This window comes from Struthio camelus, chromosome 8 (assembly GCF_040807025.1).
Source record: "Struthio camelus isolate bStrCam1 chromosome 8, bStrCam1.hap1, whole genome shotgun sequence".
In the NCBI taxonomy this organism is placed as follows: Eukaryota; Metazoa; Chordata; class Aves; order Struthioniformes; family Struthionidae; genus Struthio; species Struthio camelus.
The window spans coordinates 8,403,100-8,519,976 of NC_090949.1; the positions used below are offsets into that span (position 1 = coordinate 8,403,100).

At 48.4% G+C, this 116,877-nt stretch overlaps 2 protein-coding genes and 1 long non-coding RNA gene across 5 annotated transcripts in view; all 3 read left to right on the plus strand.

Moving 5' to 3' along the window:
- LOC104142686 (uncharacterized) overlaps nt 1-7,106 on the plus strand; it is a 7,872-nt gene extending 766 nt beyond the window's left edge. Inside the window, exons 2-3 of the long non-coding RNA XR_693761.2 lie at nt 5,608-5,705; nt 6,689-7,106. This is a non-coding gene — a long non-coding RNA (uncharacterized lncRNA). The remainder of the gene's footprint in view (nt 1-5,607; nt 5,706-6,688) is intronic.
- A 5,317-nt stretch (nt 7,107-12,423) lies between these two features.
- Nucleotides 12,424-23,105, plus strand: GORAB (golgin, RAB6 interacting). Of its 2 annotated transcripts, none has more exons than XM_068951901.1 (5): nt 12,424-12,561; nt 13,888-14,248; nt 16,761-16,862; nt 18,583-18,723; nt 21,350-23,105. In XM_068951901.1, exons 1-5 carry the CDS (start codon nt 12,492-12,494, stop codon nt 21,819-21,821), a joined length of 1,146 nt encoding a protein of 381 aa, XP_068808002.1. In that variant the 5' UTR covers nt 12,424-12,491; the 3' UTR covers nt 21,822-23,105. The 2 variants fall into 2 exon arrangements, with proteins under 2 accessions (XP_068808002.1, XP_068808004.1); XM_068951903.1 differs by having other exon boundaries at nt 13,888-14,236.
- Nucleotides 23,106-49,966: 26,861 nt separating this feature from the next.
- Nucleotides 49,967-98,530, plus strand: PRRX1 (paired related homeobox 1). 2 transcript variants are annotated; one of them, XM_068951904.1, is made up of 5 exons: nt 49,967-50,502; nt 88,033-88,208; nt 88,852-89,033; nt 90,659-90,727; nt 94,342-98,520. In XM_068951904.1, the coding sequence occupies exons 1-4, from the start codon at nt 50,262-50,264 to the stop codon at nt 90,708-90,710; spliced, it is 651 nt and encodes a 216-aa protein (XP_068808005.1). In that variant the 5' UTR covers nt 49,967-50,261; the 3' UTR covers nt 90,711-90,727; nt 94,342-98,520. The 2 variants fall into 2 exon arrangements, with proteins under 2 accessions (XP_068808005.1, XP_068808006.1); XM_068951905.1 differs by lacking the exon at nt 90,659-90,727 and having other exon boundaries at nt 49,972-50,502; nt 94,342-98,530.
- The last annotated feature ends 18,347 nt before the right edge of the window (nt 98,531-116,877 follow it).

The following is a 116,877-nucleotide window of genomic DNA, read 5'->3' on the forward strand; positions in this document are numbered from 1 at the left end:
GGAGGGCCCTGCTCAGGGGCAGCGGGTGGCAAACTGAAATCCCGCTCTGGGTAGTGCGCCCAGCGTGTCCCTGCTCACGACCGCAGCCAAAGGGCAACGCGGGCTGCTAGCAGGATTCAGGCCAAATGCAGATCCTGGAAAGAGGAAAACAAAAATGATCCACTCATAAAAGACATTTTGGAAATGCCCAGAACTGTCACTTAAGAGTAAGTATTCAGCTGGGCAAAAATGGAATGAGGAAAAACGAGGAATGAGCGCACAGCAAAGGACATCAGTATTTTTGTCTCTGGGGGCATTAATCAAAATACTGAGGTCTGGAGAATTCTTGTTAACACGGCAAACGCTGCATTAAAAAAAATACTGCAGGCATGAGAGTAGAAAGGAGGAGGTGGCAGAAGGAAGAACGCCAGAACGGTCACAGCAGGTTAGATCAAAGATGTCCGGCGTCCATCAGCAGGCAGCAGCAGCTCCTTAGGGAAAAAGCACAAGGGATGCATTACGTACGCAGCGCTCTCTCGCCCGCGCGCGCTGCCAGGGCTTCTAGAGCCAACCTGTCCCTGGCCGGGAAGGGAGCCGGGCGCGTGCAAAGCGCTGCTCGGGCACCGCTCGAACGCGACCTGCTGCGCCACGGGGCTCGTATTGCCCCGGCTCGCGGGGTCGGGGTGAGGGGGGGGGGGTCCCTCAATCGCAATCGTTTGTCCAGGCTGCGGCAATAAGGCAGAGGTCCCGGGCGCGGAGCTGCGTTTCGGACCCTGCCTCGCGCTCGCTCCCGGGGCGCGCTTTGGAGGGGAGGGAGGAGGAGGAGGCGGCAGAGGCTTGTATGCCCTTTGCTAGAAACACGGGCTGCGCACGAAGATTTCCTCCGCGGGAGGGTGTTTCGGCGCGGTGCCTCGCGGAGGCGGCGGCCGGCCCGCACCCCTCCCCGCACATTCCTGCACAAACCCCTTTTGTTCGCTGCCCTCAGCCAATATACAGGCAGCAAGAGCAGCCCAGATGTTCCCTATCAAGCGCAGAGCCATGCCAACAAACTTTGGCACGCGGGAAAGTGTGCTGAGGAAGGGGCCTCCGCAAATACCAATTTTTCTCTCCCCCCGCTCCGATTCCTGCAAGCATTTTTAAATGTTAATAGGTTGCACGCCGCCACAGCCCGAGGGGGGGCTGCCAAGCCGGGGCTCCAGGAGCGGCCGGCAAATTAGCAGCTAAGGTATCCCCGGCGCCTCGGTGTTGCCCCGCGGGCCTCGGCAGGGCCCCCGCCGCTCGCTTCCCCCAGCGGCTCGCCGCGCCGGGGTCGGGAGCGCCTGCGTCCCAGCCCTGCCTGCCCCGGCCGGCGGAGGACACGCAGACGCTGCTTTGGGTGGGTTCGCGGAAATTCGGTTTTCTGCCGGCGCCGTCGGGGTTGTTCCGACAGCCTGGAAACGTCCGGGCCGACGTGTCGTGGGCGCCGCTCGAGTGGCCTCTTTAGGCCTGCGCTTGCTGCAAGCTCAGTCCTTGGTAGGGGTATGGAAAGGGAGAAGTGGGTTTTGGCCTGCTTGGGCTGCAGCTTTTCATCGTCTCTTTCACAGCGCCTTCCCTAAAGGGAGTTCCTGGCTGCCGTCGGGCAGCTAACGCGCCTTGGGTCACGGTCGGATCGTGCGGTTAAAATCTGCCGGAGGCAGGAGATGCCACATAGACACGGGCGGTCTCCGCTCTGCCTCTCGCTGCAGATGCTTCTCCTCTGGAACGGCAGGGCCGCGTCCCACCTCCAGCCTCGCGCGGGCCGCGTCCGCCCTTGGAGGCCCGCTACGCTGGCCGCCGGGCGCGGGAGCAGACGGCAGACACCGCCCCGCGCCCAACCCCGCCTTCGCTGAAGCCCTCGGAGACACCTTCTGCTGGCAGACCTCCTCTTGTCCGAGCTAAACAAGAGAATCCCATTTGCTCCTCAAAGGCAGCCTGAATGGCTTTTTTTTTTTCTTTCCCTTCGCTATAATGGCAGAAATGTGTTTTTTCACTCCTCTCTCACGTTGTAAAGACCGAAGCGCTTTTGCTCAAATTTAAAAAAAATAAAATCACATCTGGATGAAGGCCAGACCTTACAAGTTTCCACCGAGGGCGGTGAACCTCCCTCCCCAGCAGCAGCCTTATCTGAGGTAATCTCCTCCAGGAATTGGCCAAGATTTCCACACTGGAAGAAGACCCTTCTCACAGGGGTTTGCACAAGAAGGGATGGCATGGACCATCGTACGGTGAATTCAGCTCACAGAGAGACAGGCAGCGTCCTGGCGGGGAGAGAGAACAGACACGTTTCCAGCCCCGGGGTTGAACGCGGAGAGCTTCAGAGAAATCTCCAGATGTGCCTGGGCTGCAGCAGGAAGGGAAAACGTTGTTCTGAGCGGTCCGAGCGCAGCAGTCGTCTCTGGCTGCACACGAATGGTCCCTGACGGGCGGCAATGACAGCCGCTGCCGAAGAGCCTAGCTGGGCATACTGGGCAGCGGGCTGGGCTGTCTGAGGGCAGGGACACCCCACCGCAGAGAGGACAACCCTCAAAAGACCAAGTTAGCTGTACCCCCTCTATCCTTGTCCTGACCGTGCACCTCGAAAATAAGTGTAACCTTGAAGAAAAGCTTAAGATAAAGAGGTAGTGAAAGAAGAATGGTGTGAGCTGATGAAAGCCCCCTTTCTCTCTCTCTGGAGGAAGAGGAAAGGGGAAAGTGGGATTATGGTTTTGTTTTACAAAAGATTTGTAGGGGCTATTAGCTATTTCTAAAGAGCGAAAGAAGTTGAGCAACAGTCCCTGGTGTCCTTCATTAAGGAGGGAAAGCAGCACATTGGATTTGCTATTAAAATTGTAATAATAACAACAACAACAAGAACAACAACAACAACAATAATAATATATAGCCCCTAAATTATCCTATTAAAAAATATAAAAATGAAGAGGGAGCTGCCATTTCACATGTGGTCTGGTTTAAATCCTGGGAGCAATGTGGCCCCTGAGATCTAACCTGCCGGAGCAGAGCCCTGCTGTGTTCAAAGGCAATGGCGGACCCTTGATTTTGCTTTCGAATGTGGGATGGGGCTGCTGAGGTTTTTGAAGCCCTGAGCAAGTTTTGGGGAAAAAAAAAATCTCTTTTCATGACTAAGCAATGCGTGGGAAAAATATATTGCTAGATTTGCCTGAAGGGAACAGTTTGGGATACGAGGCAAGTCTCTCCAGATGCTTGCTGGGTTGTCCTGTGGCGTATGCAGAAAATCTGCAATCTTTGGGGCTCTGTATAAACTCGGGAGGACAAAGGTCCCCTCTGCAAGCTCAGACACAGTCAGCTTCCTCCAAATGAGGCTGATTCCAACAGTCAACCTTCATTTAACACTCGCAAGCCAGATGAAAAATTGCAGACTGAATCTCACCACGTGTACTTAAGAGGGTTTTCTAGTTGCTAGTGCACAGGTGCTGCTACAGGAATGATACAGATATATCCTGCTGGCTAAATAACCCTGCTTTTCCGAACCGGTTCAGTCCGTATCGGACCAAAAGGTAATGCCAGCTCGGCTCGTTCTCCGCTGCAGAATTCAGGATATCTGCTTGTCCTCTGGCTCATCTTCAGCTCCTCTGTTTGCGACTGCATTACTACACTGAGCACACGGACAGGAATTGCGGAGCCTTTTCCCCTGCTAGGAGAGGAATCTGGAAACAATTATATGCTGCTCACACTTAATCACTCGGCTAAATCTTAAATGCCTGTCTTAATATTTTGCAGAACTGAAGATGGCATTTGAATTTTTGTGGTGCACAAGTTAGATGGCAGAATATACGGACTGACAGTTTTGCTCTGGGCATGTTTCAGGGGTGGCTGGTCCTAAGGACACCACAGGTTCCCTGAAATTCAGGCAGAATTTCAAAGAAAACCTAAGATGCAAAGGAAAATGCAGCAAAAAAAAAAAAGAGTTCTGCTTGACATTTGTGCAATCTCTCAGCTCACCCATGCTCTTATGAACCTCACTGGACTTAAACATTTGTGCCTCAGATTGAACTGGGAATATTTTCTTGGGAGAGTATTGAATTTGTTAAAAAAACAAAGTCTCCTGCAAAAATGAAGGCAACCGAAATGATTCACAAATCTGAGCTGAAGTAATTCAATGACAAGAAAAGAAAAGTCCTTCTTTCCTTCCTCAAACATTAAAAAGTTTCACTTCAGCATTTTCAGGCTGAAGCATTTTGCTTTAGCGAAGTTCATTGAGTTTGAAGCAGGATTTTTTCATTTTCAAATGGACTAAATCTAGAAGAAGGGAAAGAGCTGTGGTTTTTAGGTGGACTTTCCTTTTCGGACTGAATAGCCTCAAAGCAAACCAAAACATTTTGTCACTGGTCAAGCACCAAAATGAAATGCATTTTTCTCATTGTATTACAAGTCCTTCCTCTTCAGCTCACATCCAAAACCAGGATTTTCCACCAACGCTTTTACTTTGACCATCGGAACAACGCCCTCAACCTTCTTTTCACCTTGCTGCTGGAGTAGTAAAGGGTCTACTTCTGGTTGCCCCTATTTTAGCCAGAACTTTCTTTATTTAACCATTAATTTATTGCTGACCGATGAGGTCTGTGTGATATCAATGTTCACAGCAAGGGCTTGGTGTGGTACAGATAGCTCTCCTAACTGTCCTGGATACCTCATCATGGAAGCCAGCAGCAGCTAGCCATCAGGTTGCTTATTTTGAGCCTTAAATGTAGACACTCACATTTGGGAATCTTCGTTAGATTGTGTGGCCCTGGTTAGCCTTGTGTGTGCCAGCGAGGTAGGCAGTCATGACAATATTTAAAAACTAAATGAAACACTCCCAGAGAAACTACTGAACAACAGCTTTAAAAAGAACATTTTGAAAGGGAGCTACCCATTTACCAGGGTGATTTTCCAAAGTCACAAGAAGTTACTTCTAAAGTCACAGTAAGAGCCAAGCACTCTGCAGCTCTGCAGTCCTTGGAAAACCTCTTCCAAATCCAGTGTCGACAAATAAAAGTTCTTCCCTAAAGGACACTCATAAACACATTGGGTTTTTACATCTTCTTCGTGCTTGCTGCAGAGAGAAAGCATCAACATTTTGTGAATTTTATTGCAGGAAAGAAGCAACATTTTACCTTAAAGACTTCCAAACCGTAGCACATATTATCTGTGCCATGGCTAGTGGCCAAGGCCTCCGAGCGGAGGTGGAAGTACATCCCGCGAGGCTCGGGGCGTGCTCAGGCGCTGACTGGGTGCAGACGCTCCTAACGTAGCACCCCGCCGGCAGCGTTTGTTCGAGGCAGATGTCCTCCCCGCAGCTGATGCTGGGGTGCTGCACACGAACTCAGCCACGCTACCTCGGAGCACTGTTCAGGCTACTGAGGATAACCTGGCTGCCAGGGGCTCCCCTGGGGCTCTCCACACGGCAGCAGGGCAGTACCAAACAGCAGAGGGGTTGCCAAGGCCTAACTCTGCACATCTGTTTGCAGCATCTGTCTGTAGCTTAAACGTTTACAGGACGAGGCGAAGTACGCTAGTGCATGCCTCGAAGAGTTTGCAACCTGCTGGTCTCCAAATGGATTCCTCTGTTACAGGAGACTTGCTTATTCTTCTGTAATATTTGTATTACAGACACCTCCAGAGACCCTGAATGAGATGGAGACTCGGTCATGCCCTCCCTGGACAAGACTCCGTGGAGAAATGTCCCATGTCACAAGGACTCAGGAAAGGTGAGGGGACCCTCGCATTTCACAAACACATAGGGGTTGTCACTCATTCTCCTTTGGCTTTGGACACGTCAGCTGAGCTGGCATCCTCCGTCCCTTGTTTGCTGAGATGTGAAGAGCCCACCCAGACCTGCCAGCAGAGCTGTTAGAGTGAGCCGCTTGGGGCCAAAATGAGCCAAAACAGTGTAAAATGATTCAGCACTAGGTCTTTGTCACACCAGCAGCTGGCCAGGATTTCCCGGGGGAGCCAAGTCACCCACTGCTGCTGGTGGTAGAGATGGGAGAAGCAGCTGGCTGGAGAGGGGAGTGCGGGCTACCTTATGGGGATGTGACAGGATGGGAGCAGGGTCCCAGGTCACTCACTGAGGACCACCAGTATTTCACTCGCAGACAGGAGTTGTCTAATCTCAACTTGCTGAACTGCTGTGGCGCAGAGCTGCGTAAGCACTGCTGGCTCTCAGTGTTTGGCAACCACTTGTCCTGCTGTCATGCCACTGAAAGACGACGATTTCCTGCGATGACTTTTGTGGAGGTGGCAGGAGCTACGCAGCTGGCCGACACCAAGAAGAGCACAGCTGGTGGTGCAGCGCTGCATGTCCATGAGAGGGGGTGACAGGGCCATGACAGTGGCCCACGTGACAGATGCGGGAAGGAGGCAAGGGAGGTGTCACAGCCACGGGCAGCAGGGCTGGGAGAGGTGTAGGAAGATGGCTCTGGCCAGCGTTCAGCTGGCAGCCAGCACCCCCAGACAGGGATGTGGGCTACCTCAAATGGGCTAACGAAAACGATGCAGCAGAGCAAGGTCATAAATAGTGGGGGGTCCCTGGGGTCTCCATCTCCCTAGGACTTCTGTGGGATCCACACATCCAAAACCGTGGAAAACCGTGTCCTGTCGTCCCAGGGCTGCATTGACCTTACCTCTATCTTGCCTGACAGATGTTTGCTCTTAAAAACATCTGGTGATGGAAACTCCACTCTCTTCCTAGGCCAATTCATTCACTGTTGCTGCCCTGACTGCGAGGAAGCCCTTCCTAGTGTCTAGCCCGGGTCTCGCTTGCTTTACCTATGCACCATGGACACTGAAAACAGATTATCCCTGTCTCTTTACAGCTGCATTTTATATATTTAAAGACTATTATCATGTCTTCTCCCCCGCAATTCTATCCCATCCAGACTAAACAACCCCAGTTCGTTCACTTGAGCGTTTAACAACAAGTTTGTTTGGCGAAATTCAATTTGTTTAGAGCAGTGGTCCTAATAATCCACTCCATGCCAAAAATAACAAACATTTAGTATTTCTCTTCAAATCTCTAGCTTTATCAACTGTTTTGACAGTTTGATTGTAATTTTTAACCCAAACGGTTATAATTAAAGCAATTACTTTCTGGTTTTTCTATATAAATGTTTGAATTACACCTTTTACGTTGGCTGAGCAATACAATTAAAAGTATTAAACAACTGTCATGAGATACTTGTTTTTTAGAAAGTGTTCTTTTCAAGAAAGTTTAAAAATATTTATAAAGTATCTTTTTAAAGTGAATTAGCTGCAAAAATATTTCTTTAGCTACATAAAAATATATTGCAGTATCCGCTCAGCTCTAGTTTTGCCATCCAAAGTGGTGAATTTATCATCTTCAGAATATTTGTGGTGAGGATGAATTTTATTTTACCAGCTTCTTTTTTTCTGAAGATGCTTTTATCTTACCAGCTTTTAATCCTGTTTAGATAGATAGAGATGGACAACTTCTTTCATACAAACATCTTAAGACGAGGAATCACCAGGGAATATTTTTGTATGGCAAATTTATCTTAAATACCCTCAGTGAGGAAAGAAAGAAAGACCCCCAAAAATGGCAGTAGAGTTTTTCATTTTTTAAAAATGAAAACGTTCATATTGCATGCTGAGCTTTTTTTCAGTTCAGATCTTATTCTTCAAAAGCTAAATTTTTCTTAAGGAAAAAAAAAGCCCCAAAGTTAAACTAGGAAATCTGGGGACTTTAAAATCTGAGATGTTTTGGGACTCAAAACAAAGTTTGTTTCAAAGCAAACAAACCAATGTAATGAGGAGCATCCTGTGAAAACAAGCAGCGTTCCCCACACAGCTCTGCTCCTCGCCGGCGTGGTCCGGCCCCGCGGAGGAGCATGTTCAGCGCCGGTACGGCGCAGAGCCCCAGGCACCCAGGACCGTTTCTCCCGAAGCTCCCATCTGGCTCCCCGGCTTTGGCTGCTGACAGCCTGCGGTGCCCTTGGGAAAGAATCGCAGCAAGCCCGGGGAATTTGCAGCCCACGTGGCTGCAAATCCGTGGCAAAACTCATCCTGACTTCTACAGCCCGGCACTGTGTTTCCATATCGCATGCCCCAGGCGGTACTGAGATTTTTTTCCCTTGGTTCAGACCCATCTCCCTGCAGAGCAACCCTGCCTCCGCAGACAGCCCCGAGGCGTCCCGGAAGGAGGGGAGAGAGCTCTGCCGGCAGCCTTGCTAGGATGTACCCCCTCTTCGCTGGCATTCATGAAGCAAAACTTGGCCCTTTACAGTAAAACAGCTGTAGTTTCAAACCGTAGCCTCAGCCCGGGATCAGAACATTACCCCTAAGGTAACTCAGAGAAGGAAAGTCTCAGCCTTAAACTTGCTACATAGAGGCATTTGTCTCTTTGCTAGAAAATGTATAAAGAGAACTCAAAAGATGCTGAAAACTGTCGGTTTACATGGTTTAAGCAGCAGTTTTTCAGTGTAGCTTTTTTCACCTGGTAGCTCTTTAGATAAGTGGATTTTTGTTTCCCTCTGAGAAATTCTTAGAAACCAAAAGACTGCTTTGGGCCCAGAAGTGCCATCGCTGACTTGATCCCTCTGGGAACTTAGGAGAACAGAAACTGGGGAGGTAGAATAATGCTGTATTTTGTAATTCAGCTTTCTCGTCTTACTCCAAAATGAGAAGAATTCAGTTTACCCTGATGACACTATTCCCATCAGATTTGCCTGAATACACAACAGTGTTTCAAGGGCGGAGCAACAGTGAGCTTATTTGCCATGCAGATTTTAATAAGTATTTATTTGACAGTGACAGAAGCCTGAGTGAAAACTGGAAGGAATCACCTACTTTCAGGTGAGAAGGAATCTTCCCTCATAGCGACTCTTCCTATGGTGAGCAATGGGAGATGTAGCCAGATCTGGAGTCTTACTGATGTCAGTAAATAAGGGTCACATTGTGGTATCGGAAGGTGTTTTTGCACAAATACTCAAGCCAGCCCATTGCAATATGGTCGGCAACTGTGAGACACTGTTAGGGCTGTGTTCTCGTGCTGTTACAGAGGTTTGAATCACTGGCTATGGTTTTATATCCAGAATAAAGCAGCCAAGAGGCAGAGTAAAATACACAGCACGCACTATTAACCTACTCCAGAGCCAAGGGGCTGTAATGTAGTTACATTATCTTGTTGCGCTCAGGGCTTCATCCTGCCACAGGCTGAGCTCTGGCTTCCCAATGCAGTTACAGCCCCAAGTACCTGATTATGAGCACACCGGTGCTGAGCCAGGCATCTTGGCACTTCCTTGGATCTGCCCAGGAAGGCCGCAATTAAAGAACAGGGCGTTAGCACATGGCTGAGGTTAAACACATATTTGCGCGCTGTTTTGGATCAGGGCTGGGGGCCCAGGCTCAGCTAGGCTCATTTCCACCTTCGTTTCTGTGTCTGGTGTTTCCTAATGGATAGCTCTCAGCCTGCAGGGGTATTTAGCCAGTAAAGAAACACCGAACGCAGAGACCTGTATGGAAATTAGCCCCTAGGCAGAGTCTAATCCACAGCCCGCTGAACAATGGAAAAAGTCTGACTGCCTTAACGGGCTGTAGAAGAGTTAAAGTTCAATACCTGTGTGTTTGCAGCCTCAAGGCCTGAAGTGCCCTCTTGCTTTCAGCGCCACACTAAGGAATTGAATGACTCATCTCAGGTTTGGAAGCTTCCTGGACTGTTAAGCAAGGAATCAGCAAAAAAAAAATTCACGATATGAATGTCAAAAGCATCCTGTAATGGACAAATTAAATCCACAGGCAAAGTCATTTTTAAAAGGTAGGACTTGCTCCTTGTTCACACAGTGACATGGCTTGGCTGGACATGGTAATTCTTCCTAAGCCAGCCTGCATTACGCTCTGGTAAAAGGTGGGATAATACTTAACATGGATACAGTTTGATATATTTTTCAGTAGAAAGAAATAAATGGATTTAGGATTTTTTTGGCTTTGTTTCTTTCAGAATGGTGTTTCCCCAGATCTCTTAAATTATATGTCATAGTCCTTGGGAACTCACAACAGGGCCTGAAACAGGCAGAAAGGAGACTGTCCTTCCACGTATAAGTCTTTCCCTGTCTCACGTTACGGTTTGGTCATTTACCGTGAACATGTCGCTTTGTGTGTTACTACTGCAGTGTGCAAAGTGGTGAGGAGAGTGGGGTTAAATATATATGTTTAAGTCAGGGAGCCCCTTGCAGGAAGAGCTTATTTGGCTCTTAGAAAAAAGAAAAGCGTTCAGGACTGATAAACTGATTGAAGTTATGCCCTGATACAAATTGCATCTGTCCTGGCTTGAAATCTCATCTGAGGTCTGACCCAGAGAGTCTGAATTTGCCAGCCTATGATGGCAATCCCACACTGATTTGAGAACTGCACAAGAAATGATGTTTTTGTGATCTGATGTCACTTGCTGCTTCTAAGGTCAGCTGACGCAGGCCAAAAAAAAAAAAAAAACCAACAGAAAATGGAAAAATGGATGCACCAGTCATGGAGGTCTCCAGATACCTCATGAGATAGCAGTTCTTGAATCACGCAAAGATGTGGGAGTCAAATCTAGCCCCAGACTTAAAAGAATGGTTTGAGTTGTTGCTTCTTCATCTTGGACAGTGTTATCTTATCCACCATCGCTCTTCTGAAGAAGGGACGGAAAAGAAGGCTTCTATTTTCTATTCCTCCTGTCCTTATCCAAAGCCTTGTTGTAGGTACGGCTGCTGGGAGGATACTTTTTTCCAAGGTGGCAAAAGTGCAATAGCTTATTATGTGCATAAGCCTTCAGAGGCATGGCCAGAGAGCACCGATAGCCTCCATTTTCTAAATCTGCTGTTTGCAAATGCCCCATGAAATGACTTCACTGCGTCATAATTGCTCCTGGAGAAAGCTGGCTGAACGGCTGGTAATTAAACCTTCGGCTGATGGAAACTGTTAAAACTAGGGAGCTGCTTTGCCTATAGCGTTATAGTTAACAACTCAAAAGTCTTTATACTTTTTCTATAAAACACATGGGATTTTTATGCCTGGAATATCTGCTGCAATAAAGAGAGTATGGTGCTTCATTTTTGTTTGTAGCATTAAAACTTGGAAAAGAAGAAAGAACTAAAGTTCAAGAATGAGATCTGGAGTTTGTCCTTCACGAAGTACAGTTGGTATCTGTGGGTTTGGTACAGCCCATTATAATGATTTAGATACCTGATTTCTGTATAGGCCTATAAATGGGAATTAGGTATCTGCATCCTGCTGCGGATCTGGTCAAAATGGATTCGTTGTAAAATTCAAGCTGACACCTAGTTTTGCCTCCTGCACTTCCTGGAGTTTGAGGGTGTTTGAATCAACGTTTGATTACGGTTCTAACTCAGATCCCGTCTGTGCTTGGCAAAGTTTCCCAGGGGAAGCTGTAACCCAGCTCGCAGGGGCACTCTGCACCCCTTAGCCCCAGGCTCGCCCAAGGAAGACTTCCCAAACGCTGCCGAGAGGCTCGAGATAACCCTGCCCCACTACTCTACTGCTGGACATCAGCGAAGTCTCGGTTTCACATCTAGGCCTAGAACTGAGCCGCTGGTGAAAAACAGTGACACTTCTATTCCCCAAAGGCGCCCTGCCAAGTCCTATCAGCAACACTTAACGCCTGCCGGAGAGTGGCAATTCCGGGCCGCTTCTCCTCTGACTCGGACTGGTATTTATGGGATGCGTTAGTCACGCAGAAGCTGTTAAAAAGTGCCTCAGTGATAAATCGCCACGTCTTACATGGTCATCTAGTTATGAGTTCACCCTGGGAGACAGCAATACTTCAGAGCTTGACTAATCCCTTACAGATTGGAAACGGATGGGAAGTGGCAGGGATATAGCTAGGCACTGAAAACGTCCCCTTTTTATTGCCGATGATGTATTATTTAAGCCTCCGGTCCGTGGGACTACCCCGGCAAAGCCTAGGGCTCGTGCCCTTGCGTGCCACCTGACTTTCTCCCCGGGGGAGGTAAGCCTGTCCGCACGTCAGCAAGACCTCTAAACACGCTTCAAGCAGCCCCAAGAGCTCAGGGCGGCTGACGCAGAGCGGGCAGGGCCGCCCGGGAGCCGACACCCTGCCTGCCCTCGGAACGGGCCCGCCAGGGACACGGCTCGACGCCTCCCGCAGCAGCGGCCCCTCCTGCTCTCAGGCCAACTCACTGGGAGCCACGGAGCCCCTTACGGCTCCGCATGCCCCGGAGCGCGTGCGCTATGCCACACGCAGACCAGCTGCTCGGCGAGCCCGCCGCGCCGCGCCCCGCACCGCCGCCATCTCCCGCCCCAGCACCAGCCCCGCCCGCCGCCATCTTCCCCCCCGAGCTCCCGCCCCGGCCCGTTGCCGTGGTGACGCTAGGCCCCCTCCCCTCGCCCCGCCTCGCCCGCGGCCCTGCCGGCCGGGCTGGCCGCGGCGTTCGCCTGCGGCGGGCAGGGCGGCGGTGACGGGGCAGCCGTGGGCCCTGCCCGCCGCGGCGCCGCCGCCGTCAGCGGAAGGAGGAAGCGCCATGGCCGGCGCCGGGGCTTGGGCCGGCTTCTCGCAGGAGGAGCTGCGGCGCCTGCGGGGCCCGCGCCCAGGTACGGACGCGGCCGGGCTCCTGCGGGGGCGGTGGCGCCGGGCTGGCTGCACCGGCCCTCAGAGCGGCGGCGGTGGCGGGGCCGGGCCGGGCGCGGCGCGGAGCGGAGCGGAGCCTCTCGGCCCGGCTGCATCCCCTCCGTCCCGCGGCCGCCCCTCCACCAGCCTCCTCAGCCCCCGTCCCTCCAGCCCCACGCACCCGCCCCGCCGTCTCCTGCCCTTCCGGCTGTGCCGCCAGCCCCGACGTCCCTCCACTCAGCCCCACACATCCAACCCCCCCCCCCCCCCCGTCTATCCGCCTTGGCCTCTCTGTGCATCCCCTCAGCCCCCCACATCCAGCCCCCCGTCTCCTCAGCTGCCTACATCCATCCCCTCAGCCCCCCACATCCAGCCCCCCATCCCCTCAGCCCCCCCATCCAGCCCCCTACATCCATCCCTTCAGCCCCCACATCTATCACCTCAGCTCCCCACATCCATCCCCTCAGCCTTCCCGGCCTCTTGGCCCCTCCATCCATCCTCCAGCCTTCCTAGCCCCCTGCATCCATCCCTTCAGCCCCCACATCCATCCTGTCAGCCCCTCACATCCATCCCCCAGCCTTTCCAGCCCCTTGGCCCCCCCCATCCATCCCGTAGCCTTCCCAGCCCCCCACATCTATTTCCTCAGCCCCTGCATCCATCCTTGCAGCTTTCCCATGCCTTCTATCCCCCATATCTGTCCTTTCAGCTTCCCTGTCCCCTTAGCCTTCTCCATCCCCCCCCCCTTATCTGCCTGCCCCAGCCTCTCCATGCAGCCCCTCAGCTCCCCACATTTGGCTTCCTCATCACTCCCTCTCTCTCTTCCACCCCCCAGCCCCCATCCAGCCCCTCTCTGTCTGTCCACTGCCAACCTCTTTTTGTCACCTTTCCACTCACTCCAGCTCCCTTTCCTCCCCCCACAGCTGTCCATCCACCAGCTCTTTTTTATAAACCCCTAGTTTGCCTCCCTGAGGACCCTTCTTTAGCCCTGTGTCTGTCTCTCCATGACCCAAGGGTTGCCTCTGCTCCTCCTAAGGCTCCCCTTTTGGTCCCCCGCTCCAAGCCCATCATCCCAACTTCACCTGGTTCTGGATGCTCAGATCCTCTAAACCTCCCGATTCTTAGACTAACAAAACACTTCCAGGTACCTGGGTTTTCCCTCGCCTCACCTTCCCCCAGCACCCTGGCCTGTCTTTTCCTTAGGCTGGTTTTATCCCAGTTTATTTGCTTTCCTGGAAAAGCTAAATCACAGAGTCTATTTTTGACGTTAAGATTTTATTTTAATTCTGCTTCTCCCACTCATCCCCTGATAGATTTGTCAGAATCCTTGGAGCAGCAGCGACGCCCCCACACCGTGAATAAGAGCCGGAAGCAGCTGCAACGAGAAAAAGCCCTCCAGCAGCAATGTCAGAAGCTGGGAGCACAGGATGGAGCAGCCTCTGTACTTCCTGAGCAGTTGCTTTCTGTACCAGAACGCAAGCCTTGTCACCCTCAGCAGCCTATGGCACCACCTCATCCTCCTTCAGTGGGAGATCAGAGGCAACATGGCAGCCGAGATCAGCAGAAGGAACTGAGACTAGGAGATCCGTGTAATGGCAATGAAAATGCCCAGAACCTCCCTGCAAAGCCAAACTTGAAAGTGGAGAAAAAGAAAGTGGAATTGTTAGTAAGTCGGTAAAATCAAGGGACTGATTTTATTCTGTATTGATTCCTTCTTTCACTGTGCAGTAAACTGAAACTGAATTTTGAACTTTCCTATATCTTCTAGGAAGGTTGGAGAGATCATATTTGCTTCCTCTGTGTTGAACCTCTGTTTTTCATCTCTATTTGGGTTAAGCCTGATTGGAGGCCAGATTCTGTAGTCTAATCCATGCAGATAAACACCATCATGTCTTCAAATAATTTCCTGTAGCATTGGGGTGTACACCATAAAGCATCCAAGATATGGAACTGTCTTAATGGTTAATGAAGACCTAATCTCACCAATGTCGTGCTGTGTAGATAAGCCAGAATCCACAACAGAAAGCCCTTTTGGGAGGTAGATCTACTCTGATTTGTGTAACTTCACGTTCCCCTTCATAATATTGCAGGAAACTTGTTAATGCCAAAAGTGTTGGTAAGGAGTTAAAATTTCAGGTTTAAGCCGTTCTAGAGCTTTTGTGATTCAAAATGAGACCGTCTCAAGGCTTGCCCCCCATGCATCAGCCCACAGTGGGTTGTCTGTCTCCCTCGAGCATCAAACTGGTCCGTTTGAAAGCGAGAGAGAAAATACTAAACAGGGTAGTCTAGGAATTGACTGATGGAATCTGGCAATGATTTTGTTCCTCATGCAGAATGCAGATAGTAGCATATAAAAGAAGGCTGCTGTCTCAGTGCTAGGGAGGAGCTAATAAGCTAAGTATGAAATGACTTGTTTTTACCTGTGGAGGTTCTTCTTCCTGTCTGTATCCAAGTGCTCATTTTCATTTTTTCCTCAGTGGACACAAAGTTTTGTACAGTATTCTCTTTATTCTCCTGTCTGCAAAGCAACATGTGATGGACCAAAGGATGAATTCTCATTCTAGGGCATGTAGTTTATTTTTAAAGCTCTCAACAATGCTGCTCCAGCCTTGAGTTCCTCTGCAGGTCCAAACTTTCCTGCTCAATATAATCTGTTACAAGCGGCTGGTTGGCTAGTTGGCTGCCAAACTGTCTTCCATGCATCACTGATACTCCTCCAAAATAGGGCTCAGCAGCTTTCCAAGTGTGGTATGCCAGGCCGTGCTTTTGTTACGCAGTTAACTCTGTAGGATCTCAGAAGGGGATAGTGGTGCTGCCCACGGGAGAGGCAGAAACGTGGCAGCTGGCAATGCGCACATGGCAAAGCAACACGTGGCTCCTCCAGAATTCAAAAGCTTCTGGGAACTCCTGTTTTGCACAGATGCATCTTGAGAAGGCTGCAGCTGCTGGCCATGCTGCCTGCCATTCACCTGCTCGGGTACTGGGTGGGATCGCCCACATGCAGATAGCTGTCCCTTCATCAGAGTAGCAGCACTTCAAAGAGTAGTGCCAAATTCCTCACGGGAGCTCAGCTCACCAGTAGTACTGGCTGTTCAGTTCCTTCTTTGTGGTGAAAAACACAGGCTTTATGTGGCTGGAGAGAAGATAGCTGAAGCTTTACACAGATTAAGTTGACTGTTTGGGAAGCGAGAGACATTTAGCTGCCGCAGCTATCACCCGAAACAGCTGGATTCATTTCAGCCTATGCATCTGAATTTAAATCTTATTAAAAATATTTCCCTGTGTGAAGTTTTAGGAATTAGAGTAGTGAGGAGAAGTCTGAAGAGTATCTGAAGAGATCCTCTCGTTCAGAAATGATTGTTAAAATAAACATAGGTGAGTTACTTTGGTATTTTTAAGCTAAGCAAGACCTTGGAAAAGAGATTTCTCAGGAAAAGGGATGAAGACCACTACAAGATGGAAAAGCAGCAAAGCCGTTTTTGTTTCTCTTTAATTCTGCACAGTTTTGTTCGCTTATCACATAGCTTGTCCCCGCTCACCCCACTTATGTAAGACCTTGCTCCTCAGGGACTGGTTGTATCTCTCGGTAGATGTAGCCTAGGAAACAGAATCCGTATAACTCTTTCCCTGGTGGCACGAGTGAATTCTTGTTCTTCCTCATTGCTCATTCTCATTGTATCTTACCTTCAGCTTTGTCAGTGTAGTTATTTGAGGGCTGTATTGTAAAGCAGACACATAAAATGATCTGTCTTATTGAAAAATCCTTTCCAAAAGGGGGAAAAAAAAAAGACTACATTGACAGACTGAGCAGATAACAACTTATAGCAGATAGCAAGAAACCTGAAACTGCTTCTACCTAATGGGGAAACATATCCTTTTAATGAAAAAGTCCCATATGTTCCCTCTTCTCAGAAGCTGAATTAAACACCAGCTTTTTTGCTTGCGAAATCTTCACTCTGATCAGCAAATTTCTTTTGGAAATATTTTGTTGGCCTAAATGACTTTTCTTCTTATAGGTGATTCTTCTTACCTCAGAACTGAAACATTGACCTGCTTATTTTTCCTTTAGCATTTTTTAGAGTGTGCTCCGGGAATTGTGGTAGATATTTGTGTCCTCTGGGGAGTAGAAGACACGGAGAGAAAGGAACTTGGTATTAATTTTGATCTTCTTGTTGTCAATGAACAGGCAAGAAAAATCACGATGGGAAATCCTCCAGCAGGAACAGCGGCTGATGGAAGAGAAGAATAAACGCAAGAAGGCACTCCTGGCCAAAGCTATTGCTGAGAGGTGAGGGGCTATGCTGCAACATGGGCTGAAGCTGAGGAAGGGGTTGCTTTTCATCTGCGATCAGTTGCCTATCTTTTTTGTCAAATTTCACTTTTTCCTCCTGTCAATGCACTGCATGTACTGCTCCAAAAGTGGGTAGCTGTGATCAGCATTCCCCTTTGATTACACATGCTGGCCAAGAAGTTCTGATTGGGCATTTTGCCCTTCCAAATCTGCAGCTTCATGCACAGATGAAGAAAGTGTTACAGAATTAGAGAACCAGCTGAAGTCCTTTGCTTTCCCTGGATTTTAGGAAAGTTTATTGGATTCTGAGCTATGAAGGGAAAAAATAACTAGTTGTCTCTGGGCTTTTGAGTCTTAGTAGTATGTGAAAGGTGTTGAAAGGAGAAGACGATCAACTTCAAAATGGTATTGTGTTACAACTGGCTGATTAAAACAAATATAAATTCACCCATTCTCATACTCGTTAGCTCTGGCTCTCTTCAGGAGACCAGGCTTTAAATACATCACAGTGTTGTCCACCGAGATAGTTTAGGACTGTAAGTAAGGCAAGGTTTGTAGGGAAGGACATCCAAGCAGCTGGTAATGCTGGATCAAGAATGGAGATGTTAAGTGTTCAGGCTCACAGTTTTTTCCCAGATGTGTACTATGTTCTGCCCATCAGAGTTCTTGGGGTAGCGAAGATGAATATAGCCAGCCAGTACTGTGCAGAAGATTCTCTTTGAGGTTCTGAAGATTTTCCTTCTTCTGCCAGGTAGAGATAAAATGCAAGTATGTTACTGTAGGACAGCAAATGTGGGTGTGACCGCCAGGCAGGCTGCCTCCATCTAGAAGTAGAGCGTAAGAAGAGAGAGGAGGTCTTGGAAGGTGATGGCTAGGAAGCTATGTCCGAGCTTCAAAGGCCTTCTTCAGGCTCGGGACAATGCTACAGGATGTCTGTTTCTCTCCATCTGCATCAGTTGGCCTAATGAGAAATGGTGTCACTTCCTACACATCTAGATCTTGCTTTTCAAGTACGTGTTTTGGGGTATAACGCAGTGACTGAAAACCATGGCTTTGCTGGTGGTGATGAATGATAGCCAAGTGACCTGGTATAAAAGCTTGTGGAAAGTTACTTAGGTTGCTTGGGAGTGAAATCCATCAAAGCTTGCTGCCCTTAGCAACATTTTGTTTTTGACACTGAGGAATGAATAGTCTGAGTTGGAAAAGGTTACACAGGGCTTGATTGAAATCCTTTGTGTTTGATGTAAAACTTTCCATCGACTTCATTGGGATTTAGCTGGGCCTATTGGGAATAATTTTACAAAATGGAAATCAAGTTTAGGTTAGGTGACTCTTTGGCCCTTACTAACTGGGCTTCTTTGAAAGGGAATAGTTGCAGGACTAAATACCGCCTCTCTCATTCCCCCCAGCCATTTCCTGTTTCCTTACACTGAGAACTACTTAGATACAGCAGCTTCTTGTGTGTTTCCACAGTGAAGAAACACAATCCATTTTGGGCACTTTGATTATGGTCATTACGTAATTTTGCTTTAGTCCTTTAATGGCAGGCATTTTAGATCCCTGTGGATATTAAGAAAGATCAAAAGTCTTAAACCATAAAGGAGAAACTTTTTGAGTAGCTCTTAAAGAAGGTAGTTGCTCTGCAAATGAAATGAGGTACATTATGCTGAGAAAGGACACTTGTAAAGAAAAATAAAAAAGCATCTTCCTTTTGCAGATCCAAAAGAACTCAAGCCGAAACAGTGAAACTAAAGAGGATTCAGAAGGAGTTACAAGCTCTGGATGACATGGTGTCTGCTGACATTGGGATCCTGCGGAACCGAATTGATCAGGCCAGCTTAGACTACTCCTATGCCCGGTAAGCGACAGATAGAGAAGGAAATAGCCTCCCATGAGTGGAGGGATACAATGTAGTTTCCTATTGCTGAAGCAATAGTGGCATTGTGTCACTGTAATCATATTTAGTTAAAATGGACACAGTCTGGGGGGCTTTCAACGCTTGAGGTAGATGTATTCTTTTTATTTCCTCATTTTTCCATGGAATTCTGGAAACCTTCTGAAGAAGGTGTCCTGACTGCAGACTACACTTTCCAGCTTTGTGCTATCAGTAGATATATTTGCTGCTTTAACTGTGCAGTTGTCCATAAGCCCTGCTTTATTGTTTCAAAATTGTTTGTTTATTCTCAGGGGGAAATAATTTTCTTTTTTAAGTGCTAAAATGAAAGTCCTTTTCAGGGAAAGTTGCCTGTTGGTGACAGCTCTGGTCCTGTTAGAATCAATGGGACCAATTAAGCTTGAAACATATATAATAGTGCTGAAGTGCCTTTGGAACTGGGACCAAAAATTGAAGGAGAAAGTAAGCTTCTACTCTTCGCAATGTGCCTTTAATCACTCTGGTTCTGATGAGTTCCTTAAATGCAAGAAATTCATTAGAAAACCCTATTAATTATGGGTAAACCACAGCATCAGCAGATAAACATCAGCATGTTTATGTAGCCGTTTAATAAAATGGAAATGTTCGATTGCAGTTTTTGGTTCACGATTCGATGTGTTAAACATGTATTTCTCCTTATGACTTCTGCTGTACGTTGACCACAGGCCAAATAAACATGGTAATTAGTCTTTAAAGAAATACCAACGGTAGCTGAAAAATAAGAATTTCTTTTGCCTAATTATCATTTGAAATATCTAACATTAACTGTAGTTTCACTAGTTCACTACATTCACATACTGAACTTCATATCCTCAACAGGAAAAGCATTTCAATGTATTTGTAGGCTTAACTCTGGTTTCTAAAACCATTAAATGCTTCCAGAAATTTCTTTAGCCAAATTTTATAACAACCTGTCTATTTGAAATTCTTAGTGGTAGAAGAGCATATAATAGAAGCAGCTCTGGCTTTTGGGAAGCAGCTTTTAATGAAGGTGACAAAAAGGGATGCTGGTAGGGCGAAGAGGCGAAACTTTTTAGTGTGCTTGATGACTTTGAACTTACTAAGTCTTTTTTTCTGAGAGAGGGGGATTTGGAAATGGGTAATATTCAGTCGTGTAGTTTTTGTGCATTATGAGCCAAAGTTGATGTGCTTCCATGCGATGTCGTCTTAAGCAGTTACTGAGTCCTTGCCGTACGTTTTGCAGCTCAAGTCAAATTATTTCAACTGGTCAAGATGTGCAGTATTAATAGCCCTGAAGACATTGTTAGGGGCATCTGACAATTGCTGTGGAATGGAGTTTTCGTAAATAAGATGTGGAGAATATGTGTGAGTTCAGCCCAAAAGTTTAATTGTGCAGAAGTTTCCAGCATAATGTTGAGTCTTCCCTTTCACATTCACTGCCCAGGGAAATCTTGACTTTCTTGTGAGGGAAACGTAAGCGGACGTTTTCTGCCCACTGTAGACCCAGCCTTGACAGCTGGGTAAAAGTTTTGTGATTACTATGTAACGGAACGTATTTGGGAAGGCTTTTCCATGTCTTTCTTCCTTCTGTTTCCCTAAACAAAAGGACTGTCTTTCTGTTGCTTTGTTTAAATGTTTAACCAGATATTTGAATTGCGATTTTTATAGAACAGCTGTCTTGTTTATTCAAATACCTTACTAATATTAGATTTGTGAATGCTCTGTAAGGTATATCACATGCGTATTCCTTTTGCATGTTCCCTTTCCCAGTCAGCAAGATTGCATCTATCTTTCTATTAGTTCAATGAGAATTAATATATGGATTCACTGAATGTAGTTAAAGATGCATCAGTGATGTGGACACCAACCGTTAAAGAGCTCGATATCCCGGATATGTTGACCTCAATAAATATTTGGGATATTTCCTTTTTGCTATATTTGTCATGACAGGAAGTGCAAATTGGCAGGAGGTGTGTGCTGGGGGGATGCTTACAGTAAAATTCTACATCTGTTGCCACGCGAAAGTTGTGATCGCTGTTAATGTCATATGCTGTGTCAATCTGTGCTGCTCATGACTTTATGTATATTTGGGTGGCAGGAAGAGTACACTTCTAGACCACATCCAAGTGTAAATGTGTATAGCACCATTGTAGCATCTGTATCCGTTGGGTGGATGTTGGATTAGAAAAATACAAAACCGATTTGTGATATTTAAGTTTTCACTAGATAGGTGTTCATTGGAATATGCAAAGCTGCTACAATTTTTGATGATTTCTTTCTGCTGCTAGAAATGCATCCCTTGAAACAGGCAGTAAAACCACTTGTACATGATTCCGTTTGTAGACCTCAGACAAGGGAGTTAACTCTTGGACTGCAGCAGCAATGGAGGCTAATGTGCCGAGAGGAGAAGGTTTGATCTATTCACATTTATTTTCTTCCCTTTGAATAATGTAGCAGGATGTCATGAAGTAGCTGGCATAATGCATTGCGGAGGAGATTGCATTTCAGGGATGCTTAAAGTATCTGTCCGTGTGTGAGACTGTGAAGTGCTTTGAAAACTAATCCGCTAGAAATGATGATGGTTTTACAGGAAGCGGTATGATAAGGCTGAGACGGAATATGTGGCAGCTAAGCTGGACCTCCAACACAAGACGGAGATTAAGGAGCACCTCACAGAGCACCTGTGCACGATCATACAGCAGAATGAACTCCGCAAGGCCAGGAAGCTGGAGGAGTTAATGCAGCAGCTGGAAGTGGAGGCAGATGAGGAAAATCTGGAACTTGAGATAGAGGTGGAACGGATGCTGCAGCAGCAGGAGGCAGAAGCAGGGAGACAAGCCAGCCAGTCACAGAATCACGCCGGGACGGCTAAGGAAACCCCCGCTCCCAGTGCTACAGTAAGGGAGAGCGAGAGTGCTGACCATGCTGCTGCTTCTCCTGCTATTTCTGAACAGTTGGTACGATCTGACAGCTCCCATACCAAGTCCCTCTTGAATATGGACAGCCAAACTCAAGCAGTAAAGGTGACTCCAGGAGACCGCCCAGTTTGCTCTGATACATGACTACTATATTCAGATAAGCCAGCCTGTTATGGAAGATACACTTGCTGTGGGCTTGCGTTCTGTATGTTATCTCTGGGCTTCTGCAGAGCCAGTAATATGCACTTCATTTCTCTTTTTCTTTAATTTTGCTTTCTTTTTTTTTTTTTTTTTTTTCTAACAGGACTCTTATGTAGGGTTCACCATTTGTCCTTATCGTTCTGATTTTAGGTTAACATTCTAATGCCAAGCTCTTCATGGTGCTTTGTACCTTGCTGAAAGGGGATGCTCTCAAGCAAGCAGCAGGGTTTTTCTGAAGGCGTTCTGCATACAGAGATCACAGATACCTGTTCCAAGCAGTGTGCAAGAGAAGGTGGTACCTATTTACATGGAGAAAGCGGTGCAGCTAATTCTGGTTTTAGGCACATTCTGTCTCCGGCCAGCTACGATAGGATGTTTATCTTCCTTTGTGTCCATAAGGGATTAGTTTTCAATGGTTTTTAATTCTCTGAAATACAAGTAGGGTCTTTAATTATGTTTGTAGCTGATGCTCTTTTCTGTACCTGATTTAAAACAAATTCATGTACAGAGGAAAATTGCAAAGTCAATTGAAATATTTCCTGTTTATCTCTTTGCTTAATTTTTCAGGTAATGCTAGATCCTACAAAGCTATATATTGATAACACTGTTATCTATGAAATCACAGCAGCTGTGATTAAACAGAAATGAGTGAGTGACACGGTTTAAGACATAGCAGAATGTATGCTGTAGAAGTAGAAACATGCAATAGTGTGTGTTACAATTAAAGCTGTTCCATTATGAATATTTTTCTCTAGCTGTCATAGTTGCCTCAAATTTCCTGTAATCAGGCAGAGATCTTGTAATGAATAATCCCTACAGTATACCGGAATTGAGAATGTTCAATGCATTTTCTTGCCTGAAGAATGGGTTTGTACCCCAAAAGAAGTTCAGCTGTTTTGCTCGGTTGCTGAAAAGCTTTAAAAAGCCATTCCAGGTGGAGAAAGTCTCAGGAATTAAGCTGGAAGACATAGGAAGACCTCCCATAGACTGATGCAGCTGCAAACCTTGGGGACGGTTTTCACGGCTATCCACTTTGTAACAAGGATTCTTTCATCATGGAAATGTTTTCTGTAATACCTTACCTGAACCTGTCAGTCACGGTTTGTGACTAGGTCGCTGACCATCATGTATATAAACAGAACACTGATTGTCTCAATGGCTTTAATAATGGAAAATCATGTCACTACATTTCATTTTTATTTTATTAATAAATCAGTGCATCTTCTATGCAGTGTGTTTACTTTCAGTTATGATATCTGATACTAATACATGTATCCAAGACTTATTTTTCCCACAGGAGGTGATAAAAGACCGAATCAGATACTTCCTTTGGCAACTTTGCTCTGCAGGAAAGTAAAACCTTGAGGGTGGCTATTCCAAAGTGTGAAAATGAACGAATCAAAGGCATGGCAAGATACAGCTCGGCAAGAATCTTTTCGGCTAACTGTGGCCCAAAGCAGCCACAGTGAAATGGAAATGGAGAATCCCTGCTAGTGTCTCTCATACGCAGGAGAAAGAGGGATAAACCTGTTTCTAGAGAAGCCACTCGTGGTCAATGCCGATTGAAGTTAGAAAACTCAGAAGCAACCTTTGAGTTAATGTTGTGTTGTTGCTGAGACATTCTGCATTCCCTCTTATTTTGATGGAAGACTTGACCTAAAAACCAAAGCTTTGTTTGTATTCTGAAAAAAAAATGGGACTGACTTCCTTTGCTCTGTCTTAAATTGCAGAGCAGCTTGTAACAACCTGATTATGGTTTTCAGAACTGGATACCAGTAAGTGCAATACTAATTTAATTGTACCATTCTTGTTTCCATCCTCTAAAACTGTCCCCAGTTGCTCCTCAAGAGAATCTAAGTCCTAGTGAATAGATCTGGTCCTCGTTACAGTTGTATTCAGGTCATCGGGAGACATAAAGAAAAACATCTGACAGAAGAGTTGAATTGTAATCATATCTACAAGGGTCAAATACATACAATTTGTGGGTTTCCGTTTGGCTAAAACACGGTTGGAATAGTCCTACTGATCACAGCTGTCTGGTACTGATAAGACAATTGTCTGAACTCCTCAAACCAAAAAGGCAAGAAATCACAAGTCCAAAAATCTTTTTGACAACTACTTCGGAACATGAGTTCCCTGAAAGGGAATAACTATATAGCCAACAAAATGGCTTAAAAAAAAAAAAAATCCTTGCATGCCATCCTGATACTGCTGATGCTGTTCCTGGCTCACAGGAGAGATGCTATTGTTAGAATCAGCAGTTTATGTTCTCTTACTGGTCCCTCACTGAAGTTCTGGCCAGGTCTAGCCATATTTAACTTGTGAGCTTGCAAAATGAAGTGAACTGGCTGGAAGCCATTTGAAACAGCCATATGAAATAACAATAGGCAGGCTAGCATTTGGTTGCTCTCTCTAGACAGGAAGCTTAAGAGTTAAATTGTTTGATCTGAGTTACGAAGCCTTTCTCTGACGTGTGATATAAACCACTGCCATGGTGTCAGTTCCACTTTGGAAGTTCTCAAATGTTTTGATGGGTGCCAGTGTGCCGGTTTAACGTTCTCCCTATGCCGGAGCCAAGCAATCCAGTCGTAATTGTAACAACATGTGTGCTGGTCGGAAATGCCAGGATATGATTTTGGTGCAACAGAAGAGGGGTGTTGTGTTTTTATTTTGTTTTTTTTTTGTTCTTCTATGAAGGAAGTAGAAGAGTTGGAATTGAGGGCTCTTCAGGCAAACGCCATTTCTACCTTTGTAGTATTTAATGCATTTTATAGCCTTTGGCTCTGCTGTCCCTGGAGCGCATTGAAGGCAGATGTGCTGTCCACTCAACTGGTATCTCTTCAGAAACATGGAAAACAAAATAGTTTGCAAGTCAGCAATGGGTGGGCTGATTTTTCAGAGAGGTTGTCTTGCAGGTACGGGTAGGAATCTGAATGCGGATTCTGCTGGGGTTGAACACCCACGGCAGGCAGAGTGGAGCAGTTGTGTGGTTTTGGATAGTAATGCGGCAGGGCTCATCCCAGGGGACGTGCATTCTCCTGTGGCAATGTAATCATTTTTGGGTTGAACCACAGCTTATGAGAAGAATTGGAAAACACCAGTCTGAAACATTGTGAGAATATTACGAAGCACAGTATAACTGCCCGTGTTGCATTTTGGCCAGGATGTTGGGATTAACACTCCCTCCTCTGTCAAATAATGTTTAAATGAGCACAGGTGGTCAAGGCTCAGACAAAAGAGCATAACTTCTGCGGCCTGACATTCCCATGGATGTCTACCGCATGGTGTAAAAGACTTGGACAGTCCCCAGTCGATTGCGTATCTAGCCCAGCTGAAGTTGGGCTCTCCAGAGGGTTCAGCTTAGGGTAGTCTCTCTGGGGAGAGACTTAAGTTCTCCATCAAGCCATTCTTCTTTCCAATAGTGGAATATTTCCTCTAAAGCCTGTACTGCATCTAAGCAGACTGAGGAAAAACTTCTAAGAGGGAAGAGTAGTGATTGGCCTAGTGGTTAGGCTGCTGAGTGGTCTGACTAGCTTATATTGGGAATATACTGGAAAGGAGCACTCATGGGAAAGTTTTCCTATTCTGTGGAGGCTCTGGAGCCGAAGAAGGAGGTAGAGCAGTATTAATTTGCTTCCCACGCTGGGATTCACTCTCTTCTGCACCTTCTACCTAGGACAGTAAGATCTAGAGTCTTTCTGTTCTCAACACCCTTTTGTGAAGGTTTGAACTTGGATCAAAACCCCTGTGATAACTGGATGGTTCCAACCTGATCTCTCATACTTTACGAGGCTGCCGTTGTGTGGGATCTTTAAGCAGCTGGTCAGTCGTGGACTGAATTTGATGCTTTTGTATGATGCTGTATAGACGTAGTGGCTTGGGTCAATGCTAGCTAAGGGATCTCTGTGTTTGCTCTAGTACATGCCGTAGCTGCGTATACAGGTTCATACAGATGCTGAGGGCTAGATAAAATTTTTCTGCAGGCCTGATCCAGCCCAGAGATCATGCGTTTGACGCTTTGACGTTGTATTGCGATCTGTTTTTAAACTTTGTTCATGTATGCAGGTTTGGCGAGCAAGGGACCAAGGGTTTTGCCAGTGGTGGTGCAAGTAAGGTGTGGAGATGTGGGCTGGTATAACAGAAAACATATGCTTATTAAGTGCCCTATTTAGGCTTGTCTGCGTGATCCTATTAAAGCGAGTGTTGGCTCCTTTGATGGGGCACGAGACTGGTTTCCTTCATCATTTCCCTTGATTTATATCCCAGCAGCAAAGTTGTACGTCAGCGGGGAAAGACCAAGTAATGAGAGAAGTTAGCCAAGCCTCACCCCCTCTGCATGATAGGACATCAGATCCTTCAAATCCTTGCCTTTGGCAGCCTGTTAGTTGCAGAGTTTAAATCATGCCTTTTAAGACACACGTAGAGACTAAAAAGCTCGAGCCTTTCTGAATTAGGGCTTGGATTGTGTAGTTAGAGTCATTTTCTCAATTAACTAAACATAAATCAGTATAACGAGGCGCTCGGGAGCATTGGGCAGGTTTAATACCTTGTCTCTCCGGCCTCTGTCCTTACCACTCCCACCTGCTTGTTTGGCTGATGTGCCAGTGATTTTATTTTTCCACCCCGTTAGAGCTGAGCAGCGGGTTTTAATGTCAGAACTGGTTCTCACACCTGGCACGTGTGTACAAGAGGTGAGAACTAGAAGAAATTGCTCTTACGCAGTTAAAGAAAGTGGCTCTCATGCATGGCAGAGAGCTGGTAGTCTCAGCAGCCCATGTCACACTGTTCTTCAGAGGATAGGTATGGTGTCCTATTGAATGGGAAATGATGGTTGGTGGCATGAGTGCAGAAAGGATCTAATGGCAGCAGGGATGCTGTTCGATGTGATAACCGAGACTGGAGAATGTGTATGTGGGCCAGGTGCTGAATTTGTACTCTCGGGCTGGGTAGCCAAGCTCTGCTTCCCTTTTCAGGGCTACCCCCTCTATGGGCTGTGCTGTTTTCCAGGCTTCTGGATAATTGAAACGGGCTAGATTGCCCTGCAAGTCTGGCTCAGCCCTGCCCTCTGGGATCCATTTGAAGAGGCAGCACAAGAAAAGCTTGGAGGTTCTGTACAGCAAAAAGTGAATCCCCAAGAGCTAGGAGACATATTTTGTGCTTTGTGATCCCGTTGGAGTAGACATAATCATTCAGGGTGAAAGCTGGAGTGCTAGGGACACCTCCTCAGCCTCTTGCATCTTACAGAAGGGGGGAGGATGTGGAAAGATGGCTGAATGAGAAGGAACAGGAAGAAACACTGTCCATCCAGAGCATGGGCTCAAGCACTGGCCTTCCCTGAGCCTGGCTCTTGGAGCTGAACGAGACAAAAATGACCAAACTAACCTCAATTGCTCTGTAGTAAGAATAAAGGTAAAACATAGGTCATCAGTAAATCCGTAAATGATGGGCCTCTTTGGCTTTCCCATGCAGAGTTTCTCGCTTTCCTCTGAAGCGGTTGGCAGTGCTGGTGATGCATCTGAACAAACAGTCATCTAGTGTGATCCTCTCATGTTGTTATCGGTGCTGAATCTGACCCTTCAGATGTGTCTCTCATTTCTTTTCTCTCCATTAAGCAGTAATGGGGCTTTGCTCCAATGAGGCTGTCTCAGGCCCAGGATCTCAGTCTCTTCATTCTTTGGGAACTTTCTAATGAGTATTATGGTGGGTTTATAACGCACAGCAGCAGTTGAGGTCTCACTGATGTGCATCGGGAGCAACTCCAAATAACATAATTGCTATTGTATTGCTTCTGCATTAGTACGCTAAACGTCCCGAAGGAGACCAAGCTTCCCCCCTCAGAGAGCCAGTAAAGGAGACAGCGAAACAAAGGACAAAGTCACTCCATGAGCTTCATCAAACTTAGCGGTGTTGTAAGGCATCCCACCAGCAATTGGTATCAAGTGAGGCTGTGGCTGCACTACAGGTCCAACAGCAAGAGAAATAAAGGTCCTTCAGCTGCATGATTGTAGCTGATGGGCAGATGACCTTCTTGACCATTGTCTCCACATGGCTGTGGACCATCCTGTCCCCTGGGGAGCTGAAGGGATGGGAGCCCTAGGAGTCGTTCCTAGGTAGCAGATAACAGCAGCAACTCACTATTGGTGTGACTCCTTCATCATGGCATGGAGCTAGGTATCCTACAGATGCCACCTCAGCAAACCCTGCTGTCTTGTTTCCTTCCTTTCACTGTGGGGAAGGGTAGGTCTTTGTGCTAGCACAGCCCTGCAAGGTCTGCATGAGCCATCAGCCCAGCAAGAGTACCACACCAGAACTGTTTGTTGGCTGCGTGTGGTATCAGTGAAGTCATGAATTGGCTGTCCCTCATATCGCTAATTTGGGTAACAAGCCTATAAATTCACTGAGGACCCATGCTGTGAGGCTGTGCTGAAATCTGTACTGAGTATTCTCACTGTCTTTGCAACATGAGATAGCTAGAGTAGAACAGCTGTGTCTCTGCAGACTTAAGTCACTTTTCCCATTCAAGTATAGACAGATCCTCTGTCCCAAGGATCAGACATCATCCTCTTCAGAGAGTTTCCCAATCTGCATCTGGATTAGGTTTCTGAACATCACCCCAAGCCCCTCATCATGTTTTGGGGAGTTTTGCTGCTATTTAGGCGATGACCGTTGTTGATTGTGCATATCCCATTGTCTGTAGCGCTGGTGGTGTCCTAGAGGTTATGTCTCTGACTTCATTATTGAATGAGCTGCAGCCAGTCCCATGTTTTGGTGGTTAGCTTCATGGCAGAGAAGATGATACTATTTGGCTTAGGGATGTACTCATAAAGAACTAGGCTCATTCCAGCATTTTTCTAACATGCTTCTCTGATCCTCCAAGAAGAACATCTTGCAGCTTTTTAAAAAGTCAGGCTTGGTTCTCGGCAGGATGTTCTTCTTGCCTCCAGATCTTTTTCTTTTCCCCTTTTTCCTAAAATACCAGTTGTTTTCTTTTCTGCTTTCCTCAAAACAAAATATTTAGCCACAGACTTTTGTCCATGACATCCCGTTGCCTCCTCTAACTACAGTGGAATGTCCATCACTGACGCTAGCCAGTCCTGAAGGAAGCCAGCACTGCCAATCAGGCAGGCTTCTGCTCCTGGACTTGCTCAGCATATCTGGTCTTGTTGGTGATGGTCCTTCTGAGACTCTTGGGGGTGATGCTGTAGCTGACAGAACCTGGGAAGCTAACTAGGGGATAGTGCCCTTGGCCTGGCACTTGTAGGATGTCACACTGGACACTCACAGTGTTACCTTCTGGCCTTGAAATCCGCAAAGCTAAATCTGCTCCTCTCAGAGGGAAATTGTGATTTGCTCTTCAAGACCAGTCTCTCTCTTCTGCCCCTACCCCCACAACAGGAGCCTTTCATTACTCAAAGCCTCCCAAGCCACCAAAACCAGTTTTCTCCTTCTGTCCTTCAACCAGTTTTCCTTCCTCCTCCCAGCAGCTGCCCAGAGGCTTCCTGGACCCATCTCTCCTCCATGCTAGACATTTAGCCAGAGTTCCTCTGAGCCATCAGGCTGAGCTGGCGGTGGGTGAGCATGCAGTGGTACTGGAAGTGCTTTGATTTGTAGAATTAAAACTCAATAGAATTAACATCATACCCAGTTTTGGAAGCCCAGGCTCCCGCTGTTCTTCCCAGCTCTCCCAGGCTTTGGGGCTATCCACATTCAGTATGGCAGGTCATTGCACTCTAAAGGCTTGTGCTCAGAAATCCCTGCTCTCACCTACCACAGCCCCTACCCCTGAGCCAGTTGGTTTGAGTTGTTCACCTCTGGAGAGGTGACAGATGATAACCCATCTGGGCGTTCCTGGAGGGAGCCAGAGGGAGACTTCCTGGTGGGGGCGAGGCCTGGGGAAGGCATTTGGGATGGCTGCCATCCACAAACACATCAAAGGTGCGAATGGCTTTTATCAAGAGGCAATAAAACTTTAATCCAAAGCCCACTTTAATGTATTTGCCACATATTTAAAAGGGAACTGATTTCAAAAATGCTTTCGAGAGTTTTAAAAATTCTCCTGGACCTATGTCTTACAACTCTCTCCACTTTGGAAATCTGATGCTTTTGTTTCTGGGATCCCAGATGTTCAGGACTCACAACCGAGGGGAGAAAGAACTGTTTCAAAAACCTCTTTTGAAACATGGGCACAAAAAGCTTGTTCATGCTCTAGACCTCTGTTAAACTGTTTCTTTTCATCGCAGCCCAAGAGTACAGCAAATGCCACCTTCCCAGTCAGAAAGTGAGACATCTTCCATTGAGTTGACAAAAATCTCCCAGTTCCAGCTCGATAGGGCTGCAAGACGCCAGCCTTCTGACCTGTTGGGGTGCTTGGCTCTACTTTGGGCCTTTAGACCAATCCTATTTTGTGGGAGAAATCTACCTTTGGTGTGGAAAGCAGGAATAATTCCCTGACAAAAATGAGGGAACTGAAGCCTTTCTCATTTTCCTTTTTTTTTTTTTCTTCTGTGGGAGAGTTTAAACATCACTGCTTTCCTTTGGAAAGGCCAAGTGACTTTCCCATGCTGTAATACCCAGAAAGTGTTGAGAGAATGTGGTTACATAAAACCATATTTTTAATACAACCGACAGACTGTCTTGAGAGCTAAGTGTTTTTTGACAGTTTTTATGCACCTGTTAATTCAAAGCTCTTAACATGTGCCAGTTAAAAAGAGCCAGGCACTAAAACATCCACCCTGCGGACTGGAGGGGCTCAGCTGCACGCCAGAGCACAGGGAATCCACGCAAGGTAGAAACTTGGCCTCTCTTACAGGACCAACTGGTACCTGGCTAATTCAACTCAGAGCTTTTGTTTGCCAACTCCTGCTTGGCCTTGAAGATTCCCGCTTCTACTTTGGACCTGAAGAACAGCTGATGATACATAAGGGCCATTTACTTTTCCCAGCTGTAGTAGTTATCAGAAAGAAAAGATACTGCTTCTGTCTGCACACCTTGCCTGGGCTGCATCCTTAAAAGAGATCTACTGACAGTAACTCCAGGCTTCTTGCCTAAATTTGTGCCCCCTCATTTTTGGGATAATGGGGTTGCTTCTTTAAAACAGGCCTGAGGCAGTGATTGGCAAAGCCCCGATGGAAACCTGCCATGCCTTTTTGCAGCATGTCTGCTCAGGTATCACCTCTGTGGTCACTGCATGCACGCAGGAAGCAGTTGGTCTGTGTAGGCATAGCCCTGCTATCAGTAACATAAAGCAAGGCTGAGGCTCCTCATTTTTAAAATCTGCCCCTTCTACCCCTCAGTAGTACCAAACCCTTGATTTAGAGATTTCATTTGGGGCCATTTCAATCCTCTCACACCCAAGTCTTCCCTCTTCCCTGTAGGGCTTTCTCCCTCCACCTTATCTGCTTACATCCCATCCCTGCAGAGTTCTGGCTGACTGTCCACACTGTGGGTCACCCAGGAGCCTCGTCTCTGCAGAAACGCTTGAAAACCCAGCACAAATGTAACACGAAGGTTCAAAAAGCCAGAAGGCAGATGCAACAAATACAAGAAGTCTTGAGAATTTTAAATACTTGCAGGTGCTGATAAAGGAGTCTCAGTGGTAGAAACAACCAGCTAGCCCTGAAATGAGAGGCTGCTCATTTTTATACAAGCCCTAGTCATTTAAGATTGTGCATTTGGGATGCATTTCTGAGTATGATGGGATTAGCATGCTATTGTCGCTTGCCTGCTATATAAGCTTAGTCCTCACCTGCACTGTCGTCAGGAACTGGGATTGTGGCATCTCCACGCCTTGTCTGAATCTCATCATCAGTAAAGATAGCAGTAGGGTGCAAGGGCTTCAGATTGGGCTGTTCAGGCTCACAGTGGATGCTGGGAGCTTGTTAAGAAGCTATCCCTATCCCAAATCCCTGTCACACTTCACTATGTGGTTAAGGCAAGGTAGGCAAATTAAAGGTAGGTGACGAGGGTAATGCAGTCACACATCTTAACTGCAATGCAGCTTCATCTCTCCATGTACCAAGGTCCCTTCCCACTCTTGTATTTTCAGACTGATAGATCTCAGGGGCCAACTCCTAGTATCAAGGTCTCTAGTCTCAGTTAAAAGTCCTAGAAATTCCAGCAGGGCCAAGACGTGAGCCTTAACACTAAAGAGCCTTTAGTGTTAAGCCCAAAAGGGTGAGCTCTGAAGAATCAGGGCACAGCTCAGAGGTGCGTGAAGGCTACAAACAGATGCCATCCTGTATTGTCAGAGACATGGGTTGGAGAGGGAGAACCGGGCCTGGCCTCATTTGCATGCCATGCCTTCTTGGGTGTTTGAGGTAAGGTATCGCAGCCATTCTGAGCTGAGGTGAAACTACCACCATTATCCTAGGTGGGTTACAGGTGGGCGACAGGTTGGCCTGTGGCAGCCAGGAGTTGGCCCACACTCCAACTGAACATTGTTTACAGAGAGAAGGGAAGGTGCTCTCGGGGGACACAAGGGCATATATATGTGAAAGGGAAGGGTGCCTTGGTGCGCCTTGCGTGTTGTTGAGCCTAGCTGAGGGGCCACTGCAAGGTGGTCAGTGGAGCTGATGGGATGTGGAGGCCACATGAGGCAGCTACAGGAGAAGGTAGGAGAGTGCCCTGCTAGGGCCTAGCCTTGGGCACAGGAGGTGTGCTAGATCTGTGTGTTGCATGAGGTAAAGCCTCAGATTAGCTCAAAATTACAGCTCCACCAGTCCAGACAGCTGGCTGAGAGTGTGATCTATTACTAGGAGCAGAGCTAGGGCTGTTTGTCTCATCCACTGCTCAGAGCTGATGTCTGGGACTCTTGTGCTGGGTTGTTTTATGTAACTGCTGCTAAGCATCCGTGGTGTTTCTTGCACCTCCACTAAGCAATGTAAACCCTTGTCTCTAAAGGCTCCGTTTGGTTTGAACGTACAGACTTGTTGCTTGAGAGGGGGAAAGACTCATGTGAACAAAACTTATCAAGACTGTATTAGTCCTGACAATGCATGTGAATTGGCATGCATCTGAATGCTGCATGTGAGCCTAGACTGGCATGAGCAGTTTTTAAAGCAGGAAACACTAGATGAGGGCTTGTCAGCCAAGCACCTGAAGGGGCAATAGATGGGGCTGTGATTCTACATCATTAACACTCAGTCTGTGTATTGCAAAATCACCTGGCAGGACAAATATGATCCAGATCAGGTGTGTGCACACTGTTGCTTTGTGTTGAATTAGCTAGAACATGCTATATCGTGTTTATATTGGCTTCATATTTTACATTAGCTGCAGGAGGACATATGATACCCCATCTGGCTTGAATTCTTCTGGACTAAAGTTACCCCGTAACAATTCAGAGGATAATTTTGACTAGTCAGAGCGATATATACTGGATCATAGTTTTGCTGTGTGGGGTCACAGCAGTTTTGATCCAGTCCTAGGCGCCCTCAAACTAGGCTTTCTGTCTCAGTACTGCTTAACTCTGCAGGTATGTGTGACATTCATGGGGATGTTTCCCTGAAGAAATGTGAACTCCGCTCCTGCTGAAAGGCTGCATTAGTGGTAAGGTTTTTTTCTTAGATCGCTTCTTGAGTAGCTGCTGTGTGTGAACTTGACCTGTAGACTATGTCTTCTCGGGATGCACCTTCAATGCCATGCAAGATATAGGGACTGATCAGGTGACTGCCTGCTTTGGAATCAGGGAGTTGGAAAGGACTTTGAAATGTCCTCTAACTCATATCCCTGCCCTAAACCACAACCAAGTCCACCGTGTCTGTCCTGACAGATGTTTGTCTGATGGTTTTCGCACTCTGTGGTGATGGAGAATCTGTCTCTCAGCAGTAGAAATTTACCCCAAGGCCTAATTCAAAACTCTACTGCTGCACTTTAAACATGGGTCTTCTTGTCCCATTCACTGTGTTTAAGGAGAACTGTTCTTTCTCTTCCCTTTGGCACAGCCCTTTCTCTGTGTTATCCTTTAAAGCATTTGCACAGCAGTCTCTGGAGTGAGATAGAAACTGCAGTATGCATGGGGGGAAGCATCCAAAACTTGCTCAGATCTGCACTAAGCTTCCAACACTAATCAAGCCATCTGTGGCTCATCTTCATGCGTGTACATTAGCTCATGTAGACATCCTCAGAGCAAACAGAGCACTGGACCACTCCATGCTCACATGGGCAACAGCACCAGACTTCCTGATAGTTGTTCTCATGAGGACACAGAGCTATGATGCAAGATAAGTTCTTAACAAAAGTATGGTGATTGTTAGCACTTTATTTGAACTCTTAAACATGTGTAATTTGCAACTACATGAAAATGAAAAGATTCCTCATCCTTGCTGAGAATCTAGCTACTTCTGAAAACAAGTTGTCTCTCTTTCCATCTGATTTAAATTTGAGAGAACCACTCCATGTCCCAAAGCTGAGTGATTTTATCACCTCTTCACCAGCCAGAGGACGTGATGACAGATTTCTTGATCAAGCTGAATAACTTTACTGAGACATCTCCCAGTTTTCACCCATCTGAGAAGCCCTGATGTTTGCTTAGAATCCACTTGCCCTTTCACTGCAAAGGTGCTCGCTCGGAGCACAAAACTGCTCTGTAAGGGCTGGAGACCAAAGGGAGGCTACAACATAGCCTCTCCAAATAAAGCTAATGTGGTAGGAGCGGCCTTCATTAAGCTCAAAAGATTATGTGTGATTTTAAGAGTTTATACTGATACTATTTTAACTGTTACAAGCATTCCGTTTAGAAGTGTAAAATGTGTAAACCTCATTCAAGATACTAAAATATTGTATTAGTTATATTGCTTACAAATGTGCAGAGTAGAATGACATGGTCCTTTTTTCCCGGCATGCTCTGAGACGCTCTTCCCTGGATCAGTGATCTGCACATTTGTAAGATCTTACGGACCAAAAGCATTTGGCAGAAAGCTAATGTGACCTTGAACGTCAGAATACAGTGAAGTATGTGAATGCTGATGCACTTTTCCCAGCTACTGCTGGCAAATTAGCTTCCAGGGCACATGCTATTGCATGATAGCTGATCTATCATGGACAAGTGTTTTCCTTTCCGCAGTCATGTTTAATAATGAAAATAGCAGTTTGCAGTGATTCTCTCTGCCCAGGAGGATGTTTGTGCTGGAATTTGCATCCCCTTTCTCAAAGTATCACTGCGTCCAAACTGGTCAGCTTGGTTCCATCTAAAATCAACTAGCATGTTCAGAGTATGGGTTGTTCTAAAGATCTTGGGCTGGAATTTCTCACCATCAGCTATAGAGGGAGCCTTGATGATTAACTCGGATGTGGAACAAACTTCTGCACAATAGGAATTCCCCAATTTGGAAGGAAATTGTATTGCCAGAGCTGCAGGGAAAGCTGTATTGATCTACTCCTTAGGGTCTCTGGCCAGTCGTGTCCTGGGGTGAATGATTCTGATGCGAGTGAAGAAAGGATGCTTTGTACTGTCGTCAAGTTCACATAGCTGGGGGAGGGGACCAGTGAATGAAGCAGTTCAGTTTGTTTTGAATTAAGAAAAATCTTAAAAAAGAAAAAAAATGATAAAATAATCCAGAAATCTTGAGTCAACCTAGGACACGGTGTTTGATCTGAAACACAATGTTCCATTTTACAGTTTAATTTCTTTTTTTTCTAAAGTCAGATTTTTCAATAAAACCTCCAAAAGGCTCATTTCAGAAACACCTACATGAAGTCAACCTCTCTGCTTTGAAAACACTTTGGAATGAAATGTTTTGAAGTTTAAAAAAGAGCCTCCTTATTAGGGTTGTTGGTTTTTGTTTTTTTGGCAAAATGTGCTTGTCAAATTCAACCTAACTTTGTGAATGGTTTATGTCCCTCCAAAATTAAGCTCTGGTCAAAGTTACTGTTCACTGCACAAATTTGCCCACTGTCTCTCTGAATCTGCAGAAGGCAAAATGGAGTCAGTGATTCAACCCGGAGCCGTTCCACCTCCTTGGAACCACGGATGGATGGGAACCCAGCGCGTTTTCACAAAGGAAGCAATTCAGCTCTCAGTAATCAAAAGCCAGGTCCGGCTTCCTTTCCAGGGATCTGGAGTCCCCTTGCTGCAAGTGGCCCAAATTCCCATTGTTTCCAACGGAGACAATGAGGAGTTAAAGCACGTCCTGCCACCAAATGAAGGAAATACAAGAGCAAGGGAAGAAATGCCCCAAACCGCTTTTATTTATCTGCTTCCAGGAAAAAATGAGCACGAGACATGAGGTTTCTTTTCAGGCACTTTCTAATGACTCAAGATGATCCAACGAAACAAATGGGAGCAGCCAGGAGAACTCTCCCCTCAGGAAGGGCAGAGAAATATTTGCCAATGCAGCAGCTCTGCAAATGTGTGAGGCTGTTAAGCTCCTAATCCCATGTCTTATTTTTATGAATTTTCACACTAGTGGGATATAATGAACGTTGAGCCCAAAGACATTAATTACTTGGGTCCTTTTTTTGAGAGGAATTTCGATGGAGTGTAACGTTTTAAATTACAAGGTGTGAAATAAACTCTACAAAACTTACAGCTTTAGTGGAGGAACTCCAAAATCAAATAAAAATGCAAAACCGCTGATGAAGTCCAATTTACTGTAAAATGCCCTGGATCATGGTGTTCCAGTAATTTTTTTTCCCTACATACTTTGGTTAAAATAATTTATATCCGCTGCAGTGTTTATGTACCTTAAGCTTTATTTATTAAAGGATATGTATATTTCAAGCCCGGTTTTAATGAGACATGCTGAAATCTGTAAGGTACAGTGCGACTTTTGTTCTAATCAGCACTAAATCTCTTCTCTTTACTTTTTCTGTGTTGAAAACATTCATGTTGGAAGGAAAGACCTGTGTGTGCGTATGTGCGTGTATATAAATTTCAGAATATGTATAAATATGTGTGTAAAGTAACAAGCAAAATTTATTTCTCTCTTTCTATCATCAGGGCAAATACTCCATCATTATTCAGTCTGAGCACTTAGAAATCATGGATGGATTTTATCCTCATTCTTAGAATGGGGCAATTATTTCTTTTTTTTTTTAGACTATTTATTTATTTGCCAAAGATTGGCTTCAGGTCAGCTAAAATTGTCTGTGAGTTCACATCAGCTTGACGAACTGTTTTGGCAAAGGAAGAAAAAGAAATCCAGGCATTTTGGCTTTGTTTTGCAGTAAAATTTCATTTTGAAACAACACTCAAACTAGAGTTAACGTCAACTAAAAAATACTCTGCAAACTAAGAAACTTCTTACAATTGTGAATAAAATGGGACATTGGGGTTGTTTCTTGGGTCTTTTTTTTTTTTTTTTTGGCTTGGAAACTTTTCATGAGTTTTCATTCTTGAAGTAAATCAAATAGATGAGCTTAAAAACTACAGTGTTTATGGCCATTTCAGTTTAGCGTTAGAAGTAAGTTCTAAAATTCTATTAGGATTTAGGAGTTTAATCTAATTTAAGCCCTATTTTCAAAGACCTTGTAGAAAGCCTGGCTTTCATTGACACCTAAGGACAAGATGAAAGGTATTTAACTGCTTAACTTCTGCTGATATTACTGGAACATTGAGCTGGCTCTGCAAATGTCCTTTGTAGTGTCTAAAGTGCTTTTGAAAGTGGTACGTAGGTTCCTAAATCCCTTTAAAAGTAATACATAGCACAGATGTGGTGGGCAGGAAATTGACTGTCTTTCCTTAAAAAACAGTTTTTGATGAAAATGAAAGAAGTCCACTTCTGCTTATTTTTCTTTAGATTTTATGCACAAAGGAAATAGGAAGATCTTTAGTTTAAAGGTGCCAGTCACAAAGAGGACAAAATAACATCTATTCTGTCTTTAGAGAAGTGAAAAATGGAAAATTTCTGGTAAAAATCAGCTTTGCTAGGCTTTTCCTCAGATATCTGCATTTCAAAGACTATCTGTAAAGCAGAGAAGGTTTCAGGTCTGGTGAACTTGATTTCCTCCCCTCTCTCTGTGCACAGAGCCACTTATTTTTCCCATGAAGTTAAAGATACAAGTTCTCAGCAGAGTTTAATGAAGTCTGCGGGTAGAGGGGGAAGACTTTTCTCTGTTTCAGTGAAAATGTTTGCTTTAGAAGTGAATACGTTTCTAGGAAGTGAACCCCAAAGCCCAGAAATGGCAGACCAAGGCATTTAAAGGGAGAAACTATAGGAGTTGGGGAGCAGAGTAATAAAGTACAGGTTTGTTCTGTAACAAATTCCAGGGCTTGCGAGACTTTTTTAGACATATGGAAGTCCATTTAGGAGGAAAATTGGTTGCAGCCGCTGATTCCGAACCTATTGGAATCAGTGGAAACATTTCCATTGTCTTTTGTCCTGAAGAAATGCTGTTTCTGTCCTTCCTTCCATCGCTAGCCTGTGCTCTCTCTCTGGGCCATATGGAATTCATCTCCCTCAAAGACATGTAAGAGAAGAGGGTTTGGCTGTTTAACGGCATGATGTAGCTATGTGGACAGGAATGGTTGATTTCTACTTGATTGGCTACAAATCAGGTAACCGGCACCTCGGTTTTGAGCGGCTGGCTTCGGTGGAGTTATCTGGGTGCATCTGGCCCTCCTATCGCGGAGTCGAACGTGGCTTTAATCACATCAGCACGCTAATTGTGCCCCTCCAGAAGAGCTTGGAGGAGCGAGGGTCTGTGTTTTGACAACCGTCAGATTTCTTTATTGCTGACCATAATTGCTGGGCTGTCCCTGGGAAAGCGCGCAGGGTAATTGCTTATCTGGATAGTCCCCCACACAAGCTATTTCAGCTCAGAGGCTTTTCTAGCATTAAACCCAGGGCCAGGCTGCCTGGGGAGGGTGGGCAAATCAACCCACTAAGAACTGATTTGAAAGGGTTCTCTTTTTTCTGCAAGCCAGGCCCCCAAAAATGGGCATGGAAAGGGATGGATGCTCACAACCACTCCTCTGTCTCATAGGCTGTTCACTTCCAGATGTACTTTTGATCTTCACCACTGTCTGCCTCCTACTGTTGAGGCCAGGACAAATCCCAGTGGAGGAGGTGACAGCCAGCAGAGCAAGAAATGTTGCAGCATTTCTGCCTCTAGACTGAAACATTGATATTTTCAGACTGAAGCTAGGTTTGAGGGAGTGCAAGAGCTCAACTGTGAGATGCAGGACAGAGGTGTTTTTCTGCCTTCAAACAATATCCATTTTACCTGAATTGGTCTGAAAGAGGCCCCTACCAGGCAAGCAGGACGTATCAGCAGCAGCTAAGCTGCGTTGCTGGAGCGGGGCTGACATGCAGACGTGACCGGCTCCGGGCTGGCAGCGGGGGGAGAATCCTGAGGTTTGCATTTTCTAGAGGGAATAATGGCAAATATGTGAGTACACACACCAGGCTGAGAATGGAGGGCTTGAGCTCTGTTCCCTTCACCACCTCTGACCTGCGGTGTGACCCAGGCAAGTCCCTTCCCTTCATTGTGCCTCTTTCCTTTTTATTCTTGTCTGCCTTGTCCCTCTGAGGCTCTAAATCCTTTGAGGTAAGAACTATCTTACACAGATGTACAGCTCCTTGCGTGGCACGGCTCGCATGTCTCTACCTCCTGTTTGTACCGACAATCCCAGTGCTACCATCATCTCCAGATGAAGCATACGTGCTGACAAGAAAATCTTTCCTGAAAATGATTCTGGGTATCAGATGGCTCTGTTCCTCTCTTTCTCTCCACTGAACAGCAAGTTTTGTGGCAGTCTTCTCTGGATATTCTGGACAATGAATATGTTTCTTGCCTTGTAATTAAATTATCCACTTTAGAAAGAAAAAGATGTGGTTTTGTTCCCATTACAAAAACAAACAAACAAGGACTGATATTTATTATAGGCCAAGGCTACTCAACAAGTGTTTTCTGGAACTCTAATAAATTGCTGAAGAAAGTTTACAGCTGAGCCCAAAAGATGGTTTAGTTTTCCAAGTGGCTGGGATATATTTATTTCCCATTTTGTTAACCCGCAGCATGGTGAACAACAGCTTAACGTGCTCTTTCCAGGGTTCAGATGGTGTCAGCCCAAAACCGCGCTCTTCGCCCCGAAACAGTTAACTGCTTGTTAATTAAAACCATGCCAATTATTCATTTTCTACTTTTGTATTTATTTTTCCCCATTTGCACAGCCTGCTATTTGGTTTTGCTTCCACTTCATTAAAAAGGCTTCCAAAGGAAAAAAAACACCCCAATCCGAAAACCCCAGCCACGCACCCAAACCAAACAACACAACGAGTATCTGGCAAGGAGTCTTTCAACCAAGTTGTATTTTGGGACCACTGGTGTTAAGGGCATGTCTGTGAAGCAAAGGATAGGACAGGTTAGTGACAATCTTGTTTTTTGGCATCTGGAGAAAGTCTTGTTCATTGAACAGTGGGCCAAAAGAATAGGTGGGCCCGACTGCGTTATACAGAAAGCAGTAACACAGGAAACCCTGAGGACATCCGTCTCAAGGCTCTCAAGGTCGTAGAAGAAGAGGGAAGACCAGTGACCAGCAGCAAGCTCATCAGGGCAACCACGTTCAGTGCCTGTGCCACGTTCTAGCCGTGTTGTCTGCGCAATAAATAGTTCAGCAGCCCAGGAATCAGGCCCAGAGTGTCATCCTGCAACAGTTTAAACACATGCTTAATTTTAAGCACAGCATTTATGCGTGAAGATGAGTGTGGACAGATGTCCTCGTGGGAGCAAGGCACTTAAATACAAGTTGGTTGTTAAGCGCACCCTTAAATATTTGGCTGGATTAGCAGACTGGTTTTGAAATGTTTGCTTTTTGAGAGAGTCCCCAAAACATTAGAAAGTTGATTTTTTTTCAGTTCATTACTGGGCTTGCCAATGACATCATTCGTTTGCAAGATGAGAAAAAGTGTTTAAATGAGATTAAAAAAAAAAAATTAAACAAGACGCAATTTTAATGGCCACTTACAAAGGAGATTTATGGACATGCATAAAGCTGCTTTCCATGGGAGAGGGGCTAAGCTTTTAACAGTTACCTTCCTTTGGATTTTTTTTCCCTCTTGCAATATAATACCCACAAATATTTGTGAGTTGTGACTGTGCTCCACAGGGTTAGTCCTCTTCCAGAAAGGGGGGTGGAGGGAGAAAAGACGAAAACAGTGGTGCCAATTTGTCTGCCCAGACTCTGATTATGGGAGACTTTTTTTTTTTTTTTCCGGTAAGAGAGAGAAGTTGGTGGGACGCTTTCTTTCTCCCGGGTTAGGGATATCTGATACCCAGCCCGGGAGCAGCCCAGCAGACTGAACTTTCATCTCCAGCAGTGAGGAATTTAAAAAAAAAAAAAAAGTTTGTGGATAAACGTCTTAGCTAAATTTGCAGGAGATCTTGATGTTTCTGCTGGGGCAATTAAGGCTGTTTAATTGTAAAGAGCACAGATCTTCATAATGTGCATGGAGAGGGAGAGAGAGAGATTATTTGGAGAAGCAGAGGTTGTTTCAATACATGTATTTATTTATTTGTGTGCCCTGGGCCCTGCCCTCATCTCCCATCTAGGCCTGCTATCCAGTGACCCTTGGTGCTGATTAAAGTTCCCGGATGACCTCTGAGTGCTTTTGTTACCCTGCTGGTAATAAAACCCTGGTTAAACGGCTGGCTTATCCAAACCTGCAGCTCCTTATGCAGCGAGCTCTGGAGCCAGCTCAGGTCTGAGCCCTTGGGAGCACACAGCTTAGCCCTGATTGAGCTTGGCTAGCTCTATTTAGCTGGCCCAGGGGGGTACCTGGTGCATGGAGGGAGCCATGCTGGGGCAACCTGAAAGGGCCACAGTCTGTTTCGATACCAGCTGGAGTCATGGCTCCTGAGACAAGTAACCCACTGCAATCCATCAGAGGCACCGGAGCGGGTTCAGTGTAATGAAGCCAAGCCCCATCCACCTGCAGGACTGTGCTCCACCACCTCTCGCTCACATGGTCCCACACAGTTCACACCACCACTGGCAACACAGCTGCTCATAATCCAGCTGCTGGAACGAAGCAGCAGAGGGAAGAGGTTTGTGCTGATACTGCTGCTGTCTCCTCTAGTACCAGGCATGGGTGGGACCCATGAAGCCCCTTCTTATGTGGTCTTGAGAGGCCATGATGTGTGTTATCTGTTCCTCTACCTCTGGTGTGGCACCGATCCTTGGACCCATCACCTCAGGGCAGTGTTGACACACAGCTCCCCCAGAGCCAGCCTCTGGGGCCAGTGGCGGAGCAGGTAGCCTATGGTTTAGTCATCCAAGCTTTTAGAAAAAGAAAATGGGAAACTAATTCTTGCCATTCCTAGCTGGTGAACATGCTTCTCATCTCTTTTGAAGGCTAAAGTGGCAGAAAGTCAGACTATCTTGAAATCTAAAAACTGTGACTTGTACAGACAAACTGGTGAGCAACTTTCCTCTCTCCCAACCCTCTCATCCACTTGTGTTTTATAAAAGGGAAAAGGAGGGGAAAGGGAAAGGGAAGGGGAAGGGCTCCAGCCCTAACTGGGTCTGGAGTGGGGTCCGAGCAGGGCAGATGTTAAAAAGTAAGGGCCCTGCCAATTCAAACTCCAACCCAGATGTTGCACAGACAGCCCAGCTGCCCCTACCCTGGAAACCAAACCTCTGAGGTTTGGGAGAGCTGTGAAGAGCCAGCCAGATGGGGCTGTGCAGATGAAACCATTTGGGGGAGACTTCCCTGGTCAGGGGGAAGATTGGCCCAGGATTCCCTCCTCAACCCTTGGCTGAGCGTGCCACCAACCCTGCTGCATGACAGCAGTTGCCGTGATGACTCTGTTGCCATGAAGTGGGTTTGTCTCCCCTTGGGCACCACACACCTTCCTCACCCCCACCCCTGTGGCTGAGGAAGGTGGCAAAGAGAGAACCCCCTAGCTGGTGTCCTGGGGCCACCTCCCTTATTACAACTAGTTCCCAGCAAAAAATGTAAGTGCGTGGCCTTGCCCCACCAGCCATGTGGGGCTGGAGCCCCATGCGTTATGCATGTGTTTAAGTGCTCTTCTGGCTCAGGTTCTAAATCTTGTACAGTGTTGATGTTGCAATTCCTAAATAACCAGTCCCAAAGCCCCGTATTTATCACCCCCATGAACCAGTAACAAGCTACCTCACCCTGACTGGAGATGTGATAGCACTTCCAGGAATGATTGTGTGTGATGTGAACTCAGCCCTTAGTTCAAAATATTATGCAGAGGAATAATAAATCTCAGTTTTAAATTGCTGCCCCATTTAAGCTTTGATTAGACTCTGATGGTCTGTTCACCCTGGAGCTGCTGGTATTAATCTGCATGCTAACCCTAATTATAAACCGCTCATGGCATTTCCAGATGATATCAAGATGTTTGGGATTAAAAGAAACCCTGAAGTTGAGTTTATAGCTTAAAACGACTGTAGACTACCTGATCCCCACAGATCTAATAATGTGCCTCTATGTGGGGAAGAGAAGAAGGAAAAAAAAGAGCGATCTGGCCCAAGGGTGTAGCAGGAGTTTGTGGCAGCGAGGGCTGGCTGGAAATGTGTGCATATGTGCCCAAACGCTTGCACACATGTGTAAGGTGATACACCTATATTCACACACGTGTTCCTGCAGGTGCACTCTGCCTCTAGCTCCACGTAGTTCAAATTCAGTCCTGGGTGAAGTGAGTGCAAAGAGGCTTGAGACCAGGCATTTCAATGAATGCAGTGCAGCAGGGAGAAGGGAGGAAAACATTTGAGGGCTACAGAGCTCCGGGTTAGCCTCCAACACCAGAGCATCAGCACCAGAGAGTCCAGCAGTGAGGACATTGCTGGGATGGGGAAAGGATGGGACGGGAAGGGATGGGATGGGATGGGATGGATGCAGCCTGAGAAGTTGCAAGTGGTGGAGAGATGCTCTGTTTTGATGCCTCACTAGCCTGCTCCTAGGGAGCTATGGCTGATGCTTTGGGGAGGAGAGGGCTCTCAGGGAGCCCTCCCTGGGAGCTGCTCTCTAAAGCAGCTGTTGATATGGGCCTAGAAGAGGAGTAAGCATCATTCATGCACTCCTACCTTCTGAATCTGGGGCTTATTTGATTCACTCATCTCAACTATAGGCACTCGGCCAAGGTCCTCAGGAAAGCAGCACCGGCAGGCACCCAGCATGTCTCAGTATGGTGCTGAGCGCCTTGCACAGTTAAGGCCAAGGAGTGCAGAGCAGTAGTATATTGTGGTTTCCTAGGGATGCAAGCTTGTGTAGTTGTACTGTCTGTTAGCTCTTCCCTCTCCCAGTTGCCCTCCTGCAATATTATTTTTGAACAGCTAGGTTGAACCAAATTTGACAGATTAAAAAAGGATTCTAAAACATTAAATGCTGACAAGTTTCATGAAAATAAGGTACAACAGAGATCCAAACTAGTTTCTGTTACTAAGCAAAGCACTTCACCTGAGCTCAATGATATTTGAAAGCTGAAAATCAACACCTGTGTGTCACAGCCTTCACAGGTTCTTCTCCCTGGTTTCTTACTCAGGTAGAAGAGAATTTACTTAGGGCAGCTGGAACAAGTGGATAGTATGAAGAGGTGAAGCGGTGCATGGCTGCAAAGGGCATGTGATGTAGTGGTCAGTGTGGAAGAGCTCAGCATGAGAAGCGGAATGGGTTAAGGCCTGGCTTACTTAGTGCTTGGGGCCTTCTTGCATTCTAGTAATGTTGACTACGAGGAGCATAAGCTGCTGTGAGAATATTACAGCTGTCCTGGTGGCTCATCCGCTATGAGCGTTTCCTTTTCTCTGCCAGGCCCTTGGGAAGGTGGTCAGCTCCTGTTTGTTGTACCTGAAAGCTGTCCTGTGATTGTGGTTGTAGGTCCTAGGGAGCCTCTGTCTGAACATAATGCAAAAGTGAGTGAAACATTTCTAAGGGCTTATAGCATACTCAGGTAGACCATATCATTGTAGATGGGAACCACAAGAGGTGTTAAGTGCTGGGTTTCATGGGAAATTGCAGGAATGGGGGTAAATGCTCAAGGTAGAGACTTTCTCACTGCCGCTAAAGATGAGCTTGTAATTCACTATGAGAAAAGAAAGCAGAAGCAAATGCTTCAGAGCTGCTGCTCATCTGCAGAGACTAAGTTTTTTTTTTTTCCTCCTCTCACCTTCTCGAAATGTAACTGGGGGTGGGGGGTAAGGGAATGATATGTTTGTGTCTTTGTATATCACCTTCTCTGAGCATCAGAGGCGGTCACAAGGTAGGAGATAGGATTTGAGGCAGGGCTGGAGCTGGTGCTTGATTGGTGAGTCTTAGTGATATGCCCAAAATGATCACTGTGTTTGGGAAAGGAAGGGTCAAACTGAGGCTCTGGTTGCTCTCTGCAGTGTGACTTTTAGTTGGTGGGCATTTCACCTAGCCAGTTCCTGGATATTTCAGGACCTTTTGTCTCAGGGGTCCCTGCCTTGCTAGGAGTGTTAGCAGCAAGCAGTCGTTCTCTAGGCAGCCTGGAAAGGTGGAGGAATGGGGTTGGGAGCAGCTGCAAGGCACAAGCTGGGAAGGAAGGGGGAAAGGCTCATGGTGGGGGGAGGGCAGGGGAGCTACCTGTTCAGCTGGATACCAGGCTAGTGGAAAGGTAGGAGACCTCAAACTAATGCTTCCTGGCTCCGTGGGGTGTTGAAACGATATGTGCATTCAGCATTTGCTGTTTTGGGCCTTTTGTGGCATGGGAGTCCTACCCAGCCTCAAGGTCGTGAGAACTGGTATATCTTACCGCCTCTGCTTTGTGCTTGCTGCTGAGGACAAGTTGCCTCTATATTGGTTTCTCTGCCTGAAACCAGGAGGAAGCCTGTTGAGATCTTTGTTAGAGAGGACCATGGTATAGCTCTTACCAATCCTATGCCTATTTATCCTGCAGAAACTCCTGGAGACCCCAGAGTGTGTGCTTGGGCTGGCCGTTGGACACTTGCATGGGAAGAAACTAAAGCATCTGAGATGGCTGCCAAATATCCCATCCTGCTCTGCTTTCCTTGGTGGCTGGCAGAAGGATGAGATGAACACTAGAAGATAATGTCCTTGAGCATTCAGGTAACTTTGATAAGGGTAGGATACAGGTAAAGGTTAATTTTTTCTAAAACTTTGAATCAGGCTAAAAAATAGCTAAAGAACGGATGTTTCATGCTTGTCCTGTAAAGATGGACCCACTCCTGTTTCAACTGCAGTCTGAAATCTCAAACTACATAGGGCCCTTGAACCCCTTGGCTTGCTCAACTGAGAGCTCAGAGCCCGTCCTTCACCCTGTTGCTTTTCTCATTTTTCTGAATCTCTCCTCTGTTTGTCTTTTGCTCTTGATCTTTTTGGTCTGCTTTGGTTCCTTACAGGATGAGATTGCTAGAAAGCCAGTTCCTGCCTGTCTGGTCTTGTCCAGGTTACAGGCTGTGCCAAACTCTGGGCATAGACAGAGATGACTTAGCTGGCCAAAGTTATAAAAGTTTAAAGGCCTCTTCTCATGGGTAATAAAAAGAGGAACCTCAAGGCCCAAATTCTCCACCTTCTTGCAATCCTCAGGCAAAGAGGACAGGTGGAAGCTGTCTCAAACTGCACATGACTATTTCCTGCATGTGACAAGGTCCCTTTCCCTCCTCCTATTGGTTGCCTCATCCTTTGGCTGATCCCCAGTACAATAGGACATCCTGTTAAAAAAGCATGTTCAACTCCCTACTTCTCTTGGTGTTATTTCTTCTGTGCCTCCATCCCTGGCACAACTTCTGCCTCTGTCTTTCTCAAGCTTCCCATAGACAAGACATGCTTTCTCTGAAGCAAGGTATCATGGATGCTGCACTAATTTTGGCCTGAGCTGGTGCATGCAGAATAGGGCACTGTTGCCCTTAAAACATTAGCTTGTTCCTGAAGGCACTACAGATAGGCTAGTAAGAGAGGTAGCGTTGATTAGTCCAGGTGGTAGCATGGGTACCATCACTCTGAGCCTGTGGGACTTCTTACCACACTCCTTTCCACACTACAGACAAATCTTGCTCTAGAGGTTGTGTGGTCATAGCAGGTTTAAAGAACAGCCACAGCTGCACTGTGCTTTATCCTGTCTTGCAGGCCTCCTACAGCTCCCAGTCCTCTATCTTTTCAGATAAACAGGACTGGAAGAGTTTCCCATGGGTTCATTTGTCCCTTTTGTCCTGGGGGGCTAGTATGTGCGCAGGACCACCAAGATGAGTGACTTAGTAGCACTAAATATCTGACTGAGACACGCCAAGGCCTGTAACGACACCTCACTGTCAGCATGGCAGCCAGAATGCATAAACGTGTTCCTCCACACCAGCACCAGCCTTCACGCTCCCTTCACGTCCCCCACCATTGTTAGGGCTGGAGAAAATATCCCTTCTGTGGAACGTGAAGTCTTGTCCTTCAGCAGAGTTCCACCACCCATCCACAGGAGGCATTTAGGAAGTGAGGTGTTAGAGTCACATTCTTGAAATGGTCTGTCATCCTGTGTTTAAGGCCATATGACTGTTCAGCCTGTGGCTACTGTATGTATTGTGGGTTCATCCTGGGGTAATGCCAAGGTAGGCTGTTTCAGGCCTGGGCCCCTTTAGTGATTTGCAGGAGGGACTCTGCTGTTGTAGCAGACGTACACCTGTTGATGTGGTGACCCCCAGCACCAACCTATTAAACATGTCCTTCTGCTCTGTTTCACCCTCCATCTTTCCAGAGCACCTGCTGGTCTTGGGCTGAGTTTGCAACCCATGAGGCTGGGAGGGAGAGTTTTCTAAAGGATGTCCTTAGGTGTCCAGGGACAGGTGGAAGATCTAAGGGGAAATCCTTCCTACCAGGGGGATCAATGAGGGAAAACCGATAGTGAAGGTAGCAAAGAGCTCTGCTGTGAATGAGATTGCATTGGAGGGACAGAGAAAGAGGCACAAGTTTCCTTTGCATGCTGCTGTTACAAATCCCCAGGCAAATACTTCAGGGATTTGGGAAGATGCCTGTGGGGCCTATTCAGCCTGGATGGAGGAGAAGAGATTTTTACCCTGCAGGGGGGTGGAAGAGGCTCTTTCCCTTTTCAATGACTCTGCCTACAGTCCCTCAGCCTTGGGGTACAGGCTGCCTGCTGCTGGTTGGCTGGGAAGGGTTCATTGCCAGTCCTCTGGCTGGTCTTCTGAGGCCTGGACCTTCACCATTCAGGGAGGATGACTGCACTGACATACTTTGAACCCCTGGGGAGCTGGTGTTGGGAAAAGCCTAGTCACCAAGCAGCAGAGGTTTCTTCCTGGCACCCTTGTTCTGTTGTCTGGGGTGACAGCAGAAGGCCCCATGGCAGAGGCTTGTCTGGGGCTGTAAGAGGAGACTCCACTCCCCTTCTCCAGTGGAAAGGGGATGTGAATGGCTAGGACTCCCTAGCACCCGGTTATAAAAGCCAGGTCAGTTGTGACATCCATGTGAAGGAGAGTGGGGAAGAGGGAGAGAGGGTAAAACTAGGTTCATCAAGAAGGAAGGCAGCCAAATCCCAGGGAAAGGCAGAGGCTAGGAAAAAGGGGGCATTTCATGTGCTGAGCAGCTCCCAGGAGCATGTGCAGATAACCATTCTTCAGAGCAAGGAAACCTGTGCACGCACACACCCTGCTGCACCTAAATCTGGAGACCCTTGCTTTCCCGGGCATGCTAGGACCTGAGCAGATGCACATCAGGGCCAGCCAGATGCGGGCCAGCACACCCGTGTGAAGAGACAGCTCCTTCCCTGTCCCACTCACGGGCACATACAGGAGGACATCACACACATGCTCCCTCAGACACAGGCCTACAGAGAAAAGGGGCATACCAGTGTGCAGTGAGGCGCACACGCACACTGTTGCATGCATAGATGCACACAGCGTTTTGGGTGCATATACACCCACGCACTTCTGTGTGCGCACAGCCTCACCCCAGAGCCTGCCCTGCTCCTGCCTCAACACCAGCCAGATCTGCTCAGCCCCTCTGCCCGGGGCAGCAGAGCCCCACAGCCCTGGCATGTTCATTTGGGTCTTTGAGACTGCAAAGGGTAAACTGAGGGGGGGGGGAGAGGGGGGGCTGAACGCAAACTAATGATGAAAATGTCTCCTCCATGCCTGTGCCTTAATTAAATGCATGGAGAGGCTCGGGGAAGCACATCTGTTTTCAATCTGGAGCCCTTTGATGGCATCAAATGTTCTTTCCCCAGATCAGGGGGGATGGAAATTCTGGGCTGGCTGTGGCAGCTCGGAGCCCAGGCTCCAGCCACTGGGACGCATGGGCCTTTCCCGGCCCGGTGGGACTGTGCACGGCTGCACCAGCCCTGCTCTGCGACACAGGGCTGCGTTCAGGGTGCCTGTCTGCAGTGAGTGAGAGCCCTGGGGTGCCTCCCTGCACCCCTACCTGCCCTTGGCCGTGGGGACTAGCCAAGCCAGGCCAAACTGCTGTGTCGCGGGACCTCTTTGCTTGCTGGCCTGGGGAGCGCAGAGTGTGTCCTCTGCCCCCCTCCTCCTGTCTTTCTCTGTTCTCTGTTGTTTCTCTTTTTAGTCTTTCTTTTCTTTCTCTTCTGCTATTTTGCTTTTGCTCTCGCTCCTTTTGGTCTTCCTTGTCTGTCTTTTCTGTCGCAGTTCTCTGCTGCACTTTTTTCTCTTTTCATTCTTCTCTCCCCCCCCCCCCGTTCCCTTTCTCTCCCCTATTCACCCTTTCTCTTCTGTTTGTCACTTTTTCTTTTGTAGGTCTCATTTTCACTATTTCCCTCCTTCTGCTCCTTCCCGGGGCCGCGTGAAGCCCGCTCCAGGCGCGGGCATGGGGTGGGGGACACAGCTTCCCCCCCCCACCCCTTGTACCCCCCTGGAGGGGATGGGGGGGGCCGGTGCGCGCCCCCGGACCCTCACTGCGGGCTGCCGCCGTCATCCCCCCGCGGAGCTAACGAGGACGGCGGGGCCGGGCGCTGCGCACCCCCGGCTCTGGGGGGGTCGGGGGGGGGGGACGGGCCGGGCCAGGCTGCGCCGAGCCGGTGCCACGTCCCGGCGGGGCCCCGCGGGCCGCCCTCCCCCGGGTGCCCGGAGCGGCGCGGAGCCGCCCCCGCCGTTTGAAGTGCGGAGGGGAGGGGAGGGGAGGGCAGCGCAGGGGCGGAGGGAGGGAGCCGCCGCCGCCGCCGCCGGCAGGGGAGGCGGAGGGACGGGGCGCACCCGCCCCAGCGGCCCCACAGGCACCGTGCGCCTCCCGGCCGGCGGCAGCTCCCCGTGCGCCCCGCGCCGCAGCCCCGAGCCGGCCGCGCCGCCTCTCCCCTCCGGCATGTTTTAAGCCCGGCCCTGCCCTCTCTCCTTTGGGTTTTCCTTCCTGCCGCCCCGCCGCCGTCGGGTCCCGTTCCCCCCCCTCGGTCCTCACGCTTCCCCCTCGAAGGGCCGGCGGCTGGGGGGGAGCGGGGGCGGTGGGCGCCGGGGGGGGCGAGGGCAGAAAAGCCCCGCTCGGCACCATGGCGTCCAGCTATGCCCACGCCATGGAGAGGCAGGCCCTGCTGCCCGCCCGCCTCGACGGCCCCGCCGGCCTGGACAATTTACAAGCCAAGAAGAACTTCTCCGTGAGTCACCTGCTGGACCTGGAGGAGGCGGGCGACATGGTGGCCGCGCAGGCGGACGAGGGTGGCGGCGAGCCCGGCCGGAGCTTGTTGGAGTCCCCCGGCTTGACCAGCGGCAGCGACACCCCGCAGCAGGACAGTAAGTGCGAGGACGCTCGCCGGGGCCGCGCCGACGGGGCAGCGGGAGCCGGTGCCGCCGGGGGCCGCTGCCGGGTTGTGCGCGTCCCCGCGGGGCGGCTGCGGCCCGAGGGCGCGGGCGCGGGGCGAGCGCCGGCCTGCCCCGCGGAGCCCCGCGGCTCGCAGCGGGGAGCGGCGGCACGCCGAAACGCCCGTTTGCCTGTGGCCAAGTCCCCGGGAAAGAGATTAGGGGTGGGGGGAAGGCGGTCTCCCTTTCGCCCCGTCCCGTGCCCGATGGGTGGCCGCTCCCGCACCGGGATGCTCCGCCGAAGGAGCCGGCATCGGGCGCGCACGGAGGAGAAGAGCCGGGAGGCGGGCAGGATCGGGCCCGCAGACTGAGCCCCCTCGGGCTATCGCCTGTCGAGGGGGGCTGAGCACGGGCCTCCTCGGGCCGGGGTGAGGCAAGGCCAGCCGAGCCGCCCGCCCTCCGCCGCGACCGCCGCCGCGGTCCGTAGGTTGCCGAGGAGCCGCTCGGGGAGGGGGTGAGGGGGGGGAGCTTGGCTGGCGTCGGAGACCCCCGCTGTCCCTTTGCCCCTCCGGGCACCGGCCAGGCTGGCGGACGATCGCCCGAGGAGCTGCCCCGAGCGCCGCGGCTCGGCGCTCGCCGACAGCCCGAGGGTGCGAGCGCGGCTGCGGAGCGGAGCCGCCTCCCCGACAGGCGCCCGGCCGGGGCCGGCCGCCGCCTGGCCGCAGGGTGCCCCTGCCCTTTGCAGCCCCGGGGGCCGGGCGGGGCGCAGACCTGCCTCTGTACAGCTTGTCCTAATGAGCCCTTTATTACTGAGTATCCGTCAAAAGGCAGCCCGAGTCGATAAGCGCCGGGGCTGGGAGGCGGCGAGGAACAGCGCAAGCTTGCGCGGGATTTTGCAAGCGCCGCTTGTCGTTTTGCAAGCGCAGCGATGTGGAAAGGGTCGAGCCGCTGAGGATGAGGGTGAGGGGTAGGTGTGCAGAGGCGGCCGGCCTCTGTCCTCCTCCCTCTCGCCGGATTCCCCTCAGCCCTCCGTCTTCCTTTGGTAAAAATAACTTCGGTCGTAAGGACGGGGTGCGATATTCGTTGCGTGTAAGGGCTGGTTGCAGGCGCCACAAAAACGCACCCGCTCTCCGTCTCATCTCCTTAACGACTGCCCCGGGGTGGGCGCAGGCCACGGCTGAAAACACGGGCTTGCTTTGGAGGGGCTTCAGCGAGCCGCCCCCGGGCCAGGGGGCTGCCACGGGGGCGGCCCGGCGGCCGGCGAAAGGCGGAAAAACGAAAAGCAAACGAAAACTGCAGTTTTCGTTTGCTTTTCGGTTTTCCGCCTTTCGCCGGCCGCCCCGCCGCCGTCGTGGCGGCGGCAACTGAGCGGAGTCGCTGCAAACGTCAACCGTGCGCAAAGGAGCCGCTGTATAAAAATTAGGAGCCCGGCGGAGGGGGGCTTTCCCTCGATAGGGTCGGGTTGCCCTCCCCGTTGCCAGCGGGCGGCTCCGACCCGCTGCACCCGGCGCCTCTTTCTCCGCGGGGCCGGGGTGGCTCCTCGCCGTTTCGGGCTCCCAAAGCCACCCGTGAAGCCCGGCTTGGAAAGGGAGAGTCGCTCCAAAGAGCAGTTTCTCCCGCATCCAGCACCTCGCCCCGCTCCGCGGCAGGACCGGCCGGGGGACCCCGAGCTCAGACCCGCTCGGCGATAACTTTTCTCCGGGCGGGGAAGCGCACGCCGAGCCCCGCTCAGTGCGGCCCGCGGGAAGGCAGCGAGCTGTGCGCGCTGCGCAGCCCTGCAGCCGGCTCCGCTGGGGCGGCTGGGCGCCCTGACAGATCGGCCGCTCTTTGGAAATAGCTTTTAAAAAAAATCCCTTCCCAGCACCCAGAAAAACTGCCATTTCTGGCCTCAGAACTGTATGTTTTAGCGGGGGAAAGCTGCGATCGCCGCTCACTCGTGTTTTGGCTTCTTGGGCTGCGACGCTGCGGCAGAAGAGCCCTCGAGGTGCTACCCAACAAGATATTTGGAGAACTCTTTCCCCCCCCCCCACCCCTTTCCTTTCTCCCCAGTTTCATTTATCATATTTTATTTGGACCTGCTTTACTCCTGATACTGCCCCTTGCCAGTTGCTGAGTGCTCCAGTGCTAGCCCGATCTGCCCTGGTTGGCCTGGAAAAGAGGGACCGTGTTTCCCTGATGCCCACCCTACTCTTAGAGCATGAAATGGACCGAAATCTTGGTCCACGGCTGTGTTTCCTAGCCGATATTGCTGAGCAGGGACCACGCTACAGCTTAAAATACATCAGAAGTTCCCCAAATGCTGTAAAAGTTCTAATGCCGTTGCAGTGAATTAGAAAGCTTTAAAAGTATTCTAAAGTAAGCAAAAAATAAATTCTGGGGATAAATTCTCTCTGGTTTATTGGCAGAGCTGTCATCTGGACTTTCTGCCTCTTTCAGTGATGTGTTTAGCAGATCCCATTTGTCTTTGTGCCTCAGTTTCCCCACTTACTGCATGTATTTTGTAAGGTGTTTTGCGATCCGTGCAGGAAAAAGGCTGTGCTGGAGCTAAGCAGTGCTACGGAGGTATGAGCTTTTCTTGGTGAAAAATGAGAGCTGCTTCAGTGGAAAAAGCCAACACAGGGCTTGGTTATTCTCCATGTTACTGAGGGAGGGAAGGTAGGAGCCGTTTGGAGAAAACGTGGAATGTCTCAAGAATACTGAAAATGTTCTTAAAACCTGGAGGAAAGTCAGCTAGTCTGTCACTGATTTCTGCCCCGAATTGAAGCAAGAAGTCAGAATATTGGGAGCTATTTGTATAATGCAAAATTGCAGGAAAGCTTTGACACAGAAATAACAAAAGGTTTTTATGCGGGCATTTCACATTGAAAGAAAAGTGTTACCATTAATTCGTTTGAAAGAGGTTCAAGGGAAAATGTTTCTTCTATTAAAAAGAAGAAACAACAGCCCTGGGAGTAGCTATGATTGTAATATTTTCTGAGAGAAGTGTCAGTGTGTTAAGGGACTGATTTTTTTCAGTGGTGCTGAGAACCTGTCACTCTCATTGAATTCAGTTCAATTCAGTTCAAACTGTAGCTCTGAAAACCATATCCCAAAAGTGGATACAATTTACAGCAGGCTTCCCAGCCTCTGCCGTTTAGCCAGAAGGACTTTGCAAGCCGAGTTCCTCTTCAATGCAAAAGCACCTGATAACATATAACGAACATTTGCTTGTTCCTAAACAGCAGGGTTTTGGCTGGCTCCTGCTAAAGCTGGGATGCAAATGCAGGTCCCCCTGCTCAGCAGCGGGGACACCCCCCGCCCCGCAACCTTCCCACCAGAGGCAATTCTCTCCCGTTTGCTCACATGCCCTTCGGTCGTAGCAGGAACCCATCGGTGGCATATCGGTTCCCAGAGCCCGTGGTTCTGAGTGGGATTAATTCTCCAAACCTAGAGAGACGGAAAACTTAGTAATTTTTTTAAGTTGACGTTTTTGACCCTTGCTTTTGTTGTTTTTGTTTGTTTGAGGGTTACTGTGATGGCCCTTAAAATGCTGCAGAGAAAGCGTGAGCAGCCAAAGAAAAATTACTCCGATCGGGTTTCTACTGTGAAGAATGAATAAACCCACTTCGATTTAGTATGCATATGAGTCCTGCATATTGGAATTATTACTGTCCTTTAATGCCTCCCCTGGATAAAAGAAGCAGCAGTTTGCAGGCAGCAGTTTTCTCCCAGGCAGGCAGGTTAGGTCGGGCTGTCAGGGCTGGTTCACGGTTAGAACTGGGGTCTGGAGGTCCGCTACTTGTTCTGTTTCAGCAGGCGCGCTGCGACCTTTCGGCACTGCTGCTTATTCCTAAGAAAGCAGGGATTTGCGTCAGCCAGGAAAAGGCGAGTTTCTTTCCTCTGTTCAGGCTGGTTCAGGCAGAGCATCTGTTCTGGCTTCAACCTGCTCTTCTCAGGCAGCAAGTGAGAGCACGAGGAAGGGCTTTCTCATCCGGCACGTCATTTGGTGATGGATCTCGTTGCCGCAGGACGCTGTGGAGGCCCGAAATAGAAATGGTTTCAAAGGGGACAAGACAAATTCAAGGAGGACAGTGGCCTGGAGATGGCTTTTCACTGCTGCAGCGTGGAGACAACCTCCAGCTCAGGGAGCCGTGAGTCACACTGGAGACTGGAAGGATGAACTGGGGCAGAGATTGCTCTGTTCCTGCCCTGGCTTATACCTGCTCCCTCTTGTATCCATCATTGCTGGCAGTCAGAGACAGAGTCCTGGTGGTCTGCTCCTGCATGGCTATTCTTTATGCTGTTAATTATCTCTTGTTAATCAGAGCAAGTGAGGTTGCTGCAGGAATAACAGAGCATTTGTAAATGTTGGGTTGTTTCTCCTTTTTAGCTGAGATCCTGAGGTTGCCTGCAGTGGTTTGAAACCCCTCCATCCCCCCAAGGATTTGGCTTCTTAAAAAGAATTGGGGAAGCCTGGTGGGCTGCTCTGCCACCGCTCTGAAAAAGCAAGAGCAGTTCAGCAGACTGCCGAATCCCGTGGACGGTGAGTGCAAGAGGAAGACCTTTAAAGCCTTCTCCAGCGTTGAGGACTGTGGGTGTTTCCTTTGCAAACGTTTGCTTTATCTTGAAGTACTAAGTGGCTCTTTTGTTAGCAAAAAGCAGCTGCTCTTCCCAGAAGATGCAGACATTGTAGATCTGAGGTGGACGAAGAGTAGAAAAGGAGGGGGAAGAAAGCACTTTGGAAGTGTAGCTTGATTAAATCTAGCAGCATCTCATATTTTATTCCTTCCTTATGTGCATAGCTGATGCGCAAGCGGAGAGTCTGCAGGAGGGACTTGGCTGTTTATGTCCATGGGTTACACACTGGGCAAGAGAGGCAAAGCAGCCAGTGCCTTTAACCCCCGCAGGCAGCCGGGAGCATCCATACGAGGTGCCGCCAGGACAGACGTTTCGGGATCAAGTCCTCCTCTAGCACCTGATGTGGAAAAAATGGGGATCGGAGCAATATATTTTTAAGACACTTGTTTGAGTTATCTGGCTGATAAACAAACAGCTTTCTTTTTCTTGCATGAGTAATCTTTACTCATCCCAGTACTACAGCATACTTGCAGGAGCAGTGTTTTTTCATGAGAACAAATGTGGAACAACAGGGACCAGATAAATAACAAGGAAAAGAAGTTGAAACTTCTATTTATGTTACTTGGGTATAGCTTTTTAATTTCACTCTTAAGCTAGCTGGTACATGATTATTCTATCAAGTATCTTACACTATTTGATTGACTAATTTATTATTTTTTTACTTCCCTGAATCCTACAATTTGAAGTGAAAAACATTTGTGTTTTTCATATAAATTTCTGGATCTTCTGGATACAGGCAGAAGATGGAAATGTGAGTCAGGCACAAACCTGGAGTCTCAAGACAGCAAAAAGAGGGGGAAAAAAAAAGAAAAAAAAAAAAGAAGGGAGAAAAGAAAAAAACCAAAAAAAGGCAATTTCCTATTATTAAAAAAGAAAAAAGTCATATGAATTTGAAGAAGGGAGCTGACTCAATTTCTGAGTGCTGGCCATGCTGCCCCCCTTTTGACGGGCGAAACTAGACTTCTATTTGTTTGTGAGTTTCACTTTTTTGATCATAATCAGTTTTGCTTCCTGGTTCTCAGGGTCTCATAATTTGCTGATGGTATTTGTGTTTTCAGTCCATCCGCACAAAGCCTCCAACTTTTTAATTTGAAAAAGATTTTGCCGAAGGTTTTTACTTTTTTTTCTTTGCCCCCCCCCTTAATGTAACAAAAGTATTTCCATGAAAATTAGATTTTGAAATCTCTTATAAAGCCTAAAGATTTGGTCTAAACTGCTAGCGCACTTTTAATGAACATCAGCTTTCTGTCATCTGCACCAAGTTTCCACTACTAGGCAGTCAATTTTCCATCTTTTTGATGATGTATAAAACAGTGATCGCATGGGAAAATATTATCGCAGGGCTAATTTGTGCAATCCTTACTCACAAGAGTCATTGCATGCGATTCAATGGGCTGCTTATGTGTATGCCAATTGATGAGTATTAGCGTTTAAAGACTTGACCAGCAGCCTTGAGTCATGCAAATGCTTTTTTTTTCAAGCCAGTGGAATATTTCTGTTACAGGCGTGAAACAGTTTTGCTGTCTGCATTCAGGGGCATGATTCTTTTGCCGTTCAGTAGAGGTGTAACATGCATCAAAATATATGACGCCTGGAAAGAAAGAGCAAGAGCATGGACAGAATATAACCAGGAGGGGCTAGAAGGAAGAGATGAACTTTAAATTTGAATGCATTGACAAGACAGACACAGAATTAGAGTCATAATTCCTTCGAGGATATATTCCCCCGCTTCCCACCCCCACCAGCACCTTTTGAGTTTGCTCCCGGAGTTCTTGGCGTTACCAGAATGGCTTGATGGGATTATAGGTGTTTATTCCTGGTTGCAAGTTGTTTATGATATATTTAATCATTTTTGAAACCGGTATTAAGTAGCCCTGAGTGAGCTGTGCTCCTGCTGGGCCTCTGTTGCATAATGAAGCACATCATGAGTATTTACCAAGTGTCACAATATTCCAGACATGGGCCTCTGTTTCTGGGGAGGATGAATCACTTCGTTTCTGGTTCCCCACCCTGCTTGCCTTTCCTAAAGGAGGCTTGGATTCTGTGGTAGATTAGAGATGCAAAGTGAGGATCATCACAGCCTGGCTGGAAGAGCTGCCATTGACAGTGAAAACCTTGACAACTGCAGAAAAAGAAGGTGGTCGATTTGCCACTGTTCTCTGCCAGCGCTTGACGACAAACTAGGTGTTGAAAAGAAAGGGTGTAGAGGAGAGGGAGTCTGGGCCTTCTCCCGTGAACTAGCCTGCACTGCAGAGATGCTGCCTGCAGCAGCACATCTCTCTATCGTACATGGCTGCAAGGATACACGTATAACTGTATTATCCAAGGCTCTGATCTGACTTTGTTTGGACTGTCTGTGCAGCTTTACGCTCGGGACACACAAAGGTTTCAAGCTGTGCTTGGGTGGTAGAGGACAGAGCGCAGGTTTTCAGTCTGGTTCTCCCACGAAAAGCCTGTTGCATGGTTGCCATGCATGGGAAATAGTTTCTGAACCCATTGGCTGGGTCCAGCCTACTCTGGCGGGAGAGTAGATGTCTCAGTGATGTGAAATCAAAAAAAAGATTTGTGCTCTGTCAGCCTCTGTTGTAATTGGAGCACCTTTAGAGGCAGGGGTTTGAGGGTTCTCCAGCGCTGTCCTGTTGTTTCTTTAGACCTGTATTTGCTGGGCCAGCTCACATTTCTTATTCGTGTGTCAATCTGTAAATGTATGATGTGTACCTAACCTGCCATTTCCCTGCCTGCGTTATTTCTGCTGGACCCAGCTGTCCTCTGCCATGTAGCCCTGGAAGATGCTGTGACCTGGGGAGAGGAGCTTGGCAGAGATGCACTACGTGGCCACTGGGAGTATGGCAGCGTAATTTCAAGGAAAATGTCTCTCTCTAGAAAGAGATCGTCCAAAGGATGTTGACTGAGAAGAGAACTGAGCAGCAGTGCTGAAGGTTAGGGCTGAAGGCCACCTCCAGCAATGGAAAGCCTGGCATCTGCAAGGATGTGAAGGCCAAAGCTGGTAAGAGAGGCCTAACGAGCATGCCAGTGAGCATCCATTTCAGTTTAGATGGCTTCCAGGGCTCCTCTGTCACCTCCAGAGGCCGAGAAATGGTTACACCAGTGATTAAAGCAATGTTCCAGGCAGTCTGGATTTGTTGTGCCCATGTTAAGTGAACATTTGCCTTGTAGTGGCAGCCTGGGACCTCCTAGTGCCTTATGTTCCTGGAAGCCTGTGCAGGAAGACTAGAAGAGAGGTGAGGGGAGCCAGCTGTGCTGTTAACAAGTCACTACATCCTACTGCAGCATCCAATTCCTATTTTCCCCATTTCTGGCTTGAGAAATTTTCCTACAGAAGAGACTCCAGCCAGTCGGTGAGACTGCTGGGCAGGGCAAACATCCAAAGAGTCGCTCGGTATCTGGCTAGGACCCTCTCTTTGTCTTGATGATCTGCTCAGGCAGCAAAACTGGCTCTGCACCAAGAACTGGAAATCACCAGGAGCCTGGGGACGTCACCTCCTGCTCAGAGCCCTCCAGCACGTGAACTTGTCCTGTGGCCTCCTTGACTGAAGTAACACCAAACTTATCCTTGGCTCTGTTTATCTGAGGGCAGACAAAATTGCCGGCGCGGATGCTGAATGAGCAGATTTGGAGAGAGAAAATAGCATGCAGATCTGAAGGGGAACAGCACTCTCTAGGAACAATGCAGGGAGATGAAACTTATTCGAGTGCCTGGGGGGTGTGGGAGCAGGGTGGGTGGCTGGAGAAGGCAGTGCCCAAGTTGCTTCTAACCCTATCTTGTAGCCAGTGTGGACGCTGGGCCTGTCTAGGTTGGGTAGGTTTTGAGCCCGTGGGGAGCTGTACTAGTCCGCTGTTGTCTCTTGTTTTGTTGTGTTTGTGGCTGCTGAATTAATGGCTGGTGAGCTGGGCTGAGCTATAGCTGCCTGCCAGCAAAGTCATGAAGACCTGTTTAACGCTCCTGGGAGTCATTTGCTTTTTTGGAAGCATGGCTAATACGATCCCTGCTTGAAAAGTCACACTGCTAGCTTTAGAAGAGCCATCGCTTCTCAGTGCCAGTTTGTTGGAGTTGGGGCTGTGTGGGGATGGACTGGACTTAAATAGGTGCCTAAGGTGTAACAGAGAAAACCGAGTGTTAATGCCCAGGTATTACAGAAAGGGTTGCCCTTGCTTGGTGGTACTTTGGGGGATTCCTGTCACCATGAGATCTGAGGTGGTTTCCTTTAGAGTTTTATTAGCACTGTTTCCCTCCCGATGCTGGAAGTGCCAGTACCACTTTACCTGTTATTCTTCTGCGTCCACACAGCCCATGAGGGAGTCTCTTTCCTTTCTGGATGACATTGATTTTACAGGTTTGTAAACCTGTAAGACATTGGATTTACAGGTTTGTAAATCCAATGTCAAGTTCCTGCTCGAGGCAGATGATTCTCATGTTGACAATGTTAGGAAAAGTTGGTGAAAACTCGTCGTCTCTGCCCTGAGTGTGTTTGCTCTGATTTGGTACTGGGAAGGCTGCCTCTAGACGTGAGCTGGAGGCACAGCTTTGTCCAGGCCGTAGGCTCTCTGAGGTTGTCAGGCCAAACATGTTGGTGATTTTGCAGTGAGAGAGAAAAAGCATTCAACACCGGGCCAGAGCCAAAGCCTGCATCTTGCTTCCTTCACCCCAAATGCTGACAGGAGTTGGCACCTCTCTGTGGATCAGGAATGACGAGCCAGGGCAAGGGGTGGAAACACAGATCCAGATTTCGTGCACGCGCAGAAGAACTGCGTACTGGGGAGGGCGTTTCTCTGCTTCGTGTGTTCACCAGGCTGCGCAGGGCCGCTCGGCTTGGGGGTATCACAGGGCTGGGGCTGTAGGGTACGGCCTTTGCCAGTGCTGGGAGCAGCCTGCCTCGGAAATGATTGTACCCAGAACCTGGATCGAGGTAGCGTTTTTATCCTCTGAAAGTCGGCGGAGTTGGCACAGCAGAATGACCCACCTACCTTTCATTGCTCTGAAAAGCCTCAGTGTCCTGGGGCCACGGAGTCCTGGGGTCTTTTTGTCTTTTTTCGGCTATACCACTGCCTTGATGCAAATACTTGGCCAAGTCACGACACTTCCCTGCGCCTCAGTTTTCCTACCCATATAATTGGGGTAATAATCCTAACTCATTAGTAAGAGGCTTTGGAATCTACTGGCTAGGTGGTATGTAAGAACTTGGCATTAATAACAATTTGGGAAGATTCTCTACCCTTTTTGGTGCCCCCAGCTAATTGTTATTTCATCTGCCTCCATCTCTGGAATCGTTATTTCATCTGCCTCCATCTCTGGAATCGCCCACCTTCTGCGTTAATTAACTCATTAGCATTGAGGAGATCTCCTTCCATTAAGAAAGAGCAGAAGTGAATGGAGCAATTCACAGCAAGTTAGTTCCTGTAGGGTACTTACCTTCTGCTCAGGTATATCTTAGCTTGTCCCATGCCCTGTGGGGGAGTTATTTGTTCCACCCTGTGGATGGTTCACGCTGCAGTTTTCAGTGGCAGCTTTCTGAATGCAGACTCCAGTCTTGTGAACATCTTGAGATGTTCGGGCTCTCCACAAACCCAACGGATGCAAAAAGTAGCTAGTTCTGATCAACTGGAAGTTCCCCGGGGTGTTCAGTGGCAGGAACTAAAATTCCCAATAGCTGCTTGGGATGATCAGTCTTTCTTGGCTATTTCCTGGTCCTGCAGGTTTGGCCAAAAAGATCTGCGCTTACGGTTTGTTTCATTTGGACAATTGCTGATGTGTTTCACACAGCACCTGGTGGAAACCAGGAAAGTTGCTCAGGAATAAGTGCTTGCTATGTATTGCTTGTTTGTGATTTGTTTTTTCATTGTTTCTCATTCAGGAAAAAAAAAAGTTAATCAGTGAAAAGAAACAGTCACCTGTGATTTAGGAGAAGGATCTCTCATTTAAGTAATAAAGTAGTGTTGGGAGACCGGGCAGACAGAATGGTTGATGAATATCCTGCAGGCTGAAAGTTGTTTATCAAGCCTGTTTGAAGACTTATGACTAACAAGCTCATTTACAGAATTTGGAGTCTGTTCATGAACCGTTCTCCAGCTGGGAGGATGTGGGAATCATCAGAAAATGTATTCACAAGTTACTCGATCATTTAAAAAAATGATCAAACAAACAAAGACCATTTTTTTGGAAGAGAACTGTAATTTTCTTTCCCTTCCCCCCTACTGTGTTTTCTGAGGCATGCCCCTTAGGAAAATGAGGGGACTGGAGAAGAATGAAGAACCCCACATTGCTTGCTAGTGACCTATTTTGGTGGTAACCCTTCCTTTGAAATGGTGCAGCTCTGCTATGTGGTGTGTGATCGGCCAAGTACTCCCGCCACTGGGGAGCCTGTCCTCCGTGGGACAGGCTCCATGAGGTCCAGCCGCAGACGCCCAACGAGACGGATCCATCTTGTCGACACCAGTGGTTCCCAGCCAAGGATCTGGGCTCACCATGCGAAGCAGTCGCTCTCGCTGCTCTGCTGGCCTAGCATAGCAGATGTATCTTTCCCCAACTTGCAGTCCAAGCACCCTTGTGTTTCTGCGTGATGCCTTGTGGGTAGAGAACTGCAGGAACCGCTGCTGTCAACCTGCTGTCTGTATGAAGAAGGATGAATTTGGCATAAGGAGCCTACTCTGGAGCTCCGTGGCCCTTTGCAAATCTGCTTCCCTGGCCTTGAACCAACTCTCCTGCTCCATGCAAAAAGCTGCATCTTTATGAGTAGAGGCAGATGTTTTTCACCCCCAAGTATCTCTTATATTTCTGCTTCGTTTGTGAAGAGTGTCCTTCCATTGTAGTCAGCTGCAGAGGGGGCTCCATTTGTGCACACTGTGCATCAGGAAAGATGTGAATCAAGTGGAAGAGAGTCCAGAGGAGAAGAGCAGAGGTAAGGGGAGCTTCAGGAGCCAGTATAGGAAGAAAGAAGAGTTGCTTAAGCTCAGGAAAGCATGATGGGAGAACAGCTTTCGAATACATAGAAAGCTGCTCAAAAGAGGAAAGTGTAAACTGATCTCCGGGCCCACGTACTTCTGTTGCAGCAAGGGAGATTTTCGTGAGATGGTGGGGAAATCCTCCCAGTTCTATCGGGAAGGCCTGGAAGAGATGGTGGGAGGATGCTGTGGAGACAGACATCTGAAGGAATAATAGCATAGAGCTGATCCTGCCTTGGGTCAGGTAGTCAAAGGGGTTCCTTGGACAACCTTCCCCCAAGTTTCAGTGGTTGCACGACTAGCAGGAAACCACCTATGTCCTTAGCCCTGTGTTTTATCTGCCCTGGCCAGCAGCATGGTGGTACCTTTATTTTTCCCTGCTTGCCAAGAAGGCTGCTGCGCTGCGTTGAACTGAGATGCCCGTGGGGCAAGAGGGACGCAACAGGGCAAGGGAAAACACATGGAGGGGGAAGGGACAAATTCACTGGGGGACATCTGCTGCTGGGAAATGAGACAGCAAACAGATTCCCTAAATGTGCCTTTTGGGTTGGGTGTTGTGGGCTGGAAATGGCTGGTGTGTTTCAAAAGTTGTATGCGATTACCAAGAAAACCGCCCCTCATCAATCAGGGCAGGTTCTCCGCAGGGTCTGTGCCTGCCTTTGAGCGTTGCCCAGGCCCAGGGAGCTGGTCATGCGAATTCTGTGCAGTTGGCTGTTCAGGGACAGTCTCCGTCTCCAGGAGGCCATATGTGAATGGGCCAAGAGGCCTCGTTTTCACACGGGGTCAGAACGTGCCTATGCCGAGCTGGGTACTGAACTGCAGTTTTCCCACTGGCAGCGATGCTAGGCTCCCTTCTTCCCTTGGCCTCTGTGGAGGCTTCCTCGTAAAGGTTTTGCTCTCCGCTCCCTGTTCAGAGCGGGAGCGGTTTTGTTCGTGTGACGTATTGCCATCCCTCTTGGGCTGTGCGATGCTGAGGATCATTCCAGGCACTTGTGATGATGAATTTGAATCTCAGTTTCTGTGACTCTCTAGGAAGACTCCTTTTTTTCTTCTTTAATCCATCAGAGAAAGGTAGAACAAGAGCCAGTGGCTGGAAGCAAAAGCCAGACGTTCATTCAGAGGAGGTAGAAAACATGCATTTTTTAACTGTGAGATGCAGTGTAATCACTAGAAATAACTATGAGGGAAAGCATTGGCTTCTCCATCCATGAATGTCTGGAAGCTCTTTTGGAAGAGCTGCTTTTGTCAAACATGAGTTATTGGCCTTGCTAGTGGGGTAACTGGGTGAAATGCTATGGCTCGGTCTCGCGCAGAAACTAGCAAAACGAGAAGCTGGGCTCTGGCCACGGGATGGATGGATATGCTGCAGCATTCCTGTGCAATTTGATGTCAGAGATTGTTCCTGCCAGGAAATTGGATCACAAGACCAGATGTAGAAGGCAGATCCACTCGGTGCAAATCTGTTTACAGGTTTCAACCAAAACATAGCAAGAAACAAAAAAGAAAAGCAATGTCCTCATCTCTGATCATAACTCAGGCCTTTATGTGAACCAGCTGCCATGCTCGTTTATAGGACAATCCCCTTTCCCCTTTCCAAAATCCTGCCGTTAAGAATAGCAGAGATCGGAAAACCTCTGCAGAGCTAGGAAGGGCAAACATCAGACACGGAAACAGCCCAACTTGATCTGGTATTTCAGGACCCCTTTTGCGTTTAGTGAGGCTCTGAAGGAAACAGGCTGTTGCATGAGGTTTCTGCTATTTCTGGGCCGGTTCGAGAGTGTGCCTGAACAGCGTGTCTCGTAATCGCGCCGCTGTCCGCTTTGGGTAAAATGAGGAAAACAGGGAGAGCTGCAAATCTAATCAATGGTGGGGAGGGGAATAAACACATGCGGCATCATCTCGGGATGGAGGGGCTCCGAATCGGTGAGTGAGGTCCCTGGGAAGGTTGGAGGCAGCTGCCGAAGCCTGACGCCAGGGAAACGTCGCGAAAGGGTTTGCGGGGCTGCCGACGCGGCGGTCGGAGCCGTCTCTCGCCGGCTGCGTCTGCGCTCCATTTTGCGTTTGCTTGTCTCCAGCCAGGGGAGGAGCCCACTGAAACTAGGAACTGCCGAAGAGTGGCAAAAAGGCAGCTCTCCTGGGAGTGTTTGTAGCACAAAGTCCTTGTGACCGGTCCTTTTACTTTGCTGCCGAGTCTTTGGGGAATGGGAGCCTTCCTCCACCCTGCCAGGCTAATCATTTCAGGTCACTGAAGCTCAATGCTCACAGCCGTGTGCTCATGGACGCTGTAGGCCAAGGATGATAGAGGTACGGAGGTTTCCAAATGCACTTCATTCTTAGAAGAGCCTTAAAAAAAAAAAAAAAAACTGCCCAGAAATGGCTTGGCAGATGATGATTTTGTCTGGAGAAATTATGCTTTGCTTGTATGTGATTAATAACGGGGAGGGGGAAAATGATCAAAATAGTAAGACTCCTCTTAAAACCTTACTGAGCTGAATAATGCTCAAAACTCAATTCAGGTGTGAAACGTCAGAAGGTCTCCACATTTTTCGCCAATTGACTCCACGCAAGATTCAAGCTTCTGAAAAAATCCTGGCACCTCCATGAGCACGTTAAGGCTCCGCCAGGCTCTGACACCAGCTGGGCAGAGCCGTGGCCGCGGCTCCTAGGCGGTAGGTATCGTCGTGCAGTGCTCAGGTACGCCTTTTGGTGCTTCCCAGTCGTGCTGGGAACGGGGAATCCTGTCTCCACTGCAGAGAGCAGCCCTGAAAATTGCCATCATCTTAGCTCAGATCGTCCTTCTGCAAACTTGGCGATCCAGTCACCTCGCTGCCGCGAACAGTGGGTACCACAATGTGCAGGTGTGGGTAGGGTTCTGGATTTTGCTTCAGGCTGTTCCCTGGCTCTTAATGGTGCTGCGCTGCTGCTTTAGGCTGTGTCTCGGTGTACAGCACAATCCAGAGCGCCCTGGATGCCAGAGAGAGCCAGGTCCCTCCGGGAAGAAAATGCCCACTCACCCAATCAAGCTGGTCCTGTTGCCTGTTGTGTGTTTTAGAGAGCTGAGTGGGTGTTGTGTAGTCTTCCAAGTGCATGGTGGGTGTGATGACAGAGGTGGGCACCTGTCTACCGAGAGAGCTGCTCTGCAAACAGTTTCAAGACTTTTTACATTTAATACTGGGAAGCAAGAGCATCTTGTGAGCTCACCCAGTGGCTCTGCTGAGCGGGAGTTGGGGATGTCATCGTTCACTAACAGCCGGAGCTGTTCAAAAAGAAGTGTGGGACTTTCCTGTAACCATCTCAGTGGTTACAGCTGCCAAAGAGAAGGGCACCTTCATGCCCAAGAGCGTAGCCAGGCTCGGTGTGGATGAACTGCTTCTGCACTGAGAAACGCGGATTCAGTTTGGTTGCAGCAGGCAGCAAGTTTCTGTCAGGTCTGGCTGGAGGGGGGAAATTCCCCAAAATAAAACAGTATGAAAGAAGTAGATGCATTGGTTAAATATTTTGATTCTGTTTTTCAATTAAAAGCAGCATCTATATTCAAAAAAAAATGTTTAAAAACCTGAAAATTGAAAGAAAATATTTTCTTTGACTAAGGCTTTTTTGTTGTTGTTTTTGTTCTTTCTAACTAAGTTTGCTAAAACTCTTAGAAGTCACGTTACGGGTTGGCGCCAAAGAGGCTTTTAGAGTAGAGAGCTCGGAAGCGTTGCTTGTTCCCAGGACTCCGTTGCCCGTACAGTGGTCGTGTTCAGAAGCTGATTTTTGGTCTGTATTTAAAAAAAAACCGAGTGGCTCTGACACCATCGTGGGATGCACTTTGTACAGCGTACTTTGTCTGGAGCCAGGGGAGGGAAAAATCCCCCTTGTCAGTACGGGGCCGGTGAAAGCTGCCTGCTGGGGAAGCAGGGCCGTGAGAGGGGGCTTGGCGAAAGGGTGAGGCTGTAGAAATATTTGGGGAAATCCAGAGGGCAGAACCAGAGGGACTTTTCTGTTATTCTGGTGCCATCTACTGGTTTAAGACTACAAAAATGTCTAATGGCAGCTGGAAAAGGGAGCGAACCGCCAGGGCAGTGCCAGGTGTGGACGGGGCTGCCTCGGCCGCCGTGCGCAGGCTGCGCCGGGGGTGCTGGCGGTCCCCTCTCCCCATCCCTCCCGCGCGCGCATCCAGGCTGCCGGACAGGCAGGGACAGCGCAGCCCCACGCAGGCACGAGGACGCGGTCAGTGGTGCGCTCCCCAGCACCCCGGGCCGGTCATCTGCTGGTTACTAGTGCTCTGATAGTTATTTGAATTAAAAACGTGGATTTCCCCGTGAAGCACTCTCGTCGCAGGCGCCGAGGATGAGTGGGCAGAGCGCTGCGTCACCTGCCCATGGGTTGAGTCCTCTTTGCACCCCAGCAGCAAGCCCTCCTCTCGTTTTTCCCTTACTTTTCCCTAGTCTACTCACAGTCAGACCGTGAGCTCTTCGGCACGGCCCGGATGTTTGCACAGACTTGGCTCTAGGAGCCAGGTGATGCCAACTGGACGTCGTAGTGCTTGCTATATTAGTGACAACTTAGTCAAAAGCTGCCCCTTGGCTGAAACGAGGCAGGTCAGGACAAGGCCTGGCTTCCTCGCTGGGCCTGGAAAAGGCTGCCTGGGCTTTCGCGGTGCTGGGGGTGTGGGAGACGCCGTCGGTGCTGTAACGCCAGGCCATACGTTTTCACTTTGCGTGGGAGAAAACGGCCGCACTTGTCTTTGGGAGCTGATGAGGAGCCAGGAAGCAGCAGTGCCCGTGAAACATGTGGTTGGGTCCATCGGTGGTTGTTAAACCCTGGGGTCCAGTGTGAGCCTGTGCTTGAGGGCGAAGGTTTCTTGGCAGGTTTCCTGGGCGCAGTTGGCCGTAACGACCAATTGCCTGTCCGTTGCATGACAGCTCGCACCAGGGCAGGGCTGGGGGAGCAGGGAGCCGCTCAGCGCGTCCCTCCTGACTGCAGCCGTCCGTGCTGGAGAAGGTTTGAAGCTAGCTGGTGTGGGGGTTGCTGACCGGCTAGCCCTGGCAGCACAGCACTAGCCACGTGAATACCAAAATTTGGGACGCTAGTGGCTCAGCTGGAGCTCCAGGATGTTCCCACTACGCGGCCAGCTGCAGCCTGCCTGGCCAAGGAAGGCCAGGGAGTGTGATGGGAGAAAGGCTAGATAAAGAGTAGACTGTGCTGCTCCTTTGGGTTGGGAGTAATAAGGGCTGAGGTCTAGTGAAGCTTCCCTTCGTTTCGTTAGAGCAGTGATGCTCTTGTTTGGGTTCTTGGGTGTCTTGTATGAGGTTGGGTCTCTTTTCTTTTAGTGCTCCACCAGGTATTCACGGACACTGTAGAAGCTGACTTAACTTTGTAGTTCCTGTTTCCTCTGTCAAATTACTGTTGAAATTGGCCAACGACTCAAAAGCTGTCAGGGGGATCAGAGGCAAAGTGTGTGAAAGCAATTTCTCCGGAAATCCAGCTGAAACCAGCAGGGGAAGCTGGTGGAAGGCACCTCAGAGGGGCTCAGTGCCCAGAACTGCCTGTTTGATGCCTCCATCTCCTACTTTCTGTGTGCGTCCGGCCCCCTTGGGATGCTGGTGCAAGCTCTGGCCCATGGGTGCTCTGCTCTCAGTGCTTCTTTTCTGTAACGTGCTGCACACTGGCTTCATTTTCACAGTGGTTGAGGCCAGTCCCGCGTGATGCGTCTCCAGGGAGAAGAGGCCCTTTCTATTGTGGCTGTTTCGAAAAGCCGAGGCCCGTTTTCGGCTTGCTTCGCTCTGACGTGGCAAGCCGCTCTCTGAGCGAGATGCCGTCTGCCTTGAACTGGCAGCCGGGGCAGAGAGGGAGAACTGGGAGAAGGGAAGAGATCTTTAAGGGAGTTTTCAGACTCTTTTTTGCCCTTTTTCTCCCCCCCTGCTTCCTCCCCCCTAGTTTAAAGGCAAGTCCCAGAGCAGGAAACCTAATCGGTAGAGAGAAGCGTCTCTTTAGAGAGAAGTACTGCAAACGCAGTTTTGAGCAGAACTGCTGCTCTCTGCTCTAGCAAACGTGAGGAGATATTACCCCTTTGGTAACTAGTGGCAGCGACTTTCTAAAGTGCTCCCGTTTCAAGCCTTGACATTTCCCAGGCTCATTTTCACTGGTTTGAGAGAAGCAAAGCCTTTTCCGTCGGGGCCGACTTTTGTGGTGTCCGTGCTCAGGTGAAGGATGGAGGAACGAGTATGGCCGAACCAGGAGAGCACAGAGCCCTTCCTTCATTTGGTGCTGGGCTGGCCATTTTAGAAGCAGCTTCTGGGGACATGAGACACAAGGGATGAAATCATCCCAGCTGGGCCGGTGCTTGGGGGCTGCGGACAACCTGCAGTTTGGGTGTTTCTCTGCTCCGAGGCCGCCGAAGCAGCAAGCCAAGAAGCCCCTGCAGCAGGAGCTGGCAGATCTCCCTGCGGGAGCCTGCATGAGTGGAGGCACGGGTGGAAGTGAAGAACAGCACAAAAAGTTATCCAAACATGTCAGCTGGAAAGGAGGTGGGTGGGAGAGGTTTCCCCCAAGCCACCAGGGAAGTTGCAGGGATTTGATGTTATTTTGGGGCAGTCTGGCCTGTTCCAGCCAGCGCTACGGGAGAGGGAGCAGTGTCCCTCTTCCTCCAGGGTAAGGAGAGCCTGAGCGATTTGGCGAAGGCAAACTGTGGCTCCGGGCTCCCCGAGGCCCCTTCCCCTTTCTGTGCACACCAGACGGCGCCCTGAGAAACGGCTCCCCAGGCACACACGGGCTACTACTCTGCTTAGAGGATTTTGGCCAGAGGCTGGCAGGTGACCAGGGAAAGATAGAGCCTGTGCCCAAGGGTGAGGAGTTTATTTAGTATTTTATTACGCCTGTGCCTGTGCCAGGGTGACAGATCCAATAAAAATGCCAGAATTCACGTAAAACGAATGCCCCAGCAACAGAAGAGGTTGTGGGGAGAAGCCTGCACGTCGTAGAACAGCCCTGTCTCGGCATGCAACGGGGCTGGAAGTCGTCTGTGCGTAAATGATAGTCACTGGGAGTACTTTTGCCTCCCCTGTTCACATAACGCAAGATCAGAGTGCTGTTGGCCAGAATGAAATGTAGTATTTGCTTCAGTAACCCATGCGTCCTTCATCGGGGATGAGAAGACGAATTCTCCAGCTTAACAGGAGCTTTTCATCTCCAGCTCTTATCCTTTTAATGCTGGGAACAGATTTAGTCAAAATATTTCTTGGGCTTAATTTATATGAGGACTGTGGCTTATTTTCTTCCTGCTTTTGATTCAGGAAAGTGTCCCCACTGAGTAGGGGCACTTAAACTCTCGGCAAAGTAAAACCAGTGTCTAAGCTGGGAGCGATACCTGTGTCTCTTGTGAATTCAGCAGGCCCTTGTTCAGCAGCAAGCCAGCAGCAGCGGAGGACGTGCGATTTGATACGCTTCTCATCAGTTGTTGGGATTCTGATATGATTGTTTGATAATGCTGGCTTGATCTCACTGTGAGTCTCTCTCCATTTGGTGTAGGGAGAGCAAGTTTAAATGGTTTGGGTTTTTTTTTTGCAATGAAAGGCTAGGAGAGGACTCCAGCGTTTGCCCTGTCAAAAATACTGCCTGACTTCTGGAGCAGGAAACGGCCAATATTTTCCTATGTGGTTGCCTCAGCTTGGGCATTTCAATCTGTAGTTAGGCGCCTAACTATAAGCGGCTTGCGTATCAAAGGGTTTTACAGATGGCTTTAGCTGTCAAACTTCAGCTTTTAAAAATTGGCCAACTGGCTAAATACAGACCACTATTAGCAGGATCCAACTTTTGCCTGGCTCACTAACAGAGTGCCTGCAGCCTTTATGGGAAGGACTGTCACTTCCCGTATGAACGTGCTGTGCCCATACAGCGGGACTGAAGTTTGGTCGCAGCGTTGCCGTGACTCCTTGAATTATCACGAGCCTTAATTCTTTTATTTTCTTTAAGCCCAAGATCCTGGGGCTATGTGAATGCATGGGGAAAAAAGTACACGTAGAAGTCAGCAGGATGAGGCCCAGTCAGCTTCAAGGTTAAAAAAGCAGAGGGGGCATTGAGAGAAAGCACGGTCTGTTTTGAGCCTGTCTCAATAACAGCCTCTCATCGAGGCAATCACGCAATTCTGGGAGGGTCTGGCTTACGGTTCGGGAACGTTTAGGGTGGTTGTGTTGTGGCTGTGTCTGCTCCATGGCACATCGAGAGCCCCGAGGAAAGATAATCCTTTTCCCCCCGCCACCCCATGAGGAGACACATACATGCTTCGTTTCAAGTCAAGTGACAACTCCTGGGCTTGAAGTTAAGCCTACAAGGAAAGTCTGCAGGGGTGGAGGTTAATTCAAAGGCTGCATATATCATGCACAAATCTAGGTTTTTTGCAAACACCTACATTTCACAAACGCTGGAGCAGTACGCGCTAACGTGGGGCAAGCTCCCTGCAACTGGTTGCGTTTATGTGTAGAAAGTCTCGTTTCCCCCCTTTTTGCTGCAAAAGTCCTGTGAATGGTTAAATATCGTACCATGGCAAAGTAAATTAGAAGTCTTTGCCCAATAAGCCCCCATCTTTGTAGATGTACTGTAGCTGCGCGGCTCTGACTTGGACTGGGGGAAGGAAAAGGTAAGGTTTTTGCAGCGCGAGCAGAAGAGAGCGTTATACAGTGCAGTAAACGGGCGCTGGGTTGGCAGCAAGAAAGCTTAGCTTAGTTTGACCTCTCCTGAGCTTGCTCTGAGAGTTGACGCAGAGAGATTATTTTTGGTCCGAGGATCTTCGTGGCTTTTTCCAGATTTTAACGAAGTTAATCAGAGATATCTCTGGCCTGGCGGAGAAGGCTCAGTGACAGTCTCATTTCCCCACATGCATGCGCTCCTGGGCGGCCACGGTGTCTGTCCTGAGCAAACACCAGCAAGGTTTCCTGACTCTGAGGTTTCCCTTTCTGGAGCACTCGGCAACCGGGAGCGAGAAGAGGTTTGAGGGCCGGAGGAGTTTGCTGGCAGAGCTTTCCTCTTCTCTAAGAGGTGGCAATGACCCTGAAGGACAGGGGCCTCATGGCCGTCTCCCTTTGGTGCAGCTGAAGGTGATGGAGCTTCTGGCTCTGTCATCTCCTCCCCAGATTGCCACAGAGGGACACAGAGCTGTAGCAAGGCGCAATGCCGCTCTGCCCTGCGTCCTCCATTGCCCGTGCCCCACAGCGTTTGGGCATGGAGGGCGTTAAGCCCTACTAGTGCCCGTGCCTCGTCGGGGCAGGCACCAGCCGCTGCAGGGACCGGCAAAGGGAATCTGCTTTTGTGTCCCCCTACTAAACTGAATCCAGAGAAACGTCGTATGCACTGAGTGAAGGACTGCGCCAGGATGACCTGTCTGCGCCGTTGCGTTCAGTTTGTACCAGCTGAGCATCCGGCCCAGCAGAGCAGGCTGCTTTTTCTTTATTTCCCATTAGCAGTAACGAGCTTGGGGTATTTAGCTCCAAACGGAGCCAAGCAAATGCTGCTGTGTCGCTCCGAGCTTCTTTGCAGCCTGTCTGGAGCCAGCGGCGACCCGGGTCTGTCGAGCGGCTAATCTCTGCCAGGCCGTTACAGGAATCCGCTGTGCGGTGTCTCGAGTCCTGTGGCTCAGCTCTTGCTGGGCACGTGACCTGAAGGGTTGGGGCGAGGGCGTCACCGGTCCAAAAACAGGCAAGCGGTCTCCTGAGAAGGGGCAGGAAACACAGGCTCCTGACTCCCCCTGCCGAACTGGCAGCTCGCGCCGAGCGCGTTCGCAGTGTTTATGGGGCATAATCTGTTGTCACTGAAGCCGATGGCAAATTCCGTACTTTCTGCAGCCGACGATAAATAGATCTTTTGAAGGCTGTAATTTCTCGTTTAACCGATGCCAGTTGCAAATACTTTGTACTGAGGAATAACCCCTTAGTGCCAAATAAAACACAGTGGAAGTCTGTGGCATGTTTTTCAGCGTATTGTTAGTTACAGCCCTCCTGACAGAGCACATTCTATGCCGAAGATAAATGCTTGTGCGGCTCTTGCCAATTTATGTCCAAAAGGGCTTTTCTTGGATGTCCTCTTCTCTGTGGAAAATGCTTTTCTGTTTTTCCAGCAAACATTTAATGAGCTGTGTTTAAAAGAAAAAGAGGACCTATTTCAGGATCAGACAGTTCGGCGTTGGGAGTTCTCTCCTGGATGGATTTGGGGCTCTTGGGATGCTCTGATCTCTGTTACAGCACGTTGCATAGCAATAGTCTCTGCGTAGCGGTTTGCGTGTTCCCGGAACTGCCTGGGGTTTGTTTCGATCCCCCAGCACCACTCTGTGCTGCCTCTTATGCCCAGGGGTTCCCAGCTGACCCTCCTGAGAAAATCAGGTCTCTGCGCAGACTGCAGGTACTCACACGGCTGTTGTCGCACCCCTGGGACCTTGGATTTCAGAGCTAGGATCTCGGCGTTTCTAGCTGAATCCAATTTCTATGACAAGGGAGCCCGGAGAGCTGGCGCGAGCGGGCTGGGATGTGGCGCTGGCTCGGAGGACGTGCCGGCAGGGACGCGGGCTGGCGTTGGCGGTGGGCCGTGGCCTGGGAGCGGGTGCTCCTCTGGCTTCGCAGGGCTGGGAAGCTCGGCTCGGCGTTTCTGCCGGTGCTTTCAGAGCGCGGATGCGACCTGGGGTTGGCAGAAGGCTGCCACGTTGCCTGGTCGGCTCTGTTACGCAGAGGGGCCGTAGGCCATGGCAAAGGTGGGTTTTCACTTGCACGCCTCGCTACTGCTTTTACTCCCGTGACAGAGGGGCTCAGCGCAGGTTTGCTCAATGCAGTCGAAGGCCCCTGAGGTTTTTGTGAGCAGACGGGAGCAGCTGAGCTTTCTTGCTCAGGGATGGGGCAAATTCAGAAGTCCCCTCAAAGGAGGCAGTCCATGGAGCAGAACAGAAAGCTGATCCCACAGCCACTTTTTTTCTACATCGAACCCACTATCCAGCCCCGGGGCGCTGGTGGAGTAGCTCTCGGAGGCGGAGGGAACCCGCTGCACCAACACAGCGCAGCTCTCCGGGGCCATGTGCGAGCAGCGCAGCTGGGCGCCCGTGCAGACGACCCTCGGCGCCCGCCCGCGCTGCTCGGCTGCTGCTGGGGCTGACGCGGAGGGGACGAGCCGGGGCCGCCGGAGCTACCTGCTAATCTTGCCTGGGGGGGGAACCCCACCACAGTGGTGTAGTGGGTGTGCAGCAGCCGTGACGGGTGCCCTCACACCTTTCTTTAGCGCCTCACTAACCTGAAATATGCTAATCTGCCATTATTTATGAAGCAAAACCGACAGCTTCTCAGCAAAGGGTTAAGAGCAGAGCCAGTATCGATTTTGAGGCTCTTTGTTAACACAGGTGATGGCTAGGAAATCTGTTCTGCGATACCCACAAATATACCAGCTAGTATTCACAAGAGTAACTGAAATGAAATAGTTGCTGTGTACCTTTATGCAATATATTTATAGTGCTCTAATCATTTGCTGTTAGTTTATTCTCCCAGTTGCAAAACTCAGCAGCATGCTTGGCATGACTGTCGTGTAAATGCATCCCGCTTCTGGTTTGTTTTGAAGTGATTTGCTTTTTGTTAGTGCCCTAGTAAGTATGGGGCTACCAGATGTGCTTATGAACAAATAGGTTGGCATAACCCTTCCTCAAAGAGTGGGACTTGTAACTGGACGGGACAGGCAAAGCAAGGAAAGAGATGGCAGCACAAAGGCACAGACTGGCTTGCCCAGAGTCATTTAGAAAGCTGGAGCCAGAGAGTTTCCCTGGCTGCTGAAGCCTAAGCTGCTCCTCTGTCGGCTCTCTCCGGCTTTGTGTTTGTGCTGCTTTTGTTGCTGTCTCCCAAGGCTTTTCCGACAAATACAGCTTCACCGAGAGCTGGGAGCATATTGTAGGCTCCAGGGAAATGAATCTGGCAGAGACCTTATGAAGTCAATCCACCTTTCCCCCAGGGAAAGATCAAATTTACTCATGCTGTTCAACCTATGCCATTCCTAACATGTATTCCTCTACCTCATTTTAAGGATCTCTAGTGATGGAGAAATCCTCTATATAAATATAATCTAATGACCCCCATGAACTTGAATCTTGTGGAAGGTCCCTGACTGTTTTCAGGAGGTCTTGATCTGGAGCAAGAGCCCTCCTTCTGCAGTTCCTCAGGAGTCATTAGAGCACTTGGAGAAGGACTGGAGCAGGATGGTTTTAAACCTGCGCTTAAATATTGTGTTGAATGGGACCCTGAGGCTGGGCGAAATCAGGGTAACATCTTTCTAATTATCTTGAAATATCATTGTTTTCCCAATGAAAAACATGACCTGGAGCCTAGTGGTTTTGTTCAATTGTTTTTTGTTATTTGAATAACTTTTTTTTCAAGATTCCATTGGAATTCATATTCAAATATCAATGGGTTTTGGCTTAAAAATACTTTTTGCTAGACTTATTTTCACATTAATTGTTAGTAAAAATAGACATAATGAAGTAACCAGGAAATGTTGAATTGGCCGAGGATTGATCAAAAATTGTAAGTTGTTTTCTTGGGGAAAAAAAATCTTCTTAAAAAGTTCTCATGAAAAGTAATTGGCATTTCTGGATGTGACTGGCACTGGAAAGACTGAAAAAAATGCCCATCCTAACAGGCTAGGGGACAGGAATTTGCTTTTAACAGGCTATACACAAGAAGGATGCAGCACTGCAAACTCGGCAGCGCTGCTTTGCCAATGTGTCTAGACAGCCCATCTCCATGGGGGAGAGAGAGGCTTATTTCTTGGACCTGCTCCATCTTTGGCTGCTGTGATGGGAGAAGACCACTTAGCAGTCTACTTTATCGATGGAGACTTTGCATCCAAGCTTAGGATTTCTGCTGAGCTTGCCCAGCCATTGTTGTGTGATGACCGATCGTCTGCGTGAAATGACTTGCGCTCCTACAGCGGGTAGGATACAGGGGTTGGAGTAAGGAGATGAGGTGCAGCACGGGTGGGTAGCTGTGTTTCTCTGACTGTGTCACCTTAGGGGAGTTGCTAAATCATTCATTGGTTCAACATACTCCTGTGCTAGGTGAGGATGTGGGTAGCCCCAGTACGTGTGAAGGCACTGGGCATGATTCACTTTTAGAGCCTTTAAGAAGGCTTAAGTTCTGTGAAATTGTGCCAGAAAGGCAACGTTCATCAGCTAGCCCTGCCCTAGACTGGAAGCAGCGCTTTATGGCCGAGATATCCTGTGTCTCCTTTCAGGTTCCCTAAATCATCTTGTCCTCCAGGTGGAGTATCTGACATTGCAGCCTGATTAAGGGCAGCAATAGGCAAATATCTGATAATATATTCATCACCTGGAGGCAAAGATTATTACTCGGTATTAGGGAGTGTCAGTTCCAACGTATCACTCATTTGCCCCAATTCGCAGGAGCTCTGACCATAATTATTCTGCCTCCTCTACTGGGAATTGTTCTTTTCAAACTGCAGTGAACTTCATGGAAATACAGAGGTTTCCATTTTTCATCCTTTTGATTTAAAATCTCTAGATGATTGTTCGACTTTGGCAGGGAACCATTCAAAATACATTCCAAAATATTCATCATTCCAGAAGGCTAAGAAACATAAGATGTAGCAATTTATTAGCTAATGTGAAATGCATTCGCCATACAGAAGGGGCTAAGGATGGAGGTGGGTCAGAGCCCGACTTCTCTTTGCATCACTAGAAGGCCAGAGAACCGTACTCAAGCCCATGGAGCTGCCCGGTCGCCGTGCCTGCCCACATGAACCCTCAATTTGTCTTATTCTTTGTCTTGCTTTGTCAAACACTGCTACGTCGCACAAAAGGCTCCCGACAGAACACAGCAGCTGCCTTTTCCCTCCACCTTGTCCCCTCACCCTTGGGCACCGACTTGAGAAGAGCAGTCTCTTGCCCCAGACCAGGGGAGGAGAAACAGTTATGCTTTGAAATGGTTCTAAGCACTCTAATCCCTTCGGCTGTCGTAGCCATGTGGGATATAAAGGCCCTTTATCCCTCTCCCCTGGAATGTGTTCCCTGTCTGGATGCTCGGCTCTTGGAAGAGACAGGTGGCCTGGATGCTAACAGCCAGGCTCAAGTTCTGTTATTTCTGGATCTCGTATGCCATCTTTTTTCCAGTTGTGATCAAGAGGGACCCATAAAATGCATTAGTGGTTAAGATCCGGATTTCTAAGTGAAGCTCTGTGAGCTCCTCCAGTCTAATTTGTGTGTTACTTGGTAGGGGAGGTGGCAGCGGTGGTTCAGTTTGGTCAAAATACGTTTGTTCTTGGATGCTAATGAAAGGGAAACACAGCCTTTGGAGAGCTGGTTTCAATATTCTTGCTTTTGTTTGCGTCTTCCCTTCTCCTACTGCAAGCAGTTGACACCCTGTTTTTCCAACACAATCGATGTGGACCTCAGCAGCAACCATAGCAAGTGCTGTCATGGGAAGTGAGCTGGAGTCTGGTGGGCCATGACTCTTGAAGGCCTCCCTATTTCAACACGAAACAGATGAAATATCTATTGAGAGTCATGTTTCTGTTTACCGGTGGGGCCAACTGGCGTGTGCATCACACAGGACATTGTCCGTGTGTTCACACAGCTCCCACGTACAAAAAAACACGTCAAAGTGAATTTCCAGATCCAGCTGGGATAGGGCTATTCAATAATGACACTTCTCAGCGGCACACTGGGTCTCTGCAAGGACCTAAACAAGCAAAGACGTTCATGAGTCAGGTCAGCTTGAGTCAGTCTTTCCTGGTGCGGGCGGGAGGTTTCTGGGTAACGTTTGCAGACTTTTGTGGCTGCCATAGCATTTGGAAATGAGCCATCTGAAAGGCCCAAAAATGCCAAGTGGTTCGTTTGCAACATATATATGGACTGAAAAAAATTCTCCCAAAAGCAGCCCTTTCCTGCCTTGGCAAGGCCATTTTTTTCACACCTATCTGCTTCGTGCAAAAGCATCTCTCATTTTCTCCAGTATTCCCAGCTGAAGTTTATGTGGATTTTTTTCTTTTTTTTCTTTCTTTTTTTTTTTTAATTACAAGAGAAACTTTTTTAAAAAGGAGAGTTGCACAGAGTTTAGGTGTGTTTTCAATGGGAGGAGTGGTTAGACGGGGGGACTGTGTTGTCCCAGCTTCATGCCAGCTAGCCAATGCGTCCTTCTAAGTGAACGTTAACAGGGGATCTCAGCAATGCTGAATGCATGGCCTTCAGGAGAATGGGGTTTGAAGTGGTTTCAATCTACTTTGGCATCAGGGACCTCTCTGAGGGCTGGAGAGACCTTGGAAGAACCAGGATGTACTTCCCCTCTGGGCTGGAGTAACTGGAGTATTGTCGGCACAGTGATCCTGCCTGTAGTGTAACCCATTAACCTACGGCCTAAGCACCCAATAGCACCTTGTTTTAGCTCTCTCTCTCAAAGACTTCTTCCTATGGAAGGCATCCAAATCCTCCCCACGCTTCGTCCCTACCAGGGGCGAATGTCTCTAATACATTCTGTGTTTTGTTGTGAATGTCTTTTTCCAACAGCTTGACATCAAGGGGCCTGTTGTCCCTTGAAACTGGAGCACAGGTGCCAAATGTTTGTAGTTCATGTCCAGCTATAGGTCTGTAGGTCACCTCTACATAGAAACAGAAAGGGGACACTAGGTAAATCCAACAGGGAAGAAGATGGAAATAATACTGGGTGCCTTTTACCTAATATGTGAGCCTAGGGAACTCGGTGGAGAAGGACATGAATGAGGAAAATATGCCTGTCCTTACCTAATTGTCATCCCAATTCATTGCCAGTTTCTTTGAGGCAGCGGTAATATCTAGATGGACAAGGAATATTGGCCTAGCTGGTGCACCAGTCTGCTCCTGTATGGGAAGTCCTCGATGCCTAGTCAAGCTAAGAGCACTTTAACTCTCTCAAGAAGTAAGAATATTCTCAAGCAGTTCTGCAAGTTTAGATATACAGCACGTGCACAGTAGGGTTAAAAAGAGCAGTGATACACAGCTTTGCCTTTTCAAGCCTTTGCAGAAAAGACAAGAAAGGGTGCCTTAGATGAGGCGAGAAATAAGTTAGCTGGAAAGAACTAGAGCAGGGAAGGGCCAAGAAAGTAGAGAGGCAGCTTTAGAAATGAGAAAATACTGATGGAACAGGGTGGAGGTTAGGAAGTTTGATCTCGGCTACATGAATCCCATTCCTAAGATGAAACATCAGGAAACATGGCATGGGAAGGGGAGAAGTGATGGGAAGAAGATGTGGGCGTTAGAAATCATACCACAAATCTTGCAAAGGCATGACTTTCAGATGTTCAGCTCTGCCTAACACGCAGATCCCAGCTCCTATTGAAGAGCGAGTAAGGGCTCTGAAGCCTGAGGTTCTCCAGCTCCCCAGAGGAAGGTCTGAGCTTTGTTGGCGTCTTTTCTGCACCTCTTGCTCTCGTGGTCGCTCTAGCACCAATGGCCCGCCATTGAAGAGGAGAAGTCCTGGGCTAGGAGGTCCGGACCCATTATGTGTAGGATAGTTTTGGGTCCTGGGAGATAAATGGTGGGGGAATTAGCTAGAGGAGCTGTGTGATAACATCGCTGGCCCTCTATCACATGTCCATTGCCTTTGCGGCATTAGGCTACCCTATTGAGGGAATTACAGGAGGCTGCAATGCCATTGGTTCCTGCCTGCTTGCAATCCGGGTAAATCCACCCCGCTGGACCACAGCCACGGGATGGTGGTTTGGTCTCTTTGTCAGTTACAAAGTGCAGTCTCACAGAACATGATTTGCCGCTGGCAGGGCTTTTAAAATATGTGTTTGCTTTTGATTATGTGTTTTTTTTTTTTTTTAAATTAATTTTCCAAGGATCAATGTGGTAATGCATATAAAAATTACAATATGTAAAACAAAGTATAAAAGCATACGAGGAATTCCAAACACATAACATACTGTGCCTTGGAGCTTATGAGATCCATACAGCACTTACTGTATTATGGGAACACTCTGACCCCAAGACCCGGCGGAAAGGCTTGTTAGAAAAGCAGGACTAAGCCATGTGCCTTATGAGCCGTAGGATGCCCAGAAGGAAAACCCTAGCGAATATAAAAGCAGTGTTGTTACAGCAGAACTCAGACTTGTCTGTGGGATCTGGGGAGACTTTCTATGGCTTTCTACCAACTTCTGGAGAAGGATGTATATACTTTTGCCCCCGCAAATATTGTTTTCCCAGTAATTAACACTGAATGTCATATATTTCCAGGGAGAATCTCTGGCTTTTCATTGGATCAAGATTACTTTTTTTGGTCCAACATCATGGCTCCTACCAGCCCCAGCATGCAGGAGAGTTAACATGGTTAAGGAAGACACATATCTTAGCCATTATGACTGCCCATGTGCACTGCTAGCTCTCACCCGAGGAGAGGTAGAGTACCGTAGCTGAAACCAGACCGAGAAAGAGTTTTGTCTTTTATCTGCCATGGGATATGTCTCATAGCGGCTAAGGAGGAGCTTGTGCAGGGCTGTCTGTCTGTGGGTTGCTCAGCACCACTGGGAAGCAGAGCAGGACCTGGCCCCAGCCTTACGTTGGGTCCCTGGAGTGAGGGATCACCTACAACCGAGCAGAGCACTGGGGTGCCTTTGTACTCGGGGGCCCTGCAGCACCCGGCAAGTCCAGGCAAGGGGTGGTGGAACATCTAAAAACTTGTTTTTAGGGGCTCGGGAGTGTCTGAACGCTCTCTGCTAGGAAGGCAACGACCACCAGGCTGCGATCCTGCAGACTGTGCCTTGAAATCCACCTGGAAGTGCCCACCAGGGACCCCTCGCTTGCACCGTGCACATCTGCGTGACCGCCGGGCTCGGAGAAGGCAGTGAGGTTTCACAGTTAGCGCTGGGGAAGCCAAGGTTATAATGGGCTTCAGTGAATTCCTCCAGTCTGGCAGGCGGAGCAGCATTCAATAGGAGCTCCTAGACACGCTATCCATGCAAAAGCTATTCGCAACTCCGTAATGATATGTAATTGTTTGTATGCGGTCAGCTAAAAATTATCCTGATAGGTTCCACATTGCAGACACTTCGGAGAGGAACTGCAGTCATCCCTTGGGTAAATCTGAGAAGACACACGCTTTTCCATTTAATGTTAAAACTGAGTTTTTGTATGAAAAATCCAGTATCTCCTTTCTGAAGTCCCACACTCTGTACATAAAGTGATTTTTGTGTGTGTAAAAACTAAAGGTAAACCTGATTAGTTTGTGAGGTAGTTAAAAATGAAGGTGTTTAAAAGAAACTAAGCATCTATTTCTTTTTTTTTTTTTCCTGTACTCCTAGTGATGTTAACAGGAATGGAACTTCAGATACTTGAATTTTCCATATAATTGAAATAAATTGAAGTATTGTGCCCAGTGGTGCAGAAAAGTCAAACACCAAAAGGTTGGAAGATGGCTCGGCTGGTGTTATGTGATGGGAGAAATATGATAATTCCAAAATGTATTTAGTCTGACCTGCAATCGTAAACACAAAACTGCTGTTATTGCAACTGTACAGCTAGGCTTAGCATCACTGCTTGTCTGGGTTAGTTTCAGTTTGTGACTTAATTGGCGTTTCATACCTTAATGAATTTGGATTTCTTTCAAGAATAATCTTTGCTCCGTGTTTCCTGCATTTGTAATGCTTGGTTTAGGGTAATTATAACATCTCTGTGTAGCATTTTTGCACACTGAAGCTAAACCTTATTTCTGTTTGAAAATACCTCTACGCATGTAAATATGTATAAAACGGAGACTGTGCTCTGCTGGGAGCATTTAGGAAGACACTTCAGGCAGGTCAGATCACAAAACCTTATCCACATGGGTCACCTTGCCCCTTTTCTTTCTATGCTCACATCTGGCAAAGGCCTTTTCGGTGGCAGATGTTGCTGGGAGAAGGGCTCGTGCTGACCGAGGGGAAAGGTGTCCTTCCAAGCGATACTTGGGAAGGGAAGCAGCAAAAGCAGTGATAACCCCAGCAATGCAGCCCTGTCAAAGACATAAAAAACAAGCCAAGAAGGAGTAGTGAAGTGAGGACTTTTTCCCTTCTTTACGAAGTGACAGGGTATGGTTGGAGACTGTCCCACTTGCCTCGCTTAGGAAACATTTTCAGGTGGGAAGGTGGATTTTCAGGTTGAGATGGTCTCTTGTAGGGTTATGTTGGCAACCTCAGCTCGGGCCAGTCTCGGTGCTGAGCGCTGATGTTTTCTGGATGTTATTTCTTGCCAGGGTGCAGCCTCGCCTTTAGAGGAGGCTGCAGCTGCCTCCGGCTTCACGGGGTGAGCGATGGTGCAGGAAGAGAGCGCCCTGGCTCTCTGGCACGACCGGCTCGTCTCCTGCCTCCAGCACGGATGGAAAGTCACTTGTGGGGCCCATCCAAAACTGGAGAATTCGCTTTGATTAAACCACCAAAAAATGAAACTTTTAATTTGGCCAGGCTGCACTTACACCTAAAGAGCTGCAATATTTTGGAGGGATATAACAAATCGAAGGCAAAGCAGGGCACGAGTAAAACTGTAGACCGGGAGCTGGCAAAGAGCTATAATTGTCCAGGCGGCTGCTTGGGAGAGGAGACTTTTGGAAATGCTTCTTTTTAAACCTCTCAAAATTTAGCTTTAAAGCAAAGAAAAGAATTTTATTCTCCCTCCTCTTCTCCCGTTTCCCTTCTTTCTCCCTACTCTGAATAAAACATTTCTGAGGGGAGTACTGGGCTTTTTTTTCTGGTTTGCAAAGTTTTTTAATTTAAAAGTTTTTAGCTGCTAGATTTTTTTTTCTGTGAAACAGCTTTGTTTTGTTTTTCTTTCTGCCTTGAGATTCAAGCTTTAGCAGTAACTTCTTATTTTTAAGGCTGTGCTTAGAATGTGATTCCTTATTTTCTTCCTGGAATTCATTTTCAGTTTACAGCTTACATAACTGATGTGACAAATCTTTCCTGCTTTACTGTATGTGATATTATGGTTGAATGTCTCTCTCCCTCACTTAATTAAATTCAATTGCTTACTTTCAATTCAGATCTGATTAACGTGCTATAATAGCTGATTTTGGACTCATGTTTAATAGAACTGGTCAAAACTTTTCAAAACTGCCCACACAATGTAAATTCCATCTGGAAATTTGTTTTTGTTCTGATTTGGAATGAAAGCAAGTATGTACAAACATTCCTGCAAACTGGAAATCCAAAATATGTTGTGGTTGCAGATTTTGGTAGAAAAAATATTGACCTTGTAACTTATATTCAGGCATTTAAAAGTTTTAAGCTCTGGACTCTGTTTTGTTTTATAACGTATTATGTTTTCAATGTGGCATCCCGACAGGAGCCGTACGATGATATCCTGGTAGTAGTCACAGATGCTAGGACAGCTACTATTTAATAAGGAGCCTGGATCAGCTTATCCACTAGTGCTGCTCTGCCCCGTTGCAAGAGGAGACATGATAGGCAAGAAAGAAAAGGGCAGGACACTTCAAGCTGTATCATCCAGGAGCAGTTAAAAATGCTCTGGTGTGTCCTAGAAGTGCATTTGGGTATGACACCAGAACTGGCATGTCATGAGTGAATGTAGAAATAATGCAGAAAACACAAATGTGGAAACAGGAAACAAAATCCCCAAATCTCGCATGCAATGTTGAGATTTTGAAATGAAATTCCCAGATTTTCTGGCATAGGATTCCTGGAAGGAGAGCGTGCATTAAGATCTCTCCTGGGGGAGAGTGTTTGCAAGCAGCACAGCTTTTAAGAATATTGTTTATAATAAAGTATATCTGATTAAAAACAATGTCAATGAAAGACTTCTGAACCATCTAAAAAGTCTTAGAGCTATTTTCTTTTTCTCTCAATTTCTGCTGACTGCAGTTGCTAGCTCTGTCAACATTATTTAGGAATACCATTTTTCAGTGTTCAGTGCTGTTTCCTGATAAAGAAATAATGGCAGAAAAAATAGCACGCTGGCATGCTGAAGGCTGCCCGCGACTGCTGTGACCAAGGAGACATCTGCAGACATGTGTGATTTAGGTGGCTACGTTCCCTTGTTAGCAGTTATGTTGAATCAACATACGGCACATATTCATGGCAAAATGTAAGACTTTTCAGTAGGGCTGATCAACCTAGCTGAGCTCTGGGCTAATACGGCTATTTTGCGTCTGCTACCCAAGTAACTCCCGTAGACGTTTGGGCCTAGCTGCATTGTGCTGTCCCAGATGTGCTGTGAAAGGAGATCTCAAAATCCCTGCCCCCTCTTTCTCAGGCTGTGCTGAGCTGTCTCTGGCCAGATATGTCCTGTAAAGGGGGTGACTCACGTCCCTGCTCCATGCCAGCCGATGGCGGAGGTGAATTAGCCAACAGTGACCTGAATATGAGTCACTGGAACGCAGCGATTGCCTGCAACTTTCCATTTCTTGGCCCTTCTATTTTTGGGTCCAGCAATTATGAGGTGAATCACTGGTGTCTCACTTTACTCCGGGAGGAAACCAAGCAAATTGTGTTAACGTGCTTGGCAAGAAGGACTCTTGTTCTCTAGCATTTTACAGGTCTTGGCCTTTCTTCTCACTCCCCAGAGCTCTGTGTTCACAGTTCCTCGTGTAACCATCGCACAGGAACTGAGCAATGGCCAGACAACCTCAGGCTCGTGCTCCTTCCAGCCTAGTGTCTTGTTGCGGAGGAGAACGGATGCTTCAAATGCCTGGAGGGGAATCCCAAGAGATCCCAAAGGCTTTTATTTCCTTGTTTGTCCTTGAGAAGAGCTTGGTCCACATGGCAGGATTTAGATCAGAGAATAGCATCAAATGGATAACTCAGAGGAGGACAAAGACCCATGTTGACATTGACATTTATGGGAGCTGATCTTGCGACATTTCTGCTATTCGAAGGAATGATCATGCCCTCAGGCTTATTCCTTACTGTTTGCTTTGTTGTGTGGCGCACGGCAGCACAACTGCATCAAAACTCTCCAGCAGAGCTAGGGGAGAATCATTGGCCCCTTTTGTAAAGGTTTTCCTGATGAGTCAAGAGTGGCACGTAGAGGGGTTTTATGCTTCCTTGCGTGAGCTGGACCCTGTCAGGACGCTAAACTCCCCGGCAAGTGGAAAAGTAAGCCTGAAGTCCTGCACAAAGAGCAGTTAAATCCCATCCCTGTTTTACAGCTTCTCTTTGTACAACCTGAGCAAGATGACTTGATAGATTCACCTGCAGCTTTATTTTAGTGCCCCAGAATTCCTGAGCGCGTTTGTTTTTCTTGCACATTCCTGCCTCTGCAAGTCCCTTCCCGTTTCAGCTTTACGATTCAAAGTGCCTGTTTAAAACTAATCTCCAAACACTTCCTCTCACATACAGGAAAACCGAGGGCATATTTTTGTATCCAGGAATTCCCAGGCTGAAAAGGAATCTGTTGGGGATTGTCAGGCTGTTCGAGGAGAGGGGATGGAGGAACTGTAAACTGCAGGAATTTGAAAAACCTACTTTAATTTAAGAGGAATGTCCTTTTGTTCCCAAATGGGTGGGCCTAGATCCAAAGGCATTCAGGTGCGGGTAACTGTTACCAGATGGGCTGTGAAAAGCAACACAAACAGGTGGTCAGGACAGCAACTGTAGACTTTAATTTCCTTGTAAGCTTCTCTGTGGCTTACATCGCCTCTCGACAGCATGAAGATAAGGGGAGCTGTCGTATTTCTGTATGGCAAAAGCAATGACAGTCGAGGGATCATTCTGTAACTATATATAGTGGGTGAAGCCCTCAGCCTCTCAGTGGTGAGACTGTCATCTGGTCCAATATGCGTATTAATCAGCATGAATACAGTACCGCATATAATACACTAGCATGTACATTTTATAGATATAATAATCAATATATTTGAACGTGTATTGATCTGTATATTGGTTCAGATGCTCTCAGGTGTAACTACTGTTCCTGCACATAAGGCAGTGGGACCGCACTGACCCCCAACCTGGGGCTCTGCTGGGCATACTCAGGAGCTTTGAAGGCTGGGTTTTACAAGAGCATTAAAAGCCTTGCTGGTTTTCATAGGATCCTGCATATATGTAGGGTTAAGTGAATGATTATGACCCAGACAACCGGCAACCCTCTTTCTCTCTGCCCTGTTGTAGGTGTGCGTTGTGAGGCTCCGGCAGATGGCCCCGATGTCGGTACTTGCTTTGCTCAAGCCCGTTCCCTGTAGCAGCCCCCCAGGGAATGGCAGGAGATAGGAGGTCCCAAGGTGTCTAGAAGGGACAGCGTCCTAGGCCGGCTCACGGACACCTGGGAGTCTCTTTCCAGCTCCAGCTTCTTCCATGCAAGGGGCCTTCATTCTCACTGCTTTAAAGAGTTGGTTTGTGTTTAGTCTGCTCAGGCAGAAAATGCCCTGAAGGGACAGACAACGGAACCAACTTTTTTCCATTTCAGTGTCGTGCTGGAAAATTAACCGCTCCTTCCCATGTGTAAAGATGGGTGATTTTTCCTAAAATCTGGGGACTGGAGCACGTAAAAAGAGATGGATTCAAGGCAATGGCATACCAGTCCTGTGGCCTGAACAGGGCTGTTTACTAAGGCAGCTATGGCATTGCAAAGGCTCTTACAGGGTGGTGCCTTGCTCTCTGCTTGCTTTGGATGTGGCCTCACACTGTAATTGGAGTGTTTGTTGTGCTGATCGGTGCAGATGATCAAACCCCTGGAGCCATCACTCAGTGCTTGCCAGCATCTGCTGATACCCGTGCATTAATAGCTCCCTCACTGCTGCTATACTGGAATGTGCAACAGCAATGAAAAAAGGAGAAATGGTGCAGAGCGGGTATTTGCCAAGGCCAGGAAAGCCATTTCATAGTTATCTTGGCACTGATGTTACTCCAGTGTCTTTAGGCTCAGGCAGTAATGATGACTACAAGCATATGGGTGTACTGATTTCTTGCCAGACTAAATACAAGCCAGGCACAAAGCAAGACGTGCTCTTATGGGATGCACAGCTTGTTGTTTGCCACCTTGTTGGCCAGGCAAGGGGTTCCTGTAGCGTATGCGATGGTTCCTCAGTCTGCAATTCCCACCATGCTTATGTTCAGCCTCTCTCTTACAGGGCTTTTGCTTCCCAATGGCAATGGTATTTGTATCCGGCTGACTGTATTTCAGCGCCCTTGGCTTGGGAGCATATGAGGGAAGCTGGCTTTTGTGCTTGTCTTTTGTTCACATCAGTATCACTCACACTTCGTTTGCACTCTCTGACACCTCTTTGTTCGTGGCTCCCCCTCTCTGCCTGGTTTGATGTCTTTTGGTGTGGATATGGGGAGGATAAGAGAATGCAGTCCTCATTTAAGCCGAATGGAGTTACATACAGAGAATGGCATTACCTTGGCTATAGTCAAGTCCAGTGTAATGTAAGCTGTTTCCTTACACTGACTGTCTACACACAGGCATGCCTTGATGCAGTCAGTAAGAGCTGGTGCAGGAGTTATGGACTCCCCTGAAAGCTGTATTGTGTCTCTGTAAGTGCAGTCCTTGGAAATGTAAAGCCCAGAGAGCAAGAGTTCATGAATCTTTGCGGTCAGGAAGGTTTCTAGCCTTGTAGGAAATGGGGAGATACGTTTTGGACTTGTTTGTTTGTTTTCAGAGATAAGGAAATTGAGGCATAGGGTAGCTTGAGAGAGTTGGCCCTATCTTATGCAGTTGCGCTGGGAAGTGAATGCTTGGGTCAACACACTTTCCACCTCCTTGTTACATGGGGACTGACATTATGTGCTTAAAGGGCAAGCCAGTTCATCCAGTCCGTACTTCCCGATGGAAGACTGGAGAGAGCAGACAGCAGCGTAGTGAAGAACGTGACAGGTCCCTGGCTGAAGGGTGGAATGGGGAGGTTGATTGGGTCTGCAGGCACATGCAGTGAGTGGGAGCCTTCATTTAGGTCAAGAATCCCTTGCAAATAGTGCTTGTTAGCGAACCCGAGCTGAAGACCCAGCATGTTAAGCCCGTACGCTTGTTGCACATGTAAAAAAAGATGTGTATATGTAGAATGGGAAATGGAGGCAAGGAAGCGGGAGAAGGCCCTTCCCCAGAAGTGGACTGGAAAAGATTGAAAAGCTCCCTGAGGTAGCTAAACCCCTAGGGGCAACTTTTGGGCATGTCTAGGTTGCAAATTAAAGGTGCAGATGCAGCATGGGTAAGCTATAGCTTTGCTGATAATAGGGATCTGGCGGGATTGTGGAAATCTAAACGCTGGAGGATCCCCATGGGACATCTGTGTGAATGCATGGGTGGCTGACTCCAGCTGAAATGAATCTAGATTTGGGTAAGGTGTGAATTTCAAGTGGATCAAATTAAATGTGCTATCCAGATGTCAGCCCATCCATTCCAGCACAGATCCTCAGGAATAGCAAGTACTGAGAGCTCCAAGGTCAGCCAGGCCTGAGACTCTCGGAGGAGGAATGATTGGAAGTGAGGAGACACCAGGGAGCCATATCAGGGATCTTCTGGGGATGGAAAAACAGAGAGGATAGTGGCATACTACTGGAAACTTTGCTCATTTGCCCCAGTACTTCTTGAGGTTCAGATCACCTTTTTCTTGGACCCTGGACTCTGCAGAGCGCAGAGGACAGAGAGGAGAGGAAAGAAGGTCTGGTCAAGAAAAGCTGTCTTAGTTGTACATGTATGCACTGATAGGAAGAAAGCTGGATTTAAAGTCTTGCTCCAGGATTTGGGTGTTGTATCTCAGCCAGAGGACAAAAAGCCATAGAGATGAGCGGGGCTAAAAGACATGTGCTGGTCTTGTCTGTAGCACTGGCAGGGCCCTTGTTGACCCTTGTGTCCACTTCCTGCATCTCTGGCTGAAAGCAGGGGGTAGGTTGTGGTTAAGGCATGGTGTTGACATTGTGCAAGCCCTTTCCTATACTCACCAGGCTCCATCTTAAAACCATTGAGGTCATTCACCGCCTTGCCATTGGCTCTTTAATTTTCCAGCCTTTCACTTCTCTAATTGTCTCTCCTAGATGATCAGCTGAACTCAGAAGAGAAGAAGAAAAGAAAGCAGAGAAGGAACAGGACTACCTTCAACAGCAGCCAGCTCCAGGCATTAGAGAGGGTTTTTGAGAGGACACATTACCCTGATGCCTTTGTACGGGAAGACCTTGCACGCAGAGTCAACCTCACTGAAGCAAGAGTTCAGGTAATTCCCCATAGCTTGTGTCCAGAACACACCTCACTTTGGTGCTGTCTTCAGGCCATTCCAGTATGTCAGGAGGGGTCGTCAAGGTCTGCATGGCACACTGGAGTCACCAAGCTTCTGGGCCATCCCATACTGCAGTCCCAAGCATGCCATGCCTTGAGAAGAACGACTACCTGGCCTGGTCTGCCACCATACATCACGTCTGCCTTTTCAGATGTGTGCATGGGGTCCTCTGGAGGCCAAGGTGTTGTCCATGGCCTAGGTGTCTTGTGCTGAGGCTGTGTACATTATCTTGAGCTTCACAGCTCTTAGCTTGCAAGCCTGCGCTTCCTGGTGTGGCAGAGCATAAAAGCAGATTGGGGAACATGCTGAGCTGTACAGCACTCCCAGACCTTGCAGCCTATTGCGAGCACAAACTTAGTCCTACAGGAACCTCACTTAGTCTGTTCCTTGCACTAGGGCTCTGTCGGGGCAGAGACATGTGTTGTCTTGTCATTACAGTTTCCCATGACAGGCATGCCATAGCAACCTGCTTTTATAGAGTCCTGTCTTGCCAAGCAAGGCTGAAGTGATATGCTGAAAGAGCGAGTGTCACGGCAAAGCTGTTGTGACAGCTGGCGGATCTGTGTGCTCCCCATGCCAGGTGTGGTTCCAGAACCGGAGGGCGAAGTTTCGCCGGAACGAGAGGGCCATGCTGGCCAGCAAGAACGCTTCTCTGCTCAAATCCTACTCAGGGGACGTGACCGCTGTGGAGCAGCCCATTGTACCTCGCCCAGCTCCGAGACCCACCGACTATCTCTCCTGGGGTACTGCCTCACCTTACAGGTGAGTGAATAAACCCTCTTGGACTGACCAGCTTCCCTAGGCCTCGTCTGGCTGCTACTTTCAGGATGACGTGATAGTCCCCTCTGTGGGAATGCATCCGACAGTCTAGATTACCTGTAGTTCCTCTCCTGTGCCCAAGCTTTTCAGACACGTCTGTGCCTTCCTTATTCTGGCTTGGGGCAGGAGAGACTTTCTGGCGTAAGACAGAGCGTCCTGAGAATGGCTCTGAGATGCATTTGCTTGTAACTGCTCTAATGGGCTGCTTATATTCGCATGGGACAACTGGAGGGTACAGCGATCGGACCATCCCACTGGTCTTTCCTTACCTTATTCCCATCTATTCCACCAGTTCTCACTGCCAGACTTGCAAGGTGGGGTTGGTATAGCATCATTGTGGCTCCCCCCGTCTTGGATCCATGGGATTTTGTGGCTTCTTTTTTGGTGGTCTCTCTCTGCAGTTCATGAGGTGTTGAAAGATAACTGGGTAGAAGTACCTGAAAGCAGAAGGAGTTGCACTTTCTTCCCTGATGAATCCCGTTTAAATCTAGAAATAAACGTTTTTGCAGATACAGATCAGGGGACGGGGGGGTGATGGCAGAGTAGATGGCAGAGTACTTTGAGAGACTCGGCCACCAGGCAGCGAGTGGAAGAGGCCCTGGAGAGGAGTTCTGTGCTATTTGCTAGGGCACCGGTATGTGTGTGACCAAGCTGTGCGGCTGTGCTGTGCTGTGGTTTGCCAGCAGTGAGGACCAGCTGTGCCTGGATGGCAAACTGGGGTTCAGCGTCCATCTTCTGTGGCCAGCACTGCTTGAGGGGTGGTGGTAAAGGAGCGCTTGGTAAGAAATGCAGATATGGCAACCCCAGTCTGCTCAAAGGAGCTGGGATGTCCATACAATTCACAGGCCTCCCTGCCTTTCTCTGTCCCATCCACAACCTGGCGGGCACTGGGTGTGGATGCAGATCCACAGGATGTGTTGGTTTGTGGGGAGCCAGCTGTCTTGTAGGCAGTTAAAAATGAGGTTGGTGGGTGTTTTTTAGCACAGTGGCCTCATTGTTGGTCAGGACCTTGGAGCCCCTGGCTGGGTTTCTTCCTGTACAGCTGTCTCTGTCACAGCCAGCTTCCCACTGTCTACTGTGAGCCGCACCAGGCCAGGGGCCTCTCTCCTTCAGTCGCTTTCATCCCCTTCTCTCACCCCAAACTTTATTTGCACAGTGAGGTCTGCAAACATGTGGCCTCCCTCACAGGTGGTTCCTTTAGCTCCGTGGGATCATCCTCTTCCACGTCATAACTTCAAGAGAAAGAGAGTCTTAAGTTCACCCACTCCACATAGTGCAAAGGATGCTTTTGATGACCACTAGTTTGGTCTTGGAAATGGCCCTTGTCCTCTGGATTTTGTCTGAGAACTGCTGTCTAGCAAAGCCCCTCTTTTAGGGCTAAGGCTTTCTCCCTGTGAAGTGTGCCTTGGTGTTGTATGCTAGGCAGGAGCTGGGGTGGCGAGGAGTTTAGGGAAGACAAGTGCAGCTACTAACTCCTTCCCCACCCCACTAAGACTGCTCTGGTCACAGTACCAGATCTGTACTGAATGCCTGTGGCTTATTTCTACCTCTCACACTTTTAAAAATAGATCGTCCCTCCCAAGATGTTGTTTACACGAGGGGCTTCATAGCGGCTTCTAGGAGAAGACCCTGCAAAGGTAACTTCCAGGGGCACACTGGGAAGGGCTGTCTGGGGCTGCTCTGGGCAACAAAAAGCCCAAGGCGGCTGGGATGTGCGAACGAGGAGAGAAAGAGAGAAGGGAAAGCCTTAGAGACCTTTTTTTTTTCCACCGGTGGTGGAGGTCCAGGCCAGGCTCTGCTTGCCTGCTGGTGTGGAGAGGCTTTCCTGTCCTGGTGTGCCATTCGGAGCAGTACAGCTGACAGCAACAGGGAGTGCAGGGGCACACGCAGCCTTGGCTTCCAAGGGGGAACGCACCCCTTTACCCAAGCCTGTCCAGTATCCCAAGGCCCAGCACATGTGCACAAGTCCACTTTCACGGAAATGGGTTTAAGCCAGGACATTTCAGCAAAGACATTTACAGCTTGAAGCCATTGCCACAACTTAAAGCCGTTCACACTGGCTAATATGCCAGGGTGGACTATCTTTTTCCCCCTGCCCCTGCAATGGGTTTGGGAGGCTTTGGCAGAGAAGCGGAGCAGCTGATTTCAGCAGCATGGGGTGGTTAGGACCCTTGAACACTTTATGCCTCTCCAGGCTTCAGCCCAAGCTGCAGGAATGGTGATCTAGTCTTGTATTACCGCTCTAGGCAAGAGGTTATAAAAACACAGGCAAACTTAGGCAGATGGTTAGGTGACTTGACCATGGCTGCAGATAAGGTCAGTAGCAAGGTCAGAACTAAAACTAATGCCTTTATTTCTAATCCTGCCAGGCATCTCCTAGCAATCATATTTATGTTAATGGGCACTTGGGCAGGTTTTCACTGACTCATTTAGGCTTTGAACTGAGTAGGGTTGTTGGACACTTGGTGATAAACAACTCTGTGGAGCGTTTGCAGGGCCCCCTACTCCCTCCCCATCTCCTCAGACTTGCCTTACAACCCTCTGATTAACGGTTAGTCTGTGATAGGGCTGAGAGCACGTCTGAGATCTGCGTGGCTATTGCTGTTATTGTTAGATCGGGGGGAAAGTTTTCAATCAGTGTGTTTATTCTCCAAATACATTCAGCCGCAGGTCAACCGAAGCTATGTGCAGATCTGTGCCACATAGATAGCCAAGTAGATACTATTATTTTTTTAAAGTTGAAATGTTTTGGTTAGACATTTTTTAGCAAAGGTTCCTAAGAAAACAAAGCTCGCAGTTGTGCTGTCAGCCTGCACTTCGCACTCTAACAACCTCTGACTCCATGGGCCATTGAAAACCATATTTGAAAGAAGGATTTTAGATTTTAGGTCTCAAAAACATGATGTTCCTCTGTATTTCATGAAAACAGGCAGCTGAGTAGAAGAAAGAGACTCTTTTTTTTTGTTTGAACTGAGTGGAGAGGGCTGCAGGACGAGCTCAACCCTTATTAGACACTGGAGAGTCTCTGGGCCAACCCCTCAAGCCATAACAATGCTTGGAGACGGCCTGCGTGGATGCTGCTCCTTGTGGAAAAACTTGCTAAAACACAGCGTTTCTGTACATCTTTGGTTTACTAGAGTTTTCATTGTCCAACAGTAATTTTCCCCACAACTTTTCCTGGCTAAGAGCAGTAGGCTCCCTGGAGTTTTATACCAGATTTAGGCAACGGTAATACATGGGTTTTTGAAAATACATAAATAAATAACCTCGTGGGAGGAGGAGAATGGAGAGGAAACCTGAGACTCACTAAAGGACATATCAGAGTAGTCGTAAATGTAGCCAACATCAGCAAAGGGATGGGGACAATTTACACCCATGGCTTGAAGTTCCTATTTTGTCTAGACTGGAGCATCTTTCAGGCTCTTCTCCCTTCTTCCTCCACGAAACATGGGGGGCATACGCCCTGTGGAAGCAGGTGGGAATGGGTGCTCGGTGGCCACCAGCGGTACACGTTGTGAAACGCGTTGCGGCACGCTGTGCACCACTTCCCGGGCAGCAATCTCCGCTCAGGGGACTGGCTTCTGCTTTCTAGAAGAATGAAATTTCATAGGTTCGTTTGAAGGAATAAAGAAAGAAAGGATAAATATGTATTTTAAAGGATATATCTGTATTTTAATGCATGTATTTTAATGTCAGTCCTCCATGCCCTTCCAATACCTGTCTGAGACTCTTGTCTCTAAGTGTCCTGAACGTTTGCTCTCCTGGAGGGAGCTCCTGGTGCTGTTCTGTGGATGGGTGGAAGCAGTTGTATTTCCATGGGTGGAAGCCGTCATTTCCATGGGTGTAGGCTGTCATATCTCCACTGGTGCTGATGGAGACATGACAGTTTCGGCTTGAATAAATTCTTTTCCCTGATTTTAAAATGAGAAGTAGGAGTTACATGGCCTAGGATAGGGGGCTAGTTATATCACTGGTCTCTGGATCTCCTGAAAGACTGAGGATTCAGGCAGTGCCGAGCTGCGTTTGAAATTCTGGCAGGGCAGCTCAGCCCTATGAAGTCAGCGATATCACTAGCGTTTTGGAACGAGCGAACACACCCACCGCCTGGAGCTTTGCGTGCGGCAAACACCCACATCCCTTAAGGAAGATGTGCTGTTGCAAAGACTCTTCCAGTCATAGAGGCCAGCACTGGCGGGGGGGGTGAGGGGAAGGAAAAAAAAAAAAAAGAAAAAAGAAAGAAAAGCAAGCTATCTCATTTCTTGTGCTGTGGGTGGAGGAGAGAGCATTTCGCAGAGTCCCAGACATGAGCCACCCGGAAAGGCAGTTTGAAAAGCTTAGCCCCACACCTGAACTTTCGTCCAGGCCATTTGTGGTTTCCTGCTAAACATACTAACCGTGTTAAACTGATGTCTGATAGTTCACTCAGTGTTTTTCAATCGGTTTTGATCTGTGGATCTGCATATAAGAACTGCAACATGCCAGCTAGTTTGCTTTTTCAGGGGCAGGGGATGCTTGTCACCAAAGCCTGGGACACACAGGTTAAACAAGTGCTCTAGCTGCCTGCAAAGCAGATTTGCAAATTTTTTATTAGGATAAGAAATGATTCTGGCATCTTTGCTCATCCTCCACTGCCAAAAGTAATGTTTTTCACCAATAAATACATGTTTTGAAGGGAGCAAAAATGTTTTGTTTTTTTTTTCCTCAGCCTTTAAGGCATGTTCTACATGATCAGCTGAAGTTTTGAGGGAAGAATGTGGAATTTTTCTTTCCAAAATGCTGAAACAAGGAAGCCTCACAATTGTTAAAATGGGTTCTTCTCAGAGTGTTTTTTTGAAGTAACATGTGTTTCAGAAGTGACATGATTTCACAAACAATAAAAATAAAAATTGGCCTCATCAAAAAGACCTTTCTTGCAATTGAAATACTTCTAAGGACAATGCTGTAAGTGGCAGGCTGGGCACCCTGACCTCACTGTAAACCCTTTGGATTAGAAAATCGGAAATGGCAATTTTCCTATTGATTTAAACCAAAGTAGAGATTGGCTAAACCCTGGTAAGTGAGCTGAAGCAGAGAGATTTACTGGGATGTTAAATAAAAAGTTGTGGGAATGCCCTGCTCGTGTAAGAAACACGTTGCGCAGCCTCTCGAGCACGAGGGCTGCCCAGCCCGGCAGCGGCGTGGGTCTGCTCTCTGCCGCAGCGTAAGAACTGACTTCTGATGTGATGTTTCTCTCTTTTTCTCCACCCTACAGCGCCATGGCCACCTACTCCGCCACATGTACCAATGCCAGCCCCGCGCAGGGCATGAACATGGCCAACAGTATTGCCAACCTGAGACTGAAGGCAAAGGAATATAGTTTACAGAGGAATCAAGTGCCCACAGTCAATTAATGACTGGAGGCAGCTGCCTCACAGAAGGAGAAAATACAACAGCACCCGTCCTGCTTCGCAATTTGTTTGTGCTGAAAGAAAAAGGAAAAAAAAAAACAAAAAAAAAGAAAAAAGAAAAAAGCTAACCCCCAACCCAGAACTAAACTTTGGGACCAAAGCGGGAGCAAACCAAACCGCTCAGGAGTGACAAGGTTCCTCCTTCCTTTTGGGATAATGCCACCGTTTTTTTTCTTGTTATTGTCAGGTTTATTGCTTCTGCTCAATATACTACGAGCTTCTTCAGTTAAGGACAGTCTCACCCTTGTTGTTTTCCACTTTTGTATGGGACTGCAAAAAGAAACCGCTGCCGATTTCAGCCCGCGGTTGCCTCCCACCCTACATCGTGCTGAGATGCAAAGCTTACTCCTTCCTCCCCCTGCCCCAGCTCACCCTCGAAGAAGAAACTCTTCCATCACCGCTTTCCGATGTATGCACGCAACCCATCATCCCCCTTGAGCCACGGAGGCAGAGTTGTTATTGTCAGACTCCGATAAGCCCATCAGGGCAACGCGAAGGGATCATCCTTCCCAGGTTGCCTGGACCAGTCTGATATGTGGGGAAGACCTCCATGGGTTTCGCAGCGCTTCATTGCTTTCTTGAGTGTTCCTGGCCTTGCTGCCTTGAAAAGCCAAAGAAGACACAAAAGCCAACGTGCGTGTGTGAGTGTGCGTGGGGGATGTAGTGGGGGGTTTGCTCTGTAGTGCCAAGAATAGGACTGTTAGGACACTCCTTTCTATGCCTTACACTTTGTGCCACAGGGAAAGGCGTTGTCCAGATGCGTTTGTTTTATATATACTGTATATATTTATATATATAAGATATACATGCAAGCTTGGTTGGTGTTTTTTATTAAACAAAATAAAATCAATTGAAAATGTTTGGGATGTTTGTGCTGCATCCAGGTTTCTGGAGCCATGTGTTGAAATGCCACCTCCAGGCCCTCTAACTCTTTATCAGACCTGTTCCGAGTAGCCTTGGACAGTACTTGAAATAGCCATCTCTTCTCTTCCCGTGGGAAAACCTAAAAGGGGAACTAAAGGGAGCCATACTCCTTTGCAGATTTTCCCCATGGGCATTTGCATCCTCATGGAGTAAGGCAAGGGTCTCACCTGCCAGCCAGGTAGTTCCACGTGCCTCTTGGGAACATACAAGGATGTCCCCACGGAAAGTCTCTGCTAGCCCCTCTGAGGAAGGGCACGTTCTCAGCACAGAGCATCCCACTCAAAGACCATCTCTCCTTCCTGGCTCCCATTATACTGCCTAGCGAGACTCGTTTTGTCACCTTAACTTCCCTCCTTTGCTCTCCCTACCTGCTTCGCACTCTCCCTCTGGTGTCTGAAGAACTGGGCCCCATGAACCCAGTTTCCTTTTCTCCATTAAGAGTAGGGGAAGTGCAACCCAAAAGGGTTTCTTTCATGCAAGCATCCTGAGGAAATTAGGATGTTTCATGTTGCTGGTGGTTCCTGCCTCCTTCAGTTTGGGGGCATATTTAGGCCAAGTAGTGCTTGTACAAGAGATCTGCCCAAATGTAGCGGGACTTTGCCCTAGAATAGTCCCGCTGAAGATAACACTGCTACTCCATGGTCCAGGCTGGGTGATAAGGGAAGGGAAACGTAGCTCAGTCATTAGGAATATTTCTGAACAGTGTCTGACAGGTCTCGGTCTTGGTGTTTGCCACAGATACATTGGGCATATGTAGGAGAAGTCTGACAGGGGGCTTTGGTGTTGCAGGAAATGAGAAATAAATGTCTTTAAAGTGAAGGCGAAAATTAAACTTGCAAAATGTGACTGGAAATCCAACCAAAGAATTTGTGCTGACACTTGAAAAAAGCCCTGTATCCCAAACTGGTGTAAGTTGTGCTAGTGCTGGTGATTGCACATGTTGCTGGTGGATTCTTTTTCCTCCATGCCATGGATATTTTTGAGGGAAAAAAAAAGATTGTGATCAGGACAAAAAGCTGAAAATGACAAATTATGTTTGTGAACAAAAAAACAGCTGGGAGTGAACAGGAATTGCATTTTGAGAAATCTGAGATGTTCTGACTCTCCCCCCCCCCCTTTTTTTCCCCCTTGCTTCTGTAGTCCAAAGGCATTAGCACTGTTAAACTAAAAAGTTTCTGTCTTGATTAGTGTGTCTCCAGCTCCTGAAGCTAAGTGATGACATTGGAAATCTCAGTCTTCACTTAGAAATTCACCCTTGGTTTCTGTGCCTACACAAACAGAGACACTATTGAAGAACATGTACTGCAAGATCAGAAAGAAAAAGAATCCAGTGCAATGTAATGTTTAACCAACTGCATGATTTTTGCAGGATCCCTAACTTGTGTTTTATCAAATGCACAGGACTGAATTCTCAGTGCAGAGAAACGTAGGGAAAACGGCCAGTCCAGACACTGCCATTGTGGGCATGTATTTTATTGGACTGGTGAGTGGAGCGCTGGGCATTGGCACTCAGAGGTTGTCCTGCCTCTGGCTCATTCAGTGCCAGATCTGACGCTCTCCCCTCTCCGTGCCTTGCTACCCTCATCTGCAATTTGCCAACCTCGAGTAGCGACAGCAGCCTGAATGTCCTGCCCTGTGCCAGGCCATACTGCCCTGGCTGCTAGGCACAGAAGACTAGCAGCACAGCCTGGGAGGAGCTGTCTTTCTGGCCCAGGGGGAAGGCATCTCTGTAAACCACCCTCTTGCACAAGCAGTTTTTGTCACTTGGGTGAGTTAGGATGGTCTTGGGGCAGAGGGCTGGCTCAGACAACTTCCCAAAGGTCCTGCAGGTTTCCATACTTCTGCCCTTTCACAGGAAGGCTGGGGCCCGTAGTGGAAGTGGGAGTGTCAGTGGCCTGATGCTACCTGAATGGCCACCTCTGAAGTTTCAGCTGACTCCTTGGGCATTTTGGTTGCTTGTGGCATTTCCCTAGTCTTTGTTTACCTTTTCCACAGGCAGAAAGATCACCTTGAGCAGCCTTCTTGGATGTCTGTGTAAGGGCACCCATTTCTAAAGTTAGCAAGCAGACGGTTCAGGGAACATGAAATTAGAAACATCTGGTACCCTATTATCCATCTGTGGATGGGCATATCCCTCTCCAGCCCCATGCTATGATGTTTGCATGGAGGGGCTCACATAAATGTCAGTGCAAAACACTTGTTCACCTGCCTCAGTTTACTTGTGTGAGGAACTGCACTGACTTGCATGGATCAGCTCCTGTGGGAAGGCTTTTGCACTTCCAGTTTTGGTCAGGTCTTGCCTGATCCCTGGGTTGGGCTGCTTGATTTTGGGGATGCTGTCACAGCTTGATTGGACTTTCGCCAGTCCAGATGAGACCTTTCCATCACCTGTGAAGTGGCTAACCCAATGACATCCAGATGTAAACCAGAGCATCCAAGTCAATATGGCCTTGTTTACATGTATTTGCCAAACAGAGTCCAGATCAATCAATGGACAGGTTTTGTTGTTTGTTTCTTAATTGCTGATGACCTCAGCCAACAGGCAATGTCTAGCTGTCTATCAAGCCAAAGCAAAATATTATGATCGTGTATGTTTAATCTGTATTTTATTGAACCATGTAAATATATGTGGGAATTAAGGGCTTTATCCTGAAAGCATGGAGTTCTCCAGGGTTTTAACAGATTTTCAATTGCAGCTCCTAGGAAGTTGCCGTGGTAACCCCTGTTATCACAAAGTTTGGGTTCTGTTCAGAGGAGAAAATGATCTTGAGGCACGTTTCTCTCGCCTGCTCTGTACAAACACTGATTTGTCAGCCCCACTTTCTTGATGCAGAAAGAAGGTGGCTGAATCACCCTAAGTGGGATTTTTGAGCGTGACAAAGATGGATGATTGATGAGGCTGGCGGAGCTTGATGTGCGAAGCAACGGGAGGGATTCCCAGATGGAAGTGTATCCTGTAAATTATCTCTTGCTTTGTGATGTAAAATGTACAGTGTTTGCACTAGAATAGAAATGATCATTTTCAATAAAAGGGGGGAAAATCTCCCCAATCCTTTCTATAAGCTTGCCACATATGTGTCATGTGTATGCTGCCCTGACGTTGCCCCTACGATGCTGGCTGGGGCTGGGAGGATCCCAGAACTGGGTGGCACGTGGGAGCCAGGGCTGGTGCTGAGGAGTGGGGGCAGCTGGAAATGGGTTCAAAAAGAGTGTAAGGTGGGAAGTATCAATGAAGATTTCTCCTTGAAGAAGAGTTTTTCAGGAAGAGGCAAGACCTGCCTGTGGCTTTGTCCCCTGGTTCCCTCCACCCTGAAGGGCTGGCAAGTGACTCTCGGTCCCTGGAAAGGTGATGGGACAGCTCATCCGGGATGCCATCTCTAAGCATGTGGAGGATAAGAAGGTGATCCGTAGTAGTCAGCATGGATTCACAAAGGAGAAAACATGCTTAACCTATCTGATAGCCTTCTATGATGGGATGACTGGCTGGGTAGATGAGCGGAGAGCAGTGGAGGTTGTCTACCTTGACTTCAGCAAGGCTTTTGACACTGTCTCCCAAAACATCCTCATAGGCAAGCTCAGGAATTGTGGGCTGGATGAGTGGACAGTGAGGTGGATTGAGAACTGGCTAAACGGCAGAGGGCTGTGATCAGTGATGCAAAGTCTAGTTGGAGGCCTGTAGCTAGCGATGTCACCCAGGGGTCAATACTGGGTCCAGTCTTGTTCAGCGTATTCATCAGTGACCTGGATGAACAGAAGCAGTGCACCCTCAGCAAGTTTGCTGATGATACTAAACTGGGAAGAGTGACTGATACACCAGAGAGCTGTGCTGCCATTCAGAGGGACCTCGACAGGCTGGAGAGATGGGCAGAGAGGAACCTCATGAAGTTCAACAAAGGCAAGTGCAGGGTCCTGCATCTAGGGAGGAATAACTCCATGCACCAGTACAGGCTGGGGGCTGACCTGCTGGAAAGCAGCTCTGTGGAGAAGGACCTGGGAGTCCTGGTGGACAACGAGTTGACTATGAGCCAGCAATGTGCTGCCCTTGTGGCCAAGAAAGCCAATGGTATCCTGGGCTGCATTAGGAAGAGTGTTGCCAGCAGGTCGAGGGAGGTGATCCTCCTCCTCTACTCAGCCCTGGTGAGGCCACATCTGGAGTACTGTGTCCAGCGCTGGGCTCCCCAATACAAGAGAGACATGGAGCTACCGGAGCAAGTCCAGCAAAGGGCTACTAAGATCATGAAGGGACTGGAGCATCTCTCATATTTTCAGCCTGGAGAAGAGAAGACTGAGGGGGGATCTGATCAATGTATAGAAGGATCCCCAACTCTATCTCCCCTTCTTCCGTCTGCAGGAAAAGCCCCTGCACTCCTCCTCCCGTGTCTTCACAGAATCACAGAACGGTTTAGGTTGGAAGGGACCTCTGAAGACTATCTAGTCCAACCTCCCTGCTCAAGCAGGGACCTCTAGAGCATATTGCCCAGGATCACATCCAGGCGGGTTTTGAATATCTCCAGGGAAGGAGACTCCACTACCTCTCTGGGCAACCTGTTCCAATGCTCTGTCACCCTCCCAGTGAAGAGGTTTTTTCTTAGGTTTAGGTGGAACTTCCTGTGTTGTAGTTTCTGCCCATTGCCTCTTGTCCTGTTGCTGGGCACCATGGAGAAGAGGCTGGCCTCATCCTCTTGACACTCCCCCTTCAGATACTTGTACACGTTTATGAGATCGCCTCTCAGTCTTCTCTTCTCCAGGCTAAACAGGCCCAGCTCTCGCAGTCTTTCTTCATAGGAGAGGTGCTCCAGTCCTCTAATCATCTTTGTAGCCCTCCGCTGGACTCTCTCCAGTAGTGCCATGACTCAGGAGTCAGGAGTCTCTCTGACTCCGGAGTCTCTCCAGTAGTGCCTGAGACTCAGTCTCAGGAGTGAAGGATGAACAGCAGGGGATTGCCAGAGGGAAGGAAAGCCACAAATTGGGAATAGAAAAGTGTTAGGTCCTACTGCCTAGGTGGGGGCAAAAGGCATGGGCTCAGGAGGTAAGAGGCTCCACTGCAAAGCAAGGGAGATCACCAGAAGGGGCTAAGAGGCTAACGATGACCAATTAGTGCAGCAGGCTATAAAAGTAGGAGTGGAGGAATTTCACCTCTCTAGCTGCAGTAGAGTAGATTTGGCTGGAGATGGTGAGTTATGCTTCAGAGATCAGGTATCTTCTGTGAGCTACTGTCCAGTGGAGAAATTTAAGGGGTCTTATCTCACTGGTGTTTGTGGTTTTACCAGCTCTGCTCACTGAACCAGAGGATGGCTGAGGCTGGTGGGGCGCCCTATTACATGCATGAGAGGATAAATGAAGGGCCTGATCTGAGCAGGAGCAAATGGTGTGAGTGAGAAGCAGTGCTGGGGCCCCACTGTGCAGCTCTGGGGCTAGGCGGCTTTGGTGGTTTTCCTTGGTGGCCTTTAAACGATTCTTTCAGATCTGACCCAAACTGGGAATCCTGAGTTTGTCCGTGTTGGTCTCCTGTTTCTCTGCTAGCTTTTCGCTGTCCACAGGTAATATGTGTTAGGATTAATGGACTGAATGCAAGGGGCAGTTAAAGTTCAGCTGCCTGACCCCTGGAGAGACCTGTTAAGCAATGGTAGATATCTCTACAAGGCCCTCAGCAGTTTCCTGCTGTGAGCCAAGCCTGCATTCCTTGTGAGAGTTGGTTATTCACTCCTCTGAAGCTGAAATAATAACAGTCAGCTCTTGCTTATTATTTTCTGGTTGCCAAAAGAAGTAGAATTACAAATCCTACAATTTGCAAGTTGACGTTGAGACCACAGTGGTTTGGAATGAGTTGAAAGAAGTCTCAGAAATCCACCCAAACTTTCACCATGCTCTCCTGAGTGAAGGAAGCCTTGGGCAGATGTCTGTCACTGTGGTGCTTCATCTCCTCACTGCATCTCACCTGATGTCTGCCAGTCTGCAATACTGTGGCTTACGCCAGGAATTGCTGCCCCTTTGAGCTCTAGTTCCTTGTTTGGCTTGGATTGCCCAGCAGGAAAAAATGGTTGAGATTGTAGAAATGTCACTAGAGAGTGGGGAAATGCAGTTCTGCAGGTGGGACCCTACACTGGCGATGAAACAGTGTTGGCATTTGGATATGTCAGAACTGCAGAGATATCCTGTGGAAGAGGAGAATCAGGGTTGCTTTTCAGTGTCACAGCCTGCCTGGCAAACCTGCTTTTCCTACTGTTGTCCTGGCCAAAAAGCTGTGACAGAGGAAGCATACGGCATCATCCCCGCACAGTGCTGCTGGGTTTTGCTGCTGAACATCTGACTCTATACCCATACAGTTAATTCTTTCTTTTTTCCTTTCTGGGAGTGGGGTACCCAATTCATTTGGGCTTTGTCACTATAGGAAAGGAACATCTACTTACCACTAGCTGACCATGAATACACTGCTTGTCTCTTGGCATAGCCTCTCCTCAGGATCATGAGGAATAGATCCAGCTCTCTTGCTCTGACTGTAACAGGCATGGGATTGCTTTTCAGCTGGAAAGGCTTAGTAACAAACATATGGACATGGAGACTATAACACGAGGCTTTCTGATTATGAAAGCTCCATCCAGTGAAAATCCACCAGTCATGGAAATACTGAAAAAGTGACTTGCTGTTAGGGCAATGGCCTTTGACTCTCCTACGGCTGGTTTCCTTTTCTCACTGTGTGTGAACCTCAACAGCAGGGGCAATGCTGAAGGAGAGGGGCAGTTGGCTGACCCTGAAAGATGCTGTGCTGGGTGCACCCCAGGAGCCTCCCCGCTCCAGAGCCTCGGCGAGTCCTTCACAGGGTCTAGGTCTGACCGGCACCTAGCACCAGGGCTGCCACCTGCATTCACCTGGATGGGTTTTCCTAGAAAGTGAGAAGCTGAACTCATGCTAGCACTGTGCTAACCATGCCTGGCACAGAGCCTGTCTCAGCAACGCGTGTGCCTGGATCTCATCTTTGCTGATGCTTTGGCATGGCTTGGAGCTGGCACTTTGCAGCCTGCTGGAGGGGTCCATGGCTCTTGGGGCCTGCCAGATGTACCATGAGGAGCCTTTCACCCTCTCGGGTTTCTCTGCTGCATTGCTTGCTGCTTCCAGGAACATTTCAAAGTAGTGCAGCTAATCCCTGAGGCTGTCTGCCAGGCTCCCTGTCCTGGAGAGACTTTCTGGCTGCTCCTGGGGAGGGTTTTCTTCACCATGCTAGGGAAGGTGAGGTAGAGAGGAGAGGTTGTTCATGGCTGAGAGATGAGGCCAGGGCTTGCAAAAGCAGACAAGATTGTGCCCAGCTGCTCTAGGTGCTCACAAAAATTCAGCCTCCAAACACCACCTGAGGTGGCCAGGTGTTCCTCAGTGCAGAGAGGTGCTGGCAGTTGCCTTTATTTTATGTGGGGAAAAGCCTCTGCCTCAAGACACCCCTAAACTCAACGTGAGGGCTTCCTGACCTGCTGGAAAATCTGCACTGCCCAAACCCCCACTTGCATGTGCCAGGTGGGCAGCAGGCTTGGCTGAAGATGGGTCTGAGTGTGTGGGATGGGCATAGCGTCTTGGTGCAGAGCAGGCTGGGGAGTGCAAAATGAGGAGCACTGGCACTGCGACTCCTGGGCTCAGGAGGCTGGAGGCTGGAAGTGGGGAGAGGCAGAAAAAGCTGTGAGAAGTGGGAACACAACCTCTCCAGCCCTGGCAGAGGGTTGGAGCTGGTGCCAAGGGTGTAGTTTTATCAGACCTGGAGGCTGGCCCTAAGCCCTGCCCTCCCTCTGCTCCGTGCTGGTGGGAAAGTAGAAGATGCTTAAAACATCAGAGATAAAGGAAAGCCACATAGCTATAGAGCTCTCCTGTTGTCAGAAAGTACTTGCTAAGCATGCCAGGCACGCCTGCTGTCCAGGAGGCTGCTCAGCCCTTCTTGTGCTGCTGAACAAGGTCAGCTCTGAGGAGGAAGAGGAGAAATTTGGAGCCTGTGGTCATGTCAGTGAGATCTGTACACTCGGGGCACAGTGGCACTGGAGGCAGCGTGTTTTTGCTTCCTTGAATTTTTCCTTTCTCTTGCTGGCAGTTTTTTCACAAAAAGGGCATGTTATCCTCAATCCCTGAATGCACTTTCTTATTTTGCACACTCTGTAGATGATCTTTGGCTTTTGGGCAATGGTTTTCAAAGGTGCTTGTGAGACTTACTATCATGGATGAGTGCTGGACTACAAGGGTCTATCTACGTTGCTCTGAAATCATAGTTTGGCTCTGAAGTCATTGCAGAGCATCAGCAAAGCATTACCCCTTGCCCATGTCACCCCCAGGTCTTTCCATGCCTGCAGGTTTGCAGACCGGTGCTTCCATGCTTGCCTCTGAATCCTTCCTGCCTTGACCTTTTCCTGCTCCTATCACCTTAACAAGAGACCTGGTGAGCAGGGAGCTGGTGCCCAGGTGTCCGGTCATGTCTCCGTGCAGCCTGGATCTCACGGCACCAGCAGGCTTGTTGGGGACTGACTTCTACTGCCAGTTTCTTTTCAGAAAGCAGATCTGTATAAAAGAGGGAGGCATTCAGGAGGAAAGATGTCTCAGTGGCAGACTTGGCCTCTGTTTCTGTAGGGAAACACCCAAGAGCCTCCCTTGTGCCACATGCAGTAGCCAGGTACAAAGGGCTGCAGTGAAATGAAGCATGGTACACGTGAATCCCAACACGCACAATGTAAAGCTGGAGGTCTAACATTAGGGATGCAAGAGGTGCTGAACAGAAACCTCAGTGCAGTGAGCCCATGGGTGTCCCACAGCATGTGGGGTCCCCTCCTTTGCAGCAAGCACCAAAATCCTTCCCCTTCCCCCAGTGCCCTCACCAGTAGCCTCCTTCAAGACCCCTCACCCTCGCCAAACCTCGCTCTCCTGGCCCTGTCCAGGGGCTCCGAGGCTTGGGTTAGCTGTGCACTGGCCTTCGGTTCGCTGTGATCCTTTCTTCAGTACAGATGGTCGTCTTCTGCCCTCAGGTGTGTGTTAGCTCCTCAGTGGCTGAGTACACTTCTCTTTTTACTTTTTTTTTCTGCCTTTCAGCCAGGTGGGGCTTGACTGGATTATCCTGTGCAATTTTGTGTTTGGCAAAAGTGATTAAAATCGCATGAAACAACAACATCCAGAAGAGGGGGGGGAGGGGGAATCCCAGCTCTTATCCCAAGTCTGGGAAATCTGTTTCATACAGCCAGGCAGGTAAGGCTCGCGGCACTCACCCGAGGCCATTCGGAAGCTGTCAGGTCTATAAGCAAGGTCTCTGGGAGGGAGGGGAGGTCAGCAGGTGCTTTTTGGGGCTGGCCAGGCCATATGCCATGTCCATGCCCTTGCTGGGGCTGCTCTGGACATCAGTGTCCCGGTGTCATGGCAGGGAGAGGCGCGGGGGAGTTAACAGCAGGCTGAAAGATGGCAAATGGCAACCAGCATCTTACGTCTCATCCTTTTTTTAATATATATTTTTTAAAGATTAGAGTTACTCTTTCCAGCGTCTTGGCCAAATTCTGCTCTGTCTAGCTCAAGTCCCTCAGCAGCTTCGAACAGACACTGTTTTCCGCCGCTTCCTGACTTCGCTGTCAAAGCGATGCCAGATGTTGTCTCACAGCTGCTGTTTTCCAGCCCAGAGGTGGTTTCAGTGCAGGGCCGGGTGGAGCTGGCCCTGTGAATGGGAGGTGCTAAAATTAGGCACGCTATAAACACATGTCGGGACGCCACAAAGCGCCATATTCCCGCGTTGCACCACAGGCGGGCAGCCAGCCCGGTCCGGATGGCCCAGAGCCGCCGCGCGCGGAGGAGAGCAGCTTTTATCCCTGGCCAGCCCTAATTAGTGGCGGAGACAGCGAGCTTTCCTAGAGACGAGCATGGGAAGTTTCCTGAGTTTCCCATGGCTTCGTCTCCCTGGGATCATGGTAGGGCTGGGAAGGTGAGTGCTCCCAGCAAAGCCCGGGGCAGAAACTGCTGCAAGTGGATCCCCTGGGGCCTAATATTGCAGCTGGGCTAAGGCTGTGGCTTTCCTCCAGCAGGGCTGGGGCTGGGTGCTGCGTGGGGGGATGCAGCCGCCCAGCATCTGCTCCTTGCTCAAGGTCACCCTCGCCTCCCCAGCAGGGCTGAGGTTGCAAAGGGTGAACACAAGGGCTGCAAACCTTGCACCACCACTGAGCCCAACCCTCCAGAACCAGGATGACAGAAGCTCAAAGAGGAGGTGTCAGTACCCCTGTCCCACTGTGCTATGGTGAATACCTGTTTGAAGGGTCTGAGAATCAGCTCCATAGCAGAGTCCTGGTACACATGTATGTCATGGTCATGCTAAAGTGATGAAGTGGGATTAATCTGGTGTAATGTGGCTCTATAAAAGCCCCTCTGCAGTCAATGGAGAAAGAAATATCACTCCAGAGTCCTCCTGTCCTCCACTTCCTCCTGCCTTAGGTGAGGTGTGATGACAGACTGCCTAAGGGCTGTTGCCTTCCTGACAAGGGAAGGGGCTGGGATGAGGCTTCCAAACAAGCTAGAGGCAGACAAGAGGGGTCCCAGGCAGGAAGTGTTGCTTGGTGCAGACCAGAAAGGCATGTGGTTACATATGCTTGTTCAATCACATATTGAAACCATATAAGCATTTGTAGATTTGCTGTCTAATAATTCTTCCTTCACAACTATCCAAACGCTGAGCACTGAGTTCATACCACTGATACTTTGCTGTGTGCATTAAATGTTGCTTTCTTCAGCCTGTTACAAGACTGAGGCTTTGGCAGTTGCCTGGGGTTTATGATGCCAATCTGTAAAGGTTACAACTTAAGGTTTTGAGCTGCAGTTACCCTGTGCTGAGCTGTGGCACGGGCATAGGACAGAGCATGAAAGGAATGTCACAGGTTTATGCCACAGCAAAATGAGTTGCATGAAGGTGCTGAGGAGGAGACCCCAGCCCCAGATGCTCCAACAGCAAGACTGGACCAGTACCCTGTGCAAAACTGGACCAGTGGTTGCAGAGGTGCATGCAGAAAAGGTTTCTGGAGGAGGTGTCTTTGGGAGTCTTCAGCTGAAGTGTGGGTTAAACGTGGCGGAGCCAAGGCTGGTCTTTCCTTATGTGTTAGAAACCGAGCTTCTTCCAAGACAGCCACATCATTTCCTCTCCTTGCCTTAGCAACATAGTGCAAGGCTGGGCAGATACAGGACCCTCAGGGAACGCAGCTATCTTGGAGGACAGCTGCTGAGGCAAGGGGAGATAGCCAAGATCACTGCTCTTCCAGCTCTGCAGGGCCGGACTGAAAAGAAATGAGGAGCCAGAGGGCTTTGCTGTGTCCCTCACTTGCTGTTGCCTTTGTTACCTTCCACGTTACCTCCCCAAGCAGCCCCTCGTGGAAAGCTTTGGCCTATCCTCAGAGAGATAGAGCTCCAGTATCTCCCTGGGCAGAGTGGAGGAGGAAGATGTTGTGGGCCATGTTAGGACCTTATCTGGAAGGCAAGGATGCAGCTCTCCTGGCTGGCAGAAGTCTTATTGCTGTGGCCAAAGGCCATATCTAAAGCTGGTTGAAAAATGGAGTATCTTTTCCTGTGGTAGTTTCCAACATCTCACATTTTTGACTTCATCCCAAATCAGGCTGAGGAGTGGAAATCTCTTAAAAATACTGTAATGAAAATGCAGATATGCAAAGGCATGGCAGGAGCGCTGACACAGAAGATTTTCCAGGGAACATGTTGAGCTTTTGAAAAACAAAATCCCAAGAAAACCGTTGCACTTCTGTAATGCCTGTCTCAGTGGCCTGTGTAAAATGCCTGAGCAGGACACTTCACAGCCTGATCTTGGCAAGATGTAGACTACTTACTCTAGCATGTTGCTCACGGACTAGTTCAAGTGTCTCCTCCAACTGTGCAGTCAGCCCAGGTGGCTGGATCTTGTCCTTCTCTGCGATAATTGCGTGTACAGACAGAACTGCAATGCAGATTCAGAGGACAACCTGGGTGACTACTTGTGACCCATCAGCTGGCTTGTTTAAGGCTTTGAGGCACAGGGCAGGAGGGGGAGAAACTTGTGAGAACAGGCCACTCAGTATTGCAGGGAGCAGGGATGGGAGTTAAGACTATGCACTTACTGGTTGTTTCGGCCGTTCCCGGTATCTGAAACTTCCACTTTGCAGGTTGTCTGTTAACGTGGGGTTCCCCTGATGTGATGTAAACATCCGAGAAGGTTTTGAGGAGAAAATAGAAGGAATCCTTCCAGTGCAATGACTTGCCTGGCACATGAGACTGTTTCTGTGCTTGTTTTGATCCTTATTTGGTGGAGTGAGGATTTTTACAGGTGCTAGCTTCCCAAATAGGAGCATTTGCAGTTTTTCTCATTAACAGCTCAGGGAGATGAAGCTATCCTCTTTGTGTCCTCCCACCCCTTCTAACAAAGCTATCAGCAAAATGAGGGAGAACCAGGGACAACTGGTGATCTCCCTCAGGAGCACCAATAAGCCAGGGCACTCAGAAGGTGATTCTCCCATTCCCTGCCTGGTCTCTTTCTCACTGCCTTTCATACTGCCTTTATAAACTGCGGTTAGTGAATCACTTCTGTACATGCTATGGATGAGAGCTTTGGTGTCTCCTAAGAATACCATGGGTTTAATTTTTGGAAGACTGGGGTAAAAATTCCTAGTCTACTTTGACAACTCCCAGTCACCGTTTCAATAGTCTGTTTGTCTGAACCTAAAAGGCTCAAGTCCAGGCTTTGGGTCTTGCTCTGAAGCCAGGAGGAAAGGATCTGATCCTGGAGGTCATTTTTGATAGGTCCTTTGAAGGTCTTGCCCTGCTCCCGGGAGAAGACAGGGAGCCAGGTCCCCCTCATGTGGCCTCTCCCTGGCCACGTGACACCGAGCTCTCAACGGACCCAGCCAGCGTTTTCCTGAGAGAGGCTGTGGAGATAGGGCTGCTCTGAGCTTCTTAGTGAAGCGTCCCCTCATATTCACGTGGGGACAGCAGTTCTGGAGGCATCCGACGCACCCTTCAGTCGCAGGTCAGCTTTTCTCTCCTCGGCCAACATCTGCAAGTGGGCAGCCAGCACTGTTACCGCCGCCCAGGAGGGTTCCCTCTCTGAATGTAGTGACTTCAAATAATAATAAATAATAATCTGTCTTAAATTTTCCCTCCCTCTTCTCGGTGACGAGTTGCTGCCATGGTGGCGAGTGGAGGAGAAGCAGCTGTTGACGGGGAGCAGGGTGGCTTCTCTGAGGTTTATTGTTTTAATCATGGCCTCAGTGAAAGTGACAGCCCAGAGATGAAATATCTGCTGAAAGGAAAGCATAACTCTGGGTAACTCCACTTAGCTCCATGCTTATTAAGAAAGTATTTTTGTTGGACATGGAGGAACGTGATTCCAACTGTCTATTTGCTTGAGTGCCATTGTTGCCTGTGCTTGTGCTGTTGGGTTCGTGATGTAGCTGGTCATGGCCGAGAATCCCTCCAGGAGCTCTCAGACCTGCCTGAGGCCTCACTGGCCTCAACGGACCTGTTTTTTGGTGGATCTGTGCTGCACTGGGAAGACACGACGGGGTCCTGCGCTCATTGCAGCACTGCCCTAGAGCCAGGGAAGGAATTGAGCATTGGTGCATGGTACTCCATATTGTGTCGCTGTGGTAGTAGTCATATTATTGGCCTCCATAATGTTGTAGGGAGGTGGACCACGAGGAAACCAGCACTTCTGCCTCTCCCCACCTGCCTATAACATGCGTGACCAGCCCATTGCCCCACCAAGAAGTCGGGCCTTTTGCACCCCTCCTCTCCCTGGTGCCGACGGAGTTAAACAGCACATATTGCTGCAACATGTTTAAACTGGCGTATCTTTTCTCCAAGCACCACAAATATGGGGGGGGAGGGGGGGGGAACAGTTAAAAATAGCATCTTCCATGTTCCTGAAAAAATGTTCTCATGTGCTCTGCTGGCTGCAGCCACTGTTATGAAACAAAATATTTCCCATCAACAGTCATTAGCATTTGAGTGTGGACTACGATGCTGTTTATTGCCATAAGAGTTGTTACAGAGCGGAACAGGATTAGAATGGAGAAGTCAGCAAAGTTATTTTACTAATTAAAAAAACACATCATGGACCACTTGTGGTGCCAGGAGGTTCGCTCTCCTTCCGCTGGAGCAGAGCCCTGGCAGGGCTGTCCCATTGCGCTCAGTCTTGCTGGCCCCTGCCCTCCCCGAGCGCAGGAGGCTGAGCAGCCCTGCGGGAGGGGTGTGAGTATTGATGTGTCCACCCAGCACCATGCACACATCTGCATGTAGACACGCACACACAAGCTGTGCTTGCAAAGTTGGGCCCTGAGTCAATAGTTGTTGCTTTAAGGAGGTAGCATTGCTGCACATGTGTAACCTCAAGCTGATTTTGTTGCAAGCTTATTGAGAACAACAGGGACAAGCGTGTGCAGCACGGTAGCAGGAAGGCATCCTTGTCCAAACACATGTGTTGGGGAAACATGTGTCGCACGTGCTGCCTGGACTAATGCACAGATTCAGAGATTTTCTTGAGTCAGAGTCAGATATTTTCAGCTGCAGGTATGAGAGTCAGGACAGCGGTAACAAAATTCAATTTCATTTTGCATGCCTTTTCTTCTGTCTCCTCTAAATCTGCCTAGAGGAGCCTTAGTGGGGCCTCAGCTGAGGAGAGCAGCCAAGCCACTGAGCTGAGGCCATCAGCAGTGTCGGTGTCCCTTGGTGGTCCGTTTGCAGCAGGGCGCAGGTATGCATCTTCACATTATGGTCTGGGCCTGGCTGCCATGGCAGCCCCCAGCCAAGACTGTTAAACACCAGCAGGGTGGCAAAAGGGAAAGAGAAAGAAAGGGCTGGAGAGCAGGTAGGTGCTGGCTGAGGGATGGGGTGAGCATGAGCAGAGGGGGGAGTCGCTGCACACGAGGAGCAGCAGGGGGTCCGAGCCAAGCAGGGATGGAAGAGTCCCTCAGAAAGAGCTGAGACAAGCCCTTTGGTCAATGGGGACACGCCGGTGGTTCAAGGATGGCTTTTGCCCCAAATGTTTATGTCCTGCAAGGGAGGAGGGGGGAGTTTGTGATAGCATGGTTGAAAAGTAACCTTCTCTCTGCTGGTTTTTCATTCACCTTTTCTTTGCTTTCCAGAAAGAGGGTTGGAGGCAGCTGTTTTAAAAAGTTAAGACAAACCCTCATTGTCTTCCTGGACAAAAAAAAAAAAAAACCACAGAACAAAAAAAAATCTGAAATCTTTCAAGAAAAAGCTGGATATCTGAAGCTCTCCTCCCATCCCTCCAACTTTATGTAATTTATGTAATTAAAAATTACTATTCTACTGAATTCTCATAGTCATGGTTCATTTGACACAGAGTGACTCTGCTTGTGCTTGTTTTTTCTGGGATATCTTCAAGGTATGTGTCATTAAACAAACACTGCTTCAAGATGTGAGCACACTGGCCGGGATGTCAACACGGCCATCCATGTCTCATTGCAAATAAGGAACAGGGAAACGTGCACTTTGTGATTAACAGCAGTTCCCACATTAGCAACAAAAGCAATGATCTGAAAAGAGCCTAGTTTTCCAAAGATGGAGTGGAGGCTTTGTGACTAGGTAGGATGTGCTTGTTTTAATGCCAGAGCCTTCTCTGAGCAGGCGATCAAAATCTATCTCAGTTCTGTGGCCTGTGAGCAAGATTTTATCTTCTCAGTACTTTTCTTGTTTCATTCTTTTCATTTCTAGGCAGTGCAAATTGCTTTTCACTGCCTTTCAGCATCTCAAAGTTGGACGTACACCTACAATACATGACGTGTTTTAGGGGCTGGTTGGTTGCTTGCTTTGTCCTCCCAGCCAAGGCCTGGCAGCTCGCTGTAGGTTCTGGTTGAACGAGGTTTGATATTTGGATACTTCTACAATCAGTAAATGCTGCCCTCAAATGAAAGTGTTGCTGAACAGAGCAGCCAAACCGTGTCCCAGGCCATCTCTTGCTGGGCTGATAAATCAGTTTGTTGCCAAACACACTTTTATTACAAGAAAATTAGTGCTGTTGTCTGCAGAAGTAAAGACCGAACTTGTCCTATCAACTGCCATGAGTGAGAAACATCTAAAGCTTGTCCTGATTGCTGGAACAATTCTTGTCAAATCTGAATCGTTTTCTTGTGGATTAGAAAGCAAAGACAATGCATACCTCAGCTTCACAGCCCTTTAGTTCAGCAGGTCCAGTGCCTGATTCCTCCCTCCAGCACCTGCTTCTCACAAAATGAATTGCTTTATACCTGTTATTTTAATTGTGTGACTGTTGCTGCTGATTTATCTCTAGGCTGAGACCCTGCAGGGAACAATTTCAACCCCAAGGAAATTTATCTCAGGAAGCAGAGTGGCTGTTGGGACTTCCCTGAAGAACAGCGTGCCAGAGCAAATGTCCTGGGCTGCGATTGAGCCTCTTGCAGGTTTATTAAGCTTTAAGAAGCCTACACAGCCTCTTGCCAGCCTGCCAAACAAAGGAGAAAGCTCTTTCTTTTCCCTTTACGCTTTTGAGGATTTCTTTGGCTTGATTTCTGGCAGGAAATCTCTGCTGGGGAAATTGCAAAGACACCAGTCAAACCTCTTGCAGTTAAACAGCAAAGGAGGCTGTCCCAGCAGACAGAAGGATCTCCTGAACTCGTTGGAGAGGAGGATTTGTTTCGTAGCCAGCATCCCCAGGGAAAGCCCAAATACAGGATCTCTGTCACGCTGGGATTACTTCAGAGAGCCACCTGCGTAACTGAATTTATGACTGTTTGTAATGTGGCTTGTCCTTAAATCATATGGTTTTCAGTTACGCTGCAGCATTGCGAAATGTTTGGTTGAGAGCATGAGTGGGAGACATGGTCCTTCCCATTTACTGGAAGAGGACAACCCATGACGCTGCCACTGCAGGGCTGCATCTGCCTCCTGGGCTTCGTCCCAGCTCTGGGAGTCTCGCTGCTGCCTCCAGGCTCTCGCTGATGGTCAAGGTCCTCCGTGCTGCAGCCTGAGGGCCTAGTGCCTGAGAACCCAGAGGGGACCCCTTCCACCTCGCCTGCGGCCGCCAGTCCCATGGCCACCTGGAAGCACCAGGAGGAGCGACGGGGACGTGATCCACAAGGGTGATGTGGCAACGGTGCAGTCACTGTTGGCTGCCTCTGCAAGTCAACGTGAGCTAGGTGAGCTACCTCTTGGTGCGTTTGGGTTGCAGTGGCTTCCCCAGATCCCTTCCTCGTGCATCAAAGAAAAGGCCAGTGGGAGCTAGAGGAATGGGAACACATTATAAAATATTTTCTATCACCAGGCAGCTCCCTTAGCCCTAACGCTTAGTTTTATTAATGAAAAGCATTAGCAGGGCAGTATGTCAGCAGGCTACAATGCTCCAGAACTTGGTCTCTCTGAGGAGCAGCCCTCAAGCAATGAGACACAGCGCTCTCATTGTCTCTCAGACAGTGCCTCCTGTAACCCTACCTCTGTCGGGCGCTATAAATCCCTCTCATGTTGCTGATTAGACATAAATCTCTCAGAAGTCATGATGCTTACCAAACATTATTGCATTATTGAGGCATAAATCCCACTTTAGCTCAGTGAAATATCTGTGGCTATTGAGTTAAACAAGTCAAGACAGCTACTTAACTATTCCAAACATTAGCTTATGAAAATGCAGACAAGGAGCGCATGAGGAGCGCCCTGTACAAGATGTTTTCTAAGCAGCCATTTATCACATTTGCACAACACGTCATAAACAGGTCTACGACTTTTGGCTCTGCCTTGAATTTCCAGGAATGGAGATACAGCCAGGAAGAGCAGATACTGCAGGGTCTGTTCAGACCTGCACCCAGTCCTGTACCTGATTGGATGTCAGCCTAATCCCTGGGAAAAAAGCCAGTTTTTCTGATGCAGCCAGATGCTACTATGGCATTTGCAGCTACCACTTCCCAGGAAAGAGACATCTTCATCCCAGGATGAGAATAAAGATACATGTACCTTGGGGTGCTTGGAAGAACCGGACAGCTCCAAAAACCTGAGGAGAGATAGAAGATGAAATGCTATGTGTCGTTACAGCCAAGTAACAAATAACGAGGCTTTTTGACTACTTGGGGAGGAAAAACAAAAACAACCAGAAAAAAAAACCTTTCTATGCCATATTTTAGCATCCCAGACTGCAAGCAAATCCATTTCCAGCTCATGCTGGAAGTCGTGAATCAGCCCACAGAGCTGCATTGGGCGTCTCCCCAGTGAAGAGGAATTACAGTTATCTTGTTCTCGCTCCAGCTTCGTTAACCTCTCCTTGAACAGCAGCAGCATGGTTGCCCTGATCGCTCAGCTTAGGAATCTCTCTTGCTTCTCACTCTTTGCTTTTTCTAACAGTGGATGACTTCCCCCCCCCCCCCCCCCCCCGCCTAGAAAAGATTTTGCAGGCAAAATCTTTATTATGCCTCAGTCTTTGGGTCTGCCACCTCCTGCACCCGGGCCGGTGTTGTGCTCCAGCAGTGCCTGGCGTGTGGTTGTGGGCTGCAGCCATGCCTCTGGGAGCCTGTTCTTCTACAGCTGACGGCAACTGAGTCTGAACCCAGGAGCCACTTTGTGCGACTGCCCAGCGAGATGTCCCCACAGGAAAACGAATCACACCCATGGCCAGCTGGAACGTCTGTTTGCCTGAGGCCAGGGGCTGAGGAGGGGAAGATGTAAAACCCCTTTCTTCCAGGGCATGAAGTCATGTGGCTTCACTGGCTGTTGCTGTCCCTCACAGTGTGAAATGTCAGCTTGGCCACTCTGCGAGGCCTATTCCGATCGGTGACGTGGGCTCTTCACAGGGGCGGGAGCCTGAGTCAGCACCCGGGCTTGGACGTTACCCAGCATTTATGTAAACTCTGAACTGCGTATGGCTGCAGAGCTGTGCTATAAATCTCCAAGAGCTCGCTCTCACAAGGAGGCTGATCTTTCCAGAGCAAGCTGAAGCTGAAAGTACAGGGAGAATAAACTCGCCTGTCTATCAGCTGTGCATGTGCCCACGTGGAGCAGCCTCTTGGGCAATGCGCCAAGGAGATGCTAGCTTGGGAGTGTCTCTCTGGCAGGATCATGCATGGTCCAAACTCCCTCTGGTACCCAGCAAAAGGCCTGGCCAACAGCCCTGCTCTGTGCTTGCTAAGCTTCTTCGCCAGCTCATAATCCTCCTGCAATTGTTTTCTAGCTTCCCACACGGATGCTGAATCTTGGTATTCCCCCTTCTCCACAGTCTTTGGCTTAGGACTAGCCCATGTTTCATCCTACCAAGGGTGCAAGGTGCAACCACAGTGAAGACCAGGCCGACAATGGGTGTCTGAATAGGTGGCGCAGAGCAGAGAGTAGGAGCGCACACAACGCCTCTGCTCCTTTCCTAGCCACATCCTTTCCTTGCTGGAAGGATCGTTCGGACAATTTGGCCTGACTTCCTCTGTGGCATGGAGCGGATGTTTTGACATACTGAGGGCTAAGTCAGCCTCTGCCTGGCTGATGCCAGAGCATCTCTTTGAGGATGAAACCAGCTAGTTGGAGTTGCAAAGCTGGATTATCCTTGCTGTTCACAGCTGCCTGGTCACCTTGCCCCTTGCCTAAATAGTTTATGTGTTGTTAATTGTCTGGATGAGACTTTTCTGCAGCCTCAGGGATGCCCAAACTATGCTGGATCAGAAGTGCCTGTAGGTAGAAAGCCTCCTGCTATCTGGAGTGAGCCTGTCCCATCCCCAAAAGGCCATAATTTCAAAGTGAACTTTTCCACATATGCAAGCCATCAAAACCAAGGAATACTTCACTTTCTTTTCCAGCGACGCTGTGCTTTTTTCAGAAACTTTTGAAACACGATTGAAATAGCTCAGGAGGTCAAATCATCAGTTAATCATCTCAGTAGCACATCCAAAAAAATGCAGGAGCGGGTAATCAAAACATTTTGCAGGCTCTGTTGGTGCATTCAGCCACTCTGAAGACTTGGAAAAGAAAAGGGACATTTTTCCATGAAGAAAACAAAACAAAAACAGGGACTGCGTATGATTTTTACTGTGTTCACAGGGTCCCATCCATTGCCTCACATTGGTGTCCCAAACTCCTTGGCTCTCATCTGCACTGCTCAGCCATGACTGAGCTGGCAGGGAGGTTTGACTCCAGTTTGCCTCTTTGAGCCCATGGCTAATGTGACATCTCAAAGTCAGTCCTTTCTCTGCAGACTGAGGCTCAGCTGGATCTCCAAGCTCAGATCTTCGGCCTTGCCAGTATCCCTTACAAGTGGTTTTGTAATTGATATATAGGGATGGGGAGTTCAGCTCTCTCCATATAGAAAGCAAATAGATGATTGCCTAATCGCTAGTTTTCCGCCAAATTTTCAGGCTGCTGAGTAGAGGCACTTTAAAAATTGTGATATAAAAGCAAAAAAGCTTGCAAATCCCCTAAGTGATTTAGGACACTGTCTTCAGAAGAAAATTACTCTTGGGAGACAAAGCCTCTTTAAGTCAGTCCCTCAGAAAAAAATCCCATTGCTTTTGAAATTGGGAGTTTAGCTTCTTCAAAAGGCCTGTCTGTTGTTTGGCACAAGGCAGTGACGGAGGCACATGACCGATACCTAATACATTTACTGGTAAACGTGTGGAAGTAAAAAGAAAGAAAAATCACTGTCAACAGTGTATCTGAATCAACTTAATCTTTTTAATATCAATATTCATATGAATTTGAGACAGACCTGTGTTTACATGGTTTTAGAGCATGTGAAGCCAAGGACTTACATGGTTTTGCTAGCTTTAAACTCCATTCTGGAAGCCATTACGTGAGCCCCAAAACATGCATTTCACACATCTTTTTACCGCTTGCTTACACAAGACTCATGCAACCTGTGGTCCTCGTCACTTGAGCTGGACCACGTTGCTGGTGCACAACTTGTGTGTGTCCTGCAGGCAAGGCTGCACTCTGTCTGGGAACATCACCCAACAGTGCCGCGTGGCTGGATGGCTTGTGCCAAAATCTGAATTTGATAAATGGAGGTGAACCGTACCGTGGTATTAGCACAAGAGGTGCTGCTGTCCCCAGTGAGCATGAGGGAGGGAGTTCATGGTGTGGGTCCAGAAGTGTATCCCAAAGTAAAGGGAAAATCCAACCTAGACAATGTCAACAAATTAACAAATCAAGTCATTTCTTCTCTGAAACTCTGCTGGCTTCTTCCCATCCAGCTGTGCTTTACACTACGGGCTTGACCCCTTTCCTCAGGGCTGGAGTTCAAATGACCTATGTCTAATTTCTCACTGCCTTCTGATGAGTGTTTTCATAACGCTTTTTTCCCTCCCAGCTTTGGGGACCTGCCAGAGCTGAGCCAAAGCTGAAATTCTTCTGCTCTTTGACATCTAATTTCATTCTCCATGGGATATTTCCTGAAGGGCTTACAGGAGTCTGGCAAGAGCCGCTGCAGCAGGAGGTGGCAGGCA

What these genes read in the sequence shown, in the direction of transcription:
- GORAB (XM_068951901.1), top strand. Translation starts at nt 12,492, where the DNA reads ATGGCCGGCGCCGGGGCTTGGGCCGGCTTCTCGCAGGAGGAGCTGCGG. An exon ending in CCTGCGGGGCCCGCGCCCAG is followed by an intron (nt 12,562 to 13,887) that starts GTACGGACGCGG and finishes ATCCCCTGATAG; the next exon opens with ATTTGTCAGAATCCTTGGAG. An exon ending in TTAGACTACTCCTATGCCCG is followed by an intron (nt 18,724 to 21,349) that starts GTAAGCGACAGA and finishes ATGGTTTTACAG; the next exon opens with GAAGCGGTATGATAAGGCTG.
- PRRX1 (XM_068951905.1), top strand. Translation starts at nt 50,262, where the DNA reads ATGGCGTCCAGCTATGCCCACGCCATGGAGAGGCAGGCCCTGCTGCCC. An exon ending in TCACTGAAGCAAGAGTTCAG is followed by an intron (nt 88,209 to 88,851) that starts GTAATTCCCCAT and finishes TCCCCATGCCAG; the next exon opens with GTGTGGTTCCAGAACCGGAG. An exon ending in GGTACTGCCTCACCTTACAG is followed by an intron (nt 89,034 to 94,341) that starts GTGAGTGAATAA and finishes TCCACCCTACAG; the next exon opens with CGCCATGGCCACCTACTCCG.